Consider the following 143,159-nt stretch of genomic DNA (forward strand, 5'->3'; position numbering starts at 1 on the left):
GTCACGAGCTGCTGTAGTAGTGCAGTGAGCTCGGACGGCTGAGTCACCTGGGACTCAGAGACTGTAGCAGCTGCTGAAGTCGGAGGAGCTGGCTCTCCGGACCCTCCTGCCTCGTGGTCGTGACTGGCTGGGGCAGCTGGAGGAAAGTACTCTACGTAACTCCACTATCGTGCAAACCGCTCGACCGTTGTATAGGCAACGACTTAGCATAAACCGCACTAGTTAGTCTAATAGCCATCAGGAGAGCTGAGAGCAACGGGTGATCAAGGAGAAGGGATTAGCTCTGTGTGACTTATGCCCCAGTTACAACCTCTGTGATAGGTCAATGACCCCTTGGTGGATCCCGTGATGGCTAGTCTGGTCTAGCTAAGCTGGGTAATGGCTTTGTTGGGATCTGCACCGACACTACGGTGATCGAGCTGTGGTACCCCGCTTGTGGGTAAAGTTGCCCACCTCTGCAGAGTTAAAATCTATTCGAATAGCCATGCCCACGGTACTGGGCGGGTTATGGTGTGGTCACATAACTATTGCTTCTTCTGGGATTGGATGGGTTGGCGTGAGTTGTTTTGGAAAAGTGTCCGGCAGTCGTGCCGTGTGCTACGGCGGATGAGGAATCCGGTAGCAACTTAAAACTGGGATCCTGTGTGGCTCAACACTACGTGTTACTCGGTACCAGAAAACTTGCTTTGAAAATCCTTTCTTTCAAATGAACCCCTGCATAAAAATTCGTTTTCCGCAAGTTAAACCCTAGCCTTATCCTTGATTTACCCTGTGCATTATATTCTGCTTATACCCCCTCCGTGGGTGTGGTTGGACTTGCTGAGTACGTTGTACTCACCCCATTCTTAATTTTTACAGAGGAAGACCCAGACTTCATTCCCGAAGACGTTGAGTAGAGGTTTCGACCAGCACCCAACCTTGCCTGTGGATAGGGTCACCCGCAGGAAGTTCCGTATGGCACAAGACTCTGATGACCCCCTCTTCGTAGTTAATATCGTTGTGTGGGTGTTAGTTGTTATCCTCGCGATAGTGGCGCTTCACTGCCCACTTCCGTGTCTTCTCTTATGAGGGGACGCTTCATTTGTGAAGTGATCCACAACTACCAGAATCACTTCAAACCCCTCATATTTGGGTAGACCTTCTACAAAGTCCAAGGAAATATCCTGCCACACTCCTTGGGGAATTGGCAGTGGTTGTAACAGTCCAGGTGTGTGAGTGTTGAGATGTTTGGCCTGCTGGCAAACTTGGCATTGTTTGACAAACTATTCCACATCCTGTTTCAGTCCCTTCCAATAGAACATCTTCTTGATTCTGTGGTAAGTGGCCAATTGCCCAGAATGGCCCCCCACTGCACTGGAATGCAGAGCAGTGATCAGTTTGGTTTGCAAAGCAGAGTTGCAGCCTATCCAAATTCTATCCTTGTATCTAATAAGACCATCATGTAGTGAATATCCAAGAGGATCAGGATTGGCAATGGCCAGTCGAGCTAACAAGGCTTTGGCTTGACTGTCAGTAACATAGGAATTTAGGACCTCCTGAATCCAAAATGGTTGAACAGTAGAAACTGACTGTATAGCCATCATGTGACCCATACGTGACAAGGCATCAGCTGCCACATTATCCTTGCCTTTTCTGTAGACCACCTTAAATTGCAAGCCCATGAGTCTAGTCATTGCCTTTCTTTGCATCTCAGAGTGTAAATTCTGCTCATTCAGATATGCCAAACTTTTGTGGTCTATTTTAATTACAAACTCCTGTCTCTGTGGGTATTGCCTCCACTTTTCCACAGCCATTATTAGAGCTAAGAACTCCTTCTCATATATAGACATGTGTTTGTGTGTATCCCCCAAGGCTTTACTAAGGAAAGCAATAGGTTGTCCTTTCTGCATGTGCACTGCTCCTATGCCAATATCAGATGCATCAGTTTCAACTTCAAAAGTATCTTGAAAATTGGGCAGAGCCAATACTGGGGTAGTAGCCATAGCCTGTTTCAACTTGTCAAATGCTTGTTCAGCAGTAGAAGACCAGATGAACTGATTCTTTTGCAACAGTTTAGTGAGAGGTTTTGCAATGATTCCATAATTCTTCACAAATCTTCGATAATAACCAGTCAGACCTAAGAATCCCCTTAACTCAGTGACAGACTTTGGGGTAGGCCACTATATCATATCACTGGTTTTGCTGGGATCAGTAGACACTCCCGCACCAGAAATAATGTGACCCAAGTAGTCCAATCGATGTTGAGAAAATGAGCACTTATTAGCCTTCATATATAAGTTGTGTTCTCTTAGTTTCTGAAATACTTGCTCTAAATGTTGTAGATGAGTCTGCAATGATGGGCTGTAAATCAAAATGTCATCCAAAAATACCATAACAAACTTCCTTAAAAATGGTGACAACACTTCATTCATGATACATTGAAATGTGGCTGGGGCATTGGTAAGGCCAAAAGGCATAACTCTAAACTGATAGTGCCCATGATGAGTCTTGAATGTTGTCTTATACTCATCTTCCACTTTCATCCTCACTTGGTGATACCCAGATTTCATATCCAGCTTGGAAAAATATTTACTGCCAGCCAATTCCTCCAAGATCTCTTCAATGATTGGCATGGGAAATCTGTTTTTGATGGTCAGATCATTGAGTTTCTGTAATCCACACAAAAATGCCAACTGCCATCTTTCTTTTGGATAAGCAATACTGGTGAAGCAAAGGGAATGGTACTAGGGACCACTAATCCAGCAGCTAGCATCTCCTTGACTTGCCTTTCTATCTCATCTTTATGTTGGGGAGAATATCTATATGGTTTTGCATTCACTGGTATTGCATCAGGAACCAAAGGAATGGTATGGTCATAAACTCTAGGTGGAGGTAATGTCTTGGGGTCATCAAATGCATCTTTGTATCTCTGCAGCAAGGATTGGACCTCTTCACCATATTGTTGTGGCAGGTCAGTGGTTTCAGATGAGACCATAACTAATGCCCAAATATCATTAGTTTGGTAGCATTTGGCCAAGGACTTAGCAGACATCTCTGTGATAGGTTGGAGTGGTGGTGGCACTCCCTGCAGTATAACAATCTTCCCTGCTTCCTGAAATTCCAAGGTTCTGTTTTCCCAATGACAAATCATAGGGGAATGGGGTTTGAGCCAATCATAACCCAATATAGCATCATAAGTAGTGAAATCTAACACTCTTAGATGGGTATGTAGAGTATGACCATTGCACCACCAAGACAAGTCTGGAACAATGTGATCAGAGACAAGAATTTCCCCATTAGGCAGTTTAACTTGTTTGGCAGTAGTAGGGACATGAGTGACTCCTAGCTTTTTCAAGAATGCAGCACTGATGAAGCTATGTGAACTGCCACTGTCAATCAATGTCAACAGGACCTTGTTCTGTACCAAAGCTTTAATTCTCATAGCTTACCCAATGTCTGTACCAGCAATTGCATTCAGTGAGTGCTGACAGAAATCGGCTGATATAGCATCTTCCAACTCCAGTTGTGAAATGATCTCTTCAGACAAAGGCATGTCCAAATCATTAACCACCATAGCATTAGCTTGTGCTTTAGGTCTCTGAGTACATACTGCTGCATGAGATGGATCAAACTTCTCTCCACAATAATAGCACAAATTGTTGGCTTTTCTATAGTTCAAGGTTTGTCTCTCCTTCCACAATGTGGCACTAGAGGTTGAGGATTTACTGTCAGATCGACCCCCAGCAGATTGAGTTCGACCCCCATATTGAAACTTGGAAGGTTTGTATTTCCCTTTGGCCAATACTTGCTGTTGAACTTTGGCTAGGATGATTGCTCTGTCCATAGTTTGAGGCACCTGTGGCTGAACAGCAACATATATCTCTGGTTTTAAGCCCTTGATAAACTGTGCTACAAAGAACATGTCATCAAATCCAGCATTATGCATGGTAATCTCAAATTGCAGATTCTCAAAAGCATGAGCATAGTCTTCAACTGTAGATGTCTACTGTAGCTCCAGCAACTCTTCCATTGCAGATCTATAAGCATTTGCTCCAAATTTTACCTCCACTGCATCAATGAAATGATCCCAGTTGTCCATACCATACTTGAGTTTGTAAACCTGTAACCACTTGGCTGCATTGTCATCCATATGCAGAGAGGCATGCATCACCCACAAATTCTGAGGAACATCATACAGCTGAAAGAAATCCATACACTTAGATTTCCAGACACGAGCATCGACCTCTTCGAACCTTGGAAATGCCAGCTTGGGAACATGAGACCTGGTACTAGTGCGATCTTCAGATGGATGACGACCTTTACCAGTATTCAGACGAGTAACAGAAGGTCCGCCCTGACTCTGGCGTGGCTACCGCAAGTGTGAATCCCGAGCATTGACTGAAGATGTAGGACTTCCTGGCTCTTCCTCATAAGCAGGACGCTGATTGAGGGTTAGCTGTGCCACTGTGTTTGCTGTCACCTCCATCTGCTTCGATAGAAGTTGCTGATCTTTCAACATCTGCTCCATGATCTTCGTGTTGAGGTCGAAATTGGTTTCCAAACGATGCTGAGATCTGTTGAGCTCTGCGACTCGAGCAAACAAGAGATCCAGATTCTCGTTGACATGTTCCCAACGAGATAACTTGAATATATTAGTCGCCATCCTATATTTTAGATTTTAAAACTGAAGCTATATACATAGATAGATAGATAGCTCTTTAAAAGGCTAAGGAACAAACCACATGTTACAAGCTATATATTTAGTCTGACATATGGCACCATTTTCCCTTGTCAAAAGGTATCAGATAATCAGCAAGAGTAGAATAAAGGAAGTAATGTAAAAAGTGAGTATTGCTTCACCATTTTCCCTTGCCAAAAGGTATCAGATAATCTGTCCCCAAAAAAAAAGGTATCAGATAATCAGCAAAGAGTAGAATAAGGGAACTAATGTAAAAAGTGAGTTTTGCTTCCATTACAGGGAAAAGATACCTCATACCTCCAGCCTACATAAAACTTAATTACCAGTGCAAGAACTTTTTCACCTCTTCCACCTTCACCCATTTGCATCATGTCCCCCACCATCTAAGCTGCAAAAGAATCAGGAACCCTCCCTCTACGTGTTAGGTACATCTCAAATTCTACACTAGTACATAAATGGTCTTTGATCTTTGATATTAGTTACGGTTGAGGTTGGGCCAAGAACTAATGAAAGTATTAATTCTGGGTCCAACGGCTAGGGGCAGGAGGGTTCTTTAGTCCCGGTTGATGTCTCCAACTAGAACTAAAGGGTCCTTTAGTCCCCGTTGGGTTGTGCGTGGGTTTGCAGGGAAGCGGGCGACCCGAGCAAGAGCAAGCAGAAGCCGTATCTCCCTACCCATAAGCAGTTCCTTGTCACCCGCAACGGTATGACCTACACTGGGATGGCGGGGCGCAATGCGTGCATGCGGCTTGGGATCGGCAATGCACAACCATGCCTGCAGGGGAGAGGGATGGGGAGTGCAAGCAGTGGCGGGCGGGGGAACGGAATGAGGAGTGCGAGCGGAGCGGCGGGGCGGGGTGGGAGCACGAGCTCCCAGCCTCCGACGCCACATCAATGTGTTGGATTCTGTGCGCGGTGGGTTGGACATGTGGGTAAGATTGCGGAGGTGAAAAAAATAATTGGTTTTTGGCAGAAATATTCTCCACCTCGTGACTTCTATAGGTCTGTCCTTCCTCCCACCTCCTCGATCGTGACAGGTGGGTCGAGCGTGAGGGGTACGGCCGACCTGATATGAGTAAGAAATGTTTTCAATTATTTTCAATCTTTATAGTACTACACTATAATACTACTAGTGGAGATGTACGTGCCACAGGAACATATTTAATTTTCCTTCCATCAAGCAACAATTTCATTTATTTTTCTTCCATGAAATAATGATATCAATTATTATCCTTCCATAAAATAATTATGGGTGAGTGCATTTATTTTCCTTCTATAAAATAATAATGTCAATTATTATCCATCCAAAACAAATAATGACATGAATTACGGGTGAGTGCCAAATGTTATTTATTTTTCTTCCAAAAATAATACACATCTTTCTTTTCTTTCCATAAAACAATGATATTAATTATTATCCTTTCAATTAAAATAATAACACAAATTATGGGTCCTTTCATAAAATAATGATGTCAATTATTATTCTTCCAACACAAATAATGACGCGAATTATGGGTGAATGCATGTGCAAAAGAAAGGAAAGTAAAGTGTGTGCTAAATGGAAGTAATATGCGGGTACAACATGTGGGCAGATGAATGTTTGGTGTAAAAAAAATTAGAATTTTGGTGGAAATATTTTCCTTCTATCAATTTTGTGGTGCTACAACCTCTTTCGTCAAACCTTTGGCCTGACAAGCAGGATCTCCATGAGGAGTACGGTGGGCCTAATTTTGATGAAAAAGAGTTTTAGTTATTATATATATATATAATATGATGATACCGATATAGATAGATACATACATAGAATAGAAATAGTCAGTCGTCTAAGAATCCTAGCGGTGGTACATTGAGAATGATGAGATCTAAATTACTTATGCACCAGTGAACAAACCCTTCAAGAACCATCCGTGCAGCCTACATATAATCAGTCACTTTATATCACATCCAGATCAATCATTCTCATTAGGCCTTAGCTTAATTAACCGAAGAACCGAATTACCCAAAATCGAAACCGAAAAATGTGGTCACTGTTTAGTCTTAGGTTCCTAGTACTAGCTTCTTTCACGCAGCAGCAACAGAAAGATATAGACATAATACAATCACCAGTTTGCAAACTCCAGATGATAGAACCGTCACTGAACACTATGAAAAGGCCACCCTCTTGTGGCAAACTTACAAGCAAAGAATGGGCCTTTCTATGAACCCCAATATGCCTTATGAACTGCCAAACTTGGTACAAAGGAGTGACAGCCTGAGTCACCTTTCGGAACCTTTCACAAAGGAGGAGATAGATGAAGCTGTTAAAAGAATGCCAACTGACAAAGCGCCTGGCCCATATGGATACAATGGCATGTTCATAAAAAAATGTTGGCATATCATTAAGCATGATATCTATGAGCTCTGCAATGATTTCTTTAATGGTATAGTGAGCCTGCATGCAATAAACAGCTCATTCATCACTCTAGTGCACAAATGCAACAACCCCACAACTATCAATGATTTCAGTCCAATTTCTCTACTGAATTCTATATTGAAGCCGATCACTAAGCTGCTTGCTGACAAGCTGCAAAACATATTATTCCTCTCATCCATAGGAATCAATATAGTTTCATCAAGACTCGATCAATCCAAGACTGTGTGGCCTGGGCTTTTGAGTATATTCATCAATGGCAACAATCTAAAAGGGAATTGGTAATCCTCAAACTCAACTTTGAAAAGGCTTTTGACACTATAGAGCACAATACCATCCTTGCAATGCTTCATCATCTGGGGTTTAAAGAATCCTTGAAACTGGCTCATCTGCTGTTCTACTTAATGGGGTCCCAGGAAAGAATTTTCCATGCAAGAGAGGTGTACGCCAGGGTGATCCACTATCACCATTGCCTTTTGTATTAGCTGTAGATCTCCTACAATGCATTGTTAATAAAGCATATCAGCAAAACCTCTTCTCATTGCCCATTGAAGCTGACCCAAGCAACAAGTTCCCCATAATATAGTATGCTGATGATACAATCATAATCATGAAAGCTTCTCAGAGAGAGTTGTTCTACCTCAAAGGATTACTGCAATCATTCTCTGACTCTACTGGACTCAAGATTAACTATGCCAAATCCAGCATGGTGCCTCTTAACATAACTGATGATCATGCAGAAATGCTAGCACAAACATTTGGTTGCAGGTTGGCAACCCTACCTTTCACTTATCTAGGGATTCCACTGGGGACAACTAAGCCAAGAGTTGATGATTACATGCCACTAATGAACTATACTGAAAGAAGATTGTCCTCCATATCTTCAATGTTAACTTATGCAGGATGGCTCCAACTGGTTAATTCAATCCTGTCTTCTCTACCAACTTACACAATGTGCTCTTTGGACATCCCTGTAACTGTGATTGAATATATTGATAGAGCTAGAAGACTTTGCCTATGGAGAGGCTCAGATATTAATGCAAAAGGTAAAGTTTTGGCTGCTTGGAATAAGGTCATGAGGCCGAAGAATAAAGGAGGACTTGGAGTGGTAAATTTGAGAGCACAAAACAAGGCTTTACTCTTGAAGCATCTAGACAAGTTCTACAACAAAAGGGGCATTCCCTGGGTGAACATGATCTGGCATTCACACTACTCAAATGATCAAGTTCCACATGCAAGCACCAACAAGAGTTCCTTCTGGTGTAGGGACCTGCTCAAACTCTATGATCACTTCAGAGGTGTTGCAACTTGTCAAATAGGTGATGGCACAACCGTCTTATTCTGGCATACATATGGAATGGGCATTGTCTTCAGCAAAAATTCCCAAGGCTTTTCACCTATGCTAAAATTGACAAAATTTTAGTAGCTGCTTTTCTCAGAAACAACGTTATCAATGACCAGTTTTTCTTGCCTCTCTCTGAGGAGGCATTTCAGGAATACCAAGAGCTCCAGACTATAATACAAAACTTGCAAATTCAAGAACACAGTAGGGACAAGTGGACATATATCTGGGGATCTGCTCAATACTCCTCCAAAAAATTCTATATATACCCTTACAAGAATGTCCAGTCTCCTCCTCCCTTTCTGTGGATCTGGAGCTCAAAATGCTGCAACAAGCTGAGGATATTTTCCTGGTTGTTACTAATGGATAGACTAAATACTAGAAATATCCTCAAGAGAAAAACTTCACCATTCAAGATTCAAACTATAATTGTGTGCTGTGCTCCAGTAATACTGAAGAAACTGCATATCACCTCTTCTTTAGATGTCCATTCAGTAAAGAATGTTGGCAGAGGATTGGTCTGCAATGAAATTCTCTACTTCCTTTCTATGATATGCTGTCAACTTCAAAAATCAGTTTCCATAAGTAGTTTTTCATGGAGGTCTTTATCGTCTCAACCTGGTGCATCTAGAAGCAAAGGAATGGCTTTGTCTTTGATAACCGGCCACCCACAATCGGCAACTGGAAGAGCAAGTTCATTCATGAATGCTTTTTGCAGGCTTATAGATTCAGTCAAACTCTCAAGTCACCTTTCTTCGAATGGGTCAATTCAAGGATTTAGTCAATTATACTTGTATAATACACAATCTGTTTTCTCTTTCTGTTATTTTCTTTAGCTCTTTCACAGCTTTATAGCAGCTCAGTAAATTTTTCTTTACTTTCATTTTTATTTTTAATAAAGTTACAGGGACCTCCCCTTAAAAAAATAACCAAAATAATCTCGGTCAATTGAGTTCCAGACCTCGAGGCCGTGTTTGGTTGGTGTGAAATTTTTTTCACGAAAAGGGAATCTTACATGCATGGAGTATTAAATAAAATCTATTTGTAAAACCTTTTCACAGATAGGTGCAATTTTGCGAGCCGAATCTAATGAGCTTAATTAATCCATAATTAGATACAGTAATACTACAGTAAACATGCTCTAATCATCCTCCAATCATGCGGTCAAAGGCCTCATTAGCTACAGTATTGCTACAGTACCATGATTGTGGAGGTGCTTTTGTAATTAGACTTCATTTAATACCTCTAATTAGTGGTCAAAGTTGTAAAAAGTTTTCGCGAAATTTTTTTCGCCCACATCCAAACACGGCCCGGGTAACCGAAATACTCGAGATATCTAAAATTTGACCCAATAACGTATTTGGCCCTGCCCAATACGAGGTTCTAGAAGACTACTTCTAGGTTCCGCATAAAGTACTAAATGAAGTCTATTTGTAAAACCTCTTCAGGGATGGGTGTAACTTTTCGCGACGAATTTAATGACAGTAATTAATCAATGATTGGTTACAGTGATGCTACAGTACCATCCTCAAATCACGCGGTCAAATGTTTTATTAGATTCGTCAGAGTTTCTATCGCAGAGTTCTGAAGTTGGTTTTATAAACTGAGTTTGTGTGTGACACCCCTAGTTGGCGGTAAGTCCCGGAGTAACCAAACACGGCCATAATCAAGGATTACATTACCGGCGATACATCATTTATCAGTGAGCTCCGGTAACGAAAATCGGTGAAAAATCGCCAAAACCGATCTGTAAAAGGAGCCAAATTAAAAAAAACGAAAATCGACAATTTATCGTCGATAATCGATGGAAACCGAACGATTTATCGCTTCGCCTACTGAAAATATGTTTTGCCAGTGGGAAAAATATAAAGGTTTGATAGCATTTAATTTTTTTAGTTTATGTATTGCATTATATTAGATAAATTACACATATATGCACAATTTTGCATATGGAATTCCCTAAGAAATAAACATGTTTACATATTTTGCCCATGAAATTGCATAAAGCACATGAATTTGCACATGTATACAAACCACGAAGTGCATAGTCCATATAAACAAACGAGTGCATAGTCCATACAAACTTTATAGTTCACATAGACAAAAGAGTGCATCGTTCATACAAACCTCATAGTGCATAGAAAACAAGAGTACATAGTGTATACAAGCCATGTACAAACTAGCAAGCACATAGTCCATACATGAAGTCATTCGGCATATCAATTTAATCATTCTTCGGTCTCTTCTTGCTGGTACGTGTGATATCCATAATAATATTCCTAAATATTGAAATGAACTCAAATAAAAGGGAAACACATAATGATAAAATTATAATATAGGTACATATATACCTAATTCACCGATCTGACCATAATAGCTATTCCGACCAGCCCACCCAACCACCAGCCCGATTCCCCCACCCGATCCCTGCCGCCGCCGCCGCACACCTCCCATCCGGCATCCGCTGACCGCCGCCGCTCTAGGCTAGCAGGCCCAGACCGCATCGCCACAGCTTCGTCGCCTCCTCACGTGGGGGGCAACGCCTGCCGGCGCACCTCCTCTCGAGCCGACTGCGCAGGGAGCCAGAAAAGGGCCGGCGGCATCTGCTCGACCCGCCGGCCGCCGGCCTTCGCCCCCCCCCCCCCCCCCCCCCCAGCGGCCGGCGACGGCTCCAGCGCCCTTGCGAGTTGCGGCGCTTGTTGAAGGAGAGGCCAGGAACAAAGAAGTCTACGCCTGACGGTGGAGAGCCGAGATCCGTTGATTTCCCCACCATTGTACTCCACGGCCGGCGCAGAGATGCAGAACCCCGCGACGCCCGCCCCGGCGGCGGCCCCGTCCAAGGGCAAGTCGGCGGCGGCGCAGGCCGCGGTCGCGGGCCAGGGCCAGGGCTCCTCCTCGCATCACCACTCCGCCGGCGCCGGCGCCGACGCGTCCGCCCCCACCCTCAAGCGCAAGCGCGGCGTCTTCCAGAAAGACCGTATGTGACGCATATAACCCCCCAAATTTGGCTAATTTTAGCCTTTGTTCTGTCTTTTGGGCATTTGATTCAGTTTCTGCTCATTCTAAAATTTGTGTGTTGTATTTTTTGTTGGCGTTCTTGCAGTGCAGCACATGATGTATGGATTTGGGGACGATCCAAATGTGAGTTTACTGAACTATAAGGATATGATGGGGACTATAATGCAGCTAATATATTTTAGATCAGGAATTTAGATATCAACTGATAATAGAAGGCTGTACTGATGATAATCTGCATTGAACCTTTAATTCTCAATGCTAATGTATGATGATTTAAATAACTTCCATGTAAAGGAAGAAGCACATAGTGTTTCCTTGCAAAAAGTTGAAATCTTCTTTGCTCATATATGTGTTGTTCCTGACTTTGCAGCCACTTCCAGAAACAGTTGCACTTGTGGAGGACATTGTTGTCGAATATGTCACCGATCTGGTAAGCTTATTATGCGTTTCTGTCTTCCGTGCAATGCCAAGGTCCAATGTTCACTATTTGTAAGGCTTTGTAGATGGGTGGTAAAAACGATTGATGCTTTGCCTTATGGCGATGTTTTAATGATTTAGAATGTTGAAATGTTATTCCTGTTCCAACGTTCATGTTTGTTACCTTCACTTAGTGTTCTGGTGTTCTAAGAAGACGGATTAAGTTTAGAACCACTGTGCATTGCCTCTAATCGAAGCTTCTGGAGTCATTATTTGCTATTCTTTTGAGATCTATTTTTGTCATATGCCTATGCAGTTTGTCCATTTTTTTTATAAATTGAAGAGTTATCATGTAGCTGGGTATCGAGTATGACTAATCTGCTGTGCCCAATGCGCTCTTTTATGCCTCAAATTGTATCTTTCATCATATAACTTTGGTAGTTGATGTTGTTTGAGCATTGCTTTGGATCAAAAGTTATACTATACATGAATTTGTCACATCAAGCAGTTGGCGTCAGGGCTTTGTCGAATGTGCCAGAATTTTGTTTGGCCAACTGCTATCATAGCTTACAGAGTGAAAATTTAATCGTGTCACATGGAGCCTTGATTTGCTAATTTGATTACTTTCTGAACGCATTATGTTTATTCATACATGATTTTGCTATATGAAAATTATGGGCTGTTTATTAACAGCCGGAACTTTCCCCATTTACCATCTATGCTCTCTGTTTTGAGCAAATTCATGTGCTTCAAATATACGCATTGGTGTGCACTACAGGTGAGTGTGGTTGAAACATCGAAGTAGATTGTCACTGTCTGCAAGTAGCTGCAACTTGGTAGATGGATAAAATCACAGGCACATCTGGCATATATATAGTGTACTATTATTTGCAGCTTCATCATTCACTGGATTCATAATGTGCCTTTTTCTCAGGTCCACAAGGCGCAGAATGTTGCCTCAAAGAGGGGGAAGCTGCTGACAGAGGATTTTCTTTACCTTATACGCAAGGTACATTTTTCTAACTCCACATTTGATTACATTGCTTATTTGCAGTGCAGCTCACATTTCATTGCTGGTTTTTAGGATTTACGGAAACTGCACCGTGCTACTGAACTACTCTCCATGAATGAAGAGCTCAAGCAAGCAAGGAAAGCATATAGACTGGCAAAAGTAACAACTATAATGGTCTGGTGGCCGTCTAAACATGGCTATAGTGGCCTTCTACTAACCTTGACTTCTAGACTCTATGCTAGACTTTCTGAATCAAATTGAAACAATTAGCGGACTCAACAATTAACACTACAGGTCTTGCCCAAACATGTTAACCCCAACACAGATGCAAACAAGTGCAAATAAGTGAAAAATACCATCAATAAATAGAGATAATAATAATTTGCTCGGCAAAATCCTAACCAGCACAAATGCACCGCAAACAAGTGCACTCAGTTTCTTGAGGCTTCTACTCGATTTTGGTTGGGATATCTCTGATTTTTCCAGTGGCTTCGTGGATACGGTGAGGATAGCTCGCCGAGAGTTTGGCTCGGTTTGGTCGTTGCTTTCCTTTGCTTATCGTGATGATATTTTGTAAACATTAAACTAATCAGCAGTATTTTTTTTAAAAAAACTAATCACCAGTAAGTATCACTATCGAAATCCTAATAATATTTTTTTAGGGGAGATATTTCTCGAGGATTGTATCAATAATGAAGTCCTAATCTTTTTTGTTATCAGAGTCCTGATGGAAGGACAGAAGCAGCGTGCATGCCTTCTCCGGGCTAGAACTCTACATGGGATTGCTCGGATAACACATCTACAAAGTCTAGAGAGATGCCCTCTCATCGTTAACATGGGTTGTTAGATTAAAAAAAGTCCATGTGGGGTACCACGGGTGTAGCCGACGGGTACAATTGCATAAGGTGAGAAAAACAATCCGTTTTTGGCAAAAACGTTCTCGAACATGCGATTTCCTGGGTCTACCCTCCCTCCCACCTCCCTAGGTGGGTCCAGCGTGAGGAGTATGGTAGGTCCGATTTGGGTGAGAAACGTTTTCGATTGTTTTCGATCTTTATAGTATAGATAGATACGCATTAATTGCCGGCAACTTGATTAGAGACGCAGACTCGATGATAATTAGATTTTATAGCATAGTTCTGAGATTTAAGGCAATAATTTACAGCATAGTTTCATAAAACTGACCCAGCTTTTCCTTCAAGTTGAGAGAGCATAGTCCAGGCAGCATAGCACTTCACGTCTCCAGCATAAACCTTGGCACCGAAGATAGAAGAACAGTAGCTTAACAATAACAGGAAAATGCAGAATGCATCTGTTTTGCAGTAGGATGACTAGCCGAACTTGCTTTGAATGTCAGTGACTTCGAGCTCTCCTTCCAAGTGTAACATCTTCGCCATGACCGCGAGCAGCTCGGGCCATTCGCAATACAGGATTTCCTCAATATCGTCATCGTTGTAATCATGCAAGTGGCTTCTTACATTTCTGTTGAGCCGCAGTAGATCGTACTGAGTCTTTTTGTACTCGTATTGAGAATTGACAAGCCACTGGTTGATCTGTGCATTTGCCCTGGCAGTATCCAGCCAATCATTCTCGTAGGGGAGCTTAGAGAGTATCTTATTCTTCTTTGCCTTGTTTGTACGACCAAGGGACTTGACAATCCTGTCGTGTAGCATCAGGAAGACCTCGGTGCTGCGAACACAAGCAGCAAAATGAGCCTTTGGCAACAAACAAAGACAGTAAAACTGGGTCGAAAAATTTACCGGTTTTCCATGGGCAGCAGCGCGGCATTGTTCACAATCAAGAACTCATCTTTCATTGTAAGGTTGTCATCTCCCAAGAGCGCGAGGAATGTCCTGTAATCCGGAGGCAGCTTGGCAACATCCCCACCGGCGATTGTGATCAATGCCTGCAGGACCTTGGACAGGTTCTTGTAGTCGTCTCTCACACGCTCGATGCTGAATCCTTTGCCACTGAAACTGGCCCCCCTCAGCTTGACACTCCCGGTGCTCCCGATCCAGACGTTGGACACCTGCAGAGGAGCGGTGAGGCACTTGCCAACCGAGTGCTGGCTCCTCAGTATCAACGCGAGCTTCCTGCTGATCCTGGTCGCGTTGTCGGATAATCGCCAGAATTTCCTCCTTGTTCCTAGCACCGGGACCTGGATCAGCATCGGGTTGGCCTTGGCGTAGCTCTTCGCGTCGCACAGCCCCTTGGCAGACGACTCGTCGATGTCCTCAGTGCTATGAACAAAGAGAGCAAAAATGAGTCTGTTGCCACAGATAGTAAAACTGAATAAAAAATAAGTGCTCTGACGAAGCAGCAATCTCACTTGTTTTGATACTGAGAAGCGGCTACTCCGTTGGCAAGTACTCCATTGCTCCACTGCAGGTGTCCAATGTTTGGACCAGCAACCTGCCGGCAATACCCAATCATGCACACGAAACAAAAAACATTCAAGTGAAAGAATTGCACAACCTGCTGTGGTCTCAGACACAAACAGATGGGTGTCCAGTAGGAACTAATCAGTTTCTTTTAGAGAAAGAAGAATCTTTTGCCTTTTTCTTTTTCTTTTTCTTTTTCTTTCTTTAAAAAAGAAAGTTCTCATGTCATGGGACGGTTGTTAAAGGATGAGATTCCTCATATTGCCTTTTCATCCTGAGAAGGCAAGATTTTACTGTAAATTAAATGTCGATCTTGATTGTGGAGCTCTAAGTACGTTGTCAAGGATTTAGCATTTTACTAAAATGGATTGGGACGGTTGGAACTAAGATTCCTGTTTGGAAGAGGAGGATCACTCTAAGAATTCTTAAGATTTAGCTCAAGTTTTTACACTAAGTCCTGGGGATTTGTAACCCCAAACTCCTCTTCCACTTCCAGACAGGGAAGACTGCCGACAGTGTGAGAACAAGCACATCCACAGCAGGGAAGCAGGGGAAGGAAATGAAGGAAGAACACTGTATGCTACTGCCAGTATTCTGTTACCATGGACGTGGATTCGAACCTGCGTCAGGGCGCCGCCGCCGACGGTGGCCGGCGAGACGCCATGGCGGCCTAGAGCCTGCTGATGAGGCCGTGGAGCAAAAGCAGGCGGATCATGGCTGTAATACTTCGGCTGGTAGTAGGGGTAGTGGCCACCGCGCCCGTGAGCCCTTGGACCTTGATGGTCTTCTTGTCCCTCGAAGTACCTGATGAGGGCGTTTCCCATGGAGGATCACTCTCTACCTGCTCCAGCTGCTGCTCCACTTGCTCACCTACCGAGCTTATAGCTGCGGCCAGAGGTTTCCTTAAGGGCTAAGGCCGCGTTCGGATGGTTGGCAGGTGGTACTGTAGGTACAATACCTACACGTATTGTGGTATTGTACGTATCTGAGTCCATACAGCTAACAGACGCTATAGTAACCAGCCGCTATCAGCCGCTACCAGCCGCTACAGTACCACATCGTCTCACAAAACACTATTGAATCAGCTGGTATAGTAAAATCAGCCAGAAAAAGACAGCAAGCTGCAAGACAAAGAGGCAGTGGGACTGCAAAAGAAGAAAAATAAAGGAGACTCGATCTGAGACCTTCAATCAGAGCGACTGTTCATGATGGGATGGCACAGGACGAAGCCTTCGGTTTGCTTTTGGTCACGATAATGTTGGTGCTGCCGCAAAAATCAGCCGATAATTCTCACATAATGAGACACGCTAAGGCTTTAAAGCTCTACTTAACTCCGGTGATAGTTCAAATCTCCAGGTTCGCGGAGTGCCAGACAGTTTTACCTATACTTGATAAGAGAATAAAATTTAATCAGTAAACAATAGGAATGTATCTGTTGGGATTCGGAAGAGTTACAAGCACCGTGTTCGGCTGTTGGGTAGGGCTCCAGCCCTACAGTACAGTAATTCCCTCTCACACCACTCCAGCTCCAGCCTGCAGCCACCAGCCAGGTAACAGTGTTTTTCTCTCAGACCACTCCAGCTCCAGCCTGCCGAACGCGGTGAAGGTGGCATCTTCTATAAGATCCGATACTTGAAAATAAGAAATTATCGGCTATTCTTCTGCATCAGATAAGATAATTGATTGTTTAGGCATATTCCATTGTTTATCGGCTAGAACAGTCGATTGATGTCATGAACCGTATTAAAACAAGTCCTTTTTTATAAAGAATTCCATCTAACTGATGAAATCTAATTTAACGTCACCATCGAAGGATCGGACCTAACCGAAACAGCTTACGATAGCAGGGCAATAAATTAAACAATACCAGCCAATAGATCTAATTATATCTAGGAACAAGATTGACACGTTTCAGGATTAAACAACTTATAAAAAATGTATAGGCTAAAAGATTAATATGATGTTAGATCAAGACAAGCCGATGAATTTTTGATAGTTGTTCGGATAAATTATGAGATCTATTAAGTATTAACAAGAGATCAAACGATACAGCCTTACGAGAACTTGATAGAAATCGATAACTTGTGAAATCTATTAAAACGAGTGCAGTGCGTGCACCACCGCGCGCGTAAACTGTTTGCTTGATTTCATTTGGGAATATATTTTAGTTTGGATTGAATAGATTGGGTTTTAATGAAGTAATATGTAGTGTATATAGTATAAGTATATATACTGTACTCCGAGTTATGTGGAAGGATAAGCATATAAATAAATATATACAAACATAGATAGCATATTCATATTAATCTTTAGCGGACCGTTTTTGCGGTATCATTGACTTTGGTCTGGCAATACCCAATGACCGATGGGTCATTGGCTTGGTATTTACCCCAAATACCACGCCGTGCCCACGCACCGGCCCGAGGCGAACTCTATCATCTTCGTCGCACATTCCATCACGTCAATTCCCCTACCCGATTCCCGTCAGAGCTTTCAAGCGGCCGACGACTCTAGCAGCTTTGATCGGTGCTCGTGCTTTGCAGGGTACCTACATGAGGTTGAACAGATCTCGTGAGGATGATATGGGGATGCTCTTCTCGGCGTTCGCGGTTGTTGTGGCTGCGCCGTGTGGTTGCTGGGCTGTCCATGGCCGCATGAGGCACCAACGCCGTCGTGTGCCTCACTGCCTACGCCATCCCCGTGCCTAGCAGCCACTCGACAGCCATGCCAAGGGATCGGAATTGGATCGAATTTTCAGAGAGCGGAAGGAGCAGAGAGTTGCCGGCCACCACCGCACCACTTGGGGCTCGACAGCCATTGCCACGGCCAGCGACCCCGATGTCATCGTGGTGCTGTTGGTGCCCTAATGGAATAGGAAAGGGGAAGGGATCGGAATTGGATTGGATTTGCAGAGAGCGGAAGGAGCAGAGGAGTCGAGCTGAAGGAATCGCATCGCCTGCAGAGGAAGAGGAAGCAAGATTCCAACGAATAGAACATTCCAGGCAAGTCAATGGGCTACGTTATGGATCACTATCGCTGGCTGGGTTTCCAGAAAATAGTAATTTTACTCGTCTTTATTAGCTCTTAGAATGCAAGACTAATCCATCCAAAAAAAAGTTTGCTTTTCTGGGAAAAATAATCAACTCGGATGCTCCTGGAAATAACATCTTAAACAAAATTTTGTGTATGTGTTGTTCGTGTAGGATGACTGGCCATTGACCGATGACAAAGCTAAAGTTGTTTATTTATGTTATGTATAATTCAGTTTTCACATGCAGAGCACGGGCTCTTGTTAAGTATTGGATCTGAAAATAAATAAAGCACTAAAAAGAGAAGTATGAATGGAGGGCAATTAAAAATTGTTGGTTTCTTCTTTTACATGATATATAGTTCATGCGTATCCAAAAACATCATATATTTTTTTAAAGTTTATCATAAGTCAAACTATCCTAAATTACAAACAAACACCATTATATATATTATGAAATATATTTTCAGATTTAACATCTTTGATGACTAATTTTGCAAGTACTATGATTCTATAATACATGCAATTCTAATAACTTTTTATGCCCATCTATATCTTCCTGTTGCAACGCACGAGCATGTTGCTAGTATATATAAAGGTGGGAATAAGAGAAGAAGAAAACCATAGTGATTTGCGAATGTACATGCGAGAATATTTATTTATGTAAACATACGCATGGAGTTACATAAGGGGATGAAGAGCTTTTCTTTTACATAGGTTTGCCTGGTTTATGTTCCATCCATAGCGATTGACATCATCATGGAGTTTGACAAGGGAACGTGCTACCTTGTCCAATGGATTTGCTGAGTCAGGGTCGCCAGTGTAGGTAGCTTCGCTTCTTTCCTCATCATTTCATTTGTTATTGTAGTAACTGATTGATATTGGTAGTATGGATGATGCTTCTTGACAAGCAGCACGTACAGTAGGCAGCTTTTTTTTTAACCTTTGATCTTGAAATCCAATTCCCTTTGCGTGAGGTCTTCACTTTCATCTGAGAACATGAGAAAAATCTCTGCTGTGAATAAGTCGCACTTAGCTTTAGCAAGAGCTTTGTTGTTGTAGTCATCCACAATTATGAGTTTATGACCTTCTGTTCTTCAAGGAACTCCAATGCTTTGTTGTTGGCACTATCAATTGCTTGTGCTGCTGTCTGTGCGTGGTCACCATAGAACTCCTTACTTTCAGGTAACAGTGTGGTTTTGTTTAGGATGCCATCTATTTCAATCTTTCCGAGATAATTGTTTTGGCCAACTTGGATTGCTAATTCTTGCTTTATAGATAATCCTATGGTTTCTGCAACCTGATCAAAAATTGTTTTTCTGCTGATATGCACAGTTGTAGGAACCTGTATAAAGAATCTAAGTTTAAGTGATATGGAAAGATATATGCGATTTTGTACAAAGAAAGTAGCAGCAGTGTCGGTGTCCGGACCTCGCGGTCTAGCACCAACTAGTGAGTATGCCGCGTGTCCCTTCCTCCAGATGGTTGATGCAAGAAAAAACACAATGACACCGGGTTTATCCTGGTTCCGGCCGACGATGCTGTACGTCCAGCAGAGGGGTATGCACTGTATTATTTGCACCTAAGTGCTCGTAGTAGGGGGTACAAGCTGTGGCGAGAGAGGGAGGAAAGCTCCCAAGTCCCTTGGTGCGTAGGGATTTGATTGAGGCAAGTGCCAATATCGGATGGGGTGTGAGTGTGTAGGGATGAGCGTGAGCTCTCATCGTCCTTCTTCGATCCGTTCCCCCTTCCTCCTTTTATAGACTCAAGGAAGTAGGGTTACATGCATGGGGATCAGTGAGGGCGTCTACTTCTCCCCCCGTGGTCCGGGGGAGAACAGTTGGTCTTCCCTGTCGCCGAGCGCTGTGGGGCATGGCGCAAGTCATGGCCATCGTCCTTGCGAATCCTTCCGCCCATGCCCGGAGCGCATCCTTGTCCTGTGGCACCAGTCAACGTCATGTGACGGCTGTAGAAGTGCGCGGAACCCCACGTTGGATGAGGTGAGGCGTCGAGGGTGCCGCCGCCCAAATCTTGCCCCAGTCAAGAGCCGTACTGCATTCGAGGGTCGCCGCCCATGCCCTCTGAAAGTCCTGCGGAGAGGAAAAGTACAAGGGGTAGGCGACACAGTAGCGGGGGGTGTCAGGAAAGTCCGCACAGGGCTCCACAGTCCCGCCCCTAGCCGGGAATAGCAGCACAGTGGCGGGTACAGGCTGATGAAATGCCGGTGTTGGCGCTCTTTAAGTATCCATTTTATCCCCTGTTTAACTTTGATAATGGCATGAATTTAATATCAAAATCACTAACCATCCTAACCTCGGCCCGATTATTGGTCGTTTTCACATTTGCACATATATTTTGGAGGTACTTCGTTTTTGCAGGTTTTTGACCAATTTTGGAGCATGAAACGACGAGGGCCATGATCACGGAATTACACGAAGAAAGACGAAGGCCAAAGCCCAAACAAAAGACCAAAGGCCATGACGACTAGAAGCCCGTTCATGCACATCCACCCTCCAATGAAGCCCAAATGATAAAGCCCACAAGATGAGATCGAGATACTTCGGGGCTAAGCAAAGCAAATAGAGATTTAAGGAAGGATTCTCCGTCCTATCCTTTCCCTCGAAGAAATCTCGAAGATAACGACGTCCAACGGGGTGCAATCGTGAAAGGCATAAACTCCAGAAGACTTGGGGAGAAAGGAGGACGCGAGGCAGCGAGAAAATGGGCCAGGCCGGCCGGCCCAGGCCCTTTTCGGGGAGTCTCGGCCTCCCCTTCGACCTAGTGTTTCCTGAGGCTATTTAAAGACCCCTCCCCCAGGCTCACGGAGAGGATCATTCGGGAGACGATGCCAAGGAGCAGAGAAGATAGAGGGACACCTCTCGGAGAGCCGAGGGTCGTGCTAGTTGTAAAGGGGTTTCCCTAGCCGACGTGGGAACCTTGCAAGGAAGACCATGATGGAGTTCTGGAGCTAGGATCATCAAGATCAAGGTAGGGCCCCGGTTGTGATCTTGTGATGTATAATCATTCATGGTGAAGTTACTTGTGATTCCGAATCTTTAGCGACCATGTTCTCTCTTTCGATTTCATTCTTTTCTTTGGGTTTGCTTCATCCTAGATCTATTATCGAGATAGATCGCTTAGCATGATCTTGTAGTCATGGTGGCTAGAGGTTCATGGTGGAATTACCAAAGGGGGTTCGACTTGCTTCTGGGTGCTTTCGTCCAAAGGGGGGCGTCGTGACAGGGCGTTGCTTTAGTAGATGGGGGTATCGAAGGATCGGATTGCAGATTTTGAGTTTAAAGATGCTTTTCATTGAGATTCACATCTGTCTTGCTTCACTACATCTGGCTTGAACTACAACATATGCATGATCTAGGTGATCTAGATTGGTTATCTCTAACTTTCTCTTGCTACCTTCGGTGTTTACTATTTTTAGTAGATTAGATTCGTTTTACACCACCTCAACACAAAGGATTCTCTATGTTAGTAGATTGTTTCTTGTATCTTTGGTTCCGTGGATTGATAAACCTTGGGGGAATACTCTAAGGGAAAAGCTACACGATCCCGTGCGCTTGCGGTATATAAATTGGGGCGCTAAGGAGCGTCAACAAGCTTTTCTGGCGCCGTCGCCGGGGAACCATCGATTTAAGATCCAATCTTACTTGCATTCATAAATATTTATTTTTCTTGATTTTTCTTTTTGACCTTTTTAGATCTCTTATTTTTTTGTGCTAACTAAAAAACGGATCTATTCCACGAAAATCAATCTAATCTAGAGTTTGCTTTATTTTGCTTTATTTTTCTTTTATGTTTTAGATCTTGTATATTCATCTTTTAGATCTCGTATATATTTTTCTTTTCACTAACCCCAAACAGGAGATGGACGGGAGCCTCTCCAACATACCCGAAAATTTTGTGGATGATCCAGAAAAAATTTACAGGCAAAGGAGACGAGAAGCACGATCAAGGAAGCTGGAACTAGTAGATCCAAAAGAAGAAGTCGCCGGTTCATCGTCTTCACGTCAAGCGACTCCACCGACAAGTCCAAAGGAGGCGCCACTTCACCAAGGGATGGCGCTACCGGAGCAGGAGCGTACGATTGGAGAGCTATGCACTCCGGACATTCGGGACTTGCCGATCCAAAATCTCGACAACATCGGAGTTCCATTCAAGATCAAGACTTCAATCATAAGTTTGGCGCAAAGCTCGCCCTTTCACTGGAAAAGAAGACGCTAATCTACATCTTCAAGCGTTCCTCCAACTATGCCGCACCTTCGACATGCAAGGGATGACTCAAGATCAAATGAGAGCGATGCTCTTTCCATTCTCTGTACTTGGGAGAGCGCTGCAATGGTTTCATTCTCTACCGGTACACATGGTGCAAAATTGGGAGTCCTTGATGAAGGAGTTCATGACGGAGTTCTACTCGCCGGGCAAGACCCAAATTTTGCGCAACAAGATTGCTACATTCGCGTAAGCCCCGACAGAGACTATTGCGGAAGCCTATGAGCGCTTCAACGACAACATCCGCGCCGTACCTCATCACAAGTTCTCAATGGAAGATGTGGTCCAGAAGTTCTATCAAGGCCTCACTACTGCATCAAGGGGGATTATTGATGCATCGGCAGGAGGATCGATCATTGAGCTCACGCCGGTGCTGTGCTGCCTAGCATCCAGGGGCTTCGGCTTTGCCTTGTTTGGTCACGCCTCGGCACGGTCACCGAGGGCACTTTGTGCTTGTGAGGCATTGTGCCTTCACGGGTGCCACAGACCTTGCTCACGCTGCTGGGCTAAGGCTTAGTGTCCGATTGGGGTATAAATAGGGGTCCAGGGACTCCCTTTCCGTTCCAACTTCCCTGCTCTTGCTCCTAACCTCCCTTTAACTTGCAATGTTTCCTCCCATTTCCCATGGCCGACCCCCAGACTGGGTGGTCCAAAGTACTTAGGTTTGAGGCTAGAAGAATGCTTGCGAGTGGCGGGCGAAAGCTGGAGAGGGCGTGCTCACCGTCCCTCAGCTTCAGTGGAATTAGCAGAAGAATATTGGGCCCGTGGGGTCCTGCTTCTGCGATGTCCCTCAGCCTGAAGGGGCGTTGAGACGCCTGACCATGGCGTCGGCGCCAGGTTTGGCGGCCGTTCTTCGCACCGTCCCTCTTGGCGATAATGTCGCTCTCGGGGAGGTGGCGTAGAGGGTGTTGTCCGCTAGCTTGACCACCCGCAAGGTCTTCAGTGGAGGAGAAGCTATAAGAAAGATTGCGAGAAGGGCATCCCTTCGGACCCGTGCGGTCTAGGGGCTGCTTCTCGCAATTCTGGGCAGCCTGGACGTAATGTCGGCCAAGGACTCGGTGCTCTTCATCGGCGCTCGCTCCTCCCCAAGACAGAGAAAATTGCCACGCAGGTGGCAATGCGTTTGTACTTTTCGACGGCTTCGAGCCGATGACCCTTTGTAATCTCGGTTTGCAAAAAAGAATTGAAGTCTTCATTTCTTTGGTGCGGCGTGCCTTTTGCTTGTTTATTCGGGGTTTTGTCCCTCAAGTTTGTGAAGCTCTTTCCGTGGGGTGCGTCAGCGCACCCGCGGGTGTAGCCCCCGAGGCCTTGGAGAAGTGGGAACACTCGTCCAAGGGCAATGAGCATAATGTTTGATGGTTGGCTGGGCAGCAGGGTCATTCAGCGTTCGTTTCAGCCGGCCTCGGCATTATTTCAGCCGGCATCGGCATTCAGCTGGAAATGCGACCCGTATTCCCTCTAGACCGATTCAAACGGCTCTCTAAGCGCGCAAGGGGGCTAGCCCAACATGCAGGACTTCACCACCGGGCGATGACCGGCTTGCTCGAGGGTATTGCTCTTGCCGGGATGTGTGAGGAGCCCTCGAGTGCTAGCCCATATGAGGACGATCAAAGGGGACCCTCATCGTGTTAGTACGACCCTCGGTCATCCTCTCCGCGAGGAGGAGGGGTGAAACAAGCCATGCTACCCTGGCCCGGGCCGCGAGACATGGATGCTTCAGCAAGCTGTTAGCGGGTACTTCGAGTGAACGTCCGTGCCCCATTAGATGAGGGTCGGCTCGTGGTCCGGAGACACGTTCCATAAAGCGCTCGCAGAGGTTCGCTAGGCAGGGCTCGGACCTGTTGGATTGGGTCCGAGGGCTCGATGCTCTCCCTCGATGGGATCCCTCGAACTAGCCGCCTCTGTCCGACCTCGAACACAATGTCGGGCATCTCGAACTCCGCGTTCGAGGCTTAGGCTTTGTATGAGCATGCTCGGGTTGCCCCTAACTCTGTTGATCTGGGGCTGCTGTCGAACCCTCGACGGGTCAGCCTTCGAACCCCTGATTCAGTAGGGCTCAGAATAGTTGTTCCTTCGTAGGTAAGGAACCCTCCTTGGAAGGGAATATTCCATCACAGTTTTTGGTGTAGCGCGCGGAATCGGGGAGTAATGCGCGCCATGGTTCGATGCGCGCAGAGTGGGCGCGCCTTTTGAGGTGGTGCTCTCGGGCAGACGGAACGGCGCGGGCGGCCGTAGAGTGATGGGACACCATCAATTGTGCGCCTGCGCCGCTTCGGGAGCCGTCCCGCTGCAGTTACTGCGCACGCACGCGTGCTTTCGTGATCGTGGGGCCCAGTTGTCGGTGTCAGCGGTATCTACCGCATTGAATGCGGTAGATTGGGAACCATCGCGGAGAATCCGCCTCGTTGCTGCAGTTAAATAGGGAGGCACGGGCGGGATGGTACGGCTTACCTTGCCGTCGCCTTCTTCCTCCTCTCGCTGCCCTTCGATCGAGCAAACAGACGAAAGAGAAAGAGAGGCAGAGAGAGAGAGAGCGGGCGCACCTTCCTCTTCTTCGAGCCCTTTTTTCTCCCCCTGTCCTCCATCGTCATGATGGTGAGGGTGCAACTCATCGACCCGGTGCCATGGGGCCGGTCCACCGCCGATCGGCAGCATCTGGAGTCGCTGGTCGCCAGCGAGCTGCTTGCGCCAAACACTGATCCGGCGCGCCCAATGTGGATTGCGCAGAGGTCGGAGACGACGCCGAACCCTCTGAGCGGTTACGTCATCAGTTTGGCGCGACTGCACAAGCGGGGCTTCGGCGTCCCCGCCGGCAGGTTCATCCGTGCGCTCTGCCACCACTACGGGCACTGGAGAAGGAGGGCAAGCCGCCCATCCCGATGACCGACTCTACGCCGGAGCCGGAGCCGGAGTCTCCGTCCTCTGTGGTGGCGAGCCAAGTCGACTACTCGATGTGGCCCGAGTCCGATACAGAGGGGGCCGGGGGCCGATCACCGGGCCAACGTCGGGCTGGCACCGAGCCCCGGTGCAGGCTGAGGGCGAGGATATGCGCGCGCAGTCGCCGGCTGAGGGGTCACCCGCGCAGCCAGGCGCGGGGACCCTCGAACGAGCGTCGCTGCCGAGGGGTCAAACCGGCCCGGGCGCGACGTCTGGTGGTCGCTCGGCAGGAGCCACCAGGTCATCGCGGGCCCCGAAGAGCGGCTCGAAGAAGCGCAAGCTCGGCGCCGCATCAGGGTATGTTTCCCTCCGCTTGTTTTCTGCTTTCTTGCACACTACTCCTTTCTAGTTCTGACGCTTTTCTCCCTCGACTCAGCATGAGAGTCTCTGCCGCCCGGACCGCTCTGCTAGCGCCTGCCAAGGCCCACAAGATAGGGAGGTCCACGATGCTAAGCACGGCGTCGCAACCCCCGAGCGGGGGGCCTTGGACGGCGGAGGAGATCGCCGAGGAGCTCTGGGCGGTGATGGCCCGAGGGGCTGCGTCGGTCCGCGCACAATTGGGCGCGGATGTCGCCGGTCGGCATGGCGCGAAGGACGTCATCCGCGCACAATTGAGCGCCGAGGAGGAGTCCGGCCGGGGTGCCGAGGGAGAGACCGGCCGTGGCGGCGAGGAAGGCGTCGCCCGGCCGAACACCGAGGGAGAGGAGAGGACCGACAGGGCTGCAGCGGAGCAGCCCGTCGGTTAGGTGGAGAGAACAGACCCCATCCCGGAGCCCACGGAGGCCAGGGACGAAGGAGCCATGGTGGTGAAGTTGGTGGTGCAGCCGGTGTTGTGGCTGGCTCCAGAGGTGGTGCCGGTGGTGGAGATGCCGACGGAAGACGAGCCAGAGGTGAGGGTGTTGGGGCAGTCTGACGATCCAGAGCGGGTCGCCCCAAACATCGCCCCCGGCGCTACCGGCGTCGCTGCTGCTTTCGAGGGTGGCCTTGATGCTGGACAAGGGCCCCCCCATGGGAGCCGAGTGGGTGATGGTCCAGCACGGGGGTGCCTTGGGTTTTAATCGCTGCGAACAGGAGGAGGAGGAGGAGGTCTGGAAGGCGCAGTACGAAGTCGGCTCCCAAATCCAAGCCGCCCTCGAATGCGCCTTTCAGCTCCACAAGACGACGGACTTCGAAATTAGATGTGTAAGTGCCTTTCCCCGGGACTCGTCTATTTCTGATCTCATTTGTGCATCTTCCGCTTACACTCTCCGCCCGCAGCGTCTGAGGCAAATTTTGCACGACAAGAGCGCCGAGCTGGCCCAGCAGCACTCCGAGGTGCAGTGGCTCGACCAGCAAAACGCCACTCTAATCGAGCGACTGGGCGAGGCCAACACCTTGGTGTCCGACCTGGGGGCACAAGATCGTGCGCGGAAGGAGGAGCTGGCCCGAGCTATCGAGGAGTGCGATGCCCAGAGGGCCGCGACGGAGCGGAAGGCCCAAGAGGTCGAGCTGCTCAATGCTACGCTGTGGCAGAATGACGAGGCTCTCGAGGCGAGGGCGGCCTAGTGCGCACGGCTAGAGGAGGCTCGAGATGCGCAGGCCGTCTCCCACACGGAGAAGGAGGCCCTCATCGAGAGGCAGGAAAGCGCCATCCTCACCGCCGAGATTACCCTCACCGCTGCGAAGGTGGAGATAGAAGAGGGGAGGAAATGCCTTGCGGTAAGTACCATGGTTAAATTTAGTGTACTGGATTTTGCCGAGGCTTATCTTTTGTTTGTGTCCAGAGCTGCGGAAGAAAGTGTCGGAGGAGACCGCGGCGAAGGAGGCCCTCCAGGCCGTGTACGCGTCCCAGTAGAGGCACCACGATGACTTGGAGGAAGCCGCCATAGCCGCGTGACAGGATGCCGAGGGAGAGGGCGGCCAATCGGGCAGCTCATTGGTCAGTCGCCTGAGATCTTTAGGTGACCAGGTGACTGAGCGGCTCAAGGGCGCCCTTCGCCTCGGCGTCCAGAAGGCCCTCGGCGTCGTCTCGACACACTATGTCGTCGACTTCGAGTACCTACCCACGAGCTACATCGTTCCCGACAGCGATGATGACGCCAAGATCGAGGCTATGGAGCAGGCTAATGCAGGTGCAGAAGGTGCTGCCACCACCTTGGCCGGGCTCTTCGAAGGTGACCTCTTTCCCGACGCCGTGGACGACAAAGAGGAGGGGCGCGACGAAGTGGGAGGCAGCAACCTGTAGATAGCCTGGGCTTCGAGGCCCAAGTAGATAAGTTAGGATTTTGCCTTGCTGTGTAAAGACAATATCTTAATGGAGTGGCCGTTCGAGGCCTTTGCGTGTATATTCGTGTGTTGTTGTTTTTTCCTACTTATTTCTTCGCTCTCTCGCATGCTCGCGTGTAACTCAGACAAACTTCTGCAAGGACTATCGCGTTCGTAAACTACATAAGCATAGGGAGGTGAGTGATGATGCCGTATCCCTTAGGCGTAGGCGATCCCGCGGCTCAGCCGATCCCGCGCTCGAGTCATTTACGCCTTGTGTTCGTTTTTCTAAGCGCTCGAGAGACTTGGAAGCAAGAAATTTTCGGAAAAAAAACATAGCGTTTTGGGGACGTTTTGGGGGTTCCCCCCATTGTAGCCCCCCGAGGGAGGCTCGGCTTTGTCGAGGGCAAAGCCGAGGCTCACTCAGTGTCGTGCGCGTGTCCGAGCCCCCGAGGGTTTGGGCGACTCCCAAGAAATTTCAAAAGTAAAGCATACTTCTTTATTGTCCCGAGAAACTTAAGATACGAGTACAAAGTATGTACAAATGACTTGGAGTTTCAAGGATAGAAGCGACGTAGCTGCTGAATGTTCCAAGCATTGGTGTAGACTTCGCCCTTCTCATTAGCTAGCTTGTAGGTGCCGGGCTTTAAGACTTCCACGATGATGTATGGGCCTTCCCATGGTGGCGTGAGCTTGTGGCGCCCTCGGCTGTCTTGCCGCAGCCTCAACACGAGATCTCCCTTGTTGAGGTCACGACGTCGAACCCTCTACGCCTGGTATCGTCGCAGAGACTGTTGGTAGCGCGCCGAGTGTAGAAGCGCCACGTCTCGAGCCTCGTCCACCTGGTCCAGTGAGTCCTCGTGGGCTTGTCGGCTTTGGTGCTCCTGGTAGGCTTTGAGTCTCGGGGACCCGTATTCCAGGTCAGTGGGAAGGATGGCCTCGGCACCATAGACCAGGAAGAACGGGCCAAACCCCGTGGCTCAGCTCGGGGTTGTTCTCAGACTCCAGATAACCGAGGGTAGCTCCGTGAGCCATGTTCGGCCGAACATGTCCAGCTTATTGAAGATTCTTGGCTTGAGGCTTTGTAGGATCATGCCGTTGGTACGTTCTACTTGACCGTTTGTCTGTGGGTGCGCCACAGCCGACCAATCCACGCGTATGTGGAAGTCGTCGCAGAACCTTAAGAATTTTTTGCCTGTGAATTGGGTGCCGTTGTCCGTAATGATTGAGTTTGGAACCCCGAACCTATAGACTATGTCGGTGAAAAATTGCACGGCTTGCTCGGATTTGATCTTGGCGATGGGTCGTGCCTCGATCCACTTGGAGAATTTGTCCACTGCCACTAGCAAGTGGGTGTAGCCCCCCGGGCGCTCTCTGCAGCAGTTCGACGAGATCCAGTCCCCACACGGCAAAGGGCCATGTGACGGGAATGGTTTGCAGAGCGTGAGCCGGGAGGTGCGTCTGACAGGCGTAGAATTGGCAACCTTCACATGTTCGCACGATCTCTGTGGCGTCGGCGACCGCGGTTGGCCAGTAGAAACCCTGTCGGAACGCGTTGCCCACGAGGGTGCGTGGCGCCGCATGATGGCCACAGACTCTAGCGTGGATGTCTCGAAGCAGCTCCCTGCCCTCGGGGATAGGGATGCATCGTCGCAGGACCCCCGAGGGGCTGCGCTTGTAGAGCTCTCTGTCGATCACGGTGAAAGACTTGGCTCGCCTGGCGATGCGTCGCGTCTCAGCGCGATCCGAGGGTAGTACCCCTCGGTTGATCCAGTCGAGGTACTGGTCGCGCCAGTCTTGCGATAGTGGAGCCTCGTCGATCTGCATGGCCTCACCCTCATCCGCCGAGGAGATCTCGGTTTCTGTCTCCATAGGCTCGGCCTCGTCCTCCGAGGGGTTCCCGTTGGAGGGCTCGGCAGTTGAGGGGCTCGGTTCCTCTGAATCCTTGAAGTTGACAGAGGGTTTGGCGATGTCGCGAGCAAAGATGTTTGGGGGAACGGTGGTTCGCCCCGACATAATCTTTGCTAGTTCATCCGCATCCTCGTTATGCTTGCGCGGGACATGGTTAAGTTCTAGGCTGTCGAACCTATCTTCGAGGCGGTACACTGCATTGCAGTATGCCTCCATCTTCGGATCGTGATAGATGGACTCCTTCATCACTTGGTCGATGACAAGCTGTGAGTCGCCACGCACGTCGAGGCGTTTGATGCCGAGTTCGATGGCGATGCGGAGGCCGCTGAGGAGCGCCTCGTACTCCGCCATGTTGTTGGACGCTGGGAAGTCTAGGCGAATCACATATTGCATGTGCTCTCCGAGGGGGGAGATGAAGAGGAGGCCGGCGCCGGCACCAGTCTTCATCACAAACCCATCAAAGTACATGGTCCAACATTCCGCTTGAATCTGTGGTGGGGGCAGCTGGGTGTCGGTCCATTCAACAACGAAGTCAGCTAGCATTTGGGATTTGACCGCTTTGCGGGGCGCGTAGGTGAGGGTTTCTCCCATTAGTTCCACCGACCACTTGGCAATCCTACCCTTGGCTTCCCTGTTGCGGACTATCTCTCCCAGGGGGAAAGACGAGACCACGGTGATGGGATGGGCCTCGAAGTAGTGACGCAGCTTGCGCCGGGCCAAGACTATCGCGTATAGCAGTTTCCGGATCTGCGGATACCGCGTCTTGGTTTCGGACAATACTTCACTAATGTAGTACACCGGCCGCTGGACGGGCAGAGCGTGACCCTCCTCTTGTCTTTACACTACGATCCCCGTGCTGACCACTTGGGTCATCGCGGCTACGTATAGGTAGAAGGGCTCGCCGTCCGTTGGTGGCGTTAAAATGGGGGCGTAAGTGAGTGACGCCTTCAGCCTGTCGATGGCTTCTTGAGCCTCGGGGGTCCATGTGAAGTGCTCGGTTTTCCTCAGGAGTCGGTACAGAGGCAAGCCCTTCTCACCGAGGCGTGAGATGAACCGACTGAGGGCTGCAAGGCAACCCATGACCCTCTGCACCCCCTTCAGGTCTCGGATTGGTCCCATCCGTCTGGTGGCCTCGACCTTTTCAGGGTTGGGCTCGATGCCTCGCTGGGAGACAATGAAACCCAAGAGCATGCCTCGAGGCACCCCGAACAGAAAGAACAAAAGTTCACATCCCGCAGTTGAATTGACGATTTGATCAATACGTGGCAAAGGAAAGGGAACCTTCGGACATGCTTTATTTAAACTAGTGTAATCTATACACATCCTCCAGCTTCTGTTCTTTTTCTTAACTAATACAGGATTAGCTAGCCACTCGGGATGAAATACCTCCTTGATGAATCCGGCCGCCAGAAGTTTTTGCAGCTCCTCGTCGATCGCCTGGCGCTTGAGCTCATCAAAGCGTCGCAGGCGCTGCTTCACCAGCTTGGAGTTGGGTCGGATGTCAATGGAGTACTCGGCGACCTCCCTCGGTATGCCCGGCATGTCCGAGGGACTCCACGCGAAGATGTCGGCGTTGGCGTGGAGAAAGTCGACGAGCACCACTTCCTATTTGCTACTGAGGGCATCGCTAACTCTCAACGCCTTGCCGTCGGGATGGCTTGGGTCGAGGGGCACCTTCTTGGTACCCTCAGCTGGCTCGAAGCTGCCTGCGCGCCGGTGCGTGGAGTCCAAGGCCTCGCTTGCCATCTTGTCGAGGTTGGCCGCGAGGGCCTCGTCGTCCGCCTGAGCTTCGGTGCGTTTGACGCACTCGACGTCGCATTCATAGGCGTGCTCGAACGACGGGCCGACGGTGATGACACCCTTCGGACCTGGCATCTTCATCTCGAGGTAGCTGTAGTTGGGGACCGCCATGAACTTGGCGTAGCATGGTCGTCCGAGTATGGCGTGGTACGCCCTACGGAACCCAACCACCTCGAAGGTGAGTACTTTCTTGCTGAAATTCGAAGGCGCGCCGAAGCAGACGGGCAAGTCGATCTGCCCGAGTGGTTGAACTCGCTTTCCCGGCGCGACGCCATGAAACGGCGACAGGCTGGGACGCAGCTTGTCCAGACCGATCCCCATGAGCTCGAGGGTGTGGGCATAAAGGATGTTGAGGCTGCTGCCCCCGTCCATGAGCACCTTGGAGAATCGGGTGTTACCAATGATGGGGTCCACAACGAGTGGGTATAGACCCGGTGTAAGGATCACCGGGGTGTCCGACCCTAGAGGGGGAGGGGGTGAATAGGGTCGCTAATCGCTTTTTAACCTAGGGCTCAAACTACTTGTATAAGATAAACCTAACACGTCCTATACATGCTAGTTATGACTAAGGTTTATCTTTGCTACTCTCTACTTACCCCAAAATACTTACAACCTATAGCCAATCCTAAACAAACTAACTAGGAAAGTAAAGGCATGCAAGATAAAGTAAATGCGGAAACGTTATAAGGTAAGTAAAGAGGTAAGTGCAAGAGGGATGCAAACTCCCGAGTAGACACGGTCATGTAACGTGGTTCGGCACGAACGCCTACGTCCACGGGACACCGAGGCTCTTCCGATCACCGTCTTGCACTATGCCACCAAGGCAATGCCGGCAAGCAAAGGCAAGTGCCCACAAGACACCGAGTCTCGTGCACCGCCACCGTCTCTCTCGGTCACCCAGCCGAAATCCACTACGGAGCTTCTCCACAAAGGAGGGGGTGTCCTCTTCCCCCGCACAAAGTGTCGTTGCCACTCCACACCAAGTCGGAGGGTCACACGACGGATCACAAGGATTGCTTGCCGTAGCAAGACTTCTCTCAAGGGAGCTCTCGCAAGAACTAATCCCTATTACAAGCACTAAGCACTCTCACAAGTGTGCTTAAGCCTATATGATGTACAATGAAGTTCTATGGTGGTTGGAGGTGTTCTTCAAGTGTCTTATGCTTCCTTAGTCTCCAGCTACCTCAAATGAGCCGTGGGGTGGCATATATATAGCCCACACACCCCAAACAAGCCGTTGGAAAAAGGCTGACAAAAAGCGCTATCACCGGTTAAACCGATGCTCCCGTTTTTGTCATCACCGGTTTAACCGGTGAGTGTATTTTCCAACTAGCCGTTATACTTCAACGGCTACCTCAATCGACCGACGTAATCAACCGATGCAGCGTCGGTTTAACCGGTGAGCGTAGTTGCTGAAAAACTAACTCTCTGGACAACTGCACCGACGTTCACCAATATCTAGCATCGGTTCATCCGGTGTATAGATTTTGCCTCTGCTGCTGAGTTCATTGCACCGACGTATTCAACTTTCCTGGCGTCGGTTCAACCGGTGTTATCAAAACTCCCAGATGTGCTCCAAGTCAATGCACCGACGTATGTAATTTTCTTAGCGTCGGTTCAACCGGTGATACTAAAATATCTCTGTCTTGATTGTTTTGACTTGTTTTGACTTGGTTTCTTCACGGTCTCTTCAATCTTTCTTAGCAGAACCACCGTAGGGGCGGCCCTTCGGGCCTAGCTATGCCTATCTTCTCTTTGTCATCACTTGAACCTAAAAGCCTGAGAATGGTCATCTTAACAATCATATTAGTCCAAGTGTTGTGTGTGTCATCAATCGCCAAAACATTATATTGAAATATGGCATGAGAGGCCATTTTCGCTACAATCTCCCCATTTTTGGTTATTGATGACAACACAACCAAAAGCAAGCAAGATGAATTGCAAGAATATGAAATTGATACCAATTCGAAAAGTTAGAAACTACTTAGCTTGCTCGGATGACATTTCAATGCTCATTTTAAAAGCCACCGGTATTTGGAATTGATACCAATTGTAGAACAATGTCTTGTTTGTGGTTTGAACCATGTGAGCAATAAAAAAGTTTTGTACCTTAGTCCATGGGATCATCAAATTGCACTTCTCCCCCACATTGACTAAGTACCTCCCCCTATCACCATGCATCCTTTTGCATTGCATTTTCCATTCCTCCCCCTTGCTAATGGCATCAATTACTCTAAACTATTTGCTTGCTTTTAGGGTACATTTCTCCCCTTTGTCATCAAAACACCTAAAAGCTTCATAACCACTAGCAACAAGGAGCATTAGTAGCAAAAGAAATTCACTAGTGATAGAGTGTTATACCAACTAAGTTCGGCATATCTCCCTTTGTTTGAACAAACTCCCCCTTTTTCAAAGCTTGTGGCACCTCCTATCTTGACATCAATTGTGATGCCAATTGTGACTTGTAGGGGTAGTGTTCAAAAGAAATTGAACTCATGGAGATAACTCTGGTGACTAGCCATGCCTCCCTATATCATTTATCTCTTTAACCTTTGGGAGTTATGGCTTGGTCTTCTTCCCTTGTCCAATCTTTCTTGATCAATTGATACCAATTGTAGGATTAATTGCAATGTGTATCATCTTGATATCGAATGATTGAGTGTATAACCATATGGACTAAGGGAGTGTGACTACAACAAATATTACTTTGAAAGCATGTTAGTCACAAAAACACAAGCTATAGAGTTAGCTCCCCCTAAATGTGTGCAATAGTATTTGAATCACCTAACCAAATGTATGCACTTGTATTTCACATAGTGGGGATCAAACTCTACAACTTGAAAAACATGGCACTAATTGAAACAACATACCTTTGTTGAATTTGAGATACCACTTGTAAGATTTTATTTGTGGAAGGTGGTACCATTTTGAAGTGCTTGTGCCATGCAAGAGTGGTGCATTTTACACCAAGATTAAGCTCATGTAGAATGCTTCAAGAATAATTATTAGTACAAGCAAACTACCATATGAAATTTCTAGGAAAGCATATCAAATAAAAGATACCAATTGTAAATACCAATTGTAAAGATAAGATCATGCATTCCTAGAGAGGCAGTGAGCTACAATGATGCATGAAGGATATCAAATGAAATTGAGATCATCCTTTTACCTTGCTCATTACCTCAAACAAGGTGGCAGGGAATTTGGAGGCTTGGCAAGGTTTGGGCGCTACACCCGGGTTCGGGATGTAGTTGGGGTGGTCGTCGCGACTGAAGGAGATGGTGTTGTCCGACCAGTCGAGGTAGGATGGCATAGCCTTAGTGACGGAGAAGACTTCTCGGTGCTCCCTCTTGCGCTGCCAAGCGGTCATGTTCGCCGTAGACCCGCCGAAGATAAAGAACACATTCTCCACCGATGGGTAGCCGTCACCACCCTTGTCGTCCTCGTCCTTTTCCTTCTTGGCCTCGTCCTTATGGCCAAGACGGTTGAAGTACTTGCGGAGCATGTCACACTCTTCGAGGGTGTGATTGACCCCGCCCTTGTGATAAGGGCATGGCTTCTTGAGCATATCGTCGAACAGGCCGCCGCCTCGAGGAGGGCCTCGAGGACCTTTGCCGTCGGGGGTGACAATGAGAGCCTCGTCAGAGTCCTCCTCTTGCCCCTGATCGTGCTAGTTAGGCGGGCCCTTCTTCTTGCCTTTCTTGCCCCGTTTGGGCTTCTTCGGGGTTTCCTTGGCTTTGCTGCCCTCCGCGGGCGCGTCCACCTTGCGTTTGCCCCTTTTGTTGTCGAAGATAGCACCAATTGCCTCTTCGCCAGAGGTGAAGTTGGTCGCTATGTCAAATATCTCGTTCGCACTGGAGGGAGGGTTCCGCCCTAACTCGCGTACGAGATCCCAGCACGTGGTGCCCAGATGAAAGGCACTAATGACTTCGGAGTCCTTGACGCTGGGGAGCTTAGTGCACTGCTTGGAGAAGCGCCGGATGTAGTCCCGCAGGGGCTCGTCAGGTTGCTGACGACACCCTCGAAGATCCCAGGAGTTCCCCAGGTGCACGTATGTGCCCTGGAAGTTTCCCACGAAAGTTTTGACCAAGTCGGACCAGTCGTAGATCTGGTTGGCCGGAAGATGCTCGAACAATGTTCGTGCAGAGTCCACGAGGTGCAAGGGAAGGTTGCGGATGATGACCGCATCGTCAGTCGCACGGCCCAGCTGGCACGCCAGGCGGTAGTCATTGAGCCAGAACCTGGGATCCATCTCCCCTGAGTACATGGTGAGTGTGGTGGGTTGCCGAAAGCGTGGGGGGAAGGGAGCGGCACGGATTTCCCGGCTAAACACACGGGTGCCCGGAGGCTCCGGTGATGGGCTCCTATACTCCTTGCGATCACAGCGTCTGCCATGTCGAGGGTGGTAACCGTGAGCGGCACCATCCTCCTTTTTCTGGTTCAGGACATTGCGGGCGTCGCCGTCGTGGGTGTTGCCATGCATGTCCCGAAGTCGGTCTTTCACAGAAGTCAGCTTGACACGATCGTGCACAGAGGGTGCCTTCACCTTGTTCGCTGGTGGGGTATGCACCGAGGCTTCATGGTCCTGCCGCGTCGCCTCATCAGCTCTCGCCGAGGCCCCTGAGCGCAGCCGAGACGCGAAACTCTCGGCCTGCTGTACTGTAGCTTCCTCGAGGAGTACTTGCGCCTCTTTGCGCAGGTTGAGGCCCTAGGGCGTAGATGGCTCGGGCATTGCGCGGATCAGGAGTGCCGCCGCGGTGATCTTCTGACTTGTCCTGGGTAACGCCAGGGGCTTTCTTCGCAGCCTTCCGCCAGGATTCGCTCCCGGCAACACGTCCCAACTCCCGAGCTCCTGTTTCATGACCGGTGCGTCCTTGCTCGAGCGTGTGGCGCAGCGTCTGCATTTGCTGGCGCTCCTCGTCGTGCTTGGCTTCAAGCTCTCGGAGTTGCGCCAGCTACGCCTGCTGCTCCGCCGCGTTTGCCGGGGTGGATGGCCCAGGCGCCACAGCTGGACCTGCCGCGGTCATCGCAGCGCGGGCTGCGTCAGCCGCGACGACATTGTCGTCGCTGGGCTCTCCTATCACAGCGAAGAAGCCCTCCCGAGTTGGATCGTAGTCCCCCTCGTTGGAGTCGTAGAAACAGGTGAGGCAATAGTCCACCGCGGCCTGAAATGACAAGAAAGCTTCGAGATCACAGACCCCGCAGTAATCCCACTCCGGGTTCATGCGACCTTGCGCGGTGATAGACTCCTCGTCCGAGGAGCCAGGGTATGAGCTGTCGGGCGTAGACGTGATGAGGTTGCGGATCGAGAGCAGATGATGCCCAGGCAAATCCTCGTACGCGCTCATGTTGGTGCTGACAGATGACGCGTAGGTCATGGCAGAGGACCGCATCCCGCAAGGGAGGGGCGGTGGCCTTGACGATCCTCCTGTCAGCGTCGCTGTCGATGTTGCTGGCGATTCGTGGCATGCTCGCCCCAACCAGCGCGGGGGGGGGGGGGGCAGGGGGTGCCACCCTACGCCCTTTGGCGCACGCTTGCCGCGCGCGTCGACCCGTGCGGCTCTGGTGTTGTGGTGGTGGTGTAAGGAAGTCGGAGTTGGCTCTGGGTGGGAGGTGCTCCATGAAGTAACCGTTGCCGGTTGCCCGAAACTCGAGGCTCCCGAACCAGATCACATACCCGGCTGGGAACGGATCCGACATGCCCATCGAGAACGGGTTTGGTCTGCCCGCCATCTGGAGAACAACTGGGAAACAGAAAAGAGTTGTCACGCAGCGTCCCCTACCTGGCGCGCCAACTGTCGGTGTTCGGACCTTGCGGGCTTGCACCAACTAGTGAGTATGATGCGTGTCCCTTCCTCCAGATGGTTGATGCAAGAAGAAACACAATGACACCGGGTTTATCCTAGTTCCGGCCGACATTTCCAGCAGAGGGGTATGCACTATATTACTTGCACCTAAGTGCTCGTAGTAGGGGGTACAAACTGTGGCGAGAGAGGGAGGAAAGCTCCCAAGTCCCTTGGTGCATAGGGGTTTGATTGAGGCAAGTGCCAATATCGGATGGGGTGTGAGTGTGTAGGGATGAGCGTGAGCTCTCGTCATCCTTCTTCGATCCGTTCCCCCTTCCTCTTTTTATAGACTCAAGTAGGGTTACATGCATGGGGATCAGTGAGGGCATCTACTTCTCCCCCCGTGGTCCGGGCGAGAACAGTTGGTCTTCCCTGTCGCCGAGCGCTGTGGGGCATGGCGCAAGTCATGGCCATCGTCCTTGCGAATCCTTCCGCCCATGCCCAGAGCGTGTCTTTGTCCTGTGGCACCAGTCAACGCCATGTGACGGCTGTAGAAGTGCGCGGAACCCCATGTCAGATGAGGTGAGGCGTCGAGGGTGCCGCCGCCCAAATCTTGCCCCGGTCAAGAGATGTGTTGCGTTCGAGGGTCGCCGCCCATGCCCTCTGAAAGTCCTGCGGAGAGGAAAAGTACAAGGGGTAGGCGACACAGTAGCGGGGGGGTGTCAAGCAAGTCCGCACAGGGCTCCACAGTCCTGCCCCGCGCCGGGAATAGCGGCACAGTGGCGGGTGCAGGCTGATGAGACGCCTATCACGTCCGCTGTGTGGCATGATGGCCAACGCCAGCTGACGCCGCCTAACACCGTCCACCACCCGCCCGCTGCCGCGGAATGGTTGGCGAGTAAATGCGTCCCGCGCCGGCGGGGTGATTGAGCTGTAGCTTCCGTCCGCCGAGGGTAGTCTCGAACAAGGCAGAGATTTCCCCTACACCGAGGCCCCATGGAGGGCTCAGCTGAGGGAGCCTCGAGCGAGGCGGAGTCTGTCCTCGCATCGAGGGGCCCTGACGGGCGACCCTCGAGCGAGGCGGAGATCATCCTCTCACCGAAGGGCCCCGACGGGCGACCCTCGAGCGAAGCGGAGTTCATCCTCGCACCGAGGGGCCCCGACGGGTGACCCTCGAGCGAGGCGGAGATCATCCTCGCACCGAGGGGCCCCGACGGGCGACCCTCGAGCCAGGCGGAGATTTCGTCTTCGGTCAGCGAAGCCTTAGAGGGGCCGAATCGTGGTGCTGGACCGTGGGCCAAGCGCGTCTTGGGCTTTCCGTACCTTAAAGAGGCTTCGGGCGTCCGAGTTCGAGAAGGATCCGGCCCGGGTGCCGAATTATGTTTTCGTGTGTTTTAGCCCAGGGTTAGGGTGCCCCATAGTTATGGTACCCGACAAGCAGCCTAAGATATGCAATTGAATTAAAAGTTCATAGGGTGTACCTTTATGCACATGCATGGACTATGGTCTTCTGAATGGGCCATTGTTGCTTTGCTGCGTAGGATTGAAAGTTGTGGTCGCTGGGAAGTGAGTGGAATGGGCAGCCGTCCGTGTGTAGATGTCTTTATATAGAGATGGAAGGGGAAGAGAGGGGAAAAGGGCAAAAGGTATACAATAAAACAAGGTAAAGACTCCATTACAGCCGGCCGTACTCTAGTCCTGTCGCACGGCCGGCTGCAACCCTAATATGGCAGACCCACGTATCAGTGGGTAGTGGCAACTTTTTATTCTTCTACTCATTCTCCTATCCCGTCATTTCCTCTACTCATCCCCTCTCTCTAGGGTTCCTCACTCTCCTCCGCCGGAGGCCATTTTTCTCGAATCCACCACCATCCGTGCACACATCCGGGCTCTCGCGAGAGCATTTCCGAGGGGATCGAAGTGCAAATCCACTAGGCAGGTGGTTGCCTTTTTTGTGCCCCGTTTGCTGCATCTACTCCCCTGGAACATGTTCTATTCATTTCTGATTTGTTGCATCTGCTCGCCCTCGCTGAGGTCATTTGGAATCAAGGGATGGATGGGGCAAGAGCAGATCTCTGTAGGTGAGTACATGACCCATGCTCTCGCCGCTCAAATCCACACCCTTGTTTTTTTCCTCACCCACAGGAGTGTTTGATTTCCAGATGCTTTTTTTTTCCTCTAGCGATTATAATCCCTTCTCCTTGTTTTTTTAGTGGATCTCATCGGCGAGCACATCCAAGGAATCCGTAGATGACTGCAAGCGGAAATCAAGGGAGGGGTTCGGCAGAATCTCAGATCTGAATCTGGTGAGCGATTCCCCAGCCTCCTAGTGCCTCCCCCATACTGGATTTCAGCAGTAGTTTTCTCACCTGTGATTTGTTTGGGCCTCGTTTCTTCAGTGTTTTTGGAATCAAAGTCTTCATGACAAGGGAGAGGCTCACACCGCAGCAGGAGGGGATTTCACCACGTGAGTCAAATCAACTTGATGCCCCACCCCTCACCCCAACCAAATTCAAGCATGTGCTCTGTGATTTTAGCTTTTTGGTGCATGCGCTATGTGCTTTTTTTAGGATGATTTTTTCTAGGCCCAATGGGTGCATGTGGTCTGAGATTTTTCTTTACTTGTGTCCCACTGTAGTTAATCTAGTTATTCTGTGCATGTCCAGTTACTAGCTTTTTTTCCTATTTTTCAGGTAACTATATCTGAACATGTGTAGTTATTTTCCATTCAGATAATTAAATATGAACATTTCTAGTTATTATTTTTTAGATAATTAAATCTGAATATGTGTAAACATGTGTATATAAACATGTTTACTTTTACTTTTTCTGAACATTTTTTTTTGCCTAAGTGCATATATTATCCTGCTGTGCATCTAAGAGAACTAGAATACACATTGCTTACGGCTCTGCACACAGCCGCACCGGCGCGTAGTGTGAACACCATCGCACTTCCTCTCCCATGTGCGCCCCTCCTCCTCGCACACCCCTCCCCTCCCCTCCCTGCGGTGTTGCGGAGCCACAACGTGCGGCACGAGCAGCCATGACGGCCCTCGGGAGCGGTGGCGGGGTGCAGGTAGAAGCCATGTTTTCCTTCCCATTTCTTCCCTAGAACCACCCCTCATCATGATGTTTCTGTTTATTTTTGCTCGGCATGCAGATCCATGGAACCTACTGCCTCATCGATGCTCTAGGTGCCGCCACCGTGAACCGAGAGGGTAAAGGGGTTCGGGACTGATTAGGCAATTATATTGTACTTATTGGCAGTAATATTGTATTTCATTTGCAATTTTACTTGTATATTTAGCCAATAACATTGTACCCCCCCCCCTAACATTTTTGCCTAGCATTTCCTAGCTGATGCCCGCAAGCTATCAGATATGCATTTCTGCTTGATCCTATGGTTTTCATGGGTCATGAACTATATATAATTGGGGGTTGGTCTAGTGCAGATTGTAGGCAATTTAGTGTATATTTGTCAAATTTAGAAGCATTTTACTAGATATATTTTGTACGTAAAATTTTGCCTGTTGTGAAGAACCTGCACATTCTGCTATGCACTCTTCTGATTTGCAATGTTGCCGCGATGGAGGTTTCGCTCTTCACTTTCAATAATTCCCAAATGGTTTGAGTTTAAGACATCCCCATAAATTACTTGTGATGGAATGGTTCTGTCTGTAATTAGGTTTTGCCCATATTCCTTGATAGGTGAATGCTTGGGGTGCGAGTTTTTGGTGAGGTGAATCATCCAAAATTTGTTTACTGTTGCTCTGCTTCAAGTCTCAAATTTGGTGTTGTATGCTAATATTTTGGTATGAGTAGATTTTACCAGTCCATCTACTCACATTTACGGCTGGCTATTGGTGCTTCAGTTGCTCCTTTAGTCCGTGTGCTTGTTTGGATCTGCTTTCCGTTGCCTATCCTATAAGAAAAGTAATAAACATATGGGCAAATTGATCGTGTTATCTTTGCTTAACAAATTCTCCAATATATATGGACTCAAATTCTATCCTTTCTGTTGTAGCTACTAGACTGTGTGCTTGGTGGTCATGGTCAAATAGCTATCTTCTGTAGAGCTGAGCTAAAAACATTTGTCACTCTGCACGTAAATGAGATATGCTGACTATTTCATCTTCCAAATAGCAAATTCATGATACAAATATAAGATGATAATACACTATTTAAGTAACCTCTATTTGCATAGATCTATTAATTGATAAGTTTATTTATTGGTAGAAGTTCTTTTGCCAATGGATGATATGTTTGTGTAGATGTGTATTCAATGAAAGACAGAAACTCAATCCTACTTTTAAGTATCCACCTAGATATGGTTAGGATGTATATGCTACTAACAATTTATACTAACACAAATAAATGTTGCAAGAGATCCTCGAGAAAGCATTTCATTTGCAATTAATTACAAGAATCATTTCATTACTTTTCAGTAGGCAAATATATCAATTATGAGATGCATTTTAGTACTTTCCAATAGGCAGATACGTCAAATACTAGAAGCATTTTCAAATACTCCAGTTGACGGTGACACACAAGAGGAGCCATCCAATTTTGGGACACAAGATGATGCGATCAATGCTGAAAATGAAAATGAAGATGAAGAAAATGTTATTTCTCCTTCCCCTGCTAGTGGCAAGAGATTGGCAAAGCCTATTCAAGGAAAACACAAAGAAAAGAAGCATAAGACAGGGAATGCACTACTCATTCAAGAAGCAGTTACATGTATGCCAATAGAGAGGGAAAATATTCGATTGACCAAGTGATGGAACTTGTGATTGCTTGTGGTGCCGGCTATGGGAGCAATGAACATTACATTGCATCTGAATTGTTTGTGAAGAAGGAACTATGGGAGATGTTTATGACCTTGCCTACTGACACGATAAGGTTCAATTGGTTGAGCAGGAAATACAATAACAAGTATTCATAATATGCTGTGTCTCAGCATGCCTCCAATGGATCAACTTCGAAATCATGCTTCGTGACTATGGACGCATTCCGTGATAGTATGGCTACATCTATTGCACTTGCATGGAATTAGTGTAATAATTTTTATTATTATGATCATGTTATTAAGGAATATTTGGGTGCGGACATTGGATCTATAATATATTTGTACTATAATTTATGGAATATTTGGTTGGAGACAATAGGCATAAAATATTTGCATTTTATTTTTTTCATGAACATGTTATTAATGTATGGCAAAAGTAGTCGTAGCTATTTCATCTCTCTCATTATTGGTACAGTCAATCAAACAGGAGGCAAAAAAGACAATCCACCCTCAAAACCCTCTATTCTGGAGCTGGGGGCACCCTCCATGCCAAACACCCCATCCAGCCTGCTCCAACTCCACCCAGAGCTAGCTCCAGCTAGAGTTTTGGAGTGGAGCTACTCCAGACAGAGTTGGAACCATGCCAAACAGGTCCCGAGTTTTCAAATTATGATTTTGTCGTGAGATATAACTCCCTACCCTACATGGAATGGAGCTTGGAGAAGGACGACATGGTTTGTGTGCAAAAATCTGCGTATGTTCATGCAAACAATGTTTTAAAAATCCTTTTTGCTGGAGGTCATCTTATTTGCCTCAATTTATTTTTGCTTGTGGTCATCGAACATCTTGGCGCGTGTGAAGAGTATAGGCGGCTGTCCCTTTCTGATTGTCAAAAAGGAAAACAAGTTCTTGCACGTGCGAACACCTGGTCTCCTTGGTCTCAATCCCTATTACTTGCAGATTCGTGTGCTAACACAGCACGCCAGCAATTTGTCTACTGTTTCTCTCTTCCTTTGGAGAGATACTCTCATGCTGATCGGGCTCGCTTCCAGTTTTCCCTTTTCTCTTATGATTGTTTTTTGCAAATCATTATTCACTCCTCTTGTTAGCTAGTACAAGAGACTGTCGTCCAATCATTATTATACCTGCAACCGAGCACTTCCAATGATTGCCCAAGCGTTCAGCTATATATATTGCCAATAGAAAAAGCAGCTCAATCCACACAACAATACATTTGGCATGCTCCATCTGTTGGATAGATCCACTCCAAAAGAAAATCAAAACAATTCAGCTATGGCACACCCCACAAACGTAAGGCATGTCGACTTTCTGACTAAACTTCCAACAAGAGAAGGCTGGCTCCACCCACTAGTCCTCTACAACAAGTGGCAGCAACCACATTTCGCTCAGAACATTACGCTTCTTCGGGACGAACTTCTAGGCTTGCCAGCACGACATCATCCTCACCGCCAAGCCCAAGTGTGGAACCACTCGGTTGAAGGCTCTTGCACCAGCTCAATGACTTTAATAACCACCCTCTCCTCACTTGTCATGCACACAATGTCGTGCCACACCTCAAGTTACCTTTAAACAAGGATCTTACCTACGTCGAGGCACTCATCTCCCCAAAGCTTGTTGCTACCCACATGCCCCCCCTCATTGCTTTCGGATTCCGTGGAAGGTCATGGTTGCCACATTGTGTATATCTGTCAAGATCCTAAGGATGATGATTTTGCGTCGCAAAGGCACTTTTGGATGGGAGATACAAGGGACATATCCACGGGCGGACCATAGTGGAGGCGAAGTTGGGCTCCGGCCCCCTTTGCCCAAAATAAGATTTCAAACTATACCTCTGTAGCCCATGGAAATTACCAGCCCAGTAGCCCACGATGTCCAGCCTTGTATGCCTCTATTGCTAGGCTCCGGATCACAGTGGATTTTTATTTGAGATTGCCCACCCTCTACAATTTGCTTCCTGATTCGCCAATGGACATACCACTAAGTTGGGTTCAACATTTAATATGTTTTGCAAGGGTTTCTCATTCCATGGGCCTCTTCCGGGATTGTTTGCCTTGAGCATTCGAAAAGAGAGCGCCACAAAGCCTAAGGGGGTTCTTTTCTTAAAGTACAAGAGATAATGGAAGGCTTGGCTTGCATTGTTCCTAGGTGGATCCATTTAACAATGAGGAACAAGATGGTAGTGTTCTTGATAAGGTGGAGGTTATGCAGCTTTGAGACTCTTAGTTGCTTGCAAGTAAGAAAAAAGAAGAACTTGTCCTTACTATTGAGAAATCTATGTTTTTAGGAGAGAGAAGGTGGGCGATTGGGGGAACTGTACTAGTGAATTGATGGGGAGAAACTAGATTACATCATTGAAGAAGAACTCAAAGGGTCTGGTTTTATGTTTTGGTATATACACGTTTCTTCTCATCTCGCTTTCTAGTTTGGATATCATGCACATGCTATACACACAACTCATGAAAAATATATGGGAAATGCCCAATTTGAAAGCTTTCTAACATAAGTCCATTTAACGTTTTTAGATTTTTTTTAGAAACGCAAACGCTCACAAACATGCACGGAAACTCACCCCTATTAATAGACGCACGCAACCATACCCCTATAAGCACCTCCGAGAGACTGGGCCGGCAGATCCTCGACATTAACGAAGTAGATTGGTGCTTCGCTGTCGACGGGCATGTCGCCTACCACTGAAAGAATAACACTAGTTAAATTCTGGAATAAATTCAGGAAAATGCGAGCACCTGTGCCGAGTCGGAGACTTGAACCCGAGTGGGCAGATTCCCCACCGCATGACACCTTTCGCATTTAGAGCCTGACTGGTTGGCTTTCAATTTTTGCCATGCCAAATTCATGGTTAGCCAACATATCGGCATGCCAAAATTAAGGTATGCCAAAGTATGGGTAAAAAATTTAGATATTTGGTTTAGTGCTAAAATATGACAATCGATATTTTTTATTTTTGTAAGGTTTAAGAAATTTCCAGAAACTTGCCATGGTTTTGGTCACAAATATTGGCATGCCAATTTTTAGACATGAACCAAATGATGACCAAATTTTATTGGCATGCCTTTATTTTAACATGGCAAAAATTGGAAGCCAAATGCTTAATGTTTTTAGATTGGGACACACAATTTTAGCCCGCAAACGGTTGCCCCGGCCTATTCATAGAAGTCAACGGGCTTGACTGGCGGCCAAAATTGGGCCAGACCCGTCTAGGCTTAGATTCATAGAAGTCAACGGGCTTGACTGGCGGCCAAAATTGGGCCAGACCCGTCTAGGCTTAGGCTTCTTTTGCTGGGCCTTTTCGTGCTCAACTGTAAAGTGCATAGCAGAATAGCCGATGGTGTGACCAGTAGCTTCTCGTTCATTCCCCTGCGACAGCAGGCATCAACCTTCTTGATCGAAGAGGCCAAAAGCAGGCGACAACCTTCTGGCGCCGATTTCCGCTGTTCCCCGTCCGCTCCGACACCGATTTCCGTTGTTCCCTGTCCGACTGGCGCAGGAGAGGACGGGGAACGGGGATTGAGGTGGTCGTTGTATATAGATCTATCTAATATAGGTTGTTTATGTCTATACGGTGTCGTTTGGGCGGAGGCAGTGCTGCATCTACAGAATAAACGGTTCCAGTTCTTCCTTCATCTCGCTGGTGAGTTCTGTGCTGCCGGTGAAGAGCTGGTTTGGTGAGAGTTTGCCGGATCTGAAGTACTTGCTTCAGATCTCGTCAGACTCTCTTCTCCCTCCCTTGGTTTCGTCGACACCAGCAGCAATGTGTGAATACAGCAGGGTAAAGGGGATCGAAGAGACAAGGGAATTTAGGGAGGCCGCAAGAACCGAGATAGGGAGGACAGATTGATTCATAGGAGGATAGCTTGCGTGTAGCAAGTAGTTTAGCTGTTACAAGTTATCCTCTCCCCTTCATTTACTGTTCTATTAATAGCTCGGTACATGGGCCTCGCCCGATGTGCATGCAAGCACTAAACCCAGTCACCTCCGATCGCTCGTGCATTCTTCTTCGTGGGCCTGGTGGAACGTGATGCATCCAGCCTAGGTGGGATTGGCCGAGGCCCAATAAATTAAAGTTGTCCGGACCCCAACAGTTTTTAGGCACACGCACTCAAAGAAAGGCCCAATCTCCCTAAAAAACTAATCCAATAAAAGGGTAGCTCTCTCTTTTAAGGTGGCTTCCTCCTCCAAAGCAAAGTGAAATTATTCAGAGGCTCACACGGTCGCCGCCCGATTACAACTAGGCCACTTGGCCCCTTTTTTGTTGCGTCTTTGCCAGCGGTTAATAGTGGAGGATGTCCTCATCATTCCCACCACCTTAAACAAGGGTAGAACAAATGATCGAAGCAAAAGTGGTGTAGAACAAGAACGAGGGTCCTTAATCACAGCAAAAGGACTCGACGTCACAGTTACAATGATCGAAGTCTGTTTCTCAATGGAAAACTAAACTCAACAAAACCCTAACCCTAATGTGCCGGCAGCTACTGATTATATGATGGTTGGGGCGTGCATATCCGCCTAGCCACGACCATAATGAACCCCAACATGATACACAGACCAACAACCCAAAAGATGGTGTCGCAGCACCGTGACAGATTCTGGACGTCCTCTTGTTTTGACGATTCCCATCAACTCCGAATGAATTTGGGCCTGAATCCGGTGCCATTGGAAGCTCCTTGAAATTATCTTTTCATTCATATAAAGAGCATCCAAAACGGACTCCATATGCGGCCTGGGCATCATTTTTGGAACGTGCTGCTCCTGGACTCCGAGATGAACTCGAACTTGATTTGGGTCTCCACCTTGGCGACTCAAATCGGATAAGCTTTGGACCTCCATCTCTATTTGAAAATCCATGCTGGTCTCTTGGGTCTATGCCATTCTCTAAGTGTGGTCGTACCCATGGAGGACATGTCCCCATCATCCTCCCTTTCTTGAGGAAAAGCTGTCCTCAGCGTCGAGTCTGCTTGAAAGAGATTCTACACAACACGAAAACAAACGGGGTTGCCATAATAATGGAAACTGAAACTCCGAGGTGAAACAAGACCATGTATCCAATTGGTCTGGATGTCATCAAACTTGTAAGCGCGTCGATCATATGGCCCACGATCCTTATCAATACTATCCTCCAAAAGATTAGTACTAACAAGAAACATATGCTCACCTTCCAACCTATTTATTCAAAAAAAAAACTAGAGGAACATGGCATGACAATATTACTGTTATTACAGCCCTCTAATTGATGAAAATTTTGTACAACAAAAGGAGAATTCAGATTTGTACAAATGTAAACCCGATGTATCAGATATTGTCCTTTGTTGTTATATTTGCCAATAACATGATATGTTTGTCTAGACAACCATGGCAAATCAGCATATACAAAAATTTTCTCTTCCAAATCACTAAGACTACACAAAATATCAAATTCAATGTAACCTACAGGATTTAAAAAGACAATAGTTGGGGCTCATCAATATCACTAGCATTATGAATAACATATTTATTTTCAGCATAAGTGTTCAACTCCAAAGAACAGATAGTATGATCATTCATCATCGGTGGCATGGGTATATCATCATGCAAATCATCTTTATCACAAAGAACATCAAATAAAACATTTTGTGACAAAGGAAAATCAAGCGAAGGTTTCACAAATATTTGCTCTATCATTGCAAGAATGGCGAAAAAATTGAGCACGTCAAGAGAACTCTCACCTTCTATGAGTTTAGCATTACCATTGATTTCTTGTGCAGCAGCTATATTAGGTGATGGTTCTGAATTTTCACGAGGTTGTGAGCACCTCACGTTCTATCACGTCATCCTCTCTCTTTTGTAATGATCCTGGAAAAGGTTAGGCATAGTAGAAGGAATAACAAGAGACTTATCTAATGGATGCACCTCATCATTTGAATTAATTACAAGAGATGGATCAACAAAATTCTCTCTCATAAGAATTTTCATGTAATCCCAAGTTTGAGGTTTATCTAATGGAGTTAAGCTCTCCCACCAAGTTAAAGCAGAAAGTCGCAAAACACTAGCTGCATTGTTTACCTTCCTCCTTGGACACATAAAGCGATTAGCAAATATATTGTCTATTACAATTTCCCACGCAATGTACTCATCAGCACCGATGCCATCATAAGTTGGTGGATATGAAGAACCTATCATTGTTAAAAGATAGCAAAAGATAACACAAAAGTATTATCCCTATCGACTAGCAACTACTAGGACGGAAAGGTGGGAAAGTGGATTGCAATATCTCAAACGGCTTACCACCGTCTTACAAGTGTTCTTACCAAAACCAACAGGATGGTACAATCTGTTGTCAAACTTGAGTGTAACAGTTGCAAGATGAACCTGTGCTGACAGAAGTATTTGTGGAGCTTTGGGTTGGCACAATATAGCCTACCCCAACTTGCTTGGGAAAAAAAGCTATGTTGTTGTTGGGTTGGCACAATATGGTAGTAAGGAATATCAAAATTTCAATTCAGAAATGCAAAACTGAAAACTAGTTCCAAGATAGTCTATGTCGCCGGCCTAAACTCGTCCTGGACCTAGTTTAAGCAAGAAACAAATCAACTCACAACAAGACCACAAAATGATGCAAGCACTTTTGATTTTTTTTTCTTCTTTTGGTTTCTTCCTTTCTTTCTTTTTTGGTGCGGCTCTTTCTTCTTCTTTTGCACCTTTGCCTTTTTCTTTTCTCTTTCATCTACGAGTATACAATGAAAACCAAATACAAACGATTCAGACTGTCCTTCTCTCCAATAAATGTAGCAACCAAATCTGGTGGTGGAAAAAATTTCTTTTCTCTCACTTTATAACTTATGATGTGTGCAAATCGAAAGCAAGAGTTGACACTAGACCACGAACAAAATCTAAACACCACGAACACAAGGACACAACGAGAGACTAAAATTCAGCAAAGCAAACTGAACTGAAAAATTGTGGGGGCACAAAGGGATTATAGGACAGCGGAATTTTTTTTGTAGAGCTTTTTTTGGACTATAGGTAATGAAAAACAAGATGAATCTAAAGGGTACACGATAATATACCTCACGCCTGAAGCTTTGATACCACTTGATGGATCCGGCCTAAGTGGGATTGGCCGAGGCCCAATAAATTAAGGTTGCCCGAACCCCAACAGTTCTTAGGCACACTCACTCAGAGAAAAGCCCAATCTCCCTAAAAGACTAGTCCAATAGGGGAAGGGTAGCTCTCCCTTTTAAGATGGCTTCCTCCTCCCAAATTAAGTAAGGTGGGATTATTCAGAGGCTCACACGGTAGCCGCCCGACTACAACTGGGCCACTTGGCCCCTTTTTTGTTGCGTTTTTGCCAGCGGTTAATAGTGGAGGATGTCCTCATCAAAACGTCTTGGCCTAGTTGTAGTTGGGCTGGAGTTGCTGACGTCCCCCGGCGGTTGAAACGCCGCTTGTCCCCAAGCAGGCACGAAAGGAAACCTCTGCTTGATACTCTCCAGATCTTCCCAAGTTGACATCGAAGGCGGCCAATCAGACCACTTGATTAGCACTTGAGGTACTGATGATAACCCTCGAGTAACCATACGACGATCCAATACCTACTCTGGGACACGAGGAGAATCCAAATCATCAGGAACTGAAGGAGTTACCTGAGTATCCGGTGCCATTGGCTTCATCTGAGACACATGGAACACTGGATGTATGGACGATGAAGCTGGTAACTGCAATTTGTAAGCCACTGTCCCAACACGAGCAATGATCTCTTAAGGGCCGAAGTATTTAAACGCCAACTTCTGATTTGTACGGGGGGCCAAGGAGAATTGAACATAGGGCTGAAGCTTAAGAAAAACCCAGTCACCCACCTCAAAAGTCCTTTCTGAACGTTTCTGATCAGCTTGCTTTTTCATTCTGAGTCTAGAGCGCTGAAGGTGTTGCTTAATCAAGGAAGTCATCAGCTGACGATCTTGCAACCAGCTATCCAACTCAGGATTGTGCACAAAATCAATTGCTGAAATGCCAAAGTGCCGAGGAGGGTACCCATACAGAGCTTCAAATGGAGAGCGGCCAATAGCAGAATGGTGACAAGAGTTATACCAAAATTCCGCTGAAGGAATCCAATGGAACCACTTAGTAGGATAGGCACTGACAAAACACCTGAGAAACATTTCCATGGTTTGATTCAGTCTCTCGGTTTGACCATCTGATTGAGGATTATAAGAGGAACTCATCTGCAGCTTAACATCAGCCAACCGAAATAATTCTGTCCAGAATTTGCTCGTGAATATTCTATCGCGATCTGATACTATGGCAGCATGCATCCCATGCAATCTGTACACTTGTTGCAGAAACACCTTTGCAATGCTAGCAGCTGTGAAAGGATGATGTAGAGGAATAAAGTGAGCACACTTGATAAAGTAGTCAATCACCACCAAAATACAGTTGGCATGTCCTGACTTAGGAAGGCCTTCCACAAAATCAAGAGAAATAATCTGCCATGCCTGAGAAGGAACTGGCAAAGGTTGCAAGAGGCCTGGAAGTTTAGCTCGATCTGGCTTAGCCTTCTGACAGATCACACATGTTTTCACAAATTGATGCACTGCTTTTTTCATACCCTTCCAAGCAAATAATTTTTTCATTCTCATGTATGTCACTGGGACACCGGAGTGGCCTCCAATAGCACTGGAGTGGCAAGCACCCAACAACTGCTGCTGCAATGCTTCATTAGAACCAATCCAAATTCTGTTTTTATACCTCAGCACACCTTCAGACAGAGTGAAATTAGGAACAGAAAGGGGATCCATTGCCAGTTTGGCCAGCATAGCTAATGCCACTTCATCGGTCTGGTACCCTTCTAACACTGATGACACCCACTGTGGAGTGCAAGACGACACAGCAGCACAAATGGAATCATGGGATGATTTTCTAGATAGAGCATCTGCCACCTTATTCTCAACTCCTTTTCAATAGACAATTTTATATTGGAGGCCCAACAGTTTTGTGAGGACTTTCTGTTGCCAATGAGTGTGAATTCTTTGATCAGACAACTGGGTGAGGCTTTTCTGGTCTGTTAGAATCAGGAATTCACCATGCTGAAGATAAGCTCTCCATTGCTGCACAGCTAACAAGATAGCTAAGTATTCCTTTTCATATGTGGACAGGCCTTGAGATCTGGGACCCAATGCTTTACTGATGAAGGCTAATGGATGGCCCTCCTGCATTAAAACTGCTCCCACACCATAACCACTGGCATCAGTTTCAATGGAAAACTGCTTGGAGAAATCAGGGAGAGCTAAGACAGGTGAATTGCACAAAGCAGATTTGAGAGCAGCAAAAGACTTGTCATGGGTGGAAGTCCAGACAAAGACCACATTCTTCTTAAGCAACTCAGTCAGTGGTTTAGAAATAACTCCAAAATGTCTCACAAACTTTCTGTAATAACCAGCCAATCCCAAGAAACTTCTTAATTCTTTGACATTTGTAGGAGTAGGCCACTGGGATATAGCTGAAATCTTACTAGGATCAGTTGCCACGCCTCTTTCACTGATCACATGGCCTAAATAAGAAATTTGCCTTTGTGCAAAGGAGCACTTCGAAAGCTTTATCTTCTAGTGAGATTTGGCTAGTAGCTCAAATACCAGCCTGACATGGTGCACATGTTCTTCATAGGACTGACTATAAATTAAGATGTCATCAAAAAATACCAACACAGACTTTCTGAGATATGGAGCTAATGTGCAATTCATGGCTTCTTGAAAGGTACCAGGAGCCCCAATCAACCCAAACGGCGCGACTAAGAATTCATAGTGACCACAGTGTGCCTGAAAAGCTGTTTTATACTCTTCACCCTTCTTCAATCTGATTTGGTGAAATCCTACTCTTAGATCCAGGCTGGAAAACCAACTAGCCCTTGACAATTCATCCAGAAACTCATCAATAATAGGAACTGGATATTTGCCCTTTGCAGTGATTGCATTAAGATGCCTATAATCAACACAAAATCGCCAAGTATTATCCTTCTTCTTTACTAGAAGCACAGACAAAGAGAAAGGACTGTTACTTTTCTGAATTAAACCACTTTGGAGCATACTCTGAATCTGTTTTTCAATTTCATCCTTTAACTGAGGTGCATACCTATAGGGTCTGATATGCACAGGGACAACACCATCCACTAGGGGAATGGAATAATCAAAAGGTGTGGAAGGTGGTAGTTCATATGGTACTTCAAAAAGCACAACATACTCTTGTAACAACTATGTAATCTCCAAAGGCGGAACAGTAGATTGATCAGGAAGTGGATCCTCTTCCACTAGGTGTACTTGCACCACTGATCCAGCAGGTATGTCATGATCATCCCCACACAGCAAAATTGTAGTGCCCTTATATGGAATCAACATCGATTTCTGCCCCCAATGTACTTTCATGGGACTATAGCATTGTAACCAATCAAGACCCAAAATCATATCATATCCACTCAGAGGCAAAATCTTAAGGTTAGACCAAAAGGAATACCCTGACAGGGACCAAGAGGCTTGAGGAATATGTTCCACACACTGTAACTTAGAACCATTGGCTACCTGTACTGTCATAGAAGAATGTACTGGCTCAATTCCTGTCAAAGAAGCTGCCAGCTGAGAGCTGATAAATGTATGGGAACTACCAGAATCCACCAAAATTTTGATCTCTTGGTTCTGAATAACCCCCAACAACACCATAGTAGTAGCAGAAGTACCCCCAGACACAGCCGCTGCGAACAAAGGAACAATTGTTCTTCCCCAGATACTGACTGGTGATCATGGATAGAATGCAAATCATCCTGAATATTGAATGCATCCAACACCTCGTGAAATGCATGAAGCTGCACTGTATCAGCACACTTATGATCCTTCGACCATTTTTTAGCACAATATTGGCAGAGACCTTTTGCTCGACAAAATGCTCTTAATGTTCTCCATTTGTCTTCATTGGTTTTGGCTTAAGCCGTTTCAGTAGTACGACTGTCATCAGCTTGATTAGCAGCAGGTTTAGTCTGCCTTCCCGGTGGTAATGGCAAGGGCAGAGCAGACTTGACAGGATACTTAGATGAATACTGAAATTCATTGCGCCCATACTCCTTCTTGATAGGTTCACCACCTCTTCCTGCAATTGTGCAAGAACAAACGCAGTATCGAGGGTAGAAGGACGTTGAAGCAATATAGCAGATTTAAATTCAGGTTTCAATCCATCAATAAACTTCATAGTATAATGGAGTGGATCAGTATGGCCTTCATAAGCCAAAAGTTGATCCATCAATGAGGAAAACTGGGTAATATAATCAGCCACAGATCCTTGCTGTTTGATGTGAAACAGCTGACGTACCAACAGCTCATGCTGGTCACGCCCAAACCGATATAAGACTAATTTGCAAAACTCGGACCAGGAGGCAGCTCTAATTTTCTTTTCCACAGACTGAAACCAACGCCCTGCAGCATCGGTGAAATGCATTGCAGATCACTTGACCCACATATCAGTATCTAAACTATAGAGATCAAAGTAATCTTCACACCTATTGAGCCACAACTTAGGATTCTCGCCATCAAAGGTGGGGAAATTAAGTTTGGGCAGCTTGCCACCATAAGAACGACCACACTCAGTACTAGTACTACGACCATGAGGCACAGTATTGGAAACACGGGAAGCGGAAAACACACGAGGAGGCTCGGGAGGCATGCCCTTGACCGGGGGAGGAACAAAGGTCATGACGACCCCATGTACATCTTCCCGGTGGTGTAGATCCCAGTGGTGCCCGTTGGGCCTGGTGGCTGTCGCCGGAGCAGATGGGCGCTCGGCAGCCAGTGGTGGAGTAGTCTCGAGCAGAGGGGGCAACGGATCTCGCTCGAGTACGGATCTCTCGTAGTGCTTGTTCAGCTTGTTCACCTCCAGGCGGAGGTCGTCGACGGTGCCGTCGATGTCGGGCCGCCAGGACTCGAGCGACCCCGCGACGCGCTCAAGTTTGGTGATGCGGGCGTCGTTGGAGACGGTGAGATCAGAGAAACGGCGCTCCCACTTGTCGTCGTAGTCGTCGAATCTCTTCTCCCAACGCGTGTCCCGCTCGTCCAGCCGCTTGGTTAGCTCGTCGAGGAGGATCTGGTTCTCGGGAGTCATGGCGCCGTGGCGGCGCTGAAACCGAGTGAAGTGTTCGTGGGGCGGGTGGTACTCCAGCTCGTAGAAGGAATCTCCGGGATCGAACGAATCTGATACCAATTGTGGTTTTTAAGTCGTCGCCTAGGCGTCCATGCGGAAATTGATTCACAACGTCCTTCACGCCAGGCAAACGATGCTTATGGCGTCTGGAGTCGTCGCCTAGGCGGGTATGGCGTCGGTTTTCCGCAAGGCGGACGGCGCATGGCAGTTTTCGCGGGCCGTGCGCGGGTGAAAATCGGGGGATTCCGCGCGCCTACCCCTCCCCGCCGCGATGTATTTCAGTTGCTCGCAGATTCAGAACGAGAGGGAAATAGAGAGGGCAGATTCAACGAGAGGGAAACAGAGAGGGCAGATTCAACGAGAGGGAAATAGAGAGAGACACGAACCGGCGGCACCTGGAATTGAGGCCGTGGAGTTGCGCACCCGCGGGAATAGGAGGGGAGTTGTAGGCGGGAGAACCTGGAATCCTTGGCGGCAGCGCCCGCCTTATCCAGCGGCTCCTGCCCCTTCTGCTGCGAGCCAGTGACCTATTTGATCTACTTCCTCTGCTCAGCCTTCCCGTCCGCTGACCTGCTGGTCACTGGTACCCCTTCCTCTCCCCTCCTCTGCTCTTAGCGTGCTTGGATTTGGGTATGCTTTGCTCTTCTGTGCTGCCTGTGGTAGCCTGGTAGGATATGAACACTGTTGTGCCATTGGCTACTCTACTCTGGTCTATTATATAGCATGGCAGTTTTGTGTAAATTCGTGTTTGATTAGTTTGCATTAGGTGTGTTTTTTGGCTGCTTCATTGTAAGTTAGAATATGTGTATGGCGTCGCCTCGTCGCGCGCCTTAGTCGCCTAGGCATCTGGAAGGGATTAGGTCGCCGCATCTCGCCTTACCGCCTTAAAAACCATGAACACAGCAGGGTAAAGGGGATCGAAGAGACAAGGGAATTTAGGGAGGCAGCAAGAACCGAGATAGGGAGTACAGATTGATTCGCAAGAGGACAGCTTGCGTGTAGCAAGTAGTTTAGCTGTTACAAGTTATTCTCTCCCCTCAATCTACTGTTCTATTAATAGCTCGGTACATGGGCCTCGCCCGACGTGCATGCAAGCGCTAAACCCAGTCACCTCCGATCACTCGTGCATTTTTCTTCGTGGGCTTGGTGGAACGTCTTGGACTAGTCGTAGTTGGGCTGGAGTTGCTGACACAATGTTGCAGGTTTGTCTGTTGAAAGCTTTGGGAGGTGCCAACGTTCCGAGAAATCGGGTTGGGTTTTGTCTCCCACCTTGTTTGGTGGTTTATTTCCCCTCTTTTGGGTTGTGTTCTTGTCTGGTGAGTCGGAGTCCCTGGCGATTATTGAAATGCTAGATCTCTAGCTTCCTGACGATGTGATGGTCAGCGACCATCTTTTTCGGCCAACACGTTCAGCAGATTTACGGTATGTTGATGTATTCGACATGCTCCATCGATAAATTATGAAGTCTCATCGTCAGATAGGAGATTGGTTTCAAGTTCGGTTTAAGTTGCCGATGGCCACTCCGATCGGCGGACTGAGCTGTAATTTTTTCTTTCTTTAGGGGTGTCTTTGTAAGATTTGTGATGTAAACGTGTAATATATAAACCCGGTTAAAAAAGGGAGAATAGCCGATGCCGCTCGTACAGTAGTACTTCATCGCAATTCCACCCGCACATCGCCGATTTTACCCCTGTCTCACTGCACGCTCGACCGTCGCGGTGGCGGCCTCACCGGCAAATGCCACCAGCCCAGCCCTCGCCCTCACCTCCATGACGCATCTGAGATACTGGTAGCCCAGAGCTGCGAGTCGCGAGCCGGCTGAAGCGGTTCCGCCTTGCTCTCCGAAATCGAACTCCTCCTCCCCCGTCCGGGAAGCGAAGGCGGCAGTCCTCCCCTCCCACCTCCCGTGCTCTCCTCGGTGTCCGGCGTACACCACCAGCCCAGCCCTCGCCCTCGCCTCCGCGACGCATCTAAGTCACTCTGTTCGGTTGGCCACTAGCAGCAGCACTTTCGGCTTATTTCCTCTCACAGAATACTATTGAATTAGCGAAAATCAGCTGGCTTCTGCACCAGCAGAACGGAGTGCGGTGACTCACGAGCCGGCTGAAGCGGTTTCGCCCTTGCTCTCCGAAATCGAACTTATCCTCCCCGTCCGGGAAGCGAAGGCGGCAGTCCTCCCCTCCCACCTCCGATGCTCTCCTCAGTGTCCAGCGTACACCACCAGCCCAGCCCAGGCCTCGCCCTCACCTCCGCCTTGCCCTCACTCTGTTCGGTTGGCCTACAGCAGCACCAGCTGGCTTGTTTTGACTTATTTTCTCTGACAAAATACTATTGAATCAGTCGAAAGCCGGCTTCTACACCAGCACATGATGTCCGGTGTCTGGCGTACGCCAGGGCCGGCGCAGGGATGGAGAACCCCACCACGCCCGCCCCGGCGGCGGCCCCGTCCAAGGGCAAGTCGGCGGCGCAGAACCCTAGCGGGCACCACGCCGCGACGACCGTCTGGGACGCCGTCCAAGGGCAAGTCGGCGGCGGCGCTGGCGCCAATGCGTCCGCCCCCACCCTCAAGCGCAAGCGCGGCGTCTTCCAGAAAGACCGTACGTGATGCTTATAATCCCCCCTAATTTGGCTAATTTTAGCCTTTGTTCTGTCTTTTGGGCATTCAATTCAGTTGTTGCTCATTTCTCAATTTGTGTGTTGAAATTTTTGCTGGCGTTCTTGCAGTGCAGCACATGATGTATGGATTTGGGGACGATCCAAATGTGAGTTTACTGAACTATAAGGATATGATGGGGACTGTAATGCAGTTAATATATTTTAGATCAGGAATTTAGATATCAACTGATGATAGAAGGCCGTACTGATGATAATATGCATTGAACCTTCAATTCTCAATGCTAATGTATCATGATTTAAATAACTTCCATGTAAAGGAAGAAGCACATAGTGTTTCCTTACAAAAAGTTGAAATCTTCTTTGCTCACATATGTGTTGTTCCTGACTTTGCAGCCACTTCCAGAAACTGTTGCGCTGGTGGAGGACATTGTTGTCGAATATGTCACTGATCTGGTAAACTTATTATGCGTTTCTGTCTTCCGTGCAATGCCAAGATCCATTCACTATTTGTAAGGCTTTATAGATGGATGGTAAAACGATTGATGCTTTGCCTTGTGGCCCTGTTTTAATGATTTGGAATGTTCAAATGTTATTCCTGTCCCAACATTCATGTTTGTTACCTTCACTTAGTGTTCTGGTGTTCTAAGAAGACAAATTAAGTTTAGAACCACTGTGCATTGCCTATGCTTTTGAGATCTATTTTTGTGGTATGCCTATGCAGTTTGTCCTTTTTTATATAAATTGAAGAGGTATCGTGTAGCTGGGTATTGAGTCTGACTAATCTGTGCTGTGTCCAACGCGGCCTTTTATGCCACAAATATATCTTTCATCATAAAACTTCGGTAGTTGATGTTGTTTGAGCATTGCTTTGGATCGGAACTTATACTATACATGAATTTGTTCGCATCAAGTAGTTGGCATCAGGGCTTTGTCGAATCATCCAGAATTTTATCTGGCCAACTGTTATCATAGCTTGCTGAGTGAAAATTCAATCATGTCACATGGAGCCTTGATTTGCTAATTTGATTACTTTCTGAACGCACTATGTTTTTTCATACATGATTTTGCTGTATGAAAATTATGGGCTGTTTAGTTAACAGCCAGGCCTTCCCCATTCACCACGTGTACTTCACACTGTTTTGAGCAAATTCATGTGCTTCAAATATACACACTTGTGGTTGAAATATCGAAGTAGATTATCACTGTCTGAAAGTAGCTGCGACTTGGTAGATGATAAAATCAGACACATTGGCATATATAGTGTAATATTATTTGCAGCTTCATCATTCACTGGGTTCATAATGTGCCTTTTTCTCAGGTCCACAAGGCGCAGAATGTTGCATCAAAGAGGGGGAAGCTACTGACAGAGGATTTTCTTTACCTTATACGCAAGGTACATTTTCCTAACTCCACATTTGATTACATTGCTTATTTGCAGTGCAGCTCACATTTCATTGCTGGTTTTTAGGATTTACGGAAACTGCACCGTGCTACTGAACTACTCTCCATGAATGAAGAGCTCAAGCAAGCAAGGAAAGCTTTTGACGTGGATGAAGAGACGCTGGCTACAAATGCCATTTGATATCTTCACGGAAGCCTCAGAAACCTTCGTACAATATGCATTAGTTTTCCTTTCAGCTGTTTCTGCTGAAAGGAATTTATAATGTTGGTTTTTGAGTGCTTTTGCCTTGTACTCACCAAACTATCATATCGTTCTTGTTGCCGATACTTAACAGTTGATACGTACTGACAGCAATTCACCTATGCATTCCTGGTTTCAAACTTCAGAAAGCACTTCTGGTAAAGTATTATCGCCTAACATAAACCACACTTTTTGGCCTTTTGTTTCTACTAATTCGCATTAATTGCCTGCAAGCTGTTCAAGAACCCTGATTAGAGACGCGGACTCAATGGTAAGTAGATTTGTGGCATAGTTCTGAGATTTAAGGCAATAATTTACAGCATAGTTTTATAAAGCTGACCCAGCCTTTCCTTCAAGTTGAGAGAGCATAGTCCAGGCAGCATATCACTTCACGTCTCCACCATAAACCTTGGCACTGAAGATCGAAGCACAGTAGCTTAACCACTGCATGAAAATGCAGAATGCATCTGTTTTGCGGTAGGATGACTAGCCAAACTTGCTTTCAATGTCAGTGACTTCAAGCTCTCCTTCCAAGTGTAACGTCTTCGCCATGACCGCGAGCAGCTCGGGCCATTCGCAATACAGGATTTCCTCAATGTCGTCATCGTTGTACTCATGCATGTGGCTTCTTACATTTCTGTTGAGCCGCAGTAAATCGGACTGAGTATTTTTGTACTGGTTTTGAGCATTGACAACCCACTGGTTGATCTGTGCATTTGCCCTGGCAGTATCCAGCCAGTCATTCTCGTAGGGGAGCTTAGAGAGTATCCTCTTCTTCTTTGCCTTGTTTGTACGACCAAGGTACTTGACAATCCTATCGTGTAGCATCAGGAAAACCTCGGTGCTGTCAAGTGTCAACAACAAGCAACACAATGAGCCTTTGGCAACAAACAAAGACGGTAAAACCGGGTCGAAAAATTTACCGGTTTTTCATGGGCAGCAGCGCGGCATTGTTCACGATCAAGAACTCATCTTCCATCATAAGGTTGTCATCTCCCAAGAGCGCGAGGAATGCCCTGTAATCCGGAGGCAGCTTGGCGACATCCCCACCGGACATTCTGATCAACGCCTGCAGGACCTTGGACAGGTTCCTGTAGTCGTCCCTCACACGCTCGATGCTGAATCCTTTGCCACTGAAATTGGCCCCCCTCAGCTTGACGCTCCCGGTGCTCCCGATCCAGACGTTGGACACCTGCAGGGGAGCGGCGAGGCACCTGCCAACCGAGTGCTGGCTCCTCAGTATCAACGCGAGCTTCCTGCTGATCCTGGTCGCGTTGTCGGATAGCCGCCAGAATTTCCTCCTTGTTCCCAGCACCTGGACCTGGATCAGCATCGGGTTGGCCTTGGCGTAGCTCTTGGCGTCGCGCAGGCCCTCGGCGGACGACTCGTCGATGTCCTCGGCGCTATGAACACGGATAGCAAAAATGAGTGTGTTGCCACGGATAGTAAAACTGAATAAAAAAGATGAGTGCTCTGACGAAGCAGCAATCTCACTTGTTTTGATACTGAGAAGCTACTCCGTTGGCAAGTGCTCCATTACTCCACAGCAGGGGTCCAAAGTTTGGACCAGCAGCCTGCCGGCAACGCCCAACCATGCACACGAAACAATAAACATTCAAGTGAAAAAAATTGTACACAAACAGATGGGTGTCCAGCAGGGTCGTACTAATCAGTTTCTTTTAGAGAAGGAAGAATCTTTCGCCTTTTTCTTTTTTCTTTTTTAAAAAAGAAAAAGTTCTCATGTCATGGGACGGTTGTTGAAGGATGAGATTCCTCATATTACTTTTTCATCCTGAGAAGGCAAGATTTTACTGTAAACTAAATGTCGATCTTGATTGTGGAGCTCTAAGTACGTTGCCAAGGATTTAGCATTTTACTAAAATGGATTGGGACGGTTGGAACTAAGATTCCTGTTTGGAAGAGGAGGATCACTCCAGGAATCCATAGGATTTAGCTCAAGTTTTTACACTAAGTCCTAAGGATTTGTATCCCCAAACTCCTCTTCCAGACAGGGAAGACTGCCGACAGTGTGAGAACAAGAACATACACAGCAGGGAATCAGGGGAAGGAAATGAAGGAAGAATACTGTATGCTACTGCCAGTATTCTGTTACCATAGACGTGGATACGAACCTGCGTCAGGGCGCCGCCGCCGATTGTGGCCGGCGGGACGCCATGGCGGCCTAGAGCTTGCTGATGAGGCCGTGGAGCAGCAGAAGCAAGCGGATCATGGCTGTAGTACTGCGGCTGGTAGTAGGGGTAGTGGCCACCGCCCCCTTGAACCCTTGGACGACCTTGATGGTCTTCTTGTCCCTCGAAGCACCTGATGAGGGCGTTTCCCATGGAGGATCACTCTCTATCTGCTCCAGCTGCTGCTCCTCTTGCTCACCTACCGAGCTTAAAGCTAGCTGCGGCTAGAGGTGAGGGAAGGGCCAGGACAAAGAGGTAGTGGGACTGCAAGGGAAAAAAAAAAGGAGACCTTGACCCGAGGCCTTCAATCAGAGTGACTGTTCATGATGGGATGGCACAGGACGAAGCCCGATTGACTTGAGATGACCATTCGGTTTGCTCTGGTGAGTGTGTTTAGATACCACAAAATTTCCAAATTTTTCATCACATCTTTTATCACATCGAAACATTAAATATAGCAAATGACCCATGTATGGGTACTAAATGTAGTTAAATAAAAAAACTAATTACATAGTTTTGATGTACGTTGCGAGACGAATCTTTTGAGCCTAGTTAGGTCATGGTAGGACAATATTTACCACAAACAAACGAAAAATGGTACACTGTGCTACAGTGACCGATGTAATTTTTTCAACCACCTTTTCCAGGGATCTAAACACAGCCAATATAAATGTTTGTTTGTATGTTCATGAAAAATCACATGAGCACGCTAGGTCAAATATTTGTTTGTTTGTTTGTATGTTCATGAACATCCACTCGCCTCGCCTGTTCACCTGTGCTCTCGGCAGTTAGTAGTCCAGGGGTTGAAACCTACGGTGTTTAAGTGAAGATACTCGTCAGTTTGGCCAGGATACTGTTTGTTTGTATGTTCATGAAAAATTACATGAGCACGCTAGGTCTCTACATCAGCCTGTGCTTTCGGCAGTTAGTCCGGGGGACGAATCTGACGGTGTTTAAGTGAATATGCCCGCCAGCTTGGCCTTCTGGTCATCAGTTAGGCCTTCAGGGAAGACTACATGGAAAGTGATGTAGAGGTCTCCTTTCTTGGTGCTCTTGTACAGTGCCATGCCCTCGCCTTCGAATTTTCTAACCTCTCTCGGCTTGGTGATCCCCTGCAAATTCAAAGCAAGGCAAAGTTGAGCTATTGCAGTTTCACTCACGACAAATTCTTTAAGTGTGTAAAACTCTAATTACCTTGGTCCCAATTTTCACCAAATGGTTGTCGAGGTGGTTGAAGTTTTTTTCTTGAAACCAACAAGAGCTTCGAGCTGCAGGAGAAATGGGAGCTTCAGTGGTTGACAAAAGACAACAGAACCAATGGAAGAGCATGAGAAAATGGAAGAGGCCGCGACGATTACCAAAGTTGCTGCGATGAGATTAAATAAATAAGCTAATGGATGGCTACTCTGATGGAATGAATGAGGCTAGAGGTTCATACTACTAAGGCCTTCAGCGAGACCATAGAATCAGCATAAATATTGACAAAATTGTTTGGCTGAATTGCTATCGTTGAATGTAAGCTTGTAACCGAATGCTTTATCTGTTTATTATCATCTATCCAGAAAGATCGTCATCCAGGAACAAGCACAAATATTGGTATTGTTCTCTCAACGTGACCAGACCTTCTTTGATTAAAAGCCCTTGAAGTGAAGATTACCAATGAAATTGTCGCTGCTGCATGTAAATCATTCCCTTCTCTTCTGAAGTGTTCATTCCGTGTTGTCCGAATCTTAAACTGCCCAGAAAGTGGATTTTGTCAGGAAAAGATGCTGCCAAGCTGATCATTCCCTACTTATTTGCATAAAAAAACTAGGGTAGATAACAACCTTCAAATCCCCAGGTTCTCCATCAATCTTAGGTTCACCATCCTCGTAAAATAAAATTTCCTAGAAGCAGAAAATATATAATCTATTAAGATCACACGAAAAAACAAATCAAACAAAAGTGCTTTGCACCCATGATTCCACAATCCACATGCCATAGAGAATCAGCTTAAGAAATTCTTGTAATGATGCCGATACAGGAAAAAATGTTGTTGGTTTAGAATAGTACAGAAACCAGGGTGTTCAGTCATTTAGCTCCAAAAGGTTGCAGGATGCCAACCACTATATACATAAATAACTAGAAGAAACAATAGGCAGTAGCTTTGTACCTGTCCATTTTGCATTCCCTTTTCTATATCAACGTTAATGAAATCACCTTCTCTTACGTACTTCACATTTGGGCATGATTCACAAACCTGGAATACGAAATGTAACCCCATATCATTGCACAATGTAGCAAATTAAACCATGAACACCCTTCAAAATAAAATATGGAAGATGAATGTTCTTCATCATGAAAACCATGAAAAGATGAAACAAGAAAATATATCTGAACATTACATTATAGTAATTTTTTTAAAAAAATATAAGCTAAATCATACCAACAGCATAGAAGAATTTGATAGATTAGAAATTTACCTGCTCACTAATTTGAAAAAAAAACGCTCCAGGGGCAATTTCTTGTTGACGAATTTCATTCATACATTTGCATGGCCTCTTGCCAGGAGCTGGTTTAATCACATTTTTCTCCCTCCAAACCTATCATTCACCAGAAAAATACCAAAGCAAATAACTTATAAGATGCCGTAAGTGCAAATCATTTCCATAAAAGTATGAAACTTACTTGAAGAATGAATTAAAAATGTTACCGTGACTCTTAATTTTTTATCATAAGTCAGAGTTGCATAGTGATGTTACCTTTACAGAACAACCCATGTACAAGACCTCAAGCGAAGCATCCAATTCAACAATGACATCATCACCCTTAATTATTTGCTCTTCCTCCTTTTCCATCCCTCCGCCACCAAAAAAACTGAAGTTTTTTAGAATGAATGGAAAAAGATCGTTAACAATGGGAAACAAGTGAAGATTTAGGTGATATACAAACATGCTAAATATTTGTCAACACTGAGTTACATTCAAGTAAAGATTAGTAACATATTTTATTTGAGTAACAAGATATATCTGCCTAACTACATATAATCAGTAAACAAATGTGCATGACAGGAGTGCACTAATGTACATGCACTAAACTTTTAGCATATAGAGTTTGCTGATTGTTAGGTGAACGAATATATATAAAAGACAAGTACAGCCAGACATGGATGACTATCGTACCACATGGTTGCATTCTATTCTTCATAGAGCCAAATTCCATTAGCCTACAACTCAACATAGTAGCTTGCCTGACAAAATGTTTAATAGTTTCAATTAAATCATGAAAAAATATTCTGTTCCACATTAATTATTTTCATTGACAGCACATTAATCAGCAATTTTGCAGAATGAAGGGACCCCCAGCAAAAGAATAAACAAAAGGTGTAAAATTCACACACGAAAAAATGAGTTGGTCAGGAGCATCGCAACTATGATTCTATAATCCTCATTTTCAGATGTCTATGGATCCAACAAAAATATTGCGAGTCACTTCACTGTATTTGTTGAGAAACTACACATATTTTAACGTAATCCACAAGATATTCAATAAATCTCTTAAGAAAAAAAATAAAATTCCATCATGTCACTCTTCGAAAAATAACAGATGTTGTTGAAGTACTGGAACCCGCCATTTTAAGTTGAAAAATAATAATAGCATCAACATATAATGCAATATAGCTCGCAACAAGTTTGTCTTTCTATGTCATGAACAATTAATAATATATTTAGCAGTCATGATAAGATGATATGAACAAAGAAAAACATTAGGATAGCATGCATTTTTCCTCTTACTTGCTAAACACGTGTTCGACGTTCATAGCACGACCACCTCCACCACTACGCCCGTCCTGTAATTGCTTTAAAGCATCCTCGCCATACCAGTCATAGACCTTCCTCTTCTCCTGGTCCATCAAGACCTCATAGGCTGCAAGTTCACAACTTCACCACTCAATAAAACCAACGCTTTATTTAAGCTCAAGCATGAGCACTCAAGTACTCCCTTTATTCTCCATATATACTACCAGTACATACCACTGTTGATCTCTGCGAACCGCGCGTCGGCCTCCTCGTTGTTGGGGTTCTTATCAGGGTGGTATTTCAGCGCGAGCTTGCGGTAAGCCCTCTTGATTTGCTCGTCTGATGCATCTTTCGACACTTGCAGTATGTCGTAGTAGCTCGTTCTAATCCATTGATGCAGAAAAACCATCAGAATTATCAGAACAATTTCATCAATGTTTACATGTGAAGCTGTGACGTATTGTAAAAATACTCAGGAATTGAGCAACCAGGACTTCCAAGAACTGAAAGTTTAAACATACTAAGCAGCTAGTAGTTGAACGGCAAAAGGAATAGGAAATTGTAAAAGAAGATATGATCAAATATGCAGCAAAGAACTCTTAGCTTCCCAGAAGCGAAGGAAGTGATTTTGAGCAGTACATCGTGAAAGCTATTCGGGATCCAATCGAAACCCTTGAGCAAGATGCTATCTTTGCCCTCCAACAAACCGATCTGACAGTAACACGCGTATGCAAAAGCGAACCCCGAGAACACGAAAGAACCCCGGCCGGATACAATTGGAATCTGGGAAGAGCTAAGCTGTGACGGATCCAGGGTCGTACCGAGAGAGCGCGGACACCGAGTGGTGCAGGAGGAGGAGGAGGACGGCGGCGAGCAGCGCCGCTCTCCACCGCGCCGCCATTGCCTGCCTCCCCACGCACCACGAGACGCGGGCGCGCCTCGCCTCGGCTCAAACGGCGAGGCTGGCCAAACAAGACGAGAGAGCGTGGCTGGCGCTGTGGCGAGCGAACGAGCCCGGGGTCTCTCGTCGCCGGCGGCCCTTCGTCCTCTCTCGATCGAGAGACTCGAGAGCTTCCAGTCCACGAGGAGTGACGTCGTCGTCTTCTCTTTGCTGCGCGGTTCGCGTGCGGGGCCGTGGTGTGGCAATAATGCCCGGGGGGGCTTTGGGACAACGGGCGCTTTTGGCCGGGCTCTTGTGCCTTTTTGGCGGCCTGCGCGGCTGCGGCTTCGGCTTCGGTCTCCGGCTGCAGCACCTGCTAGTTGCTAGTTGTACGCCGCGTGTTCATGTGAAGGCAGATTTTGAAACCGACAAGTTCAAAAAAAATGTGAAGGCAGTTCGCCCCCCCCCCCTCCCTTCACTCTAGCCAAACACGTACTATATCAATGCATATATATATATATATACACATATATATACATACATATATATATATACATATATATACATATACATATATATATACATACATATATATATACCTATGTGCTATACTACACCCAGCACCCAAACCAACTAGCCCACCAACCATCCTCTTTGCCCGACCCGATCCAACCTCCCATTTGGCCCACGGCCCATCCACGAGTCATGTTACTACCCACCAGGCCACCACCCTGTCCACGCTAACATGCTGCCCAAACAGCGATTCGAGGCTCGATTCGGCGGCGGCGACGACGACGCGATTTCAGGTGGCGCATCCCTCCCGCCCAACTACTCCTGCGCACCCTAGCGTGGCGTGGATCCCAGGCGGCGCACCCGAGCAGCGGCGGGAGCCCAGGCGGCACGCCCTCCCGCACCCTTGAGCGGGGACGACGACGACGCCCGTGGCTTGTGCCAGCCGCTGTTCTCCATCGAGTTCTCGTTCTTCGCCGCTACAAGTGGGTAAGCACGCGTCCCCTCCGCCCGCTTGCTTTTCCGGTGTATCCTTGTAGATTCGGCTCGGATTGGGATCACGATCCAGTAATTTTTGTGCCAACGTCCAGTATCAGTAATTTTTATGTAGGTCAGTATTACCATGTTTTTTTTCCTTAGGCTCAATAATATTTCCCAACACCATATTTTTTGTGATTACTGAATGTTGATGATGAGCTGAGTAGTTAGTACAATATTCATCTTTAGTCCAGTAACTTGTTAGCTCAAGTACAATTGCTCTTTTTTTGTTAGGTCCGTTAGTTCAGTACCACACGTGTGTCAGTAAATTTTGTTCATATGATCCATACATTTGTTTTTGTCGTAGTATTTCAGTATTTTTTTATGTGTTCAGTTGTTATTATCACAAATTATTCAGTAATCTTTAGTTGGTATCATAAATTCTTCGGTAATCTTGTTTAGGCCCATAATTTTTGGATTTTGCCCAGTACTTTATTATAGTTGTCCAAGGTATATCAGTATCACTGATGGAAGCTATTTTTTATCTATAACAGTGATGTAAATGCCAAGGGTTAAAATCAAAGGCGATCTTCCTAAAGGCATCAAAGGTATATCATTGAGGGATAGCCAAGGTGCCGAGTTCCGATAGACCTCACACAGACCCAGCCTCGAGATCTTGAGATAGTCCTGCAGATGCTGCACTGGACACAGTCTTAATCGGAACGTGCAGCTGTAGGCTGTGGTGATGATGAGATAGCTACACCAGCTACATTCATCCCGAGCTCACTAGATGAGGTATTTAGTAATTTTTCTACTTTCAGTAATACTTTTTTTGCTTAGTTTAGGCTCAGTACTATATTATTTTCAGTAGTTGTGTTAGCGTCTAGTATCAGTAATTTTCGGTCACTACTAAACATTTGATGCTTTGAGTTAGTACAGTAGTTCTGTAGTCATTACTGAACTACTGGATGAAATAATGAATTTTGGTCAACATCTATTATCAGTAATTTTTTGTTTGGTCAGTAGTACCGTGGCTTTTTTCCTTTGGCACAGTAATATTCGTAACACCACTTTTTTTGTCGGCAATTACTAAATGTTGATGCTCTAAATTAAGTTGTTAGGACAGTAGTTTAACCCAGTAATTTGAGCTAGTTGTTTAGTTTAGTAGTTTTTTTAATAGTAGCAGCTCAATTTCGTTCTGCCTTTTTAGTTTCAGTAGCCCAGTAATTTATGCTAGTGTAGTTTTCAGTAGTGGTTCCAGTAGTTCAGCTGTTTATATGCGAGCTTGTAGTTTCAGCAAGTTTCCGACACTGTTATCAAACTTATATCATTAATAGTCTATATTTTTTATATGATAGGGGTGTAAACGCCATGGATTAAAATCATAGGCGGCATTTTAAAGGCATCAAAGGTATATCATTGAGGGATTGCGGAGGTGTCGAGTTCCAGATGGACCTCACACAGACCTAGTCTCCAGATGCTTTCGTGGTCGCGACATAGGACACAGTTGAATTAGAAACATGCAACTGTATATGGTGGTGATGATGAGAATACTCCAGCAGCTACACTCATTTTGTAGATCTTTTTAGACTACAAGAGACTGTTAATTTGTGACTAATATGTATACAGATTCATGCTCACCGCCAATTATATGTATATACTTGGATTTTCGGTAATCTAGATAAACAATTATTCAGTATATGCACTTCCAGTAATTTTTTATATTTTTGAGTAATTGTTTTCTAGTAATACCCATGTACATGCTTGGATTTAGTAGTGCAGAGTTTCAAGTACATCCAATAATACCTATGCACATTTAGATTCTGTAATACATCGTATAATTCCAATGTATGTCTTGGATTCAGTAATACAGATATCATCTAGTAATACATGTTCATCAACATTGCTGGGTCTTTCGCCTTGTGCGCATGTATACATTTCGTCATGCGCGTTCTAGGCATGAGCTTGTGGTTATGCTAAAGCACAATCCACGTAAAAAGTCACGCCGTCCATCCCTGCTGTTCTAGCACAAACCATTGCTTTTTTTTTGCACCTATCATGCTTTGATGTATTTGATGTCCTGTGGTCATCCCCCAACCTTCGACTTGTGCTTCCCCCTATAGAACGAGCAATTGAATTTTCAGTTGATTTTATCATGTTCTTCTTGGTAGGAAAACCATCAAGCTCGGTGTACATTCCGTAGAACTCATATGCAGCATAGAATGGATCAAATTTGACCTCATAAACTACTGAAAAATACAAGACTGAAACCCTGATATAGCTTCTCAAAGTACTAAAAAGTATAGATGATTGAGAGAGCTTATACTCCCCTGTTTTAGAAACTAAAAAAATACTGAGCTTAATGAATTTCATATTCAGTAACTCAACATAATTTGAATATGCTTATTACTAAACCATCCAAAGCTAGATAGTTCAAACCCTGGCGAAGCTTTCAGTAATTTTCCACCCGCCAACCTGCTCACCTCGGAGCTCACACACGGCCGCCTTCAGGTACAATGCTGCTGCTTCCCGCGGATTAACTGAAATACAAGTACTACAATACTCAACAATTATAGAATATTGCTACGCAATAACTAAAAAAATACTGAACTTCAAAAACTAGCGAATAGAATGCATTTTTCTGGTGATCTGACCATAACTGGAGAATACATTTCTTTAGTAATTGAAAAATTGGACTACCTAGCTAATTAAAAAGACCAATGAACCACCACCATCACACACGGAACAAGACAAATTATTTGGACTATGGAGCTACATGAAAATTTTAGCATTTTAGTAATTAGTATTTTGGACTATCGAGCTACATGAGAAAAATTATTTTAGCTATGACAGTAATTTTAGTATTTTAGTATTTCAGTAATTTAAGAAATTATGTATTCAACGGGATCATTTTTAAGTGTTTCCGGTAATGAAGTGCACACTCGATAAACATGTCGGATCCATCAAATTACTGAACCATCACTTTGTGTATAAGACTAAACTGATCAAAATTACTGACAAAAAAATACTCAACCATCCCTATCCAATTACTGAACCATCCATCCAATTTAATGAACCGCCGAGATGTATAACACAAATTACTGAAATACATCACATCAAAACATACAGAGACCAGTCAGTCGAGTAGGGTAATTACTGATAGAAGATGTTGCGTTTTTCTGTAATTTTTTGAATTCCAGTTTGAAGGTTTCAGTAATTTGCAATCCCCAACCTGTTCTCCACGAATTGACCAAAATTACAACAAAATCACTAGGGATAGAGGGATTAGGGGTCCCTAGAGGGCTCAATTATTGAGGTAGATGTGGATTAACCACCAATCAATGCAAAATAAGAGAGATCAGAAGGATGGAGGGAGGAGGAGCAGCCTGATTTGAGGAGGATGCGGGGAGGAGGAGCTCTGGCTCGCGCCCACGCGGTGCGCCGCGTGCGCTGCCGCGCCGCCACTCGCCCCACGCCGGCCGCGCCGCGCTACGCTACTCGCTCTGCTGCGCCTGAATCCGCGCGCCGCGCTGCTACCCGCGTGAACTCGCGAGCGGCGCAGAAGCTAGCGCAGAACGGCTCGCGCTCGCCGCGCTCTGCGCGTCTCCCGAGTCGCGGCTCGCGCTCGTGGGCTGGAATAGGTGGACGGGGTGCTTGCTTGCAGGCTGGTCAGTAGATGGGTAGTTGGGCCTGGCCGGTGAAGGGGTGGTTGGGTGTAGAATTCTATTCTACACCTAGGGTGTAGAATAGCGCTGCCGTATACATATACATATATATATATACATATATACATATACATATATATATACATATATATATACATATATATATACATATATATATATACATATATATATATATATACATATATATATATATACATATATATACATATATATATATACATATATATACATATATATATATACATATATATACATATATATATATACATATATATACATATATATATATACATATATATATATATATATATATATCTTCAGTTATCAATCCCTTTGCACGTCGCTGATGAACACCATGTAGACTTCAACAAATCATCTAAACAATCCCCTATCTTAAATTTTAAATTTAGAGGATAAAATAAAAAGCAGACCATCTATACTAACCCTTTAGTTTGGAAAGGCGCGACCTCCAAATCCCCTTATCCATCCTAGGGAGGTTTCTATTATAAGTTAGAATTGAGGTTATTGTTGAAGTTAAAGAAAATTTGGAAGCCCCTAAAAATCGAGACAACCCTCATTTATTATTTGTAGGGTCTGATTTGAAGGCTATTTACTTGATGGAGTTGCTCTAATATTGGTAACGAGTTGCTCTAATAATGGTAACGTGTTAGATGCACCTATGCTAACCACTTCGTGGAAGGTCGAGCACGCACCGTCGTCGATTGTGGTGGAATTGAGCTCAATATGGAAGGGGGCGCGATGTGTAGGTAGATAGCTACTAGTAAATTAAAGTGTAAATTTGACCAAGTATATATGTAAACTACGTAAAAACACAAATAATATGGGACACAACATATATGATATATGTTTTCGTGCGGCTCAAGTCACGCTTATTATAACGAATTTCTATTTCTATTTGCATGTGGATAAATTGAAAAAATGGGTTATCAGTGACACGTCAATAATTTACACATGCCAACTAACTAAAAATAAAATCTGCATGATGATAAAAGGTAAACCATGCCTACAAATACAATACGCAATGTGATCTGAGCATACGTATAGATTACACTTTGTAGAGTTTGTGCTATGTATATATATATATATATATATATATATATATATATATATATATAGAAGCTTTGTTAATATTTGACTTTTTCAATCTAGGAGCCCTTTTTTCTCCTTTGATCATCTATTCATCTCACAAACTATATGACACGAGTCCGTTAAAAAAAAACTATATGACACGAGAAAATGTAGACCACTTTTCAACCCAGAGATAGAGTAGAGACTTCAATCTCTTTGTAGGACGGGCCACAAAAAATAAAAGCAGTGGCTATGGAAGAATGAACATGATCGAAGATATGAAGAGGGTGTAATGGTGTTGAGCGGTGACAAAACAATTTTTTTTTGTGTGGTAGTGAATCTTAAAAAAAATTGGACAGAATGAAATATATAGGAAGCTTAGCTATTATAATAGGAATGATGACTACAATATAGACCCTGATTGTCTGTGTTAGGAGTAGCTGCATAGCCCAGCCGCTCGATGGCACTCGCAAACAATTATGGCTGGCAGCGGTTGTTGCAGCAGCCAGCTCTTTCGATCATTTTGATAGTAAAAATAAAAATTATTAGAACATACTACAAGATGTATCTTTGGGGCCACTCTCTATAAGTAGCAGTCATTAGAACATAGAAGTAATTATGAGCATAATTCAAAACAACATCTGCTAAATGGAGAGAGGAACTAATTAATAAGTAGAATTAGTGAAACAAGATAAGGAAAAGAAGTAAGATAAAATAAAAAGGGAAAATACGCAAGATTTGGATATAATAATCATACTAACACATAAAACTAAGACATACTATTTTTTGTATTTTTTTAATACTAGTGATGGTTTTGTTAAATCATCCACCATCCACTATGTAGTAAGCCACCTAATGCCATGACATGGAACATTATTTGATAACTAAGCTTTGTTTGGATCCATGGACTAAATTTAGGCCTAAAGTTTAGTCCATTAGGTGATCCAAATAGGTGGACTAAACTTTGAACTAAAGTTTAGTTTCATCCCAACTAAAGTTTAGTCCATAGAACCCACCCTAATTCAGACTAAAATTTAGTTTCGCCCATTTATATGTTTCATATGGTTTTCCACCTAATGTTTAGTCCATGGATCCAAATATTCATGGACTAAAATGTAGTTACCTATTGTTTAGTCAGCTAAAGTTTAGTCGGAACTAAACTTTAGTCCTAGGTGATCCAAACGGGCCTAAACACCAATAGCATTGCCAATTCTGTACTTAATTAACGGCTATAAAAGTAAGACATATCTGAAGAGAAAAGGCATAATGTAAACGTTTTTTTTTTTGCAAAAAGTGGCAAAAAGACCGCAAACTTTAATTCGCGCATATTACAGGGGTGCAGCCGCAAAAAGGAAAGAGACTAGGCCGGAGTGGACCGCCGGAGCCGCACCCGCCCGCAGTCCCAATTCCAACGTGACCCAATTCAGCAATTCCTTCACCGCTACCCAAGTCTACTGCCATTCCTACCCCCGCGTCGCCACGAGCTTTCACCGCGCCGGCGAAGGAGGGGCGGCCTCGCCGGAGAAGAGGCCATGGGCCCGCCGCAGCCAGCCAGGGGCGGCCCCATCAACATCGAGGCGTGCGCGCGGCCGATCGCCGTCGACAACCGCATCAGCCTTCCCTACTACTTCCGCATCGCGGGCAGCCTCCTCCGGCAGGTCCAACCCTAGCCGCCCCCTTGGGAATCTCGTGCGGGGGATCGCCCCTGCCCTCTCTAGATCTCGCCTTCTGCCGCGTGAAGTGTTAGCTGTGCGATTGTTTTATAGTCGATTGCACGCGGGGCTCTTCGATTGGTTTGGGCGAACGAATTGGGGGTTGTTTTTGTTATGATGTTAATGCGATTGGTCTTAAGTTTGGAGTCAAATTGTGTTGAGCTTTGGTGCTCTGATGTTGTCGGCGCAGGCTAATATATATCGGAACGAGAAAAACATCCTCGACCTGTATGTAATCCTGCTGAGATACTCGAGGTGGGCTGAGCACTCAATCATTTGATACTCGCATCTTGGTTCCGTGATTGTTTGTTGCACCTGAAACTTGATTGGCTGCAGCTTGTTGTGCGAGACGATACCCAAGCATCGTGATTTCCTTGCCTTCAAGTTCAGAGAAAAGGCGTTTTTCGATGTAAGTCCACTCTATTCATTATTAGATATCACATCTGTCGCCTTAAATCTACTCTTGAGCAACATAGGCTTTTCAAATCCCAACTGGGCTTGTAGAACTTTTTTGCGAATAACTTGTTTTTGACCTTTATTTCATCTCCGAACTCTCTATTTATTTTCCAGTTTTATCTAAATGAATGAGCCTTTGTTGCAGAAACTTACTGATGTTATCAAAGAGCTTGAGTCATTGAAGCCAGTTGTGCAGCGGCAGGTTGCCGAGCATAACAGAGGAGGTACTGTGGAATCTAATACTAATAGTCTAAATGGAACCTATGCTACAACTCGTAGGATAGAGCAACATTCCCCAAGCTTGTATACTCCACAGGTATGCATTGCATTATATTGCATTTCCAAGTCTGTAATAATGTAATACTGTGAAGAATTCTGAGAAGAAGATATGGAGAATTTGTACTTTTTAATATTCTCATGTGCTGTACTTATGTTATAATTTTTCATCCTTTTTCTTCCTCAGCCATCTGTAGGTAGCGCTAATGGAGCGCTGCAAAAATCCTTCCAAATTGGGAGACAAGTGCCATCATTACCAAGTGTCCAACATGATAGGCAGATGCATAAACAGTATGTATATCTTTTGGTCATATTTATGTATGTGATATGATTTGTTTCACTTGGCTTAACTATGGTGTGGCCATTTAGTTATTTTCTGATTAACAGTTATCCATCACTTATGTAAAAGGAGTGCTGGCATGTTAGTTATCTAACAAAGACACTGTAGTGGCTTGATGATTGTTAAGCGAAATGATAGGCTTATAGGGAACATATGGCCCTCATATACTAGCTTAATTTCAAGGGTGGTTATTTGAGAGGAACTTTGCAGGAAACAAAGCATACTTTTTGAAAATTTTATATTTTCTTTCATTACAAACAAACAGTGCCATATTTCCAATCAGTTGGTTTTATCTATCTGTTCAGAATTTCCAACAATTAGATAAATGAATAACACTACATGTAGGTTTTCTGTTGATTAGTCATTTCACACACTTTGTGTTTGTAAATTTGAGAAACAACATTCTAAAGAGAGGAAAAATACCAAGAAGTTTACAAAATCAGTGTTTTTGGCAGAGACCAGCAACTTATGTAGTTAAGTGCTTTGGCACAATAATAATTAATCTATTCCTTCCATTTCCTTCGTCTAACTTCTATTTTCCTTTACTTTTCTAGATATTGTTATTATCCAGTGTGCTTTCTGTAGATAAACAATGAGCTATTCTTTCCCTGGTGTACATGTAGCCATATGCGTTAGTTGTATCTTTGGTTTTTTTCTTTCTATGGTGTTTTGTGCACTGAACCTTCTCTTTTTCTGTCTAAACTATGCAGATTTATGAACCTGCCTTATCCAAGTGAAGAAACACTAGCTAGACATTCGATATTAGGACCTAATGGTCTTCATGGCCGGTGGAATGTGCCTGTTACTGGAATTAAGGTATGATTCTTTTAGTTTCAATGTTTTGGTGTATTTGGCTGAAAATTTGAACACAAGCAAGCATTATCTAATGTATCTCTACTGCTCTTTCCAGGTTCAATATCCAAACAATTTTGAGTTAACACAAAATGATATGACAAGGTGATAATTCATTAACTATGATAGTTTTAGCTTTTCTATTTGTAGAAGTTCTTTTCTATTGCTCTGCTGCAATCGGCTCTTATAATTCCTTTCATTTCAAAGAAAACTGAGACCACTTTGTTTCAAGTTGTTCTACCTCATCTCAACGTCTCAACCATGCTCCCAATTTGGATACTTTTAGGACCTTGACTGTTTCCTGAAAAATTCTTACGATCTAAGCATAATATATCATTGAGGAACAATGTGTGCTGTCTCAGCATGTAAAAAATTGCAGGAAAACCAAAACAATCCAACTTTTATAGAAATTAGCAAAGAATAATTTATGCCAAAAATCACTGATATGGGCAATTTCCAATTTTCACCAGGAACTTGCCAACATTTTTTAAGTATAAACTACTATCTTTTTTCTTTTCTAAAATTTAGGATGTTTTTACTTTATATTGGGTTTCTGCTTGCTTTTGAAATTTTAATGTTTGGATTTATATTGTATGTAAACACCTGTATGTATCTATACATTTTGAGAGTCCAACATTGTCCTAGCAATAGTTATTTCTTAACACATGTAGTGAGATACTCATATTTGATAAGAATTTAATATATTGTTATAATAATTCTATTGGTATATCATAAGGGCATTTGCTGATTAAATTTCAATTTTGGAGATATTTGCAAGTTGAACAAGCCTTATCTTTTTAGGATGTATCGTTTTAATGATCTATCTGTTTTGTAATTTTTAGTTAGTTTTTAACAAAGTTTTGAAATATTTTTAAAGGTGATGTACCATATCAATATAAAGCGATCTGAACAGGTATAATTTTAAAAGAGGGGTTACTCGATCAACCTAGTTGAATGAGAAACTTAACGTTACGCTTGAGATTAGACTAGAAGACGGAGAGACACATGAAAATTATTGGAAGAGGGACTACAATAGGAAATTAGTCATATAACTATGCCATTTCCTTTTGTTTGACATTATCTTGCTTTCTTCTGCAGTTTAGTGCCATCCATCTTGAACCAAGATGGTTCATTTGGTCCCAGTACGTCACCTCCAGATAGCTCCACAAATGAAAATGAGGATATGAAATCTGTTCTCTCTCTTGATGATGGTCGATGGTCTGTACCAGCAGAAGAGCAAACCCTAATCCCTTCTGCTAGTTTGGAAGAAGAGTTGTTCCAATTGAATATCAAACAGCCTTCTCCTCCACCAGTCCTGGCGGAGGTACAAAGACCTATATCTCCATCAAGAGTTGCTGATCCAACACCAGGACTTCCAACCTCAGGAACCGCCCGCTTTCAGAACTTGCATGTTGTAAGTTCAGAATGCATCTTTTCCTTTTAAAATCATCGTGTGATTTGGGCTTGCAGCTATACCAATCACATTATGTTTCTTACATCGGTATTTTATCTGTAACAAGTTAGGTTCTTCCATCAGCATTCCATGTCTAACTCATGTACTCTTTTGGCTTTTTTGATTGATTATTTCAATTTACATTGTTGTTAGCCGATCAAGTTGATGGAGTGCTTTCTACGGGTTGCTGAATCAAACACAAAAAGAAGCCTAGAAACTTGTGGGGTTCTTGCTGGTACCCTGGTACGTACATTGCTTATAGGAAATCAGGATGGCGTTTTGGCAGAATTTCTAACACTAGTTGTATTTTCATGTAGAAAAAAAGAACTTTTTATGTGACCACATTAATTATTCCAAAGCAGAAATCGACAGCTAATACGGTAAGATGTTAGTTTTTTACTTCCGTTTTGTCTTTGTTGTCCTTGTTTTTTTCTCCATTCGTTTTGTGAAAGTTGCTAGTGACATGTGTAATACAGTACGTAAACATAGTACTGAATGCCATGTTTTTCTTTTTCCAGTGTGAAGCTACAAATGAAGAAGAACTATTTGAAGTTCAGGACTCATGCTCACTTTTCACTCTTGGTTGGATTCATGTGAGTTCAATTTTACTTGGACATTTTCTTTTGTTTGCTCAAGTCAATAATGTAGATGTGCTGTATGTCTTTATCCCCTCGAAAGAAAAGAAGAAAAGGTTATATGGTATATGTACCATACTTGATATAGGTAAATAAGAAACCGATGAAGATGCTTTCTTGTTCTCCACCTGTGTAACTATTTACTGAAAGGACTAGTGAAGAAAAGCTGCTTCGCTGCCTTTTAAAGTGCAAAAATCTCTACTTAAGCGTGGGAGTTCTTTACGAATGTGGATACTAGGATATCAAAATCAGTAGCTTGCATTGACATGTGACAGTTGGATATGGATAGTTGGATGTCTTAGAGAAAGATTTTTTATATAGGCCTATGGTCTTCATTATTTATATATTAGGATTACAAATGTGCTCTATACTCTATAGTACAGAAGAATTTAAACAGCATTTAACATGCATGCAAACCACTGTATGAACTTCGTAGACTATGAATGGTTAGTCAACTTTTAGAGCAACACATCTTGCTCTTCCACATATTTATATTATAAATGTTGCTGTGTAATTTGGGTGTTAAAAGCTTTCAAAAAAAATTGGGTGTTAAATATTCTTCTAACCTTCAAGGAGTCACGAACCTCTATTAAATGTCATTGGATGTTTTATGTTTTCTGTAACTACAAATAGTCTATGGTTGACTGATTACTTTCCACTATACTAGAGAAAATATAGCATTCCTCAATTTATTCCTTTTATTTTTTCCAGACACATCCAACGCAGTCCTGCTTCCTGTCTTCCATTGATCTCCACAATCATTATTCTTATCAGGTAATGCTTGCTGGCAGACTGGATCTCACAATATGTTACTGCTTATTTGGTGTCACACTTTGATGGTTATGTACTTATATTAGAGTACTTGGTGTCTTTGTTGCTCTAAGCACTTGATCATTTGAGTCTTTAACTGTTTCCTTATTGCTAAATGTTTAAATGTGGAAAACTTAATTCTTGCTATTGTGAAGATGTTCTTCAATACTAATACAGGTTCCCAATTCATTTTTCACAGTTCCAGATCGAATGACCAATTGAATAGTTCAATGAGATTTGGTCATCTGTTCGTCCTTATTGTGTTAGGGGAACCTACTTTATGACTGGTCATAAATTTCTGTTTGTTTGATCCTATATTCTTATCTGGAATGCTGCACAAAGATTAGACTAAGGCAATTTTTTCTTATGTGTTAAACAGTTAGTTTGCCCTCCCATAAAAAAACAATAGTGTGTCTGGCTCATCTGCTTACTATTACTGGCTGATCAAATTGAGAGTGTTAAATATTTAATTTGATTATTTGGTCTACCTTTTTTTTTTGTGTCGATAGGTCATGCTACCTGAGGCAATTGCAATAGTTATGGCACCTACTGAAACAACAAGGTATATTCTCCATCTATGCTGTTGACATCCGTTTCTTGCATTTGATATTTAACACTTTCGTTGATATATCACTTCCCTATTGGTAAATTTGCTCAACCCGATTTAACTGACCTTTGTATTGCTTGGATGCTTGATAGCTCGTGTTACCGTAGTTTGTACGCCTTGTAGCATTGGGGGACATTTGACTAATCATGGTTATGTATTTGTTTAACCAGAAAACATGGTATATTTCATCTCACGGATCCAGGCGGTATGGGTGTTATCCATGATTGTCAAGAGAGAGGTTTCCATCCTCATAAGGCACCTCTGGATGGCTCACCAATTTACGAGCAGTGCTCCCATGTCTACATGGACACCGATATAAAGTTTGACATGATTGATCTCCGAGAACGATGACGCAGCTCTACTTCACTCGGTCTATTTGGAGCCTATACTTCAGGCAGTTCAACAAATCGCTGCCTTATTTTTTTAGTTGTGCTTAAGAAATACATATTCTTATGTAAGCAGTTGTACATAGCTATTGCATTGTATAGAGAAAATTGGTTACCTTCAAGGTCCTTGAGGGCTCGAAGCCTTGTTGTAATTCATCCCTTTAACCTCGCAAGGCTTCATGTGACAAGACGAGGAAGTGCTGTATTTAATTTTTAAGCCATGATCTTTGTACCTCGTTGAATGTTTGACCTAAATAACATTAAATTCCATCGATTGTTTGAGCTCAATTTATTATTTTATACGAGACATTAGGTTTCCATGTTATTTGTTGTGATTTGTGAAGGCTTTTAATGGATGCTTTGTGTGCGGGGTTTTTTCTCAGCTTACATATGGTCTGAAAGGTTATCCCTCGAGACAAATGCATCGTATCAACTCCTGAAAGCCAGGGACATTGCAGGCTTGCAGTTTAGTCGATGTAGCGTTTTCTTTATTTCGCTTGTGTGCTAATATAAACCTTGGACAAATGTAGGTTTAGGGTTTGGAGGCAACTACCCGGAGAGGGCTCTCCCTGTGGCCGACCTCCCCCTCGCCGACGTCGCTTCCGACGCCAGCGAGGACTGCAGCTCGAACCCCTCCCCTCTGCCGCTCGTGCCCTCGTCGCCGACCCTACCAACTGGATGTCCACCACCCGGTCGGCGGCGCCATCGCCGCTAGCCTCGCCGCCCACAACCCGCCTCCTCCGCTGGGCCGGCCACCGCCCACAACCATTCCTCTAAAGCTGCTGGCCATGGAAGCTCCCCCAATCCCGAACCTCGGAAACCCCAGAACCCTAAGCCGGCCCCCGCCGCCCACGGCCGGCTGATGATGGTCTCGTTGCTTTCTTCTTCTCATTTGTTACCTTCTTTTCCTTTCCCTTTGCTTTTCTATTGTAAGGAGAGGGACTCTCGATTTAGCTTAAAGGCCTGTTTGTTTCCGCATCCGCGAGGCTTATCCGCGAAAGAAGCGGAATAAACACGCCAAACGGCGCGCGTTTGACGTGCTTATCTCGCTCACCGGCCTGCAGTTTAAGCGGGATTTGTACTGCGTCCTTGAGAATCATGTGAAGCAAGTAGCGGACCGCGTTGGCTTATTGTGCGCGCGCATTTCTCAACGGCAGTCCCAAACAGGGTCTAAATCGAGAGGCCTCTCGAAGTAGGATTATCGTTAGGGTTTTCTGCTCGTACAATCTCAAGAGAACAACACAACTTTTCTTTTGATCAAAATAGAACTAAAATCTGAGGAAATTCTTGCACAATTCGAACTGGATTGGTCGGCCAGCCATTTCAATCAACGGATGGTTCTGGCAAGTCAGTGCTTTTGCTTCGTTTACATCTGTGTACGATAAATTTTGTTGCAACTAAGTCACGCATTGGTACGTGTAAACCCCACCTATATTCTCAATACAAAATATAAACAAAAATAAAAGTAACAACCACCTATATTCTCAATACAAAATATAAACAAAAATAAAACTAACAATGTACATTCTAGTAAAACTAACAATGTACATTCTGTATTATTAGGATAGATAAAGTTAACTCCAATTTTGTGTCAAAAGCTGGAGTAGCTCAGTTGGTTAGAGCGTGTGGCTGTTAACCACAAGGTCGGAGGTTCAAGCCCTCCCTCTAGCGTTTTTTATCCAATTTTTGTTCTTTTCCTTACCAGTTTTATTGTAATCCCCATATTTACTATTTTCATTTTTCCAATTTCCGACTTCAATTTTTGTTCTTTTCCTTACCAGTTTTATTACAATCCCCATATTTATTATTTTCATTTGTCCAATTTCTGACTTCAGTTTAGTTCTTTTCCTTACCAGTTTTATTACAATCCCCATATTTATTATTTTCCTTTTTCCAATTTCCAACTTTTCATTACCAATTTTAATTATTCTATCTATATTGTTTCCCCACAGTTTTTACAAAATTCATTTTTAATCTCCATTCTTATTACAAATAATTTTTCTTTATTTATTATCTTTTTAACTTATTGCGTCTTTTAATTTTTATCCAACTTTTTTTAATTCTATTTATTCTGTCCTTATTGCCATTTCCAGCTTTTCTTTTACGAACTTTGTTTATTTTATATCTTTAAGAAACGGTCAGTTAACTAATTTCCTACTTTCTTTTTACCAATCTCATTTATTCTACATATCTGTAAGTCATATCATATTTCAATGCACGGCTATCTCGACCCGTCCCTAGCCACCGTTGAGCTCCGACGACGGTGGGCCGCCGGCGGCCGCGGCAGGTGGCACTTGGGGTCGCACACCGGGCAGATGCTCCGGCAGGTTTCCGTCGTCTTGTAGCCAGGGTTCACAAAACCGTTGGGAACTGGTCCGGTTTGACCGGTTATCGGTCAAACCGGTCCGGGCCGGTATCAAACCGGCCCAAATTCAAAATTGAATTTAAAAAAATGAAAAATTCCCAAAAAATTTCTAAAAATACTTCAAGGTGCGACAAATCTAATGGTGTCAAATTTTCTCAAAAATTCGTTAATTAAGTATAGTTTGCGGGGATTTGAAGTTAAACAAAAAAGCGTGCATACAAAAGTATACAAATACAATGTAAAAGTTGTACAAAAGAGGGTTAGCGCGTTCATTTAGGATAAAACATGTTATACAAATATTCATTTAGTATACTTTGCGGGCATTTGAATTTAAACCAAAAAAGAAAAAAATTTGAATTTGGCGGGTTACCAGTCAAACCGGGCGGTAAACCGGTCAGACCGACCGGTATACCGGTACGAATCGTTTGCACAGAAGATTTTAAATTCAAATTTGACATCGACCGGTTTGGTCGGACCGGTCGGTAACGTAAACCCTGCTTGTAGCACGCCGTCTTCCAGTGCAAGCAGCAGTAGCAGGTGAACTCGTGGCCGTTGTCGACGCATTTCGACCTCTGGCAGAATATCAGGTAGATCTTGCTCCCGTCCCTGTCATCTCGGCGCCAGGGATTTTTTTACCGACCGGTCCCCTGAAACCGCCGGGGTCCGGTTCCGATAAACCGGATCGGTTTGACCGGAAACCAGTAAAAACCGGTCAAATTCAAATTTCAAATTATAGACGCTAGTTCAATCGGTTTCCACCGGTTAGCCGACCGGTTTGACCGGTAAACCGGTCCGATTTGAGTGGAAACCAGTCCGTTGAACAAAAAAACCGACTTTAGTTCAAAATTTGAATTTTTGTATAACATGTTTTAGCCTAAATGAACCCTCCAACCCTCTTTTGAACTACTTTTATATTAATATAATGTATAACATATTTTACATTATATTTGTATACTTTTGTATGCACGTTTTTTTGTTTAAAGTCAAATGCCCGCAAAGTATACCAAATGAACGAATATTTGAAAATTTTTGACACCATTAGATTCGTGGCCACTTGAAGTATTTTTAGGAATTTTTTGGGATTTTTCCATTTTTAGAAATTCAAATTTGAAATTTGAATTTGGGCCGGTTTGTAACCGCCCCAAACCTGAACCGGTTCGGACCGGTTACCGCGGTAACCGGACCGCTTCCAGTCAGTTTTTTTTAACACTACTCGGCACCGTCCAGCCGCGACCACCGCGGTCCCTCCTCCGGCAACACCCAGTAACTGCTGCCACCTCGTTCCTGCTTCCAGGAAAATACGCAGCAACTTGTTGACACAGAATCACGCCAACACACTTGAATGCGCTAGTACGTGCAAACGACCGTCAAAACGATCAACACCCACGAACCCCTAGGGAGGCCGGTCTGACCGGTTCAGGCAAGGCTTCGTTGAAAGCCTAGAACAACGAGCTCAAGAGGGACCCCATCGGAGCTCGTGCTAGGGTTGCTCTGAGATCGGTAGGCCACTCAGAACGTCTTCAAACGCCATCGAGACGAAGGAAGAAAGCAATTTAGAGTTGGAAAATGCTAGGATTTAAGAGATAAAAAATAATGCAATTTTTGTATTGATTAGATTGGGAATAACCTCAATCGGCCTTAGTCTTTATATTTATAGGTCGGGGAAGACGTACTCCTTCACGAGTAGAATTACATGAGGACTCATTACAAAAACCCTAATTCTACTCGGACTGTACAGACCAGACCGGTCTGACCGGTCGGCCCGACTGGTTAGACCGGTCGGCCTCGGCAGGTGTCAAATTTGGCTGTCAACTTATGCCCCCTACTTTTTAGTGAGTTTACAAGCTAAAAAGCAAAATAGAAATATTCTATACAACACTAGGGCCTAAAAACACTGCTAAGGACGATTTTCATGAATCATCCATCTCTTCTTCATACATCTTGCCACACGCTTGGGTAAAATTTCTTCAAGTATTTCTCATTAATAGCTCTAGGTAGTCGATCTTCTTGCAGCGTCTCCATCATATAGGAATTCCCGAAGATAACTTTAACAACCCTATATGGACCCTCCCAACTCAATGAACACTTACCAAACTTATTGCTTTTCAACCCAAGAGGCAATATTGTCTTCCAAACTAGATCTCCAATTTGGAAAGATTTATCTTTTACCTTCTTGTTGTAAGCTCTAGCAAGCCGAAGCTTATCCTTCTCAATCTCTTTTAAGGCCTTCATCCGCTTGTCGGTCACCTCATCAATATTATCCATCATTGAATTATAATAATCAACGGTAGAAAGATCACTTTGCTTAGCCAATCTATAAGCGCCTAGATTTATCTGAACGGGTAAAACAGTCTCTTGACCATACACAAGTTCAAAAGGAGTAACCTTGGTAGCACCATGACGAGATATACGATGAGCCCACAATGCTTCAGATAACACTTCATGCCACCTCTTAGGATTTTCCTCTATTTTCTTCTTGATAAGCTTGATCAAAATCTTATTACTTGACTCGCCTGTCCATTGGCCTGAGCATAATATGGAGATGAATTGAGCAACTTGATCTTGTAAGATTCGATGAATGCACGCACCTCTTTTGATATGAATGAAGAACTTTGATCCGTAGTCAAAGTTTTAGGAATACCGAATCTATGGATAATACGCTCAGTTATAAACTCAATCACTTCTCTATGTGTCATATTCTTCAAAGGAACTGCTTTGGTCCACTTAGTAAAATAATCCGTAGCAACCAACGCGAAGCGATGCCCTTTTGAAGATGGAGGATTAATTTGCCCAATAAAATCCAACCCCCAACCTCGGAACGGCCATGGTTTAATAATATGATGCAACGATGCAGCAGGTACTAACTGCAAATCTCCAAACCGTTGACACTTTTTGCATCCTTTATAATACTTAAAGCAATCTGAAATCATAGAAGGCCAATAAAAACCGGCTCTCCTAAGCAACCACTTCATTTTAGGAGGCGATTGATGAGTACCACATATGCCTTCATAAACTTCTCCCATAGCAACTTTGGCTTGATCTGAGTCCAAATACTTGAGAAGCAAATCTTCGGCAGTTCGTCGATAAAGTTCATTATCAATCAAAACATATTTAAATGCTGCATGCCGAATATTTCTCTCTGCACCATGACCAGGATCTTTAAGATAGGAGATTATAGGAACTCTCCAATCCTGATCTTCGGCCCCTCACACAGCCGAATTGGTATTCTCTGCTGTTTGATCGGTCAGACTAGTCTCAGAACTGGTCAGACCAGTCGCTGCAACCGGTCGGACCGGTTCGTCCAGAACCTGCAGCTTGGCTTCAATTTGCATCGATTTTCTAATGTTGAATTTTCCTTTTCTAACATTATAACCAGATGCTTGCTGAGCCAGAGCATTAGCCTGTCCATTTTCTTCTCTTCGCAAATATTTTATAACAAATTCATCAAAAGAAGAAATAGTGTCGAGGCATTTATCAAGATATGCATTTAATGAACCATTATACATTGGCATACCTTGAATACTTGCTGCACAACGAGAAGCGAATCACCAAAAACCTCAACATGCTTCACGCCCATGGATTGTAAAATCTCCAAGCCAAATAATAATGCTTCATACTCAACTTGGTTATTTGTACAATACTCTTCTAATCGGTTTGAGAACTCAAAAACAGCACCACTTGGAGATATAAGAACAACACCAATTCCTCTCATATCATCACAAACCGATCCATCAAAATAAAGCGCTTCCATGGTGTGCAAAAAATATGACCAATTTCTAAATCATGCTCATCATTAATCCGATGTTCAACAATGAAGTCTGCTACGATTTGGCCTTTCATAAATTTCAAAGGTTCACAAGCCAAATCATATTCAATCAAAGCATATGCCCACTTGCCGATTCTACTACTCAAAATCGGCTTTTGCAACATATGTTTTATCACATCGGTTTGATATACTACTATGCATGTACTAGATAGTAGATAGTGTCGCAATTTGGTACAAGCATGATATAATGGCAAGCACAACTTTTCAATAAAAGTATACCTTATTTCCGCATCAATAAGTCGTCGGCCTATATAAGTAACAACATACTCCTATCCTTCGGTTTCTCGAGTCAAAACAGCTCCAATAACTTTATCTTCGCCCTCTTTATAAAGTTTAAAAGGAACACCTCTTCTATGTGCTTTATGAACCGGCGGCGAAGTCAAGTAGTATTTAATTTTCTCAAATGCTTCTTGCTGTTTTGCCCCCCAAGTAAATTCGGCTTCATTCTTTAACTGAAGAATAGGAGTAAAAACATCAATCTTTCCAGACAAATTAGAAATAAATCTTCTCAAGTAATTTACTTTGCCCAGAAATTTTTGCAAGTCTCTTTTGCAAGTAGGAGCCTCAACTTTCCTCATAGTCTCAATTCTTTTAGGATCAATCTCTATGCCCTTCTCATGAATAATGAAACCAAGGAATTTTCCCGCCGATACTCCAAAAGCACATTTGATTGGATTCATCTTCAAACCATACCGACACATTCTTTCAAGAGCAAGTCTTAAATCGGCTAAATGAGAATCCAAACTGACCGATTTAATGACAATATCATCAATATACACTTCCAAGATGACACCAAGCAAATCATGAAAGATTAAATTCATAACTCTCTGATAAATTGCACCAGCATTCTTCAAACCAAAAGTCATAACCACCCACTCAAACAAACCAACAAATCCGGGACATACAAAAGCCGTTTTAGACGTATCTTCTTCGGCCATGAATATTTGATTGTAACCCGCGTTACCATCAAGAAAGCTAATAACACGATGTCCCGATGCTTCATTAATTAGCATATCGGCTATGGGCATAGGATACTCATCTTTGGGAGTAGCTTTATTGAGATCTCTAAAATCAATGCAAACACGAATCTTGCCCGAATCTTTCTTTTCAACGGGCACAATATTAGAGATCCAATCCGCATAGCGACAAGACCGAATAAAACCAGCATCTAATAATCGATTAATCTCCTCTTTAATTCGGTCATAAATACTAGGATTGAAACATCTACCTGGTTGTTTATAAGGTTTAAAACTGGATTTGATCGATAAACGATGCTTAACAAGATCACGACTCAATCCCGGCATTTCAGAATACTCCCAAGCAAAATAATCAATATATTCTTTCAATAACTTTATTAATTCAGCTTTAAACTCAACCGATAAATTCTTGTTTACAAAAGTTGGCCTAGGAATAGTACCATCACCTAGATCTACCTTTTCTAAAGGACCAGCCGACGTAAAACCTTGGCCCAGCTTGTCCATGTCTTCTGATTCTTTAATAGTTTCGCACATATCGTTCGTATGCGCCCGATAGTGCTCAATGCGCTGCTGAAGCCACTCTGCATTGGACCGGTCTGACCCACCGGTCTGACCGATCGGCTTCGATGGCCGATCCGAAGAAGTCTGGTCTGACCGGACGTGGGACCCGGTCTGACCGGTTGCACCTGAGTCACCTGCTGGACTCATCTTTACAGCATTAAGTGATTTAGCCGATTTTCCATCGGCTTTAGAGTTGCAGGAACGAAACCCTCCTTGGTGCAGCTGATAAGCTCATAATCGGACAGATCCAAGCCCGATAAGCACTTGACGTTGTCATTGGCACCAATGGAGTTGGAATCGGCGGTAGCAATAAAGGAGGAAGTATCACCAGGTACAATCTCAACTTCATCGCCGATCCACCGAATAAGAAATTGATGCAAGGTAGACGGAACACATTGATTGGCATGAATCCAATCACGCCCAAGTATTAAGCTGAAGTTACCTTGCACCTCGGAGACAAAGAAGGTTGTAGCGAGTGTCTTGCTTCAAACGGTCAACTCCATGGACGCTACCCCTTTGGCACCAATGGGCTCACCTCCACCCACGCCGCTAACTGTCATGTTGGTCTTGATCAGCTCCTTGTCCTTCCCGCCAAGCTTCTTGTACAATGAGTAGGGCATAAGATTTATAATGGCCCCACCATCCACTAACATACGAGAAATCGGCTTTCCAATGAGATGTCCCCTCATGTAGAGAGCCTTCAAATGGTTATCCGATTCCTTGGGCTTCTGAAACATAGCATCACGAGACCCAAATTGAAGATGTGCCACCTCCTCTTCGGGAATTATGAGGTAATCCAAAGACATATGCACAACGTTAATCTCCAAATCGTTGCGCTCCGGGGACGCCTCATAATCTACCAGTTCCTCGTCTTCCGTCGCTGGAGGAGTTGGTTTCACTTCATCAACTCGAGAAACCGAAACAGGCACCGCTGATTCAACTGTACTTTCTGCACTGGGCTCAACCGGTCTGACCGGTGGCTCAGGGTGGTCTGACCGGTTGAGAGAACCAGTATGACCGGTCGTCGGGGTCGGTTTGACCGGTCTTTCTGATGGCTGGTCAATCGTCTTAGCCTGCCATACTTTGCCTTGAGGGATCATGGGCCTGTATTTGTTGAAGTATTCATCCCTCGCCTTCTCTGCCTCCTGCTCTCTCTTTTCCTTATTGCGAAGACATTGGAGCTTCCTCTTTTGGGTATGTGTCAATCCCTCGGGACATGTTGGCGCTCCTTAAGTACCCGTTTTATCCCTTATTTATCCTTAATAATGGCATGAATTCAATATCAAAATCACTAACCGTCCTAACCCCGGCCTAATTATTGGTCATTTTCACATTTGCACATATATTTTGGAGGAACTTCGTTTTTGTAGATTTTTGGCCTATTTTGGAGCATGAAATGATGAGACCCGTGATCGAGCGCTAACACGGAGAAAGACGAAGGCCAAAGCCCAAAGAAAGGACCAAAGCCCATGTTGATTCGAAGCCCATTCATGCACATCCACCTTCCAAGAGAGCCCAAGGACCAAAGCACGAAGCCGAAAAACTCTGGGGACTTAAACAGAAGATGCTGGAGCTTGGACGACAAGCACCCCTATCTAAATCGCGGAGATAATGACGTCTAAAGCCCACATGTAGAGGTGAAGAAAGTCAAAATGTCGAGAAAAGCCACATGGAGGAAGATGGGCTTGAGATTTGGAGGTTTACCCATGAGATCAACTGAGCCCGAGAGATATTCGCGCAAACAGCATGATCTTTCGGTGCGGATTCAGAGACTTAAACGGTCTCTAATGGAAAAAGGTTGAATACCAAAGTTGTGGGCCTCGATTAGAGCTTCGATTTGGACATATGGAAGGCCCAATTCGGGTCAAGGAGCTAGGAGATATGGCCCCCGAAATACCTGCTGCGCAGACAAACCCGAAATCAGACAGATTTTCTTCCGAGGCTGTTTTGGGGAACTTATCTTCGTTTCCAAGGAAAGCAATGAATACCAAAGTTGGAGATAATTTAGTGGCACAAAATCTGGACACCGAATTTGCATTATTTAGAGTCCGGACATAGGAGATATGTCGTCGGCAAGGAAGGGCTGCGAAACAGTAAAATCTGGCGAGGCTAATTTTATGGAAACCAAGTTTGCTTCTCTCCCAAGGAAGATCTCATGCAAGGCAAGGTGGAACACGCCCCAAGGCTCCCCAAGGGCATAAATACAACCCCTAGGCGCCCAAGGGAGGGGATCCAATCCACCCAGAACTCGACGAAAACCTAGGGATAAGATCGGAGGGAGACGACGGCCGCCGCAAGTCTTCGAGGGTACCTAGGAGATGGCTTAGGCCACCCCTAGCCGCCATGGCCTCCCTGCGAGGTTGTGCCATGGTGGGGTTCGAGAGTCATCCCCAACATTCGTCGGGGTATGTACACACACGATGGTGATATCAATCTACTCTTTATTCTAGTTGTCTCGACTTTGGTCTACTTCAATGCATGCTTTCTTTCTCATATGTAATGCATCCATATGTTCATAGTAAGATTAGATCTATTCGTGGTAATTAATCTACATCTTGCGGATACATTGAGGTAGCATGTTTTAGCTAGTGGTTGATTACCCTGGTGTGGTGACAGCATGGCGGAGGGAAAAGTTCTAGCGACGACATGATGTGGAATAGGATCGATGGCGAGTACCATGGGAGTCTGGGGTAAAGCTTTGGGAAACCTTAAGGCGTCGACACGCACCTCGCACCGGCGACGTTGGGAAAGTAGGCCGCTTGCGAGCTGCCTTTCTGAGAGATGATTTCGTTTACCTTTAGTTGAGATGCAATCTATGCTTTGATCACCTTTTTCACTAGAACCGTACCTAGAGACAATAGGCCCTAGCTCCTTGGTTGTGTTATCTCATCTATGGTTGTGGGTGTGATGAACACTTATGCTTCATTCATATCTATCAAGTGTTCAATTTATATGCAATCTTCGCTTCATGTTTAGGATAGGTTTGATAGATTAGATGGTAAACCCTAGTCGGTTCGCTTCCGATCTACGGAGGATAAACCTTGGGGGAGTACTCTAAGGGAAAAGCTACCACGATCCGTGCGCTTGCGGTATGTAAATTGGCGCTTTAAGAAGCGTCAACAAGCTTTTCTGGCGCCGTTGCCGGGGATTGGCAACTCGAACCCTAGGGTGATCTATCTAGTTTTTGGACTAACCCTAATTTTTATTATTGCATATACCCTTGTTTTCTTGTTTGTGTCCTTGAAAGCAGGTGGAAAAAGCTAGACACCAAACTTGGACTTCGAGAAGTCCATAGTCCACTTCAACAAATTTCAACAATCGGCAACAAGATGATCGAGGAACCTCGATATGGAACATCGACAACGTCCACATCGACATGACGTCAACAACATCAAGATTCACTCTTTAGTGGTAGGTGATAACTTTTGTTAGTGGCCCAGCATCCGCTATCGAGTCCCCACTCCCCAAAGAAAAAGATGATAAATAAGGTACGCCGCCGTGTCAATTGATTTTAAAGACTGATGTTTTTGGGAAGAATTATTTGTTCAAGCAATAGGTATGAAGCATGCCCGCGAAGAAAATCGTGCGATCATTATCATCTATGAAGTGTTACTGTTGTGATGAGTTTTTCATCCAAGATCAGAGAAGTACCATGATCAAATAATAGATTATTTTGAATCTCCATCAAGTCTTCTTTCCAACGGATCAAGAACCATCAACTTTGGAGATCGGTGTGAAGAGGTATGATAAAATCTATCAACGCTGCGCGTTCTGAAATCCCTGTGGACAGATTGCAGCGCCGTAATAAAACAAGCATAACTTCTTTATCCGGAGTCCAATCGGGGCGAATAACCACTTGTTGGAAAGATAATTTGATGCACCTTGCAATGGATTTGAAGTTTGGTACATTCTCTGCTCTGGATGAAGGGGAATTCAACGAGGACAGAGGCAGTAGCAACCGACGAAGAAGGTGATGATGATGTCAAAGGATGATTGGAAGGCTGTGTACACAAAAGATGATGATTTGAAGTTAACCAAAGCTGAAGACAACAAGATTAGAAGAACCATGACACCACCTATCTTCTCCAGTGGGATGCTCGATATACTTCTAATCGAGTGATGCTATCAAGGAAGGAAACCGTTCGGATCATCAACACGAAGCACATGAGCATCTTCTAATCCCGACACCTTGGATAAAGCAAGAACAACAGAGAAGACACATTATTGAAGCCGCGATATTTTCTGGTAATCAATGATGCTGACCTTGAAGCCTAGGGACGCACGACACTATGCTCCAAAGACCACATGATCGAGATCATTGACATCTTCGAATGAATTCACAAGAAGATATTATTCTCATCAATGTCCAGCTCGACCTCAGAAGCAAATAGCGGCATATTTTTGGATATTAAAAAGCCCCATGAAGTTCTGGTTCCAACGGATCAAGAATGAAGTCGATCGAAGTTTTGTACAAGAAGTTATGGCCAAAACATCGAATGTCGTGCACTCTGAAATTTTCTGGACAGCACGCAGCGCTAAAGTAAAACGGTCATAACTCTCTCGTTTGGACTCGGTTTTAGATGAATGACCACTCGTTGGAAAGGTAATTTCATAAACATTTCAATAGATCTATATTTTGGTATATGTTCTGTTGAGTATACATGAGAGATTCCATGAAGAAGAGGCAGGAGCAACGCGATGAGAACAAGATAGAGAAGATAACGATGACAACAATGAAGGGGAGCTTGGGCGATGCTTTCATCAAGAGTACATGATAAAATTCAGAGGCTTGGAGCAAAGGAAGAACCACAATGACATTGGCAAATGAAGACACAAGTGGTCGACTTTCGACAAATGAATATGTTGCAAGCAAACCACGATGGATTACAAGAGGCGACATCAAGCTGCATGGACACTTCGGTTTCTCACATGAAGGACCATGGCTTCGCATCAATTAGAAGGTATGTGAGAAAGTCGAGTTCTATGACTTTAAATGAAGCGCTTTGCGGGAGGCAACCCGATCTTTTATTTTATATCCTCAAAGTCGGTTTCCCATTAGGAGTCTTCTCAGCAACGACTTCTTGGGCCAGAATTTTGTCATTTGCATTCATCGGCCCCGGAACTCCGATCACCACATTCTTCCCTTGAGCCCCTTCGGCTTGCTCCGGCCGAAGGAGAACCTTTGGATTATTCAGTTCCAAAGTGTGGACAGGGAAGGGAGTCATGTCTACTTGCATCTCAGAAAGCACCAATCGTCTTTCATCTACAGCCGATTGGATCTGTCGACGGAAAATATTACAATCATTAGTAGCATGCGAGAAATAATTATGCCATTTACAATATGCATTCCTTTTTTGCTCTTCTGGCGGTGGTATAGTATGAGACAAACGAATGTTTCCATGTTTAAGTAATTCATCAAAAATCCTATCGCATTTGGAAACATCAAAAGTAAATTTCATCTCATTTTGCCGATTCTTTTGAACCGGCTTAAGCGAAGGACACGTAGAAGGTTTGTCCTTTGATGGCCAAACAAATTCAGCGGTGTACACTCCCTTTTCCTCATTGTCCGAACAGTCGGAATCATTCTCAACAACATGCGTGTTGGACCGATGAGGCTTGAAGGAATCTTCAGAATTCTTGTACTTAAATTCGGTGCCAATAGCTCGCATTTGCAAATGATTAACCGTAATGAAATCAAAACTTTCAAATTTCTCCTTCAAATAAGAACACAAGCCATTAAACGTCAAATCCGCCAAATCCTTTTCCGAAAGAGATGAATTAAAACACCGATTTTTTAAAGCTTTAAGTCTTTGGAAGTAATCTAAAACCGATTCATCTCGGTTTTGTTTAACCGATGTCAAATCTAGCAATCGAACTTCGGCTTCCCCACTATAGAAGTGATCATGAAATTTGCGCTCTAATTGATTCTAATTTAAAATAGATCCCGGCGCAAGCGAGGAAAACCAAGAGAAAGCGGTTCCGGTCAAAGACAAAGAAAACAAGCGAACCCGCAAAGCATCATTAAGACCCGCTTCTCCCAATTGCAAGACATATTGGCTAACATGCTCCCAAGTCGTACGAGAATCTTCACCATTGAATTTAACAAATTCGGGAACGTGCCAACCAGCAGGATATGACATAAAATCAAACTCAGGAGGATATGGCTTTTGATATAAACGCGACCCACCCATATCAATCCCAAGTTTAGATTTAATTACACCAGCCAAATCCTCTTTAAATCTATTGAAATCGGCCTGATAAGCACCACTGGCCGAAGTATATGAAGAGGATGAAAAACGTTGTGCGGTAGGTCCGGTGTAAGCCATGTTAGTATTAGGAATCAGTCCTCGGTGAGGTCCAGCTCCCTGCGGTGACGTAGCATGGGGCCCTATGTGGATTACTATCTCATTAGTTCGGCTAGGGGCAATCGAACTAGGGATAGAAGCGTGTGGTGCAGAGGACACTGGGTAATGCCCAGTCAGACCGGTATGACCGGTCGTATAACAGGTCTGATCGCCTGCACCGGTCTGACCGGTCGACGAGACCGGTGGGACCGGTGGCATGTGAACAGTAGATAGCAGTGGTGTTTGCCCTGGAAACGAATTCGGCAGTGTCCCATAGAATTGATCTTGGGTAACAGATGTGCCAGCCGAATCTGCGTCTGAGAATTGAGCGCCACGCTCGACAGTTTTACCCTTTTTTAGCGCTGCAATCTCATCGTTAAGCCCAGCCAAAGTCTCTCCCGCGGCTACTTGTGCAGCAGATATTTTCGAATCTACCATGAGAAAGAAGTGCTTACCTAATTCGGAGGGATCATTAGAAAGTACCTCGACCTTGTCTTGGTTTAACTTGAACGATGGCATCACGAACTCCCCGACCCTCTTGAATAGACCCCCTCTCTCCTTCTTGAATCCCTGAAGGAAGTGCTCCCTCAGGTGCTCTTCAGTGATGAGGTAGGCCTTGCACTCCTCTTCGGTGAGCTCCTCCATGGTCGCTTTGATAACGTTATCGTTGTGGATTTCACCATGAGTACCCATTTTCTTAGAGAAGCTAGATTAGATCGGTTTTAAACCAGATTAATCTATTCCCCAGCGGAGTCGCCAAAAAGTATGTTGACACAAAATCGCGCCAACACACTCGAATGCGCTATTACGCGCAAACGATCGTCAAAACGATCAACACCCACGAACCCCTGGGCAGGCCGGTCTGACCGGTTCAGGCGAGGCTTCGCTGAAAGCCTAGAATAGTGAGATCGGGAGGGACCCTGTTCGTGCTAGGGTTGCTCTGAGATCGGCAGACCACTCAGAATGTCTTCAAACGCCGTCGAGACGAAGGAAGGAAGATATCTAGGGTTAGAAAAGGATAGGATTTGAGAGATAAAAAGTAATGCAATTTTTGTATTGATTCGATTGGGAATAACCTCAATCGGCTTTAGCCTTTATATTTATAGGCCGGGGAAGACTTACCCCTTCACGAGTAGGATTATATGAGGACTCTTTACAAAAATCATAATTCTACTCGGACTGTACAGACCGGTCGGCCTCGACTAGTGCAAAATTTAGCTGTCAACAGAACTACCGGTGAATTTGGCGACAAGACGGGCTAGAGAAATTTCACAAACACTCGTCATGAAATGCGTGGTGCGCTTACAGCTTGCGGAGATGGCGAGGTTTCCGAGTAGCACGGCGAGCAGAATCGCCGCCGCCGCGTTTCTATATATTATTCCCCCTCGGCTCCGTGGGCTTTGAGCGTATCCACGTCAGTAAAAAAACTTACCGCCCCTACGATTTCTATCTGATGGTGAAGATCGATTCCCAGCGTCCGCGCAGCTTTTTCACCTGCACAGCGGCTGCCGCATCGATTTTCTTGCTTTCACACTGCAGCGGACGCCCACCACCGCCTCGTCTTTTCACATCACAGCGCCTGCCCGCCGAGTCTCGTTTCTGGTCTCTCGTTTCACACAGCATGCCTTTCCAGGAAACTTCTCTTCCCTTCTCTCTTCCTTTTGTTCCGCGTCCTCTTCATACTATATTTCTATATATTATTCCCCTCGGCTCCGTGGGCTTTGAGCGTATCCACGTCAGTAAAAAAACTTACCGCTCCTACGATTTCTATTTGATGGTGAAGATCGATTCCCAGCGTCCGCGCAGCTTTTTCACCGCACAGCGGCTGCCGCATCGATTTTCTTGCTTTCACACTGCAGCGGACGCCCACCACCGCCTCGTCTTTTCACATCACAGCGCCTGCCCGCCGAGTCTCGTTTCTGGTCTCTCGTTTCACACAGCATGCCTTTCCAGGAAACTTCTCTTCCCTTCTCTCTTCCTTTTGCTCCGCGTCCTCTTCATACTATATTTCTATATATTATTCCCCCTCGGCTCCGTGGGCTTTGAGCGTATCCACGTCAGTAAAAAAACTTACCGCCCCTACGATTTCTATCTGATGGTGAAGATCGATTCCCAGCGTCCGCGCAGCTTTTTCACCGCACAGCGGCTGCCGCATCGATTTTCTTGCTTTCACACTGCAGCGGACGCCCACCACCGCCTCGTCTTTTCACATCACAGCGTCTGCCCGCCGAGTCTCGTTTCTGGTCTCTTGTTTCACACAGCATGCCTTTCCAGGAAACTTCTCTTCCCTTCTCTCTTCCTTTTGCTCCGCGTCCTCTTCATACTATATACTATTGTTTCAAAACCACGGAAGTTAATAAAAGGCAGCTGCCAAGAAACTTCCTACTGCTAGGGGAGAAATTGCAGACGGCCTCTTTTACTCTCTCCCACCTTCTGCTCCTGTCTTGGTCTGCAGCTCCATGGCCGAGCTTCGGTCGCCATCACTCATTCAGCACTGGCGTGAGATCGAGGCCGTTGGCCCGGCCCGACTACGGCGGCAACGCGGAGTCCTCGGCGGCGGCCAACTCCGGTACCAGCTCACTGCGCAGTCATCGCCGCATCTAGCGGCGCTTGGGTTCCAGTGCCTAGATCTACGCCGCCGTCACCACGCTCGATGCCCCCAACATCGGTGTCCGCAGATGGGGTTTCTTGACGCCATTGAGCCCAATGCGCCTCGCAACTCGACTCCCTCAAGCAGTCGGCGGTTGGCGGACGCTTTATGCTCACCGCCACCCTGCTCCACTCCCCGCAAGACAAGGAGCCAGGGCAGGCAACAGGGGCGGCGGCACGCAGGCCCGCGCACACAGGTGGCGGCGGCGGAGCGCAGACATTCTTGTTCTCGGGTTTACTGGTTTGTTCCTCTTCTAAACTAAAGCTTTGTATGTTTAGTTTGTATACATTCACTAATGTTTCCAGTGCTATGCATTTCAGCGCTGGTTTAGAGCTTTGTCAACACGCTTCGGTTGAATCTCATCTGTACCAAGGTGAGTTACCTGAAACAAAAAAAAAATCAAAGCAGTTAGATCTACATTTTTAATCTATGAGTTGTGCCCCGCGATTTAACTTTTGCATATTTTTCGATTCGACGTAGTTCAGATATCTGGCTATCAAATTCAAGCTACCAAATTCTGCTATCTGACATGGTCAACTCCACCTACACACTCTAGCTGTTTAGCTCATCAACCCTCTTTGTCCCCAGTAGTTCCTGAGCTGCTTAAAATGAAGATTATTTAAATTGTAATAAAACCACTACTCTTGCCAGATGCTTCCACTGGCCCAAATACTTTTCCAGTGTGCATGCGTATTCTAGAAATTATAAGACCATTGGATGAAACAGAATCTGCCCATCAATATATATCAAATAGTTCTATAGGAAAAAAAACACACGGGTACAAAGTCTGCAAGATGAGCGCATATCTCACTTTCTCTTTTGCTTACGAAAGAACTTTTACTATTCACTATCAACTAAATCCTATTGTGCTACACAAAATAAAACCACATTTATACAGGCCAAACAGGAACGCGCGCGGTGGCGCGCGTCATTCACTAATCTAGTATGGCCTTCACTTCATGTCTTCATTACCATTTCACGTGTGGTAAATAATATTTTTATATTGCAGGAGAGAAGAAGTTATATATATATGAGTACACATGGATACATGCTGTGATCATACGCAAATATGAAATAAAATGGTAATGCTTTTATTCTTTAAAATATTTTTTCTTAATTAATTAATAGTTTTATACTTTTAATAATACCCAATTTATTTAAAAAAAATCTGAAATTTGGTGGCGGACCATACTGCATCTAATAAAATCCCAGAAAGAGTTGTGATAAAATATAAAAATCGTTTAGAGCAATAGGGATGATGTTCCAGATAAATTGTTGTAAGCACCAAGAATAAAAAAAGCAACAATAACAGAAATACATATTAATGACACGAATTATAGTAAAGGGAAGACTACATCCAAAGAAGAAAACATCTGTGGGAGGATTATAGAATAGAAAAAGGTAAAGGAAAACAAAACGAGAAAGAAAAAGTAGAACAATAGTAGTTGAATAAAAAAGAGAAGAAAGTTTGGGAAAGAGAGAATCAGGAAACACCCATGCTAAATGGACCGTGAACTCAACAATTAAAGGGCCCGCCTACATGCCTATATGATAGTGCAAAAAATTTTAAGAAAAAAGGTTATTTTGCCTTAACTAACATAAAAGTATTGTTTCCCCTTCTCCTCCTTTCTCGAAAGCTACAGCCACTTTCTTTCCCCTTTCTCGAAAACTATGACTTTTTATTGACTGGATTGACGAGGTTAACCTGATTAGGCTTATAAATGCCAGGTGGTCTTGTGGATAAGATTGTATATGTAGTGATGCCTTTTATATTACCACATTTTTATGACTACACAATTAATATGGATGATATAACTGTATCTGTGTTAACTATCAGTTTTGTTCCTCAATACTTGGTGGTTACTAATTAGTTTTTACCTGAAATTCTGGTAGGTTCCAACTGCTAAAGTATTCTCATCTCCTTAGTGATTTGGATCTACTATAATTAATCAGGTACATCACTCTAAATGCTTCTTGTGGATAAGATTGTATATGTAGTGATGACTTTTATATTACCATATTTTCATGGATAAACAATTATTACGGGTAATATAACTGTTTCTGTGCCACCTATTATAACTGTTTCTGTGCCATCTATTTAGTTTTGTCCCTCAATACTTGGTGGTTACTAATTAGTTTTTTTTTCTATGAATTTCTGGTAGGTTCCAGCTGCTGAAGTATTCTTATCTCGTTTGTGACTTGGCTCCAGTTTAAATATTCAGGTACATCACTCTAAATGCTTAATAGTTGTTAATTTCAGAATTATGATTTCGACAATGCTGTCCTTACATCGAGCTAAAAAAATATTTATAGAGCTATTTGTCCTCTTAAATACTATATTGCATATTATTGGTACAACAAATTGATGATTTTCTTGGTACACGTGTGTTTTAATTTGTCCAGTAACTATCTTAGATCGCTGCCTGCGTGTATACAATATGATTCCATCCGGTGGGAGCTCCATAGATTTTTCTTGCTATCTTGTCTAGACATTACTGCCTGCCATATACCTCTCTGATAACCGAGATTGGATCTGACGGCGATATATTGTGCGGAGTTGAATTGGCATTACCTCAACTAGAGCTTGTTATACCTCGCCATCGTTATTTTTTTAGTACTGTTACTACCTCTTTTGCTGTGGCTTATGAGCAGTCGGCTTTGCAGGCTATAGCTTTTACCTCCTCAAGAACTCCTCTCCTCCAGTGTGAACTCGGCATGCAACACTGAGAAGCTAGCATCTTCGCTCACAATTCGAAATCAGCAACCAGGTACACACAGTTCGACAAAGTTGCAATTCCTAATTCAAAAGGAAAACTAAGAAACCTTCTATTAATATTCTCAGATCTGATATTTCAGCTGAACTATATGTTTGCTTGGCTTTCTAAACAGTTTTTATCTTTCCCCTCTCTTAGATTACCTCTAACAAGCATGTGTTCTGCAATTTACTCCAGTCACGTATCATGTGGTCTTGCGTCTTTTCCAGATTTTCCTCACTGTTTAATGCCACTGTAATTTACATGCAGATCCAGCATTGCCATCTCTATCGATTCACATATTTCCTGTTAATTTGTAGGCGATCGTAATCAGAATAACCGTATGCTGTTGAAGCCAGTAGTTCCTATCAATGTTAAATTCCCTAATATAAATTATTTGTGTCGTGTTAGATCTTGGACGATCACTACTTCAGTGAGAAACCTTGTGTTAATGTTTGCGTATTTTGAACAACTAATGTCCTTAGGATTTCAGACCTGTTTCAGTATAAAGACATCCTATTTCCAATATGCTGTTAACTATCTTGTTTCATGCAGTTACTGTGCTTTCTAAAGCAAAAAAACAGATGTCATATTTGGCTTGGGACTGCCCCGGGTCTGACAAAAATGATGGCAATAATTTAACTCTTTGACGATTTCAAATACTTCTTGCGCTCCCCAAACTGCTTACAATATCTCTGTACTCCTTGACATTTGGGTTACATTTTCTACTTGAGTGTGAGTCCTCTTTAATACTTAGGCTACATATGCTATCTGGGCTGTTTTGTACGAACTGACCCGTTACGATCTTATTAGGTTACACCTGGAAAAAATATAGAAATTTATAAAACTTTAACTCTGACATTCCTTTATCCATTTTCCTATCAGATCTTATAAAATTTACATACTATTTTTAATTTCTCTGCACTTCAAAACATCTACTACTACCATAATAATTACCAGTAAGATTACAAAGGAATTATGCGCGCGCGTAACGCGCGCAATCCACTAGTCTGAGTTCAAGCGGCCGCCATGGCCGCCGCCCATCATCATATTGTTGGCATGCGTGCGTTGCTCGATTGTTCTTTTTGTATATGCTGTGTGCGCATTTTCTTTTGAACGAACTATATGTTGTGCACATCCCTAGCAGTTAATGTAGTAGCCTTCTTGGAGAGGGCCGGATGGATGCACCTAAACAATGCCAGCGTATCCTAGCTATATATGGAAGTCAGGTGCACCTGCGCAATCAAGAGAACTATACTCCGTCTATATACTAAAATACAAGCATCTCAAGCGTTCAAATAAAAATGGGTCCAACAATACTTGTGAAAACTTTAAAAACCTAGCACCACTTGAAATTAATTGATCCCGGATCCCACCTTCTTCATTCTGATTGACGTGCGCAAATCAATTTGTCATATTCCTCTGCATTCTGTGTAAGTCATGCTATCGGCCAATTTAAAAATGCCATTAATAGAAACAGATATTTTAGGATGTTGCAAATGATATGGAGTTGGAACGGAGCGAAGGTGGATTAAAATAGTCAGAAAATTTCTGAAATAGTTGGAACAGTGCGTAACTTCTGATGGTGATTGATAAGTCCTAAAGTCCTATAAAACAACAACATAAAACGCAAGTCACAAGATACTCATCTTTATAGTTCAATCTTTATAGTTTGTTCACGGTCCAGTTCATAAATCACATTTAAAGAGACCTTAATACACTGTTATAAAAAAGATTTGTTGGGATGGATGAAATAGCATTTTTAGAGATGGATACCGCATCCGATCTTGTTTTTTCAGCAAAAAATGCTATTTGCAGGAACGGATAATGTACCCACAGCTGATTTTTTTTCGAGGGGCGGGCCACGCCCTCACCAGCCCCTAGAAATACATTTGTAGGGGCGGATTATGCCCTCACCCGACCCTAGAGATGGATTTTCAGAGGCGGGTCACGCTGCGACCGGCCCCTCCAGATTGAATTAAAAACAAATAAAAAATACCAGCAGCAGGGTGCACGTGCCTCCCTTGATTGCGCCGTCGCCGTCACCGTTCCCCACGTCCGAGCTGTGCCAAGCGCCACCGCCTCTATGCATCATGGGCGCGCCGCTGCCACAGCCACCGCTGACTGCCGTTGCTCTCCGGCGCCCTCTTCGCTTCCTTCTTCTGGAGCAGCGTTAAAGGCCGAGGCGGCCTCCTGGTCTAGTTGCGCACAGGGTTTTGAATCCCGACCGGTGACCGGTAACCGCCGGCCTCCGGTTCCGGTATACCGGTCCGGTTTGGCCGGTTACCGGTCGGAACCGGTGGAATTCAAATTTGAATTCAAACGCACACGTTCAACCGGTTCCGACCGGTATACCGGTCGGTTAGACCGGTATACCGGCCGGTTTGACTGGTAACCGGTCAAATTCAAATTTTTTTCTTTTTGGTTTAAATTGAAATGCCCACAAAGTATACTAAATAAATATTTGTATAACATATTTTAGTCTAAATGAACCCTCCAACCCTTTTTTATACTACTTTTATATTGTATTTGTATAATTTCGTATGCACGCTTTTTTTATTTAACTTACAAATTCCGCAAACCATACTAAATGAACGAATTTTTGAGAAAATTTAACACCATTAGATTCTTTGCACCTTGAAATATTTTTAGGAATTTTTTGGAATTTTTTCATTTTTTGAATTCAAATTTAAATTTTAAATTTTGATCGGTTTCATACCGGACCGAACCGGAACCGGTCCGGACCGGTTTGACCGGTTACCGATGGTTCGGTTAACCCTGGTTGCGCGTCGGCCTCGAGCCGCTAGCGCCTTTCGAACTAGGCCGGCACGTGCGGCAGGCAAGGGCCGGGCTGCCGCACCAGGTTGGTCGGAGCTGCACCCCCGCCCCTGCGCCAGACATTCACGGGTCCATCGAGCAGCCGGTGGAGCTGGTGGGCGCAAGGCCCGTGATTCGACAGTGGCCAGGCAAGCCGGCACGCGCGGCAGGCAGGGGCGAGCGGAGAAGCAGCAGGGACGGCGGCGCGGTATAGGCTGTATTCACTTCCCTCAAATTTTACAAATTTTTCATCACATCGAAATCATATGGAAACATTAAATATAACAAATAACTCATGCATAGAGTACTAAATGTAGGTAAATAAAAAAACTAATTGCATAGTTTTGATGTACGTTGCGAGATGAATCTTTTGAGCTTAGTTAGCCTATAGTAGGACAATATATACCACAAACAAATGAAAAGTGCTACAGTATATTACAGTATCCGATGTGACCTTTTTTACCAGCTTTTCACGGATCTAAACACACCCATAGTGGGCAGGACTCAGGAGGCGGCAGGGGGAGAGAGAAGATGGGGGAGAAGGAAGATATAAGGAACATAGAAAGGTGGGGATGAGATGTAGTGGAGCGGCGGGCCCGACGGGTACATTCGGCAATCCTGACCCGACTTGCTCCAGCCAATAGGCTTGCATCTTCGCTCTGCATGCGGATCACCACCACTTGCTACCACCCCCACCCACCTCTATAAATAATTTTTTATTCTAAAATTTTATTTAAATAAAAACATATAGCAAAACACATAAAAAGTGAAATTTTTATCATAAGCTTACTTTGACATGTAGAACTTAAGAAAATATCAAAACCATATTTTAGCATTATAATGGTTTTTTTGCTAAGGTGTATATAATGGTTAAGTGTGTGAAATCATAATGTATAACTCGCTCATACTACTATCTCATACAACTCAAATTTCACATTGTGCTTTCCACACTCATACTCACTATATACACTGAAATATGGTTTTGATATATTTTTCTAGTTCTATAGATCAGAATAGACTTATGGTACAAATTTTACTCTTTTTTATGTGTTTTGTTATTTTTTGAGTTGAAAAAAATTTCAACATAATTTAAAAAATTATTTTAGGCGCGGGCGAGGAGATGACCCGCCCCTACAAATGTCATTTTTGGGCCATTGCTAGTAGTAGTGAATCTATAAAATCTATAAAGTTAGTCCCCAATAACAGTCATTAGCTCTATTTCTCTCAACATGCAAGCAATCCACGTCATCATTCACAAGGATCTTCTATTTATGCCTTCTACCAATTTTCTGTTCACAACCGCAAGTCGATATTGTAAGTCATCAATTCTAGCACAAATGATTCCTCCACCACAACAAACACACCTGAATAAAACCTATAAAGTTAGTCCCCACTAATAGTCATTAAGTCTATTTCTCTCAACATGCAAGCTATCCACGTCATCATCCACTAGGACCTTCTATTTATGCATTCTACCGATTTTCTATGCACAACCGCAAGTCACTATTGTAAGTCATCAATTCTAGCACAAATAATTCCTCCACCACAACAAACACACCTGAAAGGAGTTGAAGAAAATCAAAGGCTATCACTGCAATATAAAGAAACCCAAACATCGTCCCTACAATCGAGTTTAAATAACTCCACTCCACCTCCGGCATGCTCTTTCCTACTCGGCGCGACTGTAGCTAAGGGCACCGTCGACTTCATCTTCGGCAACGTTGTCGCTGTGCTGCAGGGTTGCAATCTCCATGCCCGTTGTTCGCTCCCCAACCAGAGCAGCATCTAGAAAAAAGAGATAAAGGTCTTTGGTGGTATTTACGCTCATCTTCAAGGTGTTTGGTTTTCAATCTCCTTTTTTATGGTTTTTTGATAGGGAGGAAAAGAGGTAAACAAAGAATAATGTAATAATAAGAATACAAGGATAAAGATTAAAGGGAAAAGGGAAAAAAAGAAGAAAAAGAAAGAAGAAAAGGAAAAGGTAAGAAAATAAACAGGAACAAATAAAATGAGAGAGAAAAAGAAAAAAGTATAAAGAAATAGAAAGAAAATTATGTCTCATAATTTACGAGTGCTATTTTGTCATTAATCATTTATTTAGCTAAAATAATCTTCCTTTTATGTCTCAAGTCCCGCAGCAACGCGAAGGGAATCACCTAGTATTATTGACACCAACATACAATGTTTGGAAGGCGTTGTGTAGAGGATTGCCGATTAACCGTCTTGTGTTCTGATTTGTAGACTATATAATTACGTGTGTGTAGGCTGCATATGTTGCTTGGGCAGCTAATCTTGCTTGGTGAGGGCTAGCTTGGTGCGGTAAAGCCGGGTCTCCTACATGTGGGGGTGTGGATTATGGGGGGTTTTCAGGTGTAAGCCTTGCTTGTCACCTTACCGTTTGAAAGTGATCGGGTGCTCTAGTCTAAGAGGGGAAGGGGGTGAATTAGGCACTCTAAAACCTTAACATTTGGCTCCAACTAGTTTGCACAAAAACTTAAACTAAATAACCTATCTAGATGTGAAACTATGGTTCTTCTAGTGTGAAACCCTCATCCCAAAATCAAGATACTACTCTATGAAAGTAAATGCACAAAGATTGCAATATGAAATGCGGAAGCTTAAAGAGGAGGGATGAGAGAAAACAAATTCTCGACACGAGGATTTATCCCGTGGTTCGGAGTGCCACAAAGTCGCCCCTACATCCACGTTGTTGAAGTACTCACGAAGAGTATCGCTTCCCAGCAATCAAGTCTCTTCCGTGAACACAATCACGGTCACCTTGATCCCGATCTTCACTAAGGAAGCTTGCCCACGAAGGAGGGGTCTCCGTCCCCGCACAATATTGTCGACGCCGCTCCACACCAAGCCGGATGGTCGTTGATGTGCCAGCTAGCCACCAATGCTCCAAGGAGGCCGGCCCACTGAAATATAAATTTGGTTCACTCTAAAACCAGCCACAAGGATCACAACCTTGCTTGTTCACTCTCTCAAGAGCTAATTTAGCACTCACACTTACAAAGCTAGTGCTAAAACCTAAGGATATGATCAATATGCACTTGGGTTGGCTTGGAGGTGTTCTTCAATGTGTATGGGGTCTCTCTAGTCTCCAGCAACCTCAAAAAGGCCGGGGTGAGGCGTATATATAGGCCACCATGTCTTGGAGCCGTTGCTCTAACGGATAGCTGAAATCAGCAAACCATCGAATGAACCGATGCCTCTGCATGGGTGGCGTCGGTTCATCCGGTTACTCTCAGACCTAAAGTAGCCGTTGAGCTTCTGACGCATTGTCTGCGGAACCATCGGTTTAACCGATGACTGGGTGTCGGTTAAACCGGTCACTCACAGCATCTGAACTAGCCATTGGACCTCCTTCTTCAGCTGACGTCATTGCACCGATGGGATGCTCCGATGCATCGCCGGTTCAACCGGTGTTGAAGGCGTGGCTCCTCCGCATTTTACATCGTCTATGGAACATAGTACGTTGAATGTACCGATGCTCGTCTTGATCTCGTCGGTTCAACCGGTGCCACTGAGATTTCCTCACTTGGCTCAGTTGGCGCACCAAATTGCGCCGATGCATAGGGCTTCGGATCTTTCGACAACCATCGGATGCACTGATGGTGGGGCCATCGGTTTAACCGGTGTAGCTCAATCTGCAACTTCTCGTCCAATATGCGCGGCGATCTTTTGGATACTTCAAATATCTTCTATCTCGGGATTTTCACTATACTTTGACACCTCTACAACAACGGATTGGACTTGTCATCTTGATGGTGGATTGGACATGGCGTCTTGACGATGGATTGGACATTGCGTCTCGACGATGAATTAGATGTGTTGACTCATATCCATGGGACCTAATAACGCCTACAAGTGTGATCTCACAAACTCATTAGTCCCATTGATTATGTTGTCACTCAATCACCAAAATCACAAACAATGGCTTAAATGGGGCTATGTTCCTTACACCGTTGCTGACATTAGTGATGTCTTTGGCACCATGTTTCTCATTAGAGGCATTATCATGAGGTTTTCCATCTCTTAGGATTCTCTTGGTTGAGGAACCTAAGGCTGGATCTCTAGCCAGTGTTGCAAGTGCAATGGTGGGGCGTCTGTGAACATCATATCATACCCTCCTTGAAGGCAATGCTATCTATGAAGAATCCCTCCTCCCGTATGCAGGTGCTGTTATGCTTGTGCAAGTGACACTTCATTATTGTTAATACTTGATACAGAGGTATCTTATACTTGAATTGTGTTATTCTGGTGGTTTGTCTTGTTAGTCGCTATCATCGTTGTGTGTGTTTGTGTTGTCGTTTGTTGTAATACTTTTTCTTTATTAATATATAACCGTGATTTTATTGAAAAAAATATATGCCTAACAAAACTTTTCTCGGTGCTTTTTTTTTAAAAAAAATAGACGTGTTAACATTTTTTTGACATAAGATTTGTCAAATTTTGCCTTTGTTGTAAACTTCGCGTTTCTATAGCCGAGTGTGGAAAGGAACGTCTACCATTAGGAATTTAGGATGCGGATTTCCACCAAGTAGTCCTGCACGGCAGCGATCCAAATCCAGTATATATATGTTTCAGGCTTTCAGCTTAAGGCAGGTACGTTGTTCTTGGTTTTTCCTCCACGAGGTACGTACTGACTGATGTTCCTGATTAAGTTATTTCAAACTGAGGCTACCATAATTAACAATGGATCGTCCACATCGAGAGATGCACGCCTGCAGCCTGATTGGTCTCTCGATCCCTATAAAGATCCACCAGGGCCAGCATGCCATTGCCACGCTCAATTACCTGAAAGCATAGAGCTTAATTACAAGCAACTGAAGCTCCTACCCACCAGCATGGCAAACTCACCAACGCCGGCGACCACGATCCTAGCCGCGGTCTTGGCCGTTGGCCTGGCGGCGACACTCCTCATCGCCGCCGGCCCCGCGGCCGCGCAAAACTGCGGCTGCCAGCCAGGCGTCTGCTGCAGCAAGTACGGCTTCTGCGGCACCACCGGCGCCTACTGCGGCGAGGGGTGCCAGTCGGGCCCGTGCCAGGGGTCGTCGGGGGGCGGCGGCGCCGGCACCGGCGCGTCCGTGGCGAGCGTCGTCACCAGCTCGTTCTTGAACGGCATCAAGTCCCACGCCGGGACATGGTGCGAGGGCCTCGGCTTCTACACGCTGGGCGCCTTCCTGGAGGCTGCCGGCGCGTACCCGGGGTTCGCGCGCGACGGCTCGGAGGCCGACGGCAAGCGTGAGATCGCCGCCTTCTTCGCGCACGTCACGCACGAGACCGGATGTAAGTTGCTGCAGGCATCATGCATCATCACGACTAAAATGCAGAACTAATACTGAAATATATTATTTGTGCTAGCAAGGGATTATATTGTTGCAGTAGTTGCATCAGCCAAAACTTCATTACTAATTAAAAAAACTTTCTTCATTTAGAAAAAAAATGCAGAACTGAAACATTCGTTTTTGTAGTAGTGCATGCGAGTTAGCTATGAATTTGTTGCTAATTTTGCTGCAGATATGTGCCACATCAACGAGGAGGACCCGAGCTCGAACTACTGCGTCTCGGGCGACACGCAGTGGCCGTGCTACCCAGGGCAGGGGTACTTCGGGCGGGGCCCGCTGCAGCTGTCGTGGAACTTCAACGTACTACGGGGCGGCGGGGAGCAGCCTCGGCTTCGACGGGCTGAGGGACCCGGACAGGGTGGCGCAGGACCCCGTGCTGTCCTTCAAGTCGGCGTTCTGGTTCTGGATGACCAACGTGCAGCGGGTCATGCCCCAGGGGTTCGGCGCCACCATCAGGGCCATCAACGGCGGCGGCGAGTGCCAGCCCGGCGGGAAGAACACCGCCGAGATGGCAGCGCGGGTGCGCTTCTACGTGCAGTACTGCAGCCAGTTCGGCGTGGACCCGGGGAGCAACCTCACTTGCTAGCTAGGTGCCCCCCTCATTTCATCATGCATGTGAATGATGAGGCCGATCGAGACTACGCCTGCTAATGCAGTTGAACCCGCCTCAAATCCGTCCCTACCCATATTTCAAGAGTCCTAACTACCACCCGCCCCGACCCACCCCGTCGGCCCAATGCCCCAACCCGCCCCAACCCGAAGTCACGACGGAAGATGATATGCGACTTACGCGCCGATCTACTACCATAGCGTCCCAACCCGTTTGTGTCGTCAACCTAACCCGCCCCAACCTGCTTCATAGTATCACTCATTTCCACCCATCCAATAGTACCCGTATTAAAACCCACCCAAAAAACCCGTCAAGCCCCGCCCCATTAGCAGGAGTAATCGAGACTATATATATATACATATATGAGAATATATATATATATGAGAGAGAGAGAGATTATTGCGATTTACCAGCATGTTTTAAAATAAAAATAACATACGGATAAAACAGGTGTGCGTAATGGGTGTCATCATGGAGTGAGAAACAAGTGGATCGCGTATACGGGTGTGGCGGCCGTGTGGGAGAGGCCGACGATGAGTAGGAGGACAATGACGACGACTAGCTAAAAGCAAAGCCTAGCCAGTAATTCATCGATTAATTACTTGGGCCTAGGCTGCAACGCATTGGTTAGTTAAATCGTTCTTTAGCTACAGTGGCAGCAAATAAAGCCTCTTTTTTAGTTAGATCCAGGTGACAACATTTGTGTAGGATAGCTGGATATATATGATGGCCCTTATTTAGTCTGACCTAGTGGAGGCGGCCGAGCTCTTAATTCGTTAGTTAAAATACAGTAGGATTATTTATTATGGAACGATATTTTCATTAATATCATAGTAATATTTTTATTCATTTTTTCGATTGTGAGTGATGAATATGGTAAAGAAAAGGTCAAAGGAAATATAAATTCACATTTCAACATATGATGCCCACTTGATGATCAGAGATAAATATGGTATGCATCTGTATTAAGGACACTAGCCTATCAACCCGTGCTCTCGCACGGGCTAGTTAGAGATATCTAATAATTACCTATCTCACGCTCTCTTTAACCAATTAAATATTCTAATCCAGTACTGTAAAGATACATATTTATCATAATGTAATTGTAATAAATGTGATAGGTTTAGTTACTAATAATTTTTTCTCACTTCACATCATACATCCATATATGTTTGATATGTATTTAATTGAACACTTTGTTTGAGCTACGTGAACAATATGAAAATTGATATTCTTATCTCTTCTCTTATACATGAATATATGGTGACACACACATTGTGGTTAGTATTTTTATATAAATAATAATACAAATAATATACTAATAATGATAGAAAAAGTAATTTAGAATTTTATATTTAAGATTTTATTATAATAATATAATTTTTCTACAGCTTTGGGGTTTATTTTAACTTTTTATTCTGATATCATTGGATAATATCTACAAAAATTTAGGGGGTTATTTGATATTATTTTATAATGGCACAAGTGGTTAATTTACATGAAGATTAGGGGTTACTTTAGATTATTTTTTATAATAGCAGAGGTAGGTAATTTAGATACATATGTATGGGTTACTCTAGTCTATTTTTATAATGGCAAATGTGGGTAGTTTATTAGAAAAAAGATAAAAAAAATTCAATGGCTATTATGGTTAGAGTTGCTGAATTGATGGCCACATTTTTTTTATTTTTACGAGAATTTGTAGAATTTCTCTATTTTTTTGGACTTTCCACCTAGGATCCTAGGTGGCTTCACCTGGAGGCTTCAAAAGAAGCCTCCAATTAGTAACAGTAAATTTTGATTCAGGTTTGGGGTTTATTTTAACTTTTTATTATGATATCATTGTATAACAGATCCAATGGCGTTATGATTAGAGTTGCCGAATTGATGGCCAAATATTTCTGATTTTGTGAGAATTTATAGAATTTCTCTATTTTTTAAACTGTCCACCTAGGATACTATGTGGCTTCACCTAGAAGCTTCAAAAGTAGCCTCCAGTTAGTTACAGTAAGATTATGATTCAGATTTGGGATTTATTTTAAATTTTTATTATGATATCATTGAATAATATATATGAAAATTTTAGGGGGTTATTTTATATTATTTTATAATGGCATAAGTGGGTAATTTAATGAAGATTAGGGGGTTCCTTTAGATTATCTTTTTATAATGAAAGGGGTGGGTAATTTAGATACATTTGTAGGGGTTACTTTAGTCTATTATCATAATGGCAAATGTGGATAATTTATTATAAAAAGATAACAGATCCAATGGCTATTATGATTAGTTGCCGAATTAATGCCAGATGTTTCCGATTTTTATGAGAATTTATAGGATTTCTCTATTTTTTTTAGACTGTCCACCTAGGATCCTAGGTGGCATCACCTAGAGGCTTCGGAAGGAGCCTCCAATTAGTAATAATAAGATAAGATAAGATGGAGGTCCACGATGTCGCATGATTCACATTGTGGCAAGATACTTCATTTATAGGTTAATTGGTGGGGTTAGGCCACCACATTTCTAGCTTTTGTTTTTCAGAAACCTTAAAGCTACGTGGAGAGACCCCTCGGTTTAAGGATAAATCAAGAGCCCTACTGTATTTCCATTAGCATACTTGAGAAAGTAACTATCGTGAGAAGAAACTTCCAGAAATTAAGAAAACATGAGAAGGAAGTAACTCTATGCTGAGCGAGCACCTTCTTCTCTGACAACCTCCTCCTCCTCTCGAGGGTACCACATCTTCTCCGGCGAGCTCCATTCGGGTTTGAGTTTGGGTTTCAGGGTTTCGAGTTGGGCGAGGGGATTGGTGTCTGTTGGATCTAAAGGGAATGCTTCAGGAGGCTGCAGGATCGGCGGTGGTTGCAGGCTGTGGGCGGCGAGGGCATTGTCAGGTGGGTGGTGGAGGATGCCAGTTGGGCGGTGCTGGTGGCAAGGACATCTAGTGGAGGGGGAGGGTGAGGGTGAGGGGAGGAATAGGATAGGGCAGTCCCCCACCAGCGTCGGAGGTGACACCGAGGCGCTCGGGACATAGGCGGGCATCGGGGGCAAAGCTAGAATGGGCGGAGGCTAGATGGTTTTGAAGAGAAGGGGATGTGGAGGAGGGAAGGGGTGGGAGGAGGGTAGTGCTCATTGGCGTCGGAGGTGGTGGGGTATTCTTTTATGAAAGTTTCCCTCAATGCGGATGACGAAACATCATGCCCTGTTGTAAGAATCTCAATTTTCTATCCTTAGCAAAATAGCTTCATCTGTGATGCAATTATTCTCAATTTCACATAGTTACTAATCCCTAGCAATTTTAGGAACAGGGTGCTACAGTTTTACCGTATACTTACTCACTCTACTCTCTCATACAACTCAAGGCTTACTTTGTGGTTTCCACACTCATAATCACTATATACACCAAAATATGCTTTTAATATTTTTCTAGTTCTATAGATCACAATAGGCTCATGGTACAAATTTCACTTTTTTTATGTGTTTTGCTATTTTTTGAATTAAACGAATTCTAGAATAATTTTGAAAATCATTTGTAGGAGCGGGTGAGGGGTGATCCGCCTCTAAAAATGCATTTTCAGAGACGTGTCTATTGCTACAGTGAACCTGCTGCATTTGTAGCTACAAGTCATTTTTATCTGTTCCTAAAAACAATTAGGTGTTCCTACAAATTGTTTTTGTAGTAGTGGATATTGGTGAATACGCAGTTCCGGATCAAGGGAGAATAGGGGGTATTAAGCTGGCCGGCAAAGGGCAAAGGAGTGAACAAACCCTTTGGCCTTATCTCATGCTTTAAAGGTGCCTTTATTTGCCTCATCACTGCAAAAACATACATGTTATATGTTATCAAGCACTGGCTACCTTTCAGAAATAAACGTAGTAACGTAGTGTGCCAGACAAACTGGCAGTTTCTGGCACTGTGTTAGCCTAGACGGTTCTTCAGGCCATGGCCAGGTGCATGCAAGTATGCAACGATTCATGCTATCCTAGTAGTATCAAGAAATAAAAGATCTGCGAATAGGTCAAAAGCAAAGCGATTTGTTTTGGCCTTTCTGAGCACCTTGCCAAATATGCGTGCTGTATCTCAGGCATGTCTTAATGACACTACATTCAATGACTTCCTCTCTTTGCATTTGCAAAACGGAAAGATTACTCCAGGCTTGGCTTCTTCCTCGTTTCATTTGGATTTCACACATTCACGTGTTGGCCATTTCACCCTCAGCCGTTTCTTGCTAAAAGTGCCCTGGATGCATCTGTTCATTTTGAAATGCTTTCGATCCCCATCTCCTCTTCTCCAAAAATCCATCGACCATCGACACACTAGACAACCATTTCTTGCGCGATCATCCATAGTTGATGTCGCCATCTCAGCTGTCCTCCATGGCTCAGCGGCAGCCTCTGCCGGACTGGAGCTCGATGCCGAGGGATCTCCTCCAGTCCATCGGGAGGCGTCTCGCGTCCGGCCACGACGCAGCGTCCTTCCGGTCCGCGTGCTCGCCGTGGCGCGCCGCCGTGCCGTTCGCGACCTTCGGGCCGCTCCTGCTGCTCCCGTTGGACCCCGACTCGGGCACCGTCAGCTTCTACTGCGTCTCGGAGGAGAAGGCCTTCTCCCTGACGCTCCCCGACGCGCGCGGCAAGGTGCCGTGCGGCTCGTCCTGCGGATGGCTGGCGCTGATGGACGAGGCGGCGTCCGTGACGCTGCTGAATCCCTTCACCGGCGCCCGCGTCGACCTCCCGCCGGCGGACGAACATGTCGCGGCGGCGAGCTCATGGGAACGCGTGTCCAAGGTCCGCGGCCGGTGGTTCCTCCGTTCCGGCAACGCGCTTGCAGCCAACGCCATCAAGCTGGAAGAGATGAGGGGCGTCTTCTTCCACGAGATCGTGCTCTCCGCGCCGCCTGACGCCGGCCGCGAGTGCGTGGCCGTGGCCGTGCTCGCGTCCTCCACGGAGGTCGCGTTCTGCCGGGCCGGGGTGGACAGCGCGTGGACGCTGCTCGACACCAAGCTGGAATGCTCCGTGGCCTCCATCGTCCACTGCCAAGACAAGTTCCTGGCTATCGACGTCACTGGAGAAATCTCAATCTTCAGCAGCAACGGCGCCGCCGATGCAACTCCAACCGCAACGCCGTTGCCATCGCTGTCACCACCTGCTGGGCTCTGCCACCGCAGCTACCTGGAATCAGACGGTGAGCTGCACATGGTCGGCGCCATGGTGAGCACGTTCCATGAGACGCAGGAGTTCGCCTACAGAAGCATGATCTACAAGTGCAACCTCCTTGACCGTGCGCCGGAGTGGACCAGGGTGAAGGACGTCGGTGATCTGACACTGTTCGTGTCCAAGAATTTCAGTGAAAGCTTCAGCGGAACAAGTGTGTCCAAGTACAAGAAGAACATCATCTACTTCTCGGAGCCGTTGTATGGGGATCCATTCGACTTGGCCCATCGATTGGAGATCGCTGATGTTGCTGCCAGTGCATCGAAAGTGATGAAGCCTTTCAGCGAAAAGATGCTTGGCTCTGAAGCTCTGGGTTGGATTCGACCTAATCTCTGGAAGGGAGGTACGTACGCTGATGATGTTTGTTCAAAGGTTTATGTTTTTAGGGCAGTCAGTTTAATTTGCATGTTTTAATTTTGGCTCATGGCAATAAGTAGTGGTGATTATGAAAATGATTTGATATGCTACATTTGGTTATTAGCTCTCAAACTGTGTTGAAACTAAACCTTAACTGACATAGCTCTGCACACCCATTATAAATGCCCAGTTCTCTTCTTTTATGTTCATTTTTTTTGGTAATTTAATTTCCTGCACTACATACAATGTATGGCATCGTACTAGGTCAAGACCAGGCGTGGCAATAGTAAAATTGTGACAGGGCTTGCTATATGTCAAACCATAAATTCACTATGTTAATATGTGACGCTCAATCCCTGACGATATCTGAAAACCGTCACAGATTCTTCCAGGACATCATGACGTTTTCAAGATATCGTCATGAATTAAGCGTCACAGATTATAACAAGTTTTTTGTAGTGATTGCTAGGTTCGCTCTACATTTCTATGATTTATTCGACCATGTAAATTATCATCTTATTTTGTTGAAAAACTTATTTTATTCTGGTTACTAATACTAAATGGATAGACCTTGCACATAATTTCATATTACTGTTTTCTTTAGGGCATACTTGTTGTTTGCTTGACGACCGGCCATAGATCTTACTAATTAAGCTTGCAGGAGTTCATTTTATCGTATTCTATTATAGCGCAACATTTCTATGGGAACAAGGTGCTCAATCTGCCTCTTCGCAATTTCAGGTGCGATTCGAAAGCACGAGGAAAAATCACAAGCAGAAGCAGCTCCCAAAGTGACAGACGCGCCTGAACCTGTAGCAGAAGTCAACGCCCGTGCTGTTAAGTTCAATACTTGAGATTCCTGTAGTCTTTTCCCTAGTTTTCAACAATTACTGTGCTCAGATGTTAGTGTCAGCTTATCTTTCATTTCATGATGTGTAATGGACTTTGTAGATTTGTTTCTTGACAATGATATTCTTGAGGTGAACGTATTTTTTAGGGTTATTGGGTTGGTACCATTACAAATATTCAAATTTGGGGATCTACGATTATAATTCACCTAATTAGAGTTGTGCCATTACAACTCCTGAATACATCGATTCATGCCATTTCCTACGTCTCCCATGCCCCTGGGCCCACATGCAGGTCGATGTATTTCTGAATTGCCGCCCTTGCCCCTGGTCTGCCGCAATCAGGCCCGAGTCGGGCTGCTGCTACCCACCCGCGCCTGCCACCCACTTCTGCTCCACAAAAGAAGAAAGGAGGAAGATAAGCGAATGGGTCCAATGATCTTTGGGTCCAATGATCTCCATCCATTTCTTCTGCCTCATATTAGTTTTGAGTACTTCTATTCAAACTGGCCATCTTTGGGTTCAATGATCTCCAAATTTTGTTACTAAACTATGAAATCGGATAAAACAAAAGTTTCAACTCCTACATCTATCTATAATTTTTGTTCACTTTTGCTAGTTTGGTCTCTAACCTTTTCAAAACTTTCTATGAACAAATAGTGTTCATGCTGTCTTTCTGAATATTCAGTTAAGCTCTTTCAAACGACCCCTGTTTGAATTTAGATCTGACTATGTTACTACACTTTTTCATGAGAACAAATGACATATTTGCATAGTTCATTCAACTAGATTTGAAATGGGGTACTTTTCGTCCAAAGTTATCCAATATAATGACACTTTACTTGGACTAAAAGTAACCTATTTTTGCTGAAATGTCAAACCTAGGGTTTAGAGTTTAGGGTTGTTAGGTTGATTCAGTACTTCTTCCAAACCTTGAATCCCTCAAATAAATTCTTATTACTTCCAAAACACTTCAACTTTGGTTCCATTGCAAAATACATTCTTTCTAATGTATTTTCATACTAACCAAGGGTTGGGTTGACTTGCTTAGCAACACTCCACATGACAAGCTATTGAACATGGCTATGTAGCATATTTGTCCCTTTGTGTGACTTCTTAAATTCAACCCCTTTCTTGTAGAATTTGAATTCCGTACTTCTTTAAGTATCTTTTATCTTTGACACTCTTCGGAGAGTTTGGCATCCATACTTTTTCAAAATTTTCAAATTAGGATGAAGTTTGACAAATTTTGACTTTCCTTTATTCGTTTCCTCTTTTCTCCTGTCTCTTCTGCTTTTTATTCTCTTAACCCTAGTCTCTTGGGGTTAATCCATGCTCTTAAAAAATAGACTGTTACAAAAACTAGAGGCGCGTCTGGTGTGGCCGGATGGCAGTTGCAGATGGCACATGGCATCATTGTGAAGCTTGCGTCGAGGCAAAGAGAAGACGTGAAGGCGGCGTGTCTGTCCAGAAAAGTGACAAAAAGATGGACGGTTTTACCCCGAGGGGTGTGTACTTAATGTAAGGGCATTTTGGTCAGTCTCCAAGTGCCTATATATGTGGAGGGGTTATGTGGGCAATCCACCTCTTGCTAAGGTCCTCTCATTTGTTTTGTGAGAGAGATTTGTAGAGTTTGAGAGAGGGAGAGATGAGGGCTCTTTAATGTGAGCTTTTCACCATCCTAGCTTGGAGTTTGTTTAGGGGTAGCTTGTAAGCGGATCTGGTGTAGTAATTAAAAGATCAAATTGGTGTTCAATTTTGTGCTCTTAATCGTTTTTCTTTTCTGTGATTTTCGGACGGATTTTCGTGTGATTTTTGATTCGCGAGTTTACTCTAGTTTTTCACGAAATTCTTTTTGAATCTGTTAGACTGCTAGACCTAGTTTTCACGACTCTATGGCTCAAGTTTCAACCGGATCCATCGAGTGTTGATAGAGTAATTTGAGTTCGAAGTATTCCCCCCTTTTTCTTCTCTGTTCCTTTGCCTCCAGGAACTCTCGGTCGGGGGGAACAGACAGACGCGGCGACGTGTCGTACGGTGCGCGAGCCAGCAGCGCCAGCGCGGCGTGCGGCGGCGCAGGCGCGGCGGCTCGGCGAGCAGCGAGGCTCTCAGGCAGCTAGCACCGGTGGCGGCTGCGTTCGAGCGAGCGCCTGCTCGTGTTGCCTGGGCGAAGCACGTGCCCGGCACGCAGCTCACGGGCCAGGCCGGGAGCTAGCTCTAGCAGGCACGGGCCAGCTGAGACATCGTGTTCCGCAGGTTGGAGCTGAAATGGTGTGAAAGAAAAGTACTATTATCTGACTGGTGACTGGAGACTAGAGCTGGAGTGGTATAAGAGAGAAATACTTAGCTGGAAGGCTGAAGACCAGCCGAACACGGCAGGCCATCCCAGGCAGGGTCGTACGGCGCGGCAACCAGGGCCCTGTTTGGTTTACTGCTAGTACTACTAGCACACATTTTCCGAGAAAAGAATCTTCAATGCATGGAGTACTAAACGAAGTTTATTTGCAAAACCTTTTCATGGATGGGTGTAACTTTTCACGACGAATCTAATGATAGTAATTAATCGATGATTGGCTACAGTGATGCTACAGTAACTATCCTCGAATCGTGCGGTCAAAGGCCTCGTTAGGTTCGTCTCGCGAAGTAGAACACGGCTGTGGAGTTAGTTTTGTAAATTACCTTTATTTAGTACCCTTAATTATTGATCAAAATTTTTGTGCTACTTGTGCTAACCTAAACCAAACAGGGCCCAGGCCACTGGCTGGTTCCAGCGCCTGGCCTGCAGGTGCACGAGGCCCGAGGGCAACCAGCCCACACTCGTTGGTGGCAGTCCAGCACAGTGAAACACGCAAGGCACGGTGAGCAATTTTTTACTTGTTATATTTCCCTTTCACATACTGATAACACAAGTTTTTCAAAAAAAACATACTGATAACACAAATTATTTATAATTTAAAAAATTTCAACTTATAAATAATAGACGTACTAAATGATCTACATATAAAAGTGAAAATATTAAAACAGAGGAGACATCTAGGCTGGTCAGTGGGATGTTTTGGGCTTTTGGCCCATTCGAGAAGGGAGGTGGGCTGGATGTCTCTTATTTTCTCAATGTATGTACATGTATGTGATTATACTTTTTTGTAAAAATAATGGCTCGCCCCTGGATGCAAGAAGATGACAAATGTATTGCAGCTATAGGTGATTACCACTCTTCGGGCCGAGCCATCATGTCTGAAATGCCATGCACTAGAAGCACTACTACAAAAACAATAGGAAAAAGCTAAGCAACGACTAGTCGCGCGTCCGCGCCAGCGCGCGACCGCTCCGGCCCGTTTCTAGCTTATTTTGAGTCTGCGGCCCAACAATCGCACGTACTAATGTTTTGATCTACTTTTTTCCTACGGCCCAACAATCCCATGCATCCCTGCGCATTGCTATCGTGTGTTGTCACATGCATACTCATCCGCAGAGCACATATAAGGAGATCAACTTTTTATATAAGCCATCTAAAAAATATTTTATATAGTTCATATTATCTCTGTTTCGAGAACCGATTGCACCAATATGTTCTACAAGGCGAGACGAACAAAACTAAACCCCACATGCATATATTTTAACGATGTTTTACGCTAGTAGCAACTTATGTAATAATTTGCACTTTTTCTGTAGCAATTTATGTGTATATTATATTATTGTAGTAACAACTTGTATGTATATCAACTATTATTTTGTATCAACTTATATGTATAAGTGTATAATTATTTTATTTATAATAATTTATCTCATATATGTGGGGCAACTCATGTGTAGCACATGCTGTTTTTTGTGGCAACTTTTTTTACATGTGTGAAAAAATTTATTTCTATATATAGCAATATTATTTGTTATGTTTCTGACAACTGATTCTATTTTTGTGACAACTTATGTATATGGCTGATTCTATTCTTGTGATAACTTATGTATATAAATCGCATCTTATTTTTTTACGAAACATGGTACAAATAAAAATGCTCACATATACACACCCACCTCTATGAATATACTCATTTTCAGGGGCTAAACTTTAGACGATGTCACATCAATATTTTTTTAACATTTAGAAGTATTAAATAAACTCTAATTACAAAACTAATAGCATAATTCTGGGGCTAGTTTTGTGGAGTGCTCGTCGCCGCCTAGTGCGCCCACAGCCGCGGCCCTTCTGGTGCATCTCAGAACGATTTTGAGATTAGGAATTCCTCTCAGGAGTAAAAAATAAGATGTGATTTTATATGAATACACCGTTTTGTTATACGCAATGAATGAACAAAAATAGACTCCACTTGCATATATTTTTTATGATATTTGTGAACTGCTAGTAACTTATATGATGATTTGTTCTCTGTCTGTAGCAACTTATGTGTATATTGGTTTATTGTAATAACAATTAATGTGAATAACAACTTTTGCTTTATGTCAATTTATATGTATGAGTGTATTTTAGATTTTGTTTATAGTAATATTATATGTGTGGCAACTCATTGTATAATAAATTCTGATTTTTGGTAACTTTTATTTAAATGTTTGACAACTTTTATTTTTGTGATAATTTGTATACAAATTTATGCATACAGACAACTTACTCTTTTTACTATTTTTGTGTACGACATCTTATATTTGTGACAACTTATGTATATGACAGATGTAACAAATAGCAACCTATAGACAGACAATGTGACATCTTACATATAGACTTTTTGTCTATTAACAATTTTAGAAAGTACTCTAGCAACTGATATAACTACAATAGCAACTTATAAGATAGATATATTATGATTAATATATATTTTATAGCTAAAAATACTAATAGTTGTTATATGTTATGCATGTAAGTTGATATTACATACACACTAGCAACTTATATATGTATATTGTAGCAAATCTTTCAAGAATATCAAAATTAAATTTACTCATAAGTTGCTACTAGTGCAAATGTCTTCAAAATATATGTAAGTGGGATCTAGTTTTGTTCGTCTCATCACGTAGAACACAACAGTGAAATCGGTATTCAAAACAGAGATCATACGAAAGAGATAAAATGTTTATTATACACAAATCACATGGTAAAAAAGTCCTACATGTATGCTCTACATGGTGGGAGAGATAGCCCGGCTTGGAAAAGACATGTGAGGTGGAAAAGACATGTGAGATGGAGAGAATTACAGGAGAGAGGTAGAGTGGAAGGGGTCGCGCACTCTCCCCGAGCGCGACCGGTCGCGCGTTAATAGACTCCAAAACAATATGTAGAAACGCCTCGATTTTTTTCTTATGACAGGTTAAAATGTAACCCACTCCTACAAATGGAATGGACCTAGTATAGAAGTTGACCCGCCCTATGCACTTCTAGAGGCTGGTGATGACGTCACTCATCCCTAGAAATGACCATCATTTTTAGGGGTGGATGACACTATGACCTGCCTCGAAAATGACCACTATTTCTAGGAGCAGGTGATGGCATCACTTGCCCTACAAATGTTCCCACGCAAAAAGTTTTTATAACTTTTTCATATCACCTTGGATGAAGACAAACTTTAAAGCAAAATTGTAGATCTTGACAAGATTTAAAACTTTGAAGTTGACAACTTTTTCATTTAATGTCATTTTATATTCTAAAAAATATTGTAAGTTATCCGGTTTCAATATCTACAAGTTTTAAATTGTTTTGAAACAATCTCGACCATAAAAGGTAGAGTAGTTACGTATTAAAGGTTTTATGGTAAGATCTCAAATTTGATAGATTATACATTATTTATTTAAGAACGTTTAGTACCACAAGATCATTTGCTAGTTGTGCCCTACATATAGCTATGACTATATAGTATCTTATACAACTCAAGTCATATTTTCAAGTTTCCACAATGTTAACATGTATATACAATGAAATATATTTGATATATTTTTTATGGGGAACGTATCAGGTGCAAACCAACCTCTCCGTGCAAACTATGAAAACTTCAATCTGAGTCATTAGATCAACATCCAAGGCGTATGAGAGATTGGATAATTTTATAATCTGGACCCACCCTTGGATTGGATAATCACACTTTTGCAAATCCCCCTCCCACCTCTTTGCGCCCCTCCCCTTGAATGTTGATCTGATGGCCTAAATTGAAGTTTCCATAGTTTGCACGAATAGATTGGTTTGTATCTGATATGTTTCCTTTTTTCTGTATCTATAGGTCACAATAACCATAGTGTTGAAGTTTGACTTTCTTATTTTCCTACTATATTTAAAAAATTAAATGAATTTTTAAAATAAAATTAAAATATTTTTAGAGGTGGGTCAAGGCCTCACCCGCTCCTACAAACCGATTTCAAAGTTAATATAATAGAATAGCATAACCTATAGAGTCACAAGAGATTGTGTAGTGTGGTGGAGAGAAAGATACAAGGTAGGTGCGGTTCGAACCCTGGTATACGCAAATATGCATATTTCGTTAAAAAAAGTTGTACCTCGATAGTAAAGGGGCTTGTGGTGGTAGCTGGTTAGCTAGGATATATTTTTATTTTTGTTTTGTTATTTTCAAGTGTTTTCTAAATTTTTTTTGTTTTCTAGAAAATAATTTACAGAGACAAATTATGGCTCACCCGGCCCTATCAATCGATTTTTTAGCTACGAGAATTAGGAGCGGATATCGCTACCGTTTCTAAAAATATATTCTTATCCACTTATAAAAAATATTTTTTTTATAGTGAAGTGCAGTAGATAAATCCGGACGGCACGCAGTGACGCTACCCGCCCACTTCCTGGGACCGCCCACAACATGTCAGCAATCGCCCACTAGATTCTCTCCATCTGAACCGATGACTTTTTCGGGCTCAACCACCATGAATATGTAATTGTATACGCCCATCGAAGCACCCTGGACGTGCCCAACCACGGGGCAGCGGCCAAGGGGGATGTAACCGCGTCTGCCCATGGATTAAGAAAGGGTTACCATTAATAAATGAAATGGCCAAGTAGCTTATTATTAAAAAAACTTCCTGTTGCCGAGCTCGGATGCATCCGACCTAGAGGGTGTTTTGGAACAGGGACTTAAAAAAGTTCTAGAGACTTTTTAGTATTTAGAAGTATTAAATAAAAGTTAATTATAAAACTAACTGCAGAACCCTGGGACTAAACTGCGAGACGAATCTAATGATGTATCTTAATATATGATTCGTCTCGCGAAAAAACACTCAACTTTAAAAAAAAATTTATAAACAGATTTTATTTAATAATATAAAATAGTAAGATTCCTTTTGATGTGATAGGGACTTTTGAAAAAAAATTGGAACCAAACAGAGCCCTAGTCACCCACCAATGGCAAATGAAATCAGGTGGCCAATCCTGGCTGGGTTTGGGTTCCCCTCGTGGCCATCAGTTCCATTCCAAGTTGCATGGAAGAAACCGCGGAAATGGGAGCCGCAGGTCGTTCACGAGTGTGGATACCAGTGGCTCGCTTGGCTTCTCGTCCAAGTCGCGCAAACCGCGGCACCGTCCACGCCATGCACATAGAGAGAGAGGGCCGATGGTGTCTGACTCTTCAGGGCACAGGAGCGTATGGTGCAGCTGGGTCACTGACATGTGGATCCGGCTCCACACATCAGCGACACTGCACTACCGAAGAGGAACCACTTCCCCGTAAGACGGTCTCCAGCGGCCGCCTGGAAACGGCCCGGTACTACCTTTTAGGGGCGCCATCGACCGCTACCCGCTCCAGCGATGCACTGAAAATGAGCCGGCAAACTTAGGGGGAGGAGAGAGGATCGCCAAACCTGGAGGGTGTACGCCCGCCCTCTACCCCGCGCTCGTGGGCCCGACGAGTCCTGCCCGGCCAACTGTATGGTGGGGTATAGGGGATATAATATTAGATGATGGGATATAGGGGTGTGGTATGGAGTGCATTGTTGGAGAGGATTTTGATATGGAGTGCGGAATCTATTTAGGAGGAGGAGAATATTCTTTTTAGAGGGTGAGTTTTAGAGAAGACGGCTGGAGACGGTCTAAGGGGTCAGCATTTGGGAGCACCCTCCAAATTTTCAACTCTGGAGCTGCTCTAGATAGCCCCCACCCTCCAACTCCAACAAAGATGGAAACCAGGGATCCCAATACCGTGGGCGCAGCTGCCGGTTTTGTTTGGTTGCGCAAAGCTGCGATGGGGCGAGAACTTTTTTTTCTTCGGCCGGCCGAGCCCCGGAAATATAGGGGAGACAAATAACATATAGTACCATGATTAGTATAAATCATTGCAGCCTTCCAACGGCAGACAGACGGATCAGCAGTTTGGTGCTGCTAGGCTTTTCGCGGAAGAAACCTTGTGAGCCGTCGACTCACAGATCAGACAGTGAATTTAAAAGCAAGAGCACTGTCATGTCATATAAGAAGAATGTGCCTCATATTAAAGAAAACGAGGCCAAATCATACAATGCTCAGTTAATTAGAAAAACCGAGCGAAAACCAACACGATGTCACACCACCACACCCTGGGAGAGGAACCTACAAGAGACCACCAAAGCAAGCGCCGTTATTCAACACTGTTCCACGCCCACACTAGCGCAGCCCGCTGCAAGTTTGGATAGAAACCACAACTCCTCCATCGTGGCACTGTCCTCCTCATGCCGCACGCACATAGTCGTCGATCTCCCAGTCGGCACCGCGAAACAAAACCAAATCTTGACCCCCGAATACACCTCAACCGCGTGGGGGTCTCGCCACATCCACCGCCTCACAACACTGAAGCAAAACCACCTTAAAGCGACACTCCGCCGCTGGACACTGCTTCGCCAAGACTTGCTAAGCCGCCATGGTTTAAAGATTAACCTATCACCACCGCACCACAAACGCCGACCTAAAGCTAACAGCCACCGTAAGCCCTCAGCACCTACAAACACAGCCACGAACGAGCCACCCCCACCCAAGGCCGCCTTCCCCACCACTGGCAACACAACACTGCCGCAAGCCAAACCCGATCTCAAGAAGCGACGCCTCCAAGAAGGGCATGACTCCAATGGCGCCGCCGACGCTCGTCCATGAATGGACAGGGCTTTCACCCAGAGACCTCTCATGCAACAGGTAGAGTAGCTCCACAATGGCGCCCCCAACGGGGAAAACTACGCCCAAGGGCGCCGTCACCAAAGCTTTCGCCTGGAGCATCACCTACCTGTTGCACAAACACAGACCACCCCGCGCCGACGAGCTGCGGCAGCGAGCCAATGGGCGACACTTGCGACAGACAGACCTTCTCCACAGCCACCACGACGCCTACGCCAGAGTGGTGGCCCGGCACACCCCGCAGCTCCTCCATGATGCCCTGCAAATGCAGTCCAGACCACCCTAGACCCACCACCATGGCGGAGCCGCAAGCTCCAGCCGAAGACAGGAAGCGGAAAGAAGGGAGCATCACTGGCCTCCCCCACCACCACCTCCGCCTTCACCGCCGTCCGCCGCACCACCGCTGTGCACCCGACCGCTGCCCAGCGCGCCGCCAGCAACCCGCCGCAGTTGCCGCACGAACGGCACGCACCACAGCACAGGGAGCCGCCAGCCACCGCCGCGGCTGCCGCACCGCCAGCACGGGCAGATCGAGCCTCGGGGGCACCAAATCAGCCCACTTGAGCGGCGGATCTAGCGCCCCGAGCCTCCCCCGCCGACGAAACCCGGTGGCGCCGTCTAGCATCAGATCCCGCCGTCGCCGCTGCTGGGGGAAGGCCGCCGACGAACTCCTGCCCCCTCCACCTCCCCGGCTCCTCGTCCGCAGCCCCGCCGTGCCTCGCCGAGCCACACAGCGACGACCCCGCCATGGCTTGCTGAGCTCCCTCCCCGCGCGAACACCGGGAGCCGTGACTCTCCTGGCCAAAGGCCTCGCCGCCGCCTTCCTTGGGGGCATGCACGAGGTTCCGCGCGGCCCGTCTCCAGCGGCGGCGAGGTGGGAGGGGGAGGGGCTGCGGCCGCCCACACGGGGGACGACGCGGGGGGAGGGGTCTCCGCTAGGCTGTTTTTTCTTTTCGTCACAGACCAGACAGTAGCACTGTACAATTACCGTTTATGGTGGTTCATGTCTTTGGAAAAAAAAGATCGGTGGGGTTAAGATATCCCAAGCTTTTTCCGGCATAAATTAAGTGGTCCCAAAATCTTTTATTAAGGTCAGTCTCAATGGAAGTTTTTTGGGGAGTTTTATGACATTAAATATTATCAATTTTGCTGACATGACAAGGAGAGAGAAGTATACAAGGAGAGAGAAGTATGAAGTTTTATGGGATGTGAAAATTTCATCACCATAAAACCCATCTGACATAAATATCTAGCTCTCAGTCTAGGTAACTGTGTACATGAAACTTCCATTAAGATTGACCTAACAAGAAGCAACCATACCTTGGTCCGGAAAACTCCCAAATTACTTCACTTTCCAAAAAGAAAACTCCCAAACTAAAGCTTTGCTGGGACATTTCTCTCTTAAATTCGCTCCGGTGAGGATCTTAATTCAGATCTACCGGATACTACTCAGATGAGACCCTTCAAAAAAAAGTGTCATCCCATAATTTCTAATGAGAAGAGTCAACATTATATTATAGTTCTTATAATAGATATTTTAGACCTATCTCTAACTTAATGTTTTGAAAGAAGTAGAATCTTATTTAAGAGGGACACCTGATTATTTCACATTGATCCTTTTAAAAAAGTACTCCCTTAGTGGGCATGATATGATTGTGCCAACATTATAGAACAGAGGCAGATACAAAATTTAAACTGAGGTCAGATTTGGTTCCCATAGGGTTTAAAATAAGCCCCATCATATCGGATATTTGGATGCTAATTAAAAATAATAAATAATAACAAGATAAATTCCATAACCTCTTGGCTTATTCGCGAGATGAATCTACTAAGTCTAATTACTCCATGTGATGCTACAGTAAACAAATGTTAATCATGAATTAATTGGACTTAATAGATTTGTCTCGTGAATAATGCCTAGGCTTATATAGTAAGTTTTATAATGAGCTTATATTTAGTATTTCTAATTGGCATCGAAACATTCGATGTGACAGGACTTATTTTAAGCCTTTGAAAACCAAACAGGCCCAAAAGTAAATTATGTAGCAAGTTTTTCTTCATATAAATTTAATATATTGATATGTTCTTAAATACATCTCTAGTGTCTTAGGTAATAATACATAAATATGTCAATCATATTCTAATAGGGTAAGCAAATGATTTAAATATCTTAATTCATAATTTATCTATTTACCCTTTTTCCTTAGTGTGTGTAGGAAGGAGACCTTGATCATCAAGGCTCCCTTCCTACCTCTTTCTGTCTTTCTTGGCTGGGATGGCCATATTTGAAGTGACGAAATATTTGACATCTTTACTTCACTTCTAGCTTATAAGTAATCTAATTGTTTCAACCATACTTGAGTCTACCATTTTACCCACCTAAGCCCCTCCCCCTTCTATCATTTTCCTATTTACAGGTAAGATTCAAACAGGGATTGTTGGATGTAGGAGAGCGGATAGTTACCCATATAGCACCGGTTGTTGTCGAATGCGAGAAATTTTTTTATGAGATTGTTTTCTTGGGCATCTTAAAAAAAAGGTATCAATATCCCTTATGATTTTGAAACATGGCTGTTTGTTTTCCACACATAATGGGAAAATAAGAGGCGGTAAGAGGTTAATTCAACCTGGCTTCAAACCGTGCATGGATGGCCAGATGTTGAAGTGGCACCCCAACGAGGAAAGACACCTAGGAAAAATTTAAAGTGTGGAAACAAATTGAGGACTAAAGCAGTTGTTCTGGTAGTTGAAGACGATATTAAGATTTAATGGAAAATTTGAGGACGAAAATGAATATTTCACATTTTATTTCTCAAGCAAATTCAATCAAAATTGCTAGTTTCAAAATGTTTGTTGGGCTGTGTAAATGGATCGCACAGCAATTGATGAAGATTAAATAGAATTTATGTTAGATCTGTACTCATTTTGATATAGATAAATAGTTCATCCATGGAAACAAATAGTTACATAAGTTGTACTTCTCCCATTCCAAATAGTACATCTAGAAAAGTTAAAAGAACCTATAATTTAAAATAGAGGAATTAATTGCTAGTTTTTGAGTCTCATGACCAAGAACTGCATAAGACCTGAGCCCGCAGTCCTTCATTTGGTGTTGGATGCTATACCGCCCAAAACTAAGGCCAGTCAAGGCCAGTCTCAGTGCCAGCCATGTAAGTGTCATAGAATTAAATATATTGATATGACAGAGTTATTAGGAAGATAGATGATGAAGAGTGTCATGTAATGTGAGAGACTGTGTCATCACTATATCAGACCCATCTTAATGGGAGTGTCATAGAAACATCATGATTATTAAATTTACTGACATGACAGAGTCATTATAAAGAGAGATGATAAAGAGTTAAATAAGGTGTGAGAGGAGTATTATCACCATATCTAGTTCATGGTCTTAGCAACTGTACGATGACATTCTTATTAAGACTATCTGACACTTCTCCGGCTCGATTATATCTAGTTCATGATTTTGGTAACTGTGACGATGATATTGAAACTCGCTTAATGGGATTAGTATAGTATCCTTAAACAAGAGGCTGGTCCTAAACAGATAAGCCTGGGATGGGATGGGACCGGACCCGCGGGCGGCCCACAAGAGCCAGAAACCATGGAGAGGACACACTTGGTCACTTGTTCCTGCGGCTTGGACGACGAGGAGGGATGGAGAGTGCGGGAGCGGGCAGATCGAAAACCCGCCCACGGTATTGGCTCCCGCCCACGGAGACAGCGGAAACAGGGGCCCTCGCTGCATGATTTCCACAAAACCGGGAGCCCAGCTGGCCGCCTCTTCTTCGTTTGAGTTTTTCCGCAAGTCTGGTGGGCGCGGGCGGCTGCCCACGGACGTGGAGGCCCCGCGCTGCGGCTGCGGGCGCCTCCTCCGGACCTGCCTTTCCGAAACCACTGGCTCGGCGCGGCGCCCAACCCAACCCAGCCTCTCCTTCCCTCCCTTTTATAAAACAGCCCACCCTCCTTCCACCCTGCTCCACCACCTCCAAGTTCCCCGTCGTCGGTGCCTCGATCCTCCGTCCCCAACAACCTCGGCGCGGATTCGAGATGCGGATGAGCTGCAACGGCTGCCGCGTCCTGCGCAAGGGCTGCAGCGACGCCTGCACCATCCGCCCCTGCCTGCAGTGGATCAAGACCCCCGAGGCGCAGGCCAACGCCACCGTCTTCCTCGCCAAGTTCTACGGCCGGGCCGGGCTGCTCAACCTGCTCGCCGCCGCGCCCGCCGGCGCCGACCACCTCCGCCGGGCGGTCTTCCGCTCCCTGCTCTACGAGGCGTGCGGCCGCATCGTCAACCCGGTCTACGGCTCCGTCGGCCTGCTCTGGTCGGGCCAGTGGCAGGCGTGCCAGGCCGCCGTCGAGGCCGTGCTCAAGGGGGACCCCGTCGTGCAGGTCGACGCCGCGTCAGATGCCCCGCCGCCGCCGCTCGGCTCCAGGGCGCCGGGCGCGGCTGCCTACGACATCCGCCATGTCGCCAAGGACCCCGACGCCGCCGCCACGGCCGACCTCCTCCGCGTCGCCCGCGGCGGGCGGCGCTCGCGGTTCAAGCGCGCCTCCTCCTCCACGTCCTCCAAGCCCCACCTCAAGGCAAGGGCCAGCAACAACAAGCGCGCGTCGCCGCCCAGCCCTCCCTTGAGGCAACAACAGGAGCAGGAGGAATTGGAGCCTGAGCCGATGGTCGTTGAGCACGACAAGGAGGATTCCGCCGGCAGCCACGACCACCATGGGCAGGGGTCGATGGACACCGACGTGGAGGCGGGCTCCCACGTGAGTCAGGCCGAGGCCGAGGCCGAGCCGCAGAGCCATGCGGCGCCGGCGAGCAGCCAGGTGCTGGAAGAGGATCAGGAAGAAGAGGATGTTGGGCTGGAGCTCACGCTCGGGCTCCAGCCAGCTGCCGAGGCAGGCGAAGGCGCGTTCTCCCCGTTGCGACCTGAACGCGCGCGGTGTCGAGCCTCATCGGCCGCCTGCGGCTGGAGGCTGGAGCTGCCAGCCTGAGGTCAAGTCAACCTCACCTCGCACCTGAGAAGAAGACAGGTTTGAGAATTGAGACCCCTGCCTGTGAGTGTGAGGACTCGGGAGGGCGAGGCAAACAACAGCAGCTCGAAAAAAAATAGATTTCTTAGGTTTCTATTTTTTTAACCGTTTGCTCTCCTTTTCTTTCCTTGTATAAAGGGTATAAAAGCTGGTGGATTGCACAGCATAGCGTTCTCCTACTCGTGTCCTGTACCTATGTGTTGGCGTCTTTGTTCAAACTCTTCGAAAAGTTTTGGCTCCGGCTGTCACAAAATCGAACTTGATTAGTCAACAGCAATTCAGACTTCCAGGATTCAAAATGAAATGATGAACAGTGAAAGGGATAAAAGATGAAGGTGAAGTTTGGAATAATCTGTATATGCAGGTGTCATGTCAAAATGAAGCAGGGTCCGTCTTAGTCCTAGTTTTCACTCGAGGATTAGCAAAGAATTAAGTGTGGGGGAGCTTGTTGACGCTCGCTACAGACCTATTTTGAGTGTCATTTTGAGCCAAAAATTTTAAGAATTAACTTCTTGTGCCTTCATATTTATCTAAAATAATGTCTAATCCCCATGTCCTTTGGAAAATATTGCTATATTGAAATTTGAGCAGAAATGCAGGTAATACACGCTCCATGCCAAGCTACAAAAGTTCGATCAATTAGAGCACATATCGTTCAGTCTCCTATGGATCAAAGGGCAGGGCCCATAACCGGGCCACTCTTGATGGATCTTAAGTGCCGAATCCATGCCGTTATCTCTTGCATGAACACATAAAAAGATGAGCATCAATATTAGTGGTAGGGGTTATTACTATCAAATTCCATAAAGTTTTGATGAGTATTTGTATGCAGATCCCTTATCCTTAGAAATTAGAAGGAAACACACCTCAAGAACAAGGGAAACACACTCTCAATCTGAGGGAACATATTCTTGATGAATCAATTGTGACCACGAGAATCCATGGGCTCACCAGAGGGAGTAACCGGCACGAAGCAACTAGAACAGACTTAAGGATCTGCTTGTGAGTCACCTGGGGCGAAGATGGGGTGAAAGGAAGCAACTTTAGGTCGGTCAAACCAATGTCCTAGAAGGAGCACCTCATCAAGATTGTCGATGAATTCCTCGAGATCACAGTAGAATGTTGCTGTGGGCGCTCCCATCTCCTTGGGTTTAGTTGGATGGTTGATGCATGGCGGAACATCCGATTTTTCCGAGTAGGTCGAGCGTTAGAGGGTGGCTTCCGCGAGGCACTTGGCAATAGAAAGATTGACTCGATCTGTTCTGGAGAAGATATTAGGGGTGGGTCAATGAGGGTCCCAGGGTGATTTTGTGCCTAGGAATCCGAGTGGCTCGGGGGTTGGAGCATGGTCTCCGTGAGCTCGATGTACTCATTGATGTGGTGGCCAACCCGATCTGTTCCGGCGATGAGGTCATCAGCGCTGACGGAGGGAAAACGGGTTGCTCTGAAGCGACTCGCGTGGCTTTCTATTAGATCGGAAAATTGAATTTTGTTGAGATCACTAGCGAGTTGGTCGGTGTCATGGCTAGAAACGGACACGGATGCCTCCGACTCCCTAGGGTTGGCCAGCTGGTTGTTCAAATCGTCGTGGCTGTCGGCGACGCAGACCTAGGAGCCGAAGATGAAGGTTGTACTCTCCGAGCACGTTAGTGGAGTTGTTGATCATCAACGAGTTCACTAGAGGATCGGCGGTGAACTGTCCTACCTGCCTTAGAAGATATAGCATATGCAAGCCCAAATTATGTTTGAACAAATACCACCAATTTATATCACCTTTCTTGATCAAATAACACAATATAGTTCAAAATCTGAAGCACATGTGGAAATTGGGTTATATGAAGCACCAAGTGACATGCATGTTTGTATATGAAAAAGAAAAATAATGCCATTGAAATTTGCAGAACAGTGATCCTTAAGGAGTCACTACTACGAAAACAGTTTTTAGAAGCGGTTGAAAACATATTTCTAGGGGTAGGTGTAGTACCCGCCCCTGCTTCTCGCAGCTAGAAACAGTTGTTTGCCAAGGTGGGTAATGTGCCGCCCTGAGGGAAATCCATTTCCAGGGGCAGGTCATGCCCTAACCTGCCCCTTGAAACCAATTTTTACACGCAGGTTGTGCCCTAACCTGCCTCTAGAAATACCACTGCCAGGGGCAGGTCATGGGCTGACTGATTTGTATTTGAATTTCTCGAATATGTTTCCTGTTATTTTTTAAAATTTAGATTCCCGCTAATTTTGATCTATCAAGCTAGTGCGTGATCGAATATCATAGTCGACATGTAATATGTTTCATAAATATAAATAATTACGCATATAAAATTAAATTCTATAGAAATAAAACATGGATATATATCACTACAGAGCATCATTAGAGTATATCATTAAAGTGCACATTGAATACATATTTTTTCCTATTCCTATGAATGCTACTAGAGGCAGCACGATGCTCTTGATTCTCCCACTCATGAAGAATAATGTATTTAGGGTCAGTTGCTAATACGTGTTCATCGTTAAAAACTTTGCCCCTTATGTTGATCACTTGATACATAATGAAACAACATAAATCGTCGACTGCATTTAGGAGTTGTTGCTCATGAAGTTGCTCCTCGTGTCTTCCCAGTTGAATATGCAATTAATAAATCCATGCAAAAATTAAGCAAGTTAGATAGGGGTAAAAACAATATACACATATGCATCTATCTCTAATAAAGAGTATCCTCTTGCATGTTCGGGATCAGTAGTATATATATATCTCTTGAGCATCCTAGTGTGCTAGCACATATAGTACCCACAGTACACAAAACCATAAGGTTGCTTGTAGCAGAGGAAGTTTGTGCGTATACTTTCTCTTCACGTACATCCATGTTGGCAGGTTAAACATCGTCATGATCACTGACCATGTGTTGTGAGTGCTATCCTTTCACGAAAGTGAGTCATTCTGTTTGTACTCAATGCAAACCGAACATTACTCAGGTCCTTTCCAAATTTCAGATAATACTGTTCATCGAACTTCTTCAACTAGTGAGCATCAGCTTGATGTTGAAGCATTATGTCGCCCTTCTTGCACTTATCTAAATCCCACCATCGCATCAGTTCAGTATCCTTTGAGTTTGAGAAGAAATGCCTCATATGATCGAAAACTGGTACCACACAACCATGATAGGAATTTTGCTCTATTTCTAAGAAATGCCTAAAGTAGTATCAACTGGCTCTAGTTCTAAGAAATGCCTAAAATAGTATCAGCTCGCTCAAAAGAGGCAACACTATTGCTTAAACTCTTCCTCTTCCTTTTATTCCCATTGGCTGGACCTTGATTGTCGCCATTGTTGATATTTTATAGCATCACAAATAAATCAGCAAGCGCACAGATATCATCGTAGCTTTCACCAAAGAGAATTTCAGGGTGCGTATCCATAGAGAACGTGAGTATATTATCTAAGGCTTCAATTCGTCCAAGGATACCACATTACCAAAGAGGTAAGGGGTAGAGAGGATTTCTAAGGCTCAGAATCAAAGGTAAGATAGAGCTAACTAGTTGCTTACTTCGGGCTACCAGCTTTCCCTGGATAACACCAGCGAGATCTGGTAATACAGCTACTACGATATACCCGAAAGTGGAAGATTTTGATGACACAAAACATGACCGTCATCACCTGCAGGCTACCACTACAAACCGTGGGGTGATATCACAACCAAAGATAGAGTCTAGTCTAGACACCAAGTCTACATCATCTTCTACTAATGTTAGAGTTGTACATAACATCCATTTCTATCTGGAGTCATACTGTAGCCTCTATAGGTATCCACTAAACTAGCGAACGATGGTCTCGTAAACAACTAGGGGACTAGCACTACTTAACTAAGAAGCTAAAGCGCAAAGAAGATCACAAATACTTACTATGATCGATAAGCATTCGTCGAGGTACAGGATGTAGGAGAGTACCGAAGCCACGAACTCAGCACCTCCCTCGACTTCCCCTCACTCTCTCTCTCTAATTTCTAAGCACTAAATAGGCAACCTAAGCCTCTAAGGTAAGACCTCAAGCTCCAAGAGAGATGAGAGTTGAAGTGAGTTATGTGCCATTTAGAGCCCCCCTCTACTATTTATAGAAGGGAACCAGGGGTCTTCTGCCATGAGTTGAAGCCCGGGCCTTCTAGAACCGCCATTGGCATCCAATACGGAGATGAAAAGTGGAAGATCAAGGTCGGTGGGGCCAAAACCCGGTCGGGCGACCTGGCTAGTCGGGCGACCGGTTTTGGTGGTCAACCGACCTCATTTTGGTCCAGTAGGCTACCATGTGGGTTCCCATTGCAGGTATGCGCGCATGCCTTGTTTTCTCCTCGTGCATGACTGTCAAGTGGGCCCAAGAATCCTTGTGCTTGCGTCTATTTGGTCGAGAAGAGGTTGCCTCGGATTGATGATGTGTCACTTGCTCATGGGCTGCGTTGTCTTCTCATGTGAGGTTATCAAGTGAGCCCTTTGATCCTTATGCTTGCTTGTAATTGTTTGGGCATTTATACCTTGGATCATTCTTGCCACTTTCTTACATTTTTTGCTCAAATTCACCTACACACATTTTCAGAACAGCATATGTGAAATTTTTCAATAAATCATCCTATGATAACATTTATTCTCTTTGATGCTCAAATTTTGCGCAAGATTTGACAGTCAAAATGGGTCAGAATAGACCATCAACAGCCACCACAATAATCGGCATTGTTTTTGTATCGACTTGCAGAACATACATGGCATTTATCCAAGTCTTTGAAAGTATCCCCACGACACAAAATACAATGATTTGAACATATATAAATTCTTTCCACACCCCACGAAACAAAAAGTTGAGGTGCTCACATTTATAACCTATGGATGTAGATATGTTGTAATGTTTTAGTGAAAATAAAATAAATGTATGTAAAGTAGCAAACTTCAGTTAGTATTTTCATATATTAATAATGGTATAGATGGGTAGTTTAGATATAATTTAGAGTTTTCTTTGGACTATTTTTATAATGACAAGTGTGGGTAACTTTAGTGGCTCCTTTATGTTATTTTCATATTGACCCAAATGGTCAATTTATTTTGAATTTTACTTTATATATTCAAATGGTTAATTTAGTGTAAATTCAATGCTTACTTTATATTGTATTTTTATATGACATAGATGGATTATTTTGAATGAAATAGGATCCACAATGAATATTGTTTTAAAAAATGGAGTGCACAATATTGATGGTCAGATGTTTTGATCTCTTGTACCATGTCCTATGAGGATTGACATGGAGGCTCCCATAGAAATATCCAATTAGTAATAATAAGATTTGTTCAATGTTAGTCATGCTGGTGGTGCCGTAGATATGGAGGTCCCTCTATTAAAGAACTATGTGCATGTATATTTTTCTAGGAAAAAATTGAGGTGCGCACAATGAAACTGTCAGCTATCAATGTAGATATGTTGTACTACCTTTGGTTGTAAATACTTGACACCATTCACATGTTATGGTATTTGATTTAGTTTTGACCACTATTCTAAGACAAATCGGGCATTCAAATTTTGTGTTATTCAACTAAATATTTTTAAAACTGTTGATGATCAAAGTTTTAAAAGTTTGATGTGATTTTGGTCAAAGTGTCAAGTATTTATATCAGGTGGGAGTAATGTTTCCGCGGTCCATCTTGACCATTCAGTTATTATTGTAGTCAATCATTATTGAATTTTTTTCATGCTCATGAATTTCTCAAAAAACTATATCAGGAAAAAATCATATGAAGTATAAAATTAGCAAAGAAAAATCTTCAAAAATTGTTCTTTCCTGACTACAAAAGCACCTCCAGAAGGATCTTTAGATAAATTGTTCTTCCTCCTTTGCTCATGATCGAGTAAAGCGGTAACAATTTCATACACCTTAACATCCTCCTTGCCATAAGTCAGTGTAGTAACCAAGTGCTCATAAGACCCCGGCAACGAACATAGAAGAATAATAGCCCTGTCTTCTTCATCAATCTTCACATCGACCTTCCCAAGATCAGCAATTAATTGATTGAAGACATTAATATGCTCTGCAAGATCTGACCCCTCCTGCATCTTCAGCCCATACAATTTTTGCTTCAGATACAGCTTCCGAGTCAATGTCTTGGACATAAACTGCTCTTCCAACTTGTCCCAAATTTTCTCCGGCGATGTTTCATCCATGACATGGTACATGATATGATCTTTGAGACATAGCCCTATAGTAGCATATGCTTGTTCCCGCATCTCCTCCCACTTATTATCATCCACCTTCGCCGGCTTCTTCTCATTGAGAGCCCTCGAGATACTCTGCTGAGCCAACAGGTCCTTCACTCTCGTCTGCCACAACCCGAAGTTTCCGGTGCCATCAAATCTTGCCACCTCAAATTTGGAAGCCATCGACGCCATCTGCCTGTTGCCACAGATCGTCGAAAAAACATTCACACACACGAACTACACGCCTCCTGCATGCCCGCTGCCTTCACGTGTTGAAGCCTGTTGGGTTGATCTCCACCAGTTGGCCCAACGGTCAACTGGGCCTTTGACTCGCGCTCTGATCGGGAGCGCCCAGCCCAAGATAAGGCTGGTGGGGCCCCATCGCGTAGCCCTATAAAGACAGGATGGGGACTGGCGGCTCAAGGCACAAGGTTCGCCGCCGACCAGTTTTCCCCACCGAAACCCTAGTCACGAACCGATCAGCGAGGGGCTGAAGCGATGGGAAGCGCCATCGGCACCAGCTACTGCACTGCGCGTCGCTGTCCTAGCGCAGAACTTCACCGACGAACCTACAGTGGCTCTGGATTAAGGAAGTAACCTCTCGATCTACACCCTAGTCGATCCAATAGTTATGACAATGGCATCAGGAGCCAATCTAGTGTGCAGATTGAGATAGGGAAGGATTCGTTTGCGAATCGACAGAAAAGGAGACAAGAAGGAATCAAATCGATCTCGGATCGACAAAGCAAATGAATCCGAAGCCCTAGTTGGTATGGAGGATTCGAAAGATTGCATCATTCAGTCACGAATCGAAAGGAAAAGAAAGATCTCGATCTTGGATCGAAAAGAAACAAAGGAAAGAGAACAATTCGATCACGAATCAAAGTTTAGAATGCAGCCAAACCCTAACCCTAGGGAAGAACATAGGCCGGCGCGACCTACCTGTCGCGCTGTGCACTCCATCGCCGACCACCGCCGCGCGGGAAGGCCATGAGAGCCGCCGTTTCGCCGGCAGACCGCCACTGTTGCGCGGAACAGAGAGCCGAGCCGCCGTCGTGTGGAACAGAGGCCACGCGCAAGCTCGGGCTCAGGAACGAAATCAATTTTCGAATCGAAAAAGAAAAGCAAACATTGAACCCTAACCCTAGGGTTTGAGGTCCGCGGGACCTACCTGCGGTTCCTCCCCACCGTTCACCGGCCGTGCAGGGTCGCTCCCTCGCCGGCCCGGCACTGAGCCGAGCCGCTGTTCGCCGCCGTCGGGACGCCGGTGGCGTGCGCTCACGGTTCTCGTGTGAAAAGGCGCCGACCACGGCTCACTTGACGGCGGCGTGCTCACCCTCTGACGAGTGCACGCGCTGGCGAGGAAGCCGCGGCGGCGCCGCCACACGCTCGTCCTTGGTCGCCATGGCCGCCGCTGCCGTGTGGAGAGAGAAAGGGGGGAAAGAAATGGCCTAGGGTTTGGGGGGGGGGGCCGGCGTCGCCCCTTTTGTTCCTGCGAGGAACACGGCCGGCCGTCCGATCCCGGATCGACGGCCAGGATAGCGCCTCGCCTCTTGGGCTGGCAAGTGGCCCACACGGGCGGAGGAGGGAGACGCTCGGCAGGCTGTTTCGACGGCCCGGCTGTTGGCTGTCGGGCTTCGGGCCCAAGAGGAGGCGGCCGAAAAGGCCGCGGGCTGATTTCGCGCATGGGCCTCCTGGACGGTGACAATCTTTTATTGTTTTTTCTATTTTTCAGAAGCATTTTCTATAGAATTTTGAATGGATTTGTTTATAGTTTGATCTCTATTCAATTTTGCACCAGCGTGTATATTGTTTAGAGATAAAAGTTCACAGTATTGCTTCTGAAAATAGAAATTCCTACATGTTTCCGCTGCAAAGTTCATATTGTTGCTCTTTCATTTAATTAGAACCAACGAGACAAATAAATTTTAAGAGCATGATTAAAAGGCCTACTTTGAGTAAGTTTTACCTCTATTCAATTTTGAACCAACGAGATAAATTATTTAGAGAGAAACTGAGCACAAAGTATTGTGCCTATAAAGAAAATGTTTTCCGCTGCTACAATGATGTTATCTTTCAATTAAATCGGAACCAACGAGAAGATTTAATTGAAAGAATAGTATAAAACTCTTAAATGAGTTTTTCCCTGTGGGTTAAAGACACATTTAAAGTTTAAAGCCTCAGAAAAGCTTATGGTGTCTTAAGTTAAAGTTAAATTCTGGCATCATTTCGCCATTTAAAGTCTCAAAGTTGAGCATTGGTTTGTCTTCACAACAGGAGCCATAAAGAAAGCTCTCAAAGAATAGATTTTAAAGTTAATTATAGTATTGTTATTTTCTGACCAACATTGATGATAACAATATTATAATTTTATGAGTCATAGCTTAAAGTTTAAAGTCCTTCGTAAATGTTGCATTAAAGTGACCTTTTTGAGAGAATACATAAAGAACTGCTGTTAAAGTAAAGAAATGTATTTTCTTGTTTCCGCTGCAATAAAGTTAATCATCCTCTAATTAAATTCGAACCATTGGAAGAATTTAATTTTGAGGAACAGATATATGGTTTTAAAGTTTATTGAGTTTCCCATACATTAATTCCGTTTTTCTGCCCAACGGTGATACAGAATTAATGTAAAAGATTATTCTATTTCTGCCCAACGGTGATATAGAATAGAACTTAAAGTATTGATTATTGATTTTTCAGACAAAAAGTTCTATGTTGTCGTTGAAGGACGAAAGACAATGAACTGGGTACTTGTGACTCAGAAAGAAAGAAGGTCATTATATAAGAGAATATATTCTCTGTAAAGAACGGCTTGACAGGAAAAGTACTTAGGATATTTATCCAAGAAGAGTAGATAAAGCAATAAGAGTTCATTTTGAGAAATGTCTCTTATGTACTTTCTATCAAGAAGATTTTATTTTGAGTTCAGTCAAAGTTGTGATAAGTCAATACATGTTTAATTTGACCAACGTCGGATTAAGCATGTGTGTCATGGAATATTCAGATTTATTTCTGAATTTGATATGAACCGATCCTGACATTTTTGATTGGAAAAGTATGAAATAACCTGCATGATGGGATAAAGTTGGCATAGTGCTAATCCTGTATGGCGGGAGAAAGTTGTGATGACTCATGTACTAGTTTATCCCATACTGGGAGAAAAGTTTGTAGTAGCTTTGCTATTCTAGAATTGATCGGGCACTTCTATTGTGTCATAGTGATTAAGCACTCAATGAGTTTAAAAAGAATGGAAAGTTACATGTGAACCTCGAGATAAGAAAGGTATGCAAGCATGACTTGCTAAAGTACTTGTAATAAAGGACTCTGTTGAGTTTGTGAAATGAAATGAGGAAAAAGTATTGCCATATCGAATAAATGACTCCATTGAGTTCTCAAAGCAAAATGAATAAAATGTACTCCATACAAATTAAGAAATTACTTTGTTCTGCATGATGTAATCATGTGGATGAAGTAATAAAAGTTTCCTCATTCACAAAAGTTGTGAATAGTTTTCAAAATTGTGGTAGAAAAGTTAAAGCCACATTTCGAGGGGGAGAAATATGAGACAGTTAAGAAAGATACTCTCCTGTAACGTGCATTGAAAGCAAGAGATGATCTATTAAAGAATGAATGTGCAAATATGAGACAGTTAAGAAAGATACTCTCCTGTAACGTGCATTGAAAGCAAGAGATGATCTATTAAAGAATGAATGTGACTGTCACGGGGAGTACAACAGTCACTATACTGATACACCTATGTAAAGAAATAGCTAAATTCCAGTATTCATGTTGGATGACCTCAAAGATAGTAAGATGGTGCTTACAGAGCACATATAAATTTTTTAACAGATGGAACCCAAATAAAGAGATTTACTGATACGCTATATTTACAAATGATGGCAAATCTGGGGGAGTATGGTATATAGAGACCTAAGACTTGAAGAGAAGTAGGAATGCGTGTCTACTTCAATGATTCAAGAACAAAAGTTTCTCATGCCTACTGATGTTGCGTACAACACTTGTTGTTAGCTGTCAAAGAAGGATCCTGTTATGCAGGATCTTGTTAATCCATTGCCATTTGGCAAAAGGAGCAACAACAGCCCTATACAAAGTAAAGAAAATCAAATGGAGATCGATTCCACCTCATTTGAAGAAGTCATAAGAATTCCATGTGTTAAGTCCATGGAAAAAGGAATGATTCCTAAAAGAGCCATCACAATAGGTTATAATGGACCTACAAAGCGAAATGTGACTCCAGAGGGAATATTGAAAGGTATAAAGCAAGACTTATGGCAAAAGTTTTAGTTACAGAGAAGAAGGAACATGTGAAATAGCACAACATCAAATCCATTTATGGATTGAAGTAAGCTTCGAGACAGTAATATCTAAAGTTCATGAAATAGTAAGAAAGCTTGGGTTTTAAAAGAGATTGAGGAGGACAATAGTTTTAAACAAAGTAAAAGGAATGGGAAATATGATTTCCACATCTTAAATGAAGATAACATCCTATTTTCTAGTGGTGGTGTTAATATATTGTTATAAATAAAGAATTCTTGTCCTCAAATTTTGATCTCGGTGATGAGTTTTTCATTATATGAATTGAGACTAATTGAGATAAAAGAAAAGGGGTATTATGGTTACTGCAAAGGCATACTCAGAAAAGCTTCTAAAGAAATAAAGTATGCGAATGAATAAATCTACGCCTGTTCTTATCATCAAGGGTAATAGTTTTGGGAACCTTAGTGTTCCAGGAATCAATGTGAAATAGAAATAGTCTCATATGCTTCAGCTGTTGGAAGCCTTATAAGCGCGCAAGTAAAGAACTTACCCTGATATAGTTTGTGTATCCGGGTTATTTTGGCAAAAGTACAATCCAGAGATAGATCACTGGAATTGAAATTGAGAATGTTGGCCTCATGCTGAGTTGGAAAGATCAAGTACTCTCAAAAGGTTGTGAGTACAAAAGTAGAACTTGTGAAATGTGTAGCGAAATCCACAATTGTCGCTGACTTTCACATTTGGAGGTTTTGTGTGGAAAAGCTCCAAAACAAAGCAATTATGATCAATGTGATGCAAAGATATAGTATAGCATGATACGAGGCCGAGGGACAGGCAAAATAGTTAAGGGAACCTTTACCCGGAGTTGATAATGGTTGACAACAGCAATAACCATTAAAGTAGTTTGCTCCTGTGACAACAAGTCAACTGTGGTGCCAAACATGTTGACACAAAGTTATACGTTGTAAATGAGAAAGTCCGGAATCATGATTGAAATGGATTGTGAGTTTAAATGACAGAAAGTTGTTGCGGATCCGCTTACTAAAAGGCTTGCCGCCCAGTGTGTACAGAGAACACACAGTCGACATGGGTTTACGGTATAGCCTATGTTTTCCGGATAATAAAGGGCCCAAAGTTAAATAAGTTAAATAATCTATTTCAGTACAGAGAAGTGTATTGTAGCGGTTGAATCTATCGGCAACTGACCGTGACGATGAAACTGCTCTATGCATTAATCTGTGATGAAATATGAAAAGAAGTAAAACGTATGAAGCTAAAAGTAAAAGATGAGATAAGGGGGAGAATGTTGGGTTGATCTCCACCAGTTGGCCCAACGGTCAACTGGGCCTTTGACTCGCACTTTGATCGGGAGCGCCCAGCCCAAGATAAGGCTGGTGGGCCCCATCGTGTAGCCCTATAAAGACAGGATGGGGACTGGCGGCTCAAGGCACAAGGTTCGCCGCCGACCAGTTTTCCCCACCGATACCCTAGTCACAAACCGATCAGCGAGGGGCTGAAGCGATGGGAAGCGCCACCGGCACCAGCTACTGCACTGCGCATCGCTGCCCTAGCGCAGAACTTCACCGACGAACCTACGGTGGCTCTGGATTAAGGAAGTAACCTCTCGATCTATACCCTAGTCGATCCAATAGTTATGACAAAGCCATGTGCCTACTGTACATCCTTGCGCCCTCGCCGAACAAACCTTGCTGCCTGCACACACGTCGCTCAGTACACACGCCGCCTGCGTGTGCTGCTGCCGGTGTGCTGCCGCCGCCGTACACCGCCTGTGCACAGCCATGCCGCTCAAGAACCCCGTCGACTTCCTCGCCGTCGCACACGACGATGTCGATCTGTCCGAGCGCCGTCTGCTGTTCGTCGCAACTGCTGCAAGCTGCAGATCACGAACCGCCCGATTACAATATGCTTGCAATCTTCACGTACTCTCTAGTTGATTATATGGAGATCGGACCACCGAGTCCATATAGAAACGGACTCCAACTTCCATGTTCCAATCCTTTCCTTGTTTTTAAGATTTTTTTCTTTTCCGTGGTGTACACGGCAGCTTCCAAAAATTGCGATGGAGATTAATTCAACTTGCAACGGAATCCGACATGCACACGTCCAAGTTAATAACCATGCACCTGAAATTTCCTTGCTTGCGGTCCCTCCAAAACTCCAATTGCTGCACGTGTCTACCACATCTTGTGCCCAAGGGACCTACCATGGGGCTCTCCTGGTGGACGGCCGCCGCAGGACACCGAGTCCGAGAAAGGCATGTCTCTGATCAATTGAAGAAGCAATCAACTTGCATCAATTTCCTCCTAATCTGATCACTAGTGCCTCCTCGCCTTGTCGTGCGCATCTCAGATGTAACTCAGAGTTCTACTCCTTGCCTTGCACCACACACGCCACCACCTGCCCCTGGTCCAGATCACATGCGACTACGCCAAGCAACTCCGAACCACTACTGCGTCGCTCGCGATCGCAATCACATATCCTGAAACAAGCCACCTCCATCAACACACCGAGTCCATCGTGGCCTTCACCACCATCGTCGCAGCTCCAACTTGAGCCCGCGATGACCACCCAGATCACGATCGACCGCCCGTCAATCTGATCGCGAGTCGAAGCCGCCGTCTTCGTCAGCCGCACCGTTGAACATCAGCCTCCAGCCACTATCAACACGATCTCCACGTCTGGACGCATCCTCGTTGATTGCAGCTCATTGGACGGTTCAAGCCACCCGCACGAAGTGTCCAACACCACCGATCGAGTCGTCGATCGCCGCCATGCTCCACCTTGCGCCATGTCCCTCCCTGGACAGCTTGTGCGACCTTGCGCGGTGTGGAACATGCCCATCGCACCTCCACGTGGATCTTCTCGCTGAATCTGGTTTTGATACCACTTGTTAGAATAATAGCGCGGAAGCGATAACTCAAGAACGCAGAACTAAATCACAAGATCAGACAAACGAGAACGGCACCGAGGCACGATATTTTTTAACGAGGTTCGGCGATATGTCTATATCCTCGGGGCATGACTACGGGCGCTCCTCCCTATAAACACCAGCTACACCGGCATCCGGGCACCACCGCGGCCACGCCGCCGCCCACACCAGCTGCCCAAGTCGTCTCACGGTTACACAGTAGTGCCCTTATATTTATAGGCCCTAGGGATATAAAGTACGACCCGAACTCTATTCCTAACCTACCAAATTACAACTCAAGTCTAATCGTAACCAAACTGTATATATATTCGACGCATATCTAACAGGAAGGTTCCTTATTATCCTGGCCCCTGGGAGAAGGACAGCAGGGCGTTGGGGTGGTTGGCGGCGGCCTTGGAGATGCCATGCTCGAACCTGGCAGGGTTGAACTCGTCGGCGTCATGGCCCCAGACATCATTGTCCCGGTGCAGCAACGCGATCGGTATCGAGAGCAGGGTTCCCTCGGGCACCCTTATCCTGCCGAGCTGAATGTCTGAACCGGCAGCTCTTCGTATGAACACCACCGGGCTGTAGAGCCTCAGCGACTCAAGAAGCACCATGTTGACCTGAACAGCAAAAGGGATTGGAGATCAATGTCAAACGGAGCAGTTGTTTGTACAATTTGGGAAATTGCATTTGAGCACTGAAAGTTAGTCGAAAAGATGTAGAGTTTTACTTACAAGTTTGAGCTCACATGCTCCTCACCTTCTCGTCCAGTTTCAGAACTCACATGCTCCTCTTGCTAGTAGGCAATCTCAGGTTCCTTCATGTATTCAAATACAAGGACATAATAATAAATCATCAGTTAGTAATTCAGATGTTCGCAAAGTAGCGTACTAGCGTGCATTCCAAATTTTAAAGTATTGTTTGAATTGTTAAAATTGCCAAAACTTAATATTAGTGGCACGTTACTTCAGGATCTTAACATAACCTAGTTCATGACAAATCAATCTAATGCGGAATAAATGGTAATCATTATACCAGCGTTAGCAGTAATAGCAGCCATTTACGCCTGATCCGTAGAGGAAGTAGGCGTTCTTGTCGGTGTAGAAGATGCAGCAGCGAATCGGCGTCCTTCGGGCGCCAACGAGAGTGCTTGGCCTTCCAAACCCCTCCAGTGCCCTTAGCGATCAGACTAGCGGTGGCTAGGGTTTTAGATTGAGATGAATGGGTCATTAAGGTGCTAACCACGACCTTATATTTATAGGCACTGTGGGGCTAGGGGCCAGCCTCTGGAAACGGGCCTAATGGGCCTGCTGATCACAACCCATTAGGGTTTTATCATTAGGTTTCCTTAATCGCGTTTAGATGGTTTAAACGCTTCCTTAATAGTGAAGATCACAAATAACTTAACTGAAATTTATTTCCAACATTCTCCCACTTGATCGAACGGTTAAGGCTAATGTTCGTATCATACTAATGTTCACCCTTAATAGTAACAGAAAGTACCGGACCAATGCGTCGTCAGTAGCTTGATGCACTACTGGGACCCCATTACCCACAGTCTCACTGAAACACCTCGGTAGAACGCTTATTCGTTAGTTAGGAGTCATAATGGCCCTAAACCAGGACCTAAAGACTATCCACCAAACCCATATTAGTAACGTGCTGCTTAAACACGTTCTGTGGTAAGCCTTTAGTGAGCGGATCCGCTAACATAGAATTAGTTTTTATGTGCTCAATCTTAATGGTTCGATCCTGGCATCTTTCTTTCACAACACGATATTTAAGGTCAATGTGTTTGGAAGCACCACTTGACTTGTTGTTACTCGAAAAGAATACTACAGATTGATTATCGCAGTATAATGTTATAGGTTCCATAATGCTGTCAATTACCTTGAGGCCCGGAATAAAATTCTTAAGCCAAACAGCCTGTCCAGTTGCTTCATAGCATGCCACAAACTCAGCTTGCATCGTCGACGCTGCAACTTAACTTTGCTTAGAGCTTTTCCATGATATAGCTCCACCAGCTAACGTGTAGATATATCCTGATGTAGATTTCCTACTATCCACATATCCAGCAAAGTCAGCATCAGTATAACCCACAACTTCAAGGTTATCTGATCTTTTGTATGTGAGCATGAAGTCTTTAGTGCCTTGGCAGTAACGTAATGCCTTCTTGACACCAACCCAGTGGACCTTTCCGGGATTTTTCTGATATCTTCCAAACATTTCGGTAGCAAGTGCCAAGTCAGGACGCGTACAGACTTGTGCATACATCAGGCTTCCGACAGCTGAAGCATAAG

At 44.7% G+C, this 143,159-nt stretch overlaps 8 protein-coding genes, 2 long non-coding RNA genes, 1 other non-coding gene and 2 pseudogenes across 14 annotated transcripts; 9 read left to right on the forward strand and 4 right to left on the reverse strand.

Moving 5' to 3' along the window:
• The first annotated feature begins 10,804 nt into the window (after positions 1-10,804).
• LOC120706834 (transcription initiation factor TFIID subunit 13-like) lies at positions 10,805-13,504 on the forward strand. The gene is made up of 5 exons (XM_039991563.1): positions 10,805-11,407; positions 11,534-11,571; positions 11,819-11,878; positions 12,800-12,874; positions 12,950-13,504. The coding sequence occupies exons 1-5, from the start codon at positions 11,227-11,229 to the stop codon at positions 13,136-13,138; spliced, it is 543 nt and encodes a 180-aa protein (XP_039847497.1). The 5' UTR covers positions 10,805-11,226; the 3' UTR covers positions 13,139-13,504.
• Positions 13,505-13,986: 482 nt separating this feature from the next.
• On the reverse strand, positions 13,987-16,195 carry LOC120706833. Its single transcript, XM_039991562.1, has 4 exons — positions 15,879-16,195; positions 15,207-15,289; positions 14,638-15,117; positions 13,987-14,566 (listed from the first exon to the last, which is right to left on the reverse strand). Exons 1-4 carry the CDS (start codon positions 16,080-16,082, stop codon positions 14,209-14,211), a joined length of 1,125 nt encoding a protein of 374 aa, XP_039847496.1. The 5' UTR covers positions 16,083-16,195; the 3' UTR covers positions 13,987-14,208.
• Positions 16,196-28,731: 12,536 nt separating this feature from the next.
• Positions 28,732-29,878, reverse strand: LOC120709767. The gene is made up of 2 exons (XM_039995422.1): positions 29,236-29,878; positions 28,732-28,946 (listed from the first exon to the last, which is right to left on the reverse strand). Exons 1-2 carry the CDS (start codon positions 29,876-29,878, stop codon positions 28,732-28,734), a joined length of 858 nt encoding a protein of 285 aa, XP_039851356.1.
• Positions 29,879-56,563: 26,685 nt separating this feature from the next.
• Positions 56,564-58,621, forward strand: LOC120706835 (transcription initiation factor TFIID subunit 13-like). The gene is given in 7 exon segments (XM_039991564.1): positions 56,564-56,719; positions 56,721-56,746; positions 56,749-56,820; positions 56,948-56,985; positions 57,233-57,292; positions 58,158-58,232; positions 58,308-58,621. Coding segments are annotated over 7 exon segments (474 nt in total). The 5' UTR covers positions 56,564-56,630; the 3' UTR covers positions 58,422-58,621.
• A 1-nt stretch (position 58,622) lies between these two features.
• LOC120706832 lies at positions 58,623-60,931 on the reverse strand. Its single transcript, XM_039991561.1, has 4 exons — positions 60,614-60,931; positions 59,976-60,055; positions 59,405-59,884; positions 58,623-59,325 (listed from the first exon to the last, which is right to left on the reverse strand). The coding sequence occupies exons 1-4, from the start codon at positions 60,821-60,823 to the stop codon at positions 58,968-58,970; spliced, it is 1,128 nt and encodes a 375-aa protein (XP_039847495.1). The 5' UTR covers positions 60,824-60,931; the 3' UTR covers positions 58,623-58,967.
• A 369-nt stretch (positions 60,932-61,300) lies between these two features.
• On the reverse strand, positions 61,301-65,581 carry LOC120706836 (annotated as a pseudogene).
• Positions 65,582-66,043: 462 nt separating this feature from the next.
• Positions 66,044-68,035, forward strand: LOC120706837. Its single transcript, XR_005688456.1, has 3 exons — positions 66,044-66,328; positions 66,871-67,111; positions 67,675-68,035. It is a non-coding gene; the product is annotated as an uncharacterized LOC120706837 (long non-coding RNA).
• A 4,435-nt stretch (positions 68,036-72,470) lies between these two features.
• LOC120706838 (AMSH-like ubiquitin thioesterase 3) lies at positions 72,471-78,927 on the forward strand. Its single transcript, XM_039991566.1, has 14 exons — positions 72,471-72,749; positions 72,994-73,058; positions 73,140-73,212; positions 73,405-73,575; positions 73,723-73,826; positions 74,586-74,691; positions 74,786-74,832; positions 75,826-76,141; positions 76,334-76,423; positions 76,498-76,560; positions 76,699-76,773; positions 77,527-77,589; positions 78,135-78,187; positions 78,403-78,927. Exons 1-14 carry the CDS (start codon positions 72,624-72,626, stop codon positions 78,581-78,583), a joined length of 1,533 nt encoding a protein of 510 aa, XP_039847500.1. The 5' UTR covers positions 72,471-72,623; the 3' UTR covers positions 78,584-78,927.
• A 1,288-nt stretch (positions 78,928-80,215) lies between these two features.
• TRNAN-GUU lies at positions 80,216-80,289 on the forward strand. Its single transcript has one exon. It is a non-coding gene; the product is annotated as a tRNA-Asn (tRNA).
• A 15,034-nt stretch (positions 80,290-95,323) lies between these two features.
• LOC120706839 lies at positions 95,324-98,648 on the forward strand. 4 transcript variants are annotated; one of them, XR_005688458.1, is made up of 6 exons: positions 95,324-95,581; positions 95,662-95,714; positions 96,351-96,423; positions 97,235-97,294; positions 97,504-97,563; positions 98,006-98,363. It is a non-coding gene; the product is annotated as an uncharacterized LOC120706839 (long non-coding RNA). The 4 variants fall into 4 exon arrangements; XR_005688459.1 differs by lacking the exon at positions 96,351-96,423 and adding an exon at positions 98,365-98,648 and having other exon boundaries at positions 95,334-95,581; positions 98,006-98,109; XR_005688460.1 differs by lacking the exon at positions 96,351-96,423 and adding an exon at positions 98,415-98,648 and having other exon boundaries at positions 95,334-95,581; positions 98,006-98,109.
• A 7,110-nt stretch (positions 98,649-105,758) lies between these two features.
• LOC120710578 lies at positions 105,759-106,851 on the forward strand (annotated as a pseudogene).
• Positions 106,852-111,249: 4,398 nt separating this feature from the next.
• LOC120709769 (F-box protein SKIP23-like) lies at positions 111,250-113,294 on the forward strand. The gene is made up of 2 exons (XM_039995423.1): positions 111,250-112,426; positions 113,182-113,294. The coding sequence occupies exons 1-2, from the start codon at positions 111,250-111,252 to the stop codon at positions 113,292-113,294; spliced, it is 1,290 nt and encodes a 429-aa protein (XP_039851357.1).
• Positions 113,295-126,179: 12,885 nt separating this feature from the next.
• On the forward strand, positions 126,180-127,720 carry LOC120706840 (LOB domain-containing protein 40-like). Its single transcript, XM_039991567.1, has one exon. The coding sequence runs from the start codon at positions 126,433-126,435 to the stop codon at positions 127,375-127,377; it is 945 nt and encodes a 314-aa protein (XP_039847501.1). The 5' UTR covers positions 126,180-126,432; the 3' UTR covers positions 127,378-127,720.
• The last annotated feature ends 15,439 nt before the right edge of the window (positions 127,721-143,159 follow it).

Source organism: Panicum virgatum, chromosome 5K (genome assembly GCF_016808335.1).
Source record: "Panicum virgatum strain AP13 chromosome 5K, P.virgatum_v5, whole genome shotgun sequence".
In the NCBI taxonomy this organism is placed as follows: domain Eukaryota; kingdom Viridiplantae; phylum Streptophyta; class Magnoliopsida; order Poales; family Poaceae; genus Panicum; species Panicum virgatum.

What these genes read in the sequence shown, in the direction of transcription:
- LOC120706833 (XM_039991562.1), bottom strand. Translation starts at nt 16,082, where the DNA reads ATGGGAAACGCCCTCATCAGGTACTTCGAGGGACAAGAAGACCATCAA. An exon ending in GCGGCGGCGCCCTGACGCAG is followed by an intron (nt 15,290 to 15,878) that starts GTTCGAATCCAC and finishes TATTGCCGGCAG; the next exon opens with GTTGCTGGTCCAAACATTGG. An exon ending in CTGCTGCCCATGGAAAACCG is followed by an intron (nt 14,567 to 14,637) that starts GTAAATTTTTCG and finishes TTGTGTTCGCAG; the next exon opens with CACCGAGGTCTTCCTGATGC.
- LOC120709767 (XM_039995422.1), bottom strand. Translation starts at nt 29,878, where the DNA reads ATGGAGGCATACTGCAATGCAGTGTACCGCCTCGAAGATAGGTTCGAC. An exon ending in GATCGTGCGAACATGTGAAG is followed by an intron (nt 28,947 to 29,235) that starts GTTGCCAATTCT and finishes CCCAATTCACAG; the next exon opens with GCAAAAAATTCTTAAGGTTC.
- LOC120706832 (XM_039991561.1), bottom strand. Translation starts at nt 60,823, where the DNA reads ATGGGAAACGCCCTCATCAGGTGCTTCGAGGGACAAGAAGACCATCAA. An exon ending in GCGGCGGCGCCCTGACGCAG is followed by an intron (nt 60,056 to 60,613) that starts GTTCGTATCCAC and finishes CGTTGCCGGCAG; the next exon opens with GCTGCTGGTCCAAACTTTGG. An exon ending in GCTTCTCAGTATCAAAACAA is followed by an intron (nt 59,885 to 59,975) that starts GTGAGATTGCTG and finishes CCGTGTTCATAG; the next exon opens with CGCCGAGGACATCGACGAGT.
- LOC120706834 (XM_039991563.1), top strand. Translation starts at nt 11,227, where the DNA reads ATGCAGAACCCCGCGACGCCCGCCCCGGCGGCGGCCCCGTCCAAGGGC. An exon ending in CGGCGTCTTCCAGAAAGACC is followed by an intron (nt 11,408 to 11,533) that starts GTATGTGACGCA and finishes GCGTTCTTGCAG; the next exon opens with TGCAGCACATGATGTATGGA. An exon ending in GATTTGGGGACGATCCAAAT is followed by an intron (nt 11,572 to 11,818) that starts GTGAGTTTACTG and finishes CTGACTTTGCAG; the next exon opens with CCACTTCCAGAAACAGTTGC.
- LOC120706840 (XM_039991567.1), top strand. Translation starts at nt 126,433, where the DNA reads ATGCGGATGAGCTGCAACGGCTGCCGCGTCCTGCGCAAGGGCTGCAGC.
- LOC120706838 (XM_039991566.1), top strand. Translation starts at nt 72,624, where the DNA reads ATGGGCCCGCCGCAGCCAGCCAGGGGCGGCCCCATCAACATCGAGGCG. An exon ending in GATAGGCAGATGCATAAACA is followed by an intron (nt 73,827 to 74,585) that starts GTATGTATATCT and finishes TAAACTATGCAG; the next exon opens with ATTTATGAACCTGCCTTATC. An exon ending in TGCCTGTTACTGGAATTAAG is followed by an intron (nt 74,692 to 74,785) that starts GTATGATTCTTT and finishes TGCTCTTTCCAG; the next exon opens with GTTCAATATCCAAACAATTT.
- LOC120709769 (XM_039995423.1), top strand. Translation starts at nt 111,250, where the DNA reads ATGGCTCAGCGGCAGCCTCTGCCGGACTGGAGCTCGATGCCGAGGGAT. An exon ending in ACCTAATCTCTGGAAGGGAG is followed by an intron (nt 112,427 to 113,181) that starts GTACGTACGCTG and finishes TCGCAATTTCAG; the next exon opens with GTGCGATTCGAAAGCACGAG.